The following is a 102,296-nucleotide window of genomic DNA, read 5'->3' as shown; positions in this document are numbered from 1 at the left end:
CAATAAAAGCGGGCAGATAATGCAGTGCTAAACTGACTTGGGCGCGATAAATTAGTAACTCTTTCTGCATTCTGTTTTGTTCTATTGCGATGTGGGAACAAAAAGGATATATGTTGAATTACAATCAGCCCGCCGCGCCGAAAATAAATCGGGTTTGGACCCCTTGCAGCTCAATTGGCACATTCTGCGGTCGTAAAAATAAAATAATATCATTCGTCTCCTAAGATAAAATTGTGATTCTGTAGCGTCATTGTGTCATCGTCTTACGAATGATGTCATCAGATAAAACGCTACCGTTGACGAACAGGCGCTTTCGGGACGACTGCACGAGAACATTTTTAAAGATTATGAGCACACGGTTTTTCAAGAACCTCTGCTCAGCACTTCCCGTGGGCTATGAGCTCACCGGGTCCCAATAATTTACACCGCCAAGCAGATAGCATGGGGCCTGAGTGGCCGCAGAGGAGCTTGGGCCCAATGTGATCATCTTTCCTTCTCCCCGCACCGAGGTCTTTTATTCAAACACCAGAAATTCGTCCATAAAGCCGGTGGTAAGGTGCGAAAACCAGCAAGTGGCGAGTCGGCGTCGTTGCGCTTCCCAGCCCAATGAGCTATTTGAGCATTTCGCGAATCACCAAATTAACCGCACCTTTCGCCATCTCTGACATTATATTGCCAGTAATAGATCCTTAGAATTGCTCAGATAGCTTCCACTGCTTTGACACTCCTTAGAATGCATTTTAACAATGCGAGCCAGCGGGTGTGCCTTAAATTGAGGGAACTTTTGGTGAGTTAAAATTTTGCGAGGTAAAGCCAAAAGAATGCATGAAATAAACTAGGCACGTGGACCCACCATTGGAATGGGTCTTCAGATTTTGATGGAATTTTTGTGAATGTGTTGCCCCAGTGGCTCCACGGCTCACCTGAAAATTACAGGTTGAAATTCTTTGGATTGCATATTTCAAAGGTCAAGGTAAAAAAAATCAGGCCAAAATTGAAGATAATAAAACTTAAAAATTATATATTAGCCAAAATGTTAAACATTTAATAGGAAAAACTATCTTTCAGCCTTCTCTGTCATTCTTTACCGTGACAACCTTCTTCGACTGCACCTCAACCCTTGATTTGACTTATAACAAAGAACTGGACAAACTGATGAAGGAAAACGACTAAATTAATGCAAAAATATTTATATGATGTTCAATAAATATATAAAAAATACAAAATTATATAAAACACTGGCTATATACTTAATCTTTGTCTGACCAAAAACTGATTCCTTTTTTCCCACTTTTTGCGATGATTACGTCTAAAGTTCATAAAACGTGAAATTTTATCCTTGAAAATCAGGGCAAGTAGTTTTGGTCAAATTTGATGATGAAATTATTAATCGATAAATGTTAAAAGAAATTCTGAGGGATTCATTGTGACCCCTCTGATTTTGGCCATTAGAATCTCTTACACACGGTGGTAATTTTGGTGTATTTTTCCTCCTTTTTCCATATTTTAAAATATTAAAATATCATATAAATAAATAATGAAATGGAACTCTATAATCTGCATGGATATTAATTTTTATATATAGGATTGTAAATTTTGGTGAGGGAGCCAGATGCAGCCGCTGTTTGATCAAAATGAAATGACCGGGGGAAGGGGGAATTATTTTACTCGCATTTTTCTTCTATCATCTTTTTCTAACTCCACGCAGCGTGTAGCCATCTCGAAATTATTTATTATTGTGAGCGCTTCTTAAAATTGAAATTAAAAATGTTTTTAATCTCTAAAAAAATGTCCCAAAATAACTTAATTGAAAATTCAAATTTGACCTGAAAAATAAATTGTTATAAGCAAAACATGAGCTGGAAAATTTTCATATCACGTGTCTAGACGAGGAAATGACTAGCCATATCTTCCGAGAATCACAGGCACTACTGTTAATTGAATCATATAGTAGCAGTATGAAACGCGTAGTGAAACCGCAGAAGAGTACCACACGAGAGACGCGAGATTTTTTGTGGTCCATCGGCATCGAGCGCCCCAGTGGGGGGAGCGGCCAACTATGCGCAAGATCCTCCGATGTGTGCTCGCTGCTGTCTGCTCTCAGTTCACAGTCAGTTGAGCCGAACGAGTGCCGAGGACCAGACGGGTGTCCTTGTCCCCGAGCGCCGCGCCGGCTGCCGACGATCGAGAGCATGTGGCGTCCACTGTTGATCGTGTGCGTTCTGGCAGCCGTCAGCCGCGGACAGCAGCAAAACTGTCCGAGCAGCTGTCTCTGCATCAAGTCCACTGTCCGATGCATGAATATGCACCTGCAGATGGTGCCCCAGGTGGCGCACAACACCCACACCCTGTAAGTACATTAATTTTCCCATTTTATATATATATATATATATATATATATATATATATATATATATATATATATATATATATTGTCGTTCTTATTATCGGTATTAAGCATTAATTTTTAAAAAATTTAAAAAGAGAGGTCATTTTAATTTTGGTCAATTTTTTATTTATATTTAGATTATATGACAATTTTTAAATTGATCTTGTTCAAGTAATATTAAATAAATATTATGAAATGGAAAAAATAATTTTATTGGTGTACTCGTTTTGTGAGACTCAATATTTTTTCATTTATGCAGTTTCTGCTGGTCATTTTTACCTTTGCTCGTGATTCTTTTAAATAGTCAACGATGATCGTTCATTATATCATGCGAACAATATAATTAAACGCAAACTTTCGTCCAGAAATTTTTAATGTTGAAAACTGTAAGAGAAGTGAATAAAATATTATTGGCTTTAAACAAAAGGTTTAAAATGATTATAAAATCATTGTCTGAGACACGCAGCGTTTTGACAGAGAGATATTAAATTTTATATGAGTTAAAGTCATGTATTTCTGGCCTGTACAAAAAATCTTAACTGCTGTTGTACCACAAATAAGAAGACTTTTGGGTATTAACAGTAATAAAAAACTCATGTATATAATGAATTTAAAAAAATGAAATAAATCGAATGCAAAAGGCTCAAATCAAAATGACTGTCTTAAGACTGACATAAATGAAATAAGTTGTTTTCTTCCTCTTTTCCAACAATACAGCCTCTTGAATTTATAATTTTTGAAAATGTTAGTCACGATAATCTTGAATATTTTGTTTTATAAATCTTTCCCTTTTAAAATACTTACATTCATGGACAGACCTTTACTTTTTTTTAATTACAAATTGCAAACGATTTCCTTTTATTTACTAACCATATAATGGATTATTTATTCAAATGTTATTTCAAAAGAGCTTTAATGACGTTGGGAAATGTGTTTTAATCTTTGTCGATTGTTTTAATCTTTGTCGATTAAAATATCAAATGATTTTCCTCTAATCAAATTATTTCCTCTTAATTTACTTACTTGTAACACAGCGTGCGATCAGCGTCTCTAATTTGAGACATGTCTTAATTCCACTATTAACTCCTCTGCGTGTGTGTTTCAGCGACTTGCGGTTCAACAAGATCAAAGAAATCCAGCCGGGTGCCTTTGCCAACCTCAAGGAACTTATCACCCTGTGAGTAAACGCCACTTTCAGGCATCAATTACAAACGACTATTTTTAAGAATTCGCTCTCTGTCGCAGTTGTCGGCTGTTGAAAACAACGCGCCCCCTTTTTACCGCTCAATTCTATTTTGGAATTTTTCCTCTCAGCCTGTAATTAGCTGCTACTCACTGCGAAAGAAATATATTATATATACGCATTATTGCCTTTTCCTTCTCGCTGTCAAGCACGCGTGTTTTGTTTTTGTAAGAGCTTCTGGAGACAGCTTAAGGGCTCGTGGAAAAGTGTTATTATTTTTAGCACAAAAATGAACGCCGCCGCCGAGCGTACATTGTATTTACAGATGGAAAATGAGCTCATTTAGCCGCCTTGCAATAACATTTATTGGCAGCTGCAAACTCACAGAAGATCAATAGAACAGATTAGAAATTTTCCACTAGGTCGTTGCTTAACGTTTTCACATTTAAAACGGCTCTCCATATATTATGTAATAAAATAAATCAATGTGTCGACAAAAGTGTAAATCAGAGGGCCTTTTAGAGATGCAATCTATACATTTTGTATTTTACAATCATTCATTTCAATACCTGTAATACAAAAATATTCGTTTGCAGAGTCTGAAAGTTGAGAAAGTTTCTGCAGCACTAACGCAATAATTTGATAGAGGAATAAATTCTAAAATAAAATATAATTAAATGCAAATTTTATCGTCGTTTGCGATCAATATCCTATAATTTTCATTTTATATCAAACTGCCTGCGCGGCACGAGCGTTTACTTTCCTGCTGCTCTCAGACCAAAATTCAATTTCCTAAAATTTTCCACCTCGCGTTGCAGGTTGCTGAACAACAATCAGATCACGCGGCTGCAGAACGGCGTTTTCTCCGGGCTGGATGAACTGAAGCATCTGTAAGTAACAAATTAATGTGGCCGCCGTGATTATTATTAACCGGCGAGCACAAATTTTCCAGCCGCGCATGTGTGCGCAAATTTATAATCACCGTCAGTTGTGTGTGTGCGCGATGCATTATTTTTTTGCCGCCGGCCAAACACATGGTGCTGCTCACAGTTTACGTTTTTATTCAGCCCTGCCTGCTTATTAAATGGCGAAAAACACGCTCTCGTGGTGATTACATCATGAGAGAGTAATCGGGAGCATGGGAACACTCATAAATTATTGATTGAATTTCTATCGGCTGAATTCTATTAGCATCGCACACAACAATGTGGATATTTGATATTTTTCTCGTGAGGTTGTCTCGGCATTGAATATAAAGTTTGTTCCCGGAATATTTAACGAGAGGCTATTATGTTTCCAGATACCTGTACAAAAACCGAATAAAAGACATCGAGAGTGACGTGTTCAAAGGGCTGTCCAGGCTGGAACAACTGTGAGTGCTTAAATTTCTTTTATATAATTATAATATTTATTAAATAATTTCCTATTGAATAGATAGTTCTGCTGTGCTATGAATAATTTTAAATAAATGTTTTCCTTTCACTTGCTCTTCCCAATGTTCCCATATATTTAAGGATCTGTTGTACAAACAAGTTTTGGAACAGAAAAACGTCTTCCAGTTTGTATGCAAAACTTAAACAAACCTTTGCCCTTACAGCCAGTTGCTGAATATATTTCACGCCCACATTTTGTTTGGCAGAGGACATTTTTAAGCATTTCACGCCTATTTCAGATTGGTGCTGATCGGTAAGCAACATCGATTATACGATACGTCAAATTGAATTTATGCTGAGATTAATTGGTAAATTCGATTTGTGTATAGTGCTAAATTGCTGTCGAGGAGAACTGCTGTCGGCATAATTTATGGTTTATTTGCTCGTTCATCAATCACTTTGTTGTTTTAGCTATGTAGTGAAATTTCCCTCGATTGTTTCCGATGTAATTATTCAATAATTTACGTCGTCAATAAGATAATAGATAATTTTGTTGAACGCCAACGTTGTACAACTGCAGTGAAAAATTATTTGTGACTGTAAATGCATAATATATTACTGTAGTTAACTCCGTTAGTGTTCAATGAATTAAATCATCATATCTATATTACCTAAATAAAAGATGTAAATTAATTTTGTTTAAAATAGTCGCTTGTTGCTGATTTTTCAACTTTATTTGAAATTTTTATCACAATTTTTATAGTGATGTGTGGGATGTGCAAAGCCGATTACTTTTATTTGTGACCGCTATGATGTTCGGGTCATCAAATTACCATTAAAAATGGTCTCTATGAATTTGGAAGTGTTTTGAGAATCGATTATTTTCAATTAATTTCTTCAAACCTGTAAATCGATATTTTAATCAGAATTTTAGCTTAAAGTCTAAATAAACACGTTAAGTTTTACGATTTTCCATGGCCGTCTTTCCCAAAAATCGATTATTTTTGCATTTCTCTAATTATTTCTCTCAAACCGCCATCAGGTCAGAGGCAAGAAATCTTTTTTCTTATCTGTATAGCATAAGTTACCAATTTTATGAGTGAATCCTCCTAAATAATTTTTTTCTAAACCAGATCGAGGACTCTAAAATTTGACATTCTGGGCAGGCACGCTGTATATGTACGCAAATGTCTTTGAGTTGAAAATCCATCCCTGGCCGCAAGTTTGTGTGTTTCCCCTTTGAGCTGGCGGCTTCTTCATCCTTGACACTGACTGAGCGTGTCGTTCGTTCTTTCTTCTTTCTTCTCCCTCCTTGCAGGTGGATCCTACAATGTTTGCCGGCGTCGTTTCATGCAATGTAAACAATTGTTTGTCTTGCAGGCATTTGCATTTCAATGATCTGGTTACCATTCATCCGGGCACTTTCAATAACCTCGGCGATCTCTCGAGGCTGTAAGTTGTGTCCTATAAGCGCGCAGCATCACTTTTTGTTCTTGCTCTCTTTCTCTCTCGCTCTCGCTCGCTTCCCATTCACATTTATATTTATCTTGTCGCGCGGCTGAGGCGTCTTCTCCCTCTCGAGCGCGCAGTCACACACGAGGATTCGGCCAGCCGGGCCATTAAATATTCAGATTTATCACAAGTATGCAATAATACATGCAAGCACCGCGGGTTGTCTACCCCACTGACATTTCAGGCGGCCCTCTCTCGTGAAAAATGAGCCGAGCCGGCTTTTCTCAGACGCCGCGAATTTTTCTTTCCGCCTCGCAGCCGTGCGAAAATCCGCTTTTTCAGGGTCTTGCGAGCACTTTCTACGCCGTTGGAAAATAAGTAAAAATGGAAAATAGCCTCAGCACACGAGTGACAACTAACTGCCAACGCTAAACTTTTTACTCTTTCCAAAATCCCTAGAATTTTTCACGTCACTTTTCCTCCCACGGAAAAAACGTTTCCCAAGGCTAAAATTTAAATTTTTTAAAGGAAGATTCAAATGATTTTATCCTAGATGGTCTTTATAATTGCTTAAATATTTCATTTCAATTGATTTCTGGGAAGGGAAAGGAGAAGAAAAGGGCATCCGTCAAATTTGCGTGTTTCTGTTCTCCGTCTTTCCCATTTTATTTTTTTTTTTTAAAAAATACACCATGAAGTATGAAATTAAATGGTTATCCCTATTAGTGAACAATTGGCCTCATCAGGTGGTACTTTTTACTTCCAAAACAGAATTCATATCATAGTATTAGCCGCATAGCTTAGCCATTCGTTAATTTCAAATTTCATAAAAAATTTCTGTTCTTAAAATATACAGACCATCTTGAAAAATTTCCTTAAATTCAAATTTAAATTTATCCCAACCCTTTCCAAAAGCTATTCTAAGCTAAAATAAGTGAAGCTAAAATTTTTTCAAAGCAATGTTCATATTTAGTGATAGTAATTCGTCTTGGTTACGGAAAAATTGCACATTTTTCAACAACCAAACGTGACTTTCCTTGTTGCAAGAAATGGGAAAAATCAATTCGACAGTGAAAATTTGAGTGTTTGTTGAGCGATGCGCAATTTTATCTCTACATAATGGCGAATTAATGCTCTGAAAGGGTCCAGACACTAAAAAATACATAATAAAATAACTGAAAACTACAAAAATGGTTTTACTGACTCTCAAGACATGAAAACTGCTGGGCAAAAATATCCTATGAAGTGGATTCTCCTGCATGACCCATCAGCCCACGAGGCATTTGCATTAAATTTTATTAACATCTAACCAAACGCATGCTGTGCTCACCAACTGGCAATAACGCTGAAAGCATAAATATGTTTGTACAAATTACCGGTTACATATATACAGCTCCGTAGCGCTTTCATAATTTTCGCACGGGAGGCACGCGCGTGCAGATCCTAATCTCTCTCTCTCTCTCTCTCTCTCTCTCTCTCTCTCCTCGCTTCCCTTCCTCATCTTTCGGGCAAGAAGTGGTCTGCATTTTTATTGTCAGTGGCGCCCTTAAAAGGAATCGCCGCCGCAACGTAAACACAATCATGCTTATTTTGTTTTCTTGGGCCGCAGGTTTTTGCAACACAACAAACTGAAGAAAATTCCAACCGACGCTTTCAAGAACCTCGTTACCCTCGAAAGACTGTGAGTTTTTTTATCGCCTCTCTTTGATCTGATTACTTATGCCAAAAGCGTTTCCACTTCGAGCAATTTTTCGCACATGTGCAGCTTTGCTGAAAGTTTAAAAATAATGTTGGTTTTTATCTCGGACGTGGTGCAGGATTTCCGTGAGTTAAAGGTTTTAATTACGAAGCAGTAAGTTTTAATTGAAAAAAAATTGAAGTTGAAAACTTTTACTGTGTGTACAGTCCGATGCGGGCCTAATGTTAATGAGGCCTCTCGTTCATTGCGAATGCTCAGATTTAAGTGTTTGGAGACGCTAATTGCACATCAATTTAGCCGCTTAATTGGCACTGTGTCGTGGAAAAAAGCCGCGTGTAGCGTGTATAATAAATAGCACATGCGGACGAGACTTAACGATTGCAATTAATTCTCGATAAGGAACGAACAAAGAATTTTCTTTCTGCACACTTTCCGCATGCAAATCTGGCGTTTCATCTTTTATTCATGCGAGTGTCGGGATGCTGCAGGACGAGAGAAAGAAATATCTTCTTAAAATTGGTTGTCTCGGTTGCTTGTGCAGACGGCTGGACAGTAATGCCCTTGTTTGCGACTGCGATATGGCGTGGCTGGTGAAGTTCCTCAAGGAGATGAAGGACACGTATACAGCTGGCCACTGTCAGCAGCCCGTCGACATGCAGGGCAAGTCTCTCACCACGATGACGGACACAGATTTCCACTGCCGTGAGTATAACCCCTTCACTCACTCAATCACTCGCTCAGACAAATTGCGCGCCCGTCCAAACAAATGATACACCTCATTTACATTTCGAAACTGCATAAATAGACTCGACCATAACTCACAACAGTTGCGAAACATGCTTCAGCAGGTTTTTAATAGCTTAAATTACGCACTTCAAAAGTTCTTCAGAATACATATATACATATGTGTGTGTGTGTATATATATATATATATATATATATATATATATATATATATATATATATATATATATATATATATATATTTATAATATATTTGATAAATGAATGTTTATCTTTGTTAAATTAATCTTTAATTTCAAGCTCACAATTTGAATTCAAAGTGTATCTTCGTGTGACATATTTTTATTTCTGGAACAGTTCTTTTATTGACTATTGCCAGAAAACTCGTTAAAAACTAATTTAGCTGCTTTAAATTTTCTCAGTGATATTCTCATCAATAACGGCTTTAAACCACATTGCAGCCTAAAATTTAATTTAAAAGTATTTGGAAATTGTTTAAACCTCTAACAAACGTGAGAAATGTCAAAATGAAAATTTTTGACTACTCTGAAGTGCTCCAAGAATAAATAAATGCACGCCCAAATATAATTTCTTATTCTTGTCTGAGAAGTTTGATTTAAAATGATTAAAATTATTAATTTCAAGTTAAAAAATACATTACTCTGACCTCTCAGCTGTCTTGAAAAATCTTCTTAGCTTCCTGTTTTCATTTTATCCTAGCGTATATCACACGAGCACATAAATTCTAAAAGCAATACGCTTTGAATTGAAGCCGCTTTGGCGGTCGCATTAGAAGGAAATAATCCAATGGCGAAAACGTCAGTCGCGTCGTGTGTTTTAACTGAAAATTATTGCGAACGGCAGTCGAATCTAATTTAAACGTGGGGCCAAGGTTACTGCGGAATTAAAATCAAGGAAAGGTGTATTATTCCTTCTAGAGATTTATTCTCCTATTTTAACATCTTAAAACGTCGCAACGGGTCGCAACGAGTTTAAATAAATGCATTTCTTGCGCATTGCCCTGGAGCCAGGAGAAGAAGCTTGTTTTATGAGTTGCTCTGCGGCAAATTGAATCAGTGTCAAATGTCATGAGAGTGATTTGATCCAACAGGCAAGCCGGAGATCAAGGAGGAGCCGCATGACGTCGAGATCCCTTTCGGCGGCACCGTCTACTTCACGTGCAAGGCCGACGGCGACCCGCAGCCAAACATTTCCTGGCTCAGGAATAGGTCTGTTCGCTTAATTAACAGCCCATTGTCTATCTCACTGTCAGCCGCATAATAAACGCGTCCGCACGCACTACACACTCGTGTATTATCTGCGGGCCACGTGAAGGAATCTGCCGCCGCGGCATTGTTTCACTCTTTCGTGTGTCCTGACACAAGATTTTGCTCCTTTTCACCGTGTCACTCGCCGTGCGCGCGGATTGTTTTGTTTATCGCTCGCTGGAGCTGCTTTTCGAGATCGTTCTTTCGCTGCGTACAAAAAGAATGGAATAGCTACGTAATTGAATCGTTTCACATTCTCCATGCATCTACTGGACCCTTTGTTTTCATCAGTTCTTTTTGCTTGTTAACATTTTAGGAGACCACATTTTTTGCGGATTAAGCATTTCCTAAAATTATTATTACTCTTGAATATTTTTTTAGAGCAAATACATTGACATCAGAAAGAAATCTGTATTTAATCCGTAAATGAAACTGCATAATTTTGTTTTCTTTTACTCAAAGAATTTCCCCAGATCGCACTTGTGTGTTTTTATCACTCTCAAATGTCGGTTTTCCTATTTTTAAGACTTAATTGAGGCAGAAATGAATCAAAGAATATTATCTTATGAAGTTACAGTTCTACGTCACATATTTTAAATTAACCTTTGCTCTCTTTCATTAATAAAATTAATTCATACTAAGTCCCATCAATATCAAGGGTTCAAAACGTTATGAATCAATCCATTTTTCAAAAGTTTTGAACAGTTTATAAAATCCGTTCAATTTCGGGACGTGCTCAATTTTTTATATTTATATTTTTTGGTAAAAAATAACATTTTCCATTGTAATAGTGTCTAATAATTCAAATCATATTTTCTTTTTTGCAATTAACGCTGTGCATGCATTCTGAGGTTGCCAGGAAATTAATATATTGCAGTTTATACTGATCTATTATCAATCACATGTTCTAAATAAAATTTTCTTATTTTTAATTGTCGATTGGAACAGCCACACAGTGGACAAAAATCCGCGTTATTCGGTTCTGGACGACGGCACCCTGATGATCTCGTACGCCGTGCTGGAGGACGTCGGCTCCTTTGAGTGCGTGGCCAATAATTCTGTCGGCCACACAAAGTCAAGATCAGCGGTCCTGCGGGTCGGACGCACTGATGGTAATTATAATTGCACCCTCTCACAAATATCCGCTGCAATTGAGCTTGCTTTTGGCCGCTTGCTCGCTCTCTCTTTGCCGTCAAGTGGCCTTTCGTGCTTATTTCCAGCAGCGAGCGAGGACGTGCGACACATATGCCGCAAAAGTGGCATGCTTTATGATATATGCATGTGAGCAGTCTTTAGTATGACAAGGACGAGTTCCGCCACCTTCCAGCAGCCTCAGAAAATCACATGTCTCTTGTGAGCTGACATTTCCATCTTCTTGACAACCAGGATTAGTTGAAATTGATTTTTCAATGGTTACCCCCCATAGGTGAACAACAAGGAATGGACATTGGGAAAATAATGTCACACACGCTCTCGTATTGTGCATTGTGCAGCGGCTGTTTAGGTTCCTATTTTATTTATTCTTGCTACAAATAATCATACATAGTTTGAAATTTAATTAAAAAAACTCGTATCACAAAATTACGAATGGGAGAATCGCTGTAAAAACGATTGACCACAAATTACATCTTACTATCTCTGAGCATTATAGTCTTTCACTTGTCTTACTTGCTTATTACCTATTCACGCCAAAATGATATTTGCAGAGAGCAGGAAAAACTTTCACTTTGCTCTCCTTGAGTATTGATGGCAGGTTGTTCCATTCCTCGACATTTCTAGCCAAAAGCACTTTTTACTGGCGGGGCTTTCCCTCAGGATTCATGTACCTCCAAAATAAAAAGATCCCACTTACAATAATCCAACTATTAAGCCAAAAATTCCTTCCTTCCTAGTTTAAGCCATTTTTAAAGAGTAAAAATTGCTCCTAACATCACCAGAAAGGTTTAAATCCTAGATTAATGTCGAAATAGCACACGGCTGTTGTTGCCTAACAGCAATTTTCCTGAAATGCACCCAGATAAGCCCAAGTTCGCCATCAATCCGGAGGACTACTACGGCCGCCAGGGGCAGCAGATTAGTCTGCACTGCACCGCTACCGGCCAGCCCAGCCCCAATATTACGTGGTCCAGGGATGGCAAGGACGTCAGAATCAACGAGCGCTTCTGGGTGTTGGACAACGGCACTCTAACTATTCAGCATTCGCGGGTCGAGGACACTGGATCGTACCAGTGCTCGGCCTCTAACTACATCGGCACCATTCAAACCATTATTTACGTCAAAGTTGTCGGTAAGTGCGAGCTAATGTTTGCAAATAAAATAGGATAGGGTGTTTAAGAGGTTTTAGATCTGATGTTCTTTTATTCCCATTAACGGCACATCATGACAAGGCATTAATGTAAATTTAAATGAGCGCAAGATTCACGCTTTATTACGCCTTTTAAAATCCTAAAAAAGGCAAAATTACCTATTTTTCAATCTTATTTAATCCTAAAAATTAACTTTAATTAATTAATTAATTTAAATTTTATAACGACCTGCAAAACTCTTTACGTGTATTAGGTGCTCCAATTCTGACCGAAAGTCTGAAGAACGAGAGTGCACGAGCCGGCGACATGGTTCTGTTCCGATGCCTCGCCCAAGGCCAGCCATCACCGACCGTCAACTGGTACAAAGAGGGCCAGCTTATCTCACACGGCGGGAATTTCACTCTCCTCGCCAACGGTGAGTAAATGCAGTTTGAATATTTCCTTCGTCGTTAGCCTCTCTTTTGGAGCGACAAGGAATGCGCAAGTAGTGCCATGTATCGCGTCGAAACCCCTGGGAAAGATAGTGGATCTGCTTCCCGCGCAACGCCGCTGTGAAAATGAATGCCTACCTGACTCGATTTTAAAGTGTATGCAGTGTATTACTAAGCCCCCGGGGTGCAGGAATATTTTGACGAACTTATTTTGAGCGTAGAAAACAAAAAAGCAAAGGGCTACCTAAGTGTTAAAAAATTTCTGTAGATATTGTAGAAACCAGGGCAACAGACTATTTTTTCTGAGCTTCCAATCGTTATTGGACCATCAAATGAGTGTAAAATAAACCATTCAACTTTGTGCAGTTTGAATCATTAACTGATGCCTTCTAAAATTTCCAGCACCGTTTAATCTTGCTAAAAGTTCATTGAAAATTGTTGGTTCTTGAGGAAAAACTTATACAATTTTCAAAATTTAAGATTTAATTTTCGGCTTCAAAATTTTAAACCTAATATATAATTTTTATTCTTTACGGGGAGAAAGGAAATTAATGTTGTTGCTGCTGCGTTCGCATTTTTTAATTGAATCGGTTATTATTTATTTAAAAACAGCCCTTTACCGGTGTAGATGAAAAACAGAAATGTTAGATTAAGTCAGGTGTCAGAAACATAAATAAACTTTTATTCATATTTCAAAAAAGTAATTTGAATAATTCCAATAAAAGCCCTTGCAGCAAATGTGAATTATAGAACTGTGAATCGTTTGTAAACGATTCACCAAAAACATCTAAATCATCCAAGAAACTATCGAGAAGTTAATGTTACTTTATAGCCTCTCTGCTAAATGAAATCATAAATTTCGACTTTATTGATGTTCACTGGTTTTTTCCATAAAACCAATGAATAGTAATTGCAAATTTTTCAATATAAAAATTCTTGACAGATTTTCCCTTCTGATGAATATGTTGACCTGCTTTGTTCCTGTTGATTCATTTTCCCCGCTCTTGTGTGATTTCAGGTAAAATCCTGCGAATCGAAAGAGTACAGCTGTCGGACGCGGGTCGGTACACGTGCATCGCGCGCAACACGGCTGGGCAGGTGATTGCCAGCGCGTGGCTCAGCGTGGAGGACGAACGTCGAGAGGCGCCCGTGTTCCAGGACAAGCCGTTCGACTTGACCGTCGTCCCTGGGGCCACAATCAAAGTGCCCTGCAGCGCCACCGGACACCCACGCCCAGAAATTGAGTGGCGCAAGAACAACGCGCCCATCGATGATGATACGCAACACAAGTGAGTGCAAATTTAATCTGGACATTTGACCATTAGTTATTTTACTTAGAAGCCTACATAGAATCCCTACTGGATTTTTTTAGGTTATTAACAATTTTTTTACTATTCTCTGCCCATTTTCTTTTCAAATATTTCACGAATAGAAGTTTCTTCGGGGCGAGAGGAGAAATAAACTGATTATTTTGTTTAAAATCAATTAAAAACCGTCAGATTTAATTCTAAATGACGAGTGGCAATTAAACTATAAATTTCAGTTCATGGTTAGTCATTTACAATCATACTCAAAAAATATACAAATGGGTCTTCAATGGAGTTAATCTCTTCTTCGTACAAATCCGACTCGAGCATTTACCTCCTATTGGTCCGTCCTCCAATTATTACAAGTTAAGTAGCTGGTACGTGTACACACGTTATAGCCACTCGGCCAGGTTGCCTTTATAAACATACATTTCACCATAGTAAATTTACAATTCAAAAAAGGAATAACAAATATAGTTTAGAAACATCATTCACGATAAGAAGATATACTCACAAAAAATTGGTTTGAACATCAGTTCAAATCACAAAGGTACGCTTTTCATTACTCAGCAAACGCGCTGTGAATCGTTTACCTCTGATGTAAACCCGATTTTATTCGAGGCTGTTCTCATTATTTCTGATTCGGAAAAGGAAGCGTCAGGCCTATCAAAGGAACATAAAACAAACTCCCTTTTTTAGCCTGGCAAGAAGGAGGCAATGCTTTTAGCCGGTAATTCATTGGAGTGAAAACGGATCGATGTTGATTAGGATCGCGTCTGGCGGCAGTTTGTACATCTACAACATCACCGAGGCCGACGCCGGAGTTTACGAGTGCACCGCAGTCAACGAACAAGGCAAAATTTCGGCGAAAGCCACCGTCAATGTCATAGGTATGACACGTTTCCGTTATTAAAATTGTTTTAAATTTCAAAACGTAGCAAATATGACTTAATTCAAATTTTAATTAAAAAATTATATTTCAATTGAACTTTTTCTTCAGATGTAAATATTTAAATTTTATAACGACCTGCAAAACTCTTTACGTGTATTAGGTGCTCCAATTCTGACCGAAAGTCTGAAGAACGAGAGTGCACGAGCCGGCGACATGGTTCTGTTCCGATGCTTCGCTCAAGGCCAGCCATCACCGACCGTCAACTGGTACAAAGAGGGCCAACTTATCGCACGCGGCGGAAATGTTGCTCTCCTCGCCAACGGTGAGTAAATGCAGGTTGCATCTTTCCTCCGTCGTTAGCCTCTCTTTTGGAACGACAAGAAATGCGCAAGTAGTGCCATGTATCGCGTCGAAACCCCTGGGAAAGATAGTGGATATGCTTCCCGCGCAACGCCGCTGTGGAAATGAATGCCTACCTGACTCGATTTTAAAGTTTATACTGTGTACTACTTAGCCCCCGGGTGCAGGAATATTCTGACAAACTTATTTTGAGCATGGAAAACAATATGGTTGATGTTATGGAGCAAAGGGTTACCGAAATGTTTAAAAATGAATCTATGTAGATATTGTAGGAACCAGGGCAACAGACTATTTTCCTGAGATTCCAATCGTTATTGGACCATCAAATGGGTATAAACCATTAGCAGTTTGAATCATTAACTGAAACCTCCTCAAATTGCCAAATCTAGCTAAAAATTCAAATATTGAAAATTGTTGGTTCTTGAGGAAAAACTTGTAAAACGTTCAGATTTAAAATTGAATATTCAGCTCCAAAAAATTTTAAACTGCTTCTGAGCAAAAGTATGATTTTATGTATTTATAATAAGTAGGTTTCATTGCAAATTTCTAAACCTAATGTTTAATTTTTATTCTTTAAAGGGAGAAAAAGATATTTATGTTGCTGCTGCGTTCGTATATTTTTTATAATTGAATCGATTTTTTTAAAAACCTAACCTCTTATCAGTGTTGATAAAAAAACAAAAATTGCTAAGTTCAAGATTTATTCAAGGGTATATTTTTATTTCAAGACAGTCATTTAAATAATTCCAAAAAAAGCTCTCAGTAAATATGTGAATTATGGAGCAAACAATTCACCAAAAAACCGCGTATAAATCGTCCAAGAAACTATCGAGAAATAGCCTTTCTGCTAAATTAAATCATAAATTTCCACTAATTGGCAGAAAATTCATTTTAACTAGGTTTTTTCTTAAAATTATATGAGTAAAAGTGCATATTTTTTAACAAGATCAATTTTTAAAGAAAATTCTAGAGTTTTTGCCCTTCTGATGTATATTTTGAACTGATTTGTTCCTGATTTAATTTCCACGCACGTGTGTGATTTAAGGCCAACTCCTACGAATCAAACAAGTTAAGTTGTCGGATGCGGGGCAGTACACGTGCATCGCGCGCAACACGGCCGGGCAGGTGATCGCCGGCGCGTGGCTCAGCGTGGAGGACGAACGTCGAGAGGCACCTGTGTTCCAGGACCAGCCGTTCGACTTGACTGTCGACCCTGGGGCTACAATCGAAGTGCCCTGCAGTGCAACCGGACACCCACGCCCAGAAATTGAGTGGCGCAAGAACAGCGCGCCCATCGATGAGGATACGCAACACAAGTGAGTGCAAATTTAATCTGGACATTTGACCATTAGTTATTTTACTTAGAAGCCTACACATAATCCTACTGGAATATTTTTTAGGATATTAACAATTTATTTCTGTTAACTACCCATTTTCTTTTCAAATATTTCACAAGTAGCCAATTCCAAACTAAGATAAGTGAAAAATAATTCTAGCCGGTAAATTTAGTAACTAAACAGTTATGGAGTTTATTTTCTATTTTTTGATAGTGCTTAAAATTGATATGATTTAGACTGCTAATTTTTAGGAGATCTTCTTTTCTGTTTTTTATTTCCAAATAAATAAGGTCCAGATAGTATATTTGGTAATTTACTAAATTTTGACGTTCTTACAACCTCATTTTAAACCAATTTTACCTCCAAAATTAAAGCCTTGATATTTTTGTAAATTGTCTTACTTGAATTTTCTCTTTTTTTAATTTTAATCATCAAATCCGGAATTCAACTTTTCAGAATCAGAAAATTGCTGTTTCCCAAATCTGGCTTTTCATTGTTGAGCAAACGCGCTGTGAATCGTTTAACTCTGATGTAAACCCGATTTTATTCGAGGCAATTCTCAATTCTGATTCAGAAAAGGAAGCGTCAGGCCTATCAAAGGAACATAAAACAAACTACCTTTTTTAGCCTGGCAAGAGGGAGGCAATGCTTTTAGCCGGTAATTCATTGGAGTGAAAACGGATCGATGTTGATTAGGATCGCGTCTGGCGGCAGTTTGTACATCTACAACATCACCGAGGCCGACGACGGAGTGTACGAGTGCACCGCGGTCAACGAAAAAGGCAAAATTTCGGCGAAAGCCACCGTCACTGTCAGAGGTATGACACGTTTGCGTTATTAAAATTGTTTTAAATTTCAAAACGTAGCAAATATGACTTAATTCAAATTTTAATTAAAAAATAATATTTCAATTGAACTTTTTCTTCAGATGTAAATATTTAAATTTTATAACGACCTGCAAAACTCTTTACGTGTATTAGGTGCTCCAATTCTGACCGAAAGTCTGAAGAACGAGAGTGCACGAGCCGGCGACATGGTTCTGTTCCGATGCTTCGCTCAAGGCCAGCCATCACCGACCGTCAACTGGTACAAAGAGGGCCAACTTATCGCACGCGGCGGAAATGTTGCTCTCCTCGCCAACGGTGAGTAAATGCAGGTTGCATCTTTCCTCCGTCGTTAGCCTCTCTTTTGGAACGACAAGAAATGCGCAAGTAGTGCCATGTATCGCGTCGAAACCCCTGGGAAAGATAGTGGATATGCTTCCCGCGCAACGCCGCTGTGGAAATGAATGCCTACCTGACTCGATTTTAAAGTTTATACTGTGTACTACTTAGCCCCCGGGTGCAGGACGAACTTCTTTTGAACCTAATAGAAAACAATATGGTTGATGTTATGGAGCAAAAGGGCTACCGAAATATTAAAAAAATATATGAGATTTTGGTAGGAACATTTTGTAAGAAACGTATATTTTTATTTCAAGATCATAGTAATTTAAATATTTCCAATGAAAGCTCTCAGTAAATATGTGAATTATGTAGCAAACAACTCACCAAAAAACCGTCTAAATCGTCCAAGAAAATATCGAAATAGAGCTTCTCTGCTAAATTAAATCATAAATTCCACTCAATTGGCAGGAAATTCATTTTTGCTAGGTTTTTTTCTTAAAATTATATGAGTAAAAGTGTATATTATTATTACAAGATCAATTTTTAAAGAAAATTCTAGACAGTTTTTGTCCTTCTGATGAATATTTTGAACTGATTTTATCCTGATTTAATTTCCCCGCACGTGTGTGATTTAAGGTCAAATCCTGCAAATCAAACTAGTTGAGTTGTCGGACGCGGGGGAGTACATGTGCATCGCGCACAACACGGTCGGGCAGGTGATCGCCGAAGCGTGGCTCAGCGTGGAGGACGAACGTCGAGAGGCGCCCGTGTTCCAGGACCAGCCATTCGACTTGACCGTCGACCCTGGGGCCACAATTGAAGTGCCCTGCAGCGCCACTGGACACCCACGCCCAAAAATTGAATGGCGCAAGAACAGCGTGCCCATCGATGAGGATACGCAACACAAGTGAGTGCAAATTGAATCTGGACACTTGACTCTATTACTTATTTTACTTGGAAGCCTACACAGAATCCTTACTGGATTTTTTAGGTTATTAGCAAATTTTATTTATTATTCTCTGCACTGAACTAATTAAGAATGGGGGCTACTAGCAATTATTTTTTATCAGAAGTTAATTAATCCCACGTTACAGAACAGTACAGATACAGATATTTTTCTTTACAAATATTTTACAAGTAGCCTCTTTCCAAACTAAAATAGAAACAAAGAAAATTCTAGCCGATAATTTTTTAAATTTAACAGTTATCAAAAATTTACTTGCGTGTGTTTATAAACAATATATATATGTTTTCTATTTTTTGATAGTATTATAAAATTGACTATGATTTAGACTGCTAATTTTTAGGAGATCTTCTTTTCTATTTTTTACTTCCGAATTAATCAGGTCCAGATAGTATATTTGTAAACTCAATTTGTTACTCAATTTTGACGTTTTTAAGATGGGGCCCTATTTTTTAACCAATTTTACCTCCAAAATTAAAGCCACAATTTTTTTTTAATTTTCTTACTTGAATTTTCTTGTTTTAATTTTAATCATCAAATTTCATTGGAGTGAAAACGGATCGATGTTGATTAGGATCACGTCTGGCGGCAGTTTGTACATCTACAACATCACCGAGGCCGACGCCGGAATTTACGAGTGCGCCGCAGTCAACGAAAAAGGCAAAATTTCGGCGAAAGCCACCGTCACTGTCAGAGGTATGACACGTTTGCGTTATTAAAATTATTTGTGGGTCCATGCGCCTCCACAGCTTTTTATTTTAAATTTTTATCTCGCTCATCGACGGTGAATATTTTTGTCGCGCGAAAACACTTTGTGTGTCGCATAAATTACTCTGCTCAAGGAAAAATTTTCTTTTTTGCGAAAATGATAATTTGTCCGTCAGGCATGACGGTGGTTGCTGGGCCGGGTGACAGGTTCGTGCAGAAGGCGCACCAAGAAGCGCAGAACAAGGGGAACAAGGCAGTCAACGACACCCTGACGTCGCTCTTCTCGCGCTCAACGCCTGCCACCCCGGGCGAGCTGTCCTTAAAATAGTTATCCTGTATGATATGTGTGAATAATTAAGCACTGAGGAAGCTAAGTACATTTTTCCAATTAAAGTTGTAGCATGGAGGTTGAAAAGGGGGAAGGTAAGCACTTCAGCTGGTCAAGGAAAGTCGAGAGGAGTATAACGATGCGTAGTTTTTGCAATTCTGGTGGTTAGAACTCGAGATTTGGAATTGACAATATTTATTTGCAAAATACGTAAAAGTAAAAAAATCCGTCTCGTCATTGATAAAATATCAAATTGAATTTCAAATCCAAAGTCATTGAAGTAATTCGATTTTAGGAATTATATTGTCACACAAAATTAAGGCCCATCTAGGCGATTCGTAGTTCACCATAACTCTTCAAAAAGCGATAAAAGGAGAAAAAGACCAAATCGTCTCTGAAATATGTGTTTAATGTGGTTGAAAATTTCACGTCAAACTACTGATAATATTTTCAAATTACCGTCCAAAATAGTGACCATTTGTTGTAAAGAGTCATAACGAATGAAAAAACCTTTCCCTCTATTCTATGCCGCACGAAGTTTGAAATTAAATCTCTATTATCTCTACGAAAAAAGAATTTAAGGTGTTATTATGAGGTTCATTTAAGCCTTGGCTAACATTACTTGGCCACGACCCTGGCGCAGCTGCTGGACGTGGCGTTCGGCAGCCAGGACAAGGAACGTGCCACCACCCTGCTGGCTGGAGTGCTGACCCACGTTTTCCCGTACCTGCGGAACCACAGCGTCAGGAACGCACCCGCGTTCAGGGCCTGCTCCCAACTGCTGGCTGCCGTGGCCGCCTTCCAATACACCAGGCGCTCCTGGCAGAGGGAAGCGCTGGAGCTGCTGAATATTTGCAAATAATTGAGTTTTGAAATTTTTCAAAAATGCTCTTGCATGGCTAAGAAATGCCTGGCTTTAAACCGATTTAGATAGTTTTGGAAATTCAAGACAAAATTAATGCTCATTGGATGGTTCCGTGATGATTGGAAGCTTAAAAATGGTTAATTGACAATAGACACAAATTTCGAGTAAAAAACAAGAGTGGGGGCAGCGAGCCCAGCTTTTGTAGAGGCTGGCGTTTGTGCTTCTGTGCGGCGAGCGAGACCTGTACCACAGACAAATGCCTGACATCCAAGAGCGACTCTCCGACTGCCTTCGCATGCCTCAGGCTGGGCCGACGCTGCACGCCCAAGTCTTTCTCTGCTTCAGAGTTCTGCTTCTCCGTATGTCTGCCCACCACGTCACGTCCCTCTGGCCCGTAGTCATTTCTGAACTTGTTCAAGCCATGATGCACATGGAGCACCAACTCGCTGGCGACCGGTAAGTCTTTCTCAATGCTTACAAGTTTTGCATTTTCAGTTATCATAAATAAATATCATTCTAATCCATTATTCTTTTTTTTTATTTTCATGCCATTCAGGGACAACTGTCTCAACAAGTACTAATTAAATTACTGCCGCCGTCCGTGTTTTATAATTATTCCTGTTCATAGCTCTCAATTGCGTCTCTTGTCCGGACTGGACGCAGCCTGGGCTCTGGACGACGGCCTCTCCCCTTCGTCTGGCCAACCCGCCTGGCTCTCCCTTCAGCTGGCCGCGTGTAAATTGCTGGACTTGATTTTGGCTGTTCCTGCTTCGACGCTGCCCCAATTTAAAATGTGAGTCGATCTTGCATTGTGACAAAATGTTTATTTTTACCTAAATGCACCAGCTGAAAAGAAAAGAAAATTTTTTTGGTATTTTTCATGTCTTTTAAACTCTTCATTCACTGGAAAAATGAACTTCTTTTTCGGAATTTGACCCATTCCTTCTACCTGGGATAAAAAGTTAATTAAAATGAAGTTTGGTTTAGTTTGAAATTTTCAAAAGATTCTGAGATATGGTAGATTTTGTGTTTTTCCGAAAATTCGTTAAGTTATATGACATATTACTTTACGTAATCTGTTACAGGTATCGATGCTGGGCTTTTGTCGCTGCCTTTGAGAACAATCACCTGGGTCCCGGCCAGCAGGGTCCTGACTTTGTGCCACACGTCGTCCGGCTGTCCCGACTTTTAGACAATCAAGCGCCCGAGTCGATGCCGTCGATGGACGCGTGTCCCGGCGATCCGCTTTTGCGTCAGTCGTCCATCCAGTCTCTGCACCAGCTGCAGGGCTTTTTCTCTGCCCTGGCGTCGATTTGGAGAACCTAGATCGAGGCACACAACTGGTACCCTGTGGCGCTGGAAGAGGCGCTAGAAATCGACTTTCTCGACCCGCTTCCTTCAAAGTGAGACTCATTTTAACCGTGTGATCAAAGAGATAAATTATTTGGACGCAAACAAAGGTTTTACAAAAGGTATTACGTATATATGATTTGAAAATGGTAAAAATTTTATTTATACAGTGGTTTAGTTCGCGTCTCAAACTGAACTATGTTGTTGTCCATTTTGGAGTATTTACGAGGTGCACAAAATTGAAGAAGCCATGTTTTCAGTTGATCAGTTTGCTGTTTTTCAAGTCATGCATTATTTTAATAGAAGCGGAGATCTCCAAATTATTGTTACTATGTCACAGAATAAAATACTTGTTGTTATTTTTAACCACAAATAAAGGAAAATGAATGAAAATTCAAGCCAATCCTCGGTTTTGAACATCCCCATTAATTATAATGCTCGGTCTTAACGCATTACGCGTGTCTCTTGAGAGGCATTATATATATAACAAAATTAACGCTCAAGTTTAATTGGGGGTGGCGCTCAGTCAGTTTCGGGGGGCGGTGGTGGAAAGTTTTCGTCTCTGCGGATTTCCATATATACCGTAGGCCTGCACACAGAGGTAATTAATTTGCATGTTGATAATACGGCCAGCCTATGTTGGTGGCGGCGGCACTTCCTGCCTGTGTCACCAAACTCCACACTCTTCGCAAATCAATAAAAGCGGGCAGATAATGCAGAGCTAAACTGACTTGGGCGCGATAAATAAGTAACTCTTTCTGCATCCTGTTTTGTTCTATTGCGATGTGGAAACAAAAAGGATATATGCTGAATTACAATCAGCCCGCCGCGCCGAAAATAAATCGGGTTTGGACCCCTTGCAGCTCAATTGGCACATTCTGCGGTCGTAAAAATAAAATAATTTCAGTGGTCTCCTACGAGAAAATTGTGATTCTGTAGCGTCATTGTGTCATCGTCTTACGAATGATGTCATCAGATAAACCGCTACCGTTGACGAACAGGCGCTTTCGGGACGACTGCACGAGAACATTTTTAAAGATTATGAGCACACGGTTTTTCAAGAACCTCTGCTCAGCACTTCCCGTGGGCTATGAGCTCACCGGGTCCCAATAATTTACACCGCCAAGCGGATAGTATGGGGCCCGAGTGGCCGCAGAGGAGCTTGGGCCCAATGTGATTCATCTTTCCTCCTCCCCGCACCGAGGTCTTTTATTCAAACACCAGACATTGGTCCATAAAGCCGGTGGTAAGGTGCGAAAACCAGCAAGTGGCGAGTCGGCGTCGGTGCGCTTCCCAGCCCAATGAGCTATTTGAGCATTTCGCGAATCACCAAATTAACCACCTTTCGCCATCTCTGACATGATATTGCCAGTAATAGATCCTTAGAATTGCTCAGATAGCTTCCACTGCTTTGACACTCCTTAGAATGCATTAACAATGTGAGCCAGCGGGTGTGCCTTAAATTGAGGGAACTTTTGGTGAGTTAGAATTTTGCGAGGTAAAACCAAAAGAATGCAGGAAAATAAACTAGGCACGCGGACCCACCATTGGAATTAGGACTCTAATTGGAATGGGTCTTCAGATTTTTATGAAATTTTGTGAATGTGTTGCCCCAGTGGCTCCACGGCTCACCTGAAAATTACAGGCTGAAATTCAATTGACTGCCTATTTAATGTCAATATTTAAAGGTCAAGGTCACAAAAATCAGGCCAAAATCGAAGATAATAAAACTTGGAAATTATCAATTAGCCAAAATGTTAAACATTTAATAGGAAAAACTTTCTTTCAGCTTTTTCTATAATAGTTCTTTACCGGGTCGACTTTCTTCGAAAGCACCTTGATTCGACTTATAACTCATAACAAAGAACTGGAGTAACCGATGAAGGAAAATGACTAAATTAACGTAGTATAATCTTGACCTGAAAATTAAATTATTGTAAGCAAAACATGAGCTGGAAAATTTTCATTTCACGTGTCTAGACGAGGAAATGACTAGCCATATCTTCCGAGAATCACAGGCACTGCATGTTAATTGAATCATACAGTAACAGTACGAGACGCGTAATGAAACCGCAGAAGAGTAGTACGAGTACCTACCACACGAGAGACGCGAGATTTTTTTGTGGTCCATTGGCACCGAGCGCCCCAGTGGGGGAGCGGCCAACTATGCGCAAGATCCTCCGATGTGTGCTCGCTGCTGTCAGCTCTCAGTTCACAGTCAGTTGAGCCGAACGAGTGCCGAGGACCAGACGGGTGTCCTTGTCCCCGAGCGCCGCGCCGGCTGCCGACGATCGAGAGCATGTGGCGTCCGCTGTTGATCGTGTGCGTTCTGGCAGCCGTCAGCCGCGCACAGCAGCAAAACTGTCCGAGCAGCTGTCTCTGCATCAAGTCCACTGTCCGATGCATGTATATGCACCTGCAGAAGGTGCCCCAGGTGGCACACAACACCCACACCCTGTAAGTACATTTAATTTTCCAATTTTTTTATATATTTTGTCTTTCTTATTGGTGCTAAGCATTAATTGTTAAAAACTTAAAATAGATGAGGTCATTTTAATTTTGGTCAATTTTTTATTTATATTTAGATTATGTGATTATTTTGAAATTGATCTTGTTTAAGCAATATTAAATAAAAATTATGAAATGGAAAAAAACAATTTTATTGGTGTACTCGTCTTTTGAGATTTTGAAATTTTCAATTCTTGATTCGATAATACTAATTTGTATCGATAATTTAAGAAATTTTCCCTTTCTTCATAGATTCAAACCATTTTTTTATTTACTCAAGTAAAACATTTAAATATTCGGCACTCGACAATGTCGACTCAATATTTTTTTCATTTATGCAGTTTCTGCTGGTCATTTTTGCCTTTGCTCGTGATTCTTTTAAATAGTCAACGATGAACGTTCATTTTATCATGCGAACAATATAATTACACGGAAACTTTCGTCCAGAAATTTTTAATGTTGAAAACTGTAAGAGAAGTGAATAAAATATTATTGGCTTTAAACAAAAGGTTTAAAACGATTATAAAATCATTGTCTGAGACACGCAGCGTTTTCACAGGGAGATATTAAATTTTATATGAGTTAAAGTCATGTATTTCTGGCCTGTACAAAAAATCTTAACTGCTGTTGTACATTAAGCGTTAAGAAGAGATAAATTATTTGAACCACGGTCATGATTTATTTGAATTTGATGACTTCACTATTTATTTATACATACCTGTTTCGTTTCGAAAGGCTGCTGCGGGAGTTGAGCTCACATCCACTTGCATAATTAATTGGATTCTACTAAGCGATCTGCAGCTGGAAAGATTTAATACCTTATTTGAGCAGAAACAGCGTCCCCTGCTTTTTCTTTCTCCGCTCGCGCGCGCAGCGAAGTAATTCAATCCCATGTTGTGACTCACTCTCGGCCCCGCGAACACAAAAAATTCGATAATCACTCAGATTTATTTTATGCATAACTGGCTGGCCTTTCATTCCTTTTCTTTCTCGCCGTGTTAATTAAACCGAAACCAGACGCGGATGCAGGGGTGCAATTAATTCCCACCCTTGAGGAGAAAAATGAAAAGAATTTTTATTACCGTGCTTATGCCGGCAGACACACTTTGTGTTTGTGTGTTTTTTATTCTCGGGAGCAGGTGTCTGGCGATAGCAGGATTTCGTTCCGCGCGCGCGGCGGCTAGACAGATTTAATCGAGAAGCGCGAGGAAGAGCTAGTCTCCACTAATTCCCTCCTAGCCGCATTTTATAATGCTCGCGCTAGAAATGTTTTGTTTGGATAAAGCGTAAATTACTCCTTTGAAACGGCTTTCGTAGAGATTTTCGTGTTTGCCTTTGACCGATAGCGAAGCGAAAATTCAACCGGCTCGTTAACCTGTTTAACCCACTGTTTGTTCAGCGTTGTAAATTATACTTTTTGAAAGCCACACTCTTGGAGTGAGAACAACACACCAAGAGGCACGTCTTATACTCTTTTTTCTTACAGTTATTAGGTGTAGTTTAATTAATTCCCTTCTTAAGCGACGCTAATATTATCGCATTCATCGCATTAAAAAGATAAAATTCGGAAATATTTAAAATTGTTTCAACTTTCTTCACTGGATTAAGTCTAAAGTATCTTTCAAAGATTTATATCAATATTTACAGGATATTTCTCATCCTGAAAGACTTTCATGGCAATTTAATGGGAATTTTGGGGTAAATGAGAAAGAGCGTGTCAAACTGGGTGATTTAAAACATTACAAGTGCTAGAAAAGCGTAGGAATATTATAATAAATTCCTGCAGGATGAGGGGTCGCAGAAGGATGAAATACCCTCTTAAAATTATCTGGTTCGTCAGAGGACTACGTGAGGAGCTTAACGGTATTCAATTTTCGCATTTCTCACCAATCGAAGCCTAGATTTCGCGTGTGCACAAGATATTTTGATAACATCAAGGTCGGCTTTTGACCTTTGACCTGATTATCTACATAATTGTTGGATCGATGGATATGATATGATTTTTTGCAATTGTTTGCTTGCACTAGAACCAATTAAATCATTTTTTAAATATGATTTTGAACTTAAACTTTACTTAAACATTTCGTCATGAAAAACAAATGTAATTTATTAGAGCCAATCTCTGCCATTTTTGGAGATATTTTAACCTAGAAATACAAATCGATAACTTTTTTGCAAGTCATAAAGTTCTTAGAAAGAAAAATTTAATGCAAAATTTAAATAGAAATTTAAATTTTCTGCATTTGCGGTTCAAATATTTTGGCATAATTTTGCTAACCATTTTCTTAAATTTCAGATAGTTTCATGAAAACCTTAAATCTTAATTTTTCTAAAGAGTGTTTTTTGGCGGTCAATGATCCAAATAAAAAAATGGGTGCCATGGAAGGGAAATAAAATGAACTTTTATTTCGACGAATTAACAATTTAATCATGCTGGGATTGATTTTATTAAAAAAATGAGTTCCAAATGTCAAGTGTGACACAAAAAACGGCTAGATTCCTGAGCATATGCTCCACTTTCCGTTCTGCATTGTGGAAATTCTAATTACAGCAATCTCATTTCCACTTTTTGATGAGCATCGTGAGAGCGTCTGCTGGGCAATAAAGGCGCCCTTGTTGGTTGCGCGGAGGAGTGCTCAAAATGCCATCGAAAATGAGCTTTCAGCGCGCGCGGTCACCCTCGCTGGCGAAAAGGTCAATCGTTGGCCTCTCCGCGGCAGGCAGTAAAAAGCTCCACTCATTGCCGGAACGCGCGGAAAATATGTGTTGGGAAAAATTGGTATTCATCGCACGCCCGTGAAATTCGATTCTATTTTAATCAGGCTTATATCGTGAATCGTCAGAGCATCGATCGGGCTGCCTACTCTCTAATAAAGCTCTGGTTGATTTATTTCGCAAAATGTTTAGCATAGTCTCACGGGCAATCTATTCCATCACATCAAGTGCATTAATGATTCACATCCCCGCAGTGCGAGTGAGCATAGCATGCTGAGAATTATTATAATATCAGCTGTGGCATGAATTTGAATTTCAGCATTAGCTTAAATTGCGTGTGTGCTAGGACCAATTTGGATGCTGCGCGCTTCACCAGCATTTTAAATTTGTGATGAGTGGCCGCACTTTTTCGTCCGCATCTGCATTGCAGATCTGCGTGCAATGCACACTGTGTCTAAAATTTATAGTTGGTTTGTTCATGAGATGAAAGCTTCTATGAAATTAATTCAAATTCAAGTAGAATCACATCGTTGCATAATCAGTCGTTCGCTTTATTATTATACGCAGAGCATAGTAATTTTAAGCAACTATATGAATCGACCATTTCAAAGAAAAACCTTCTAAATTAGCCAACCAAAGATCTATTTTAGCGGGGATTTGACAGGTCGACACGTCTTACGCCTGCATGTAAAATAATCGGAGGGATCAGTTTTGACACATTAAATCCTTACATTATATGTAGACCAATCAACCGAGACACTAAGAGGATTCCCAAAATTTCAATTGAAGCTAGCAGACAAGCTTATTTGGCAGTTAAATCAATCTTTCCGGTCATTCTTAGACTAATTGGAATTTTTATTCGAAACTCTGTAGATTGCAACAACTGACAGATCTAATTTAAAAAGCTGCGCCTCAAAATAAAACGTGTAAGACAATATATAATGCACAAAAGAATATTAATTGTAAAAATTATTTTTGCTTGATTGAAAGTTTAACACTATAGAGGAAACTCACTGTCAGAAACTTTACTTTAAGGGCTAATGAGATTGTAAAATAAAATAAAAAACATTTTCTTATATACGGAGATGTCTTTCCAAATGAAAAACAATTGCCCAATATGGTTTTCTGAAATAGGGTTTGGAATTTTACATGGTTTTGGAGCCAATTTAGCTGGTTTCAGACTGTTTTGATCTCTTTTCTTACTTAGCAATTTTCTTGCCGATAATGTAATAACTTCTGATGGCTGCAAATATTTTTGTTTCAAAAAGAGATTTCAGGGAAAATTCAGAAGATAGTTTCAAATTTTGATTATTTGCGCCAAATCAATTAAATTCTCACCCGTTGCAAAATTCCTCTATACTCGAAGCCGCCAATAGATGGCGCCAGTGGTTTCTTTCGATTTTAGAATCAAAAAGTAAATTTATATTGCCTATAATTTAGGGGACTTCTGCTGCTATTTAAGACTCAATCCTGCTAGTATACATATTGAACTTAAAATGATTTCTTTCAAATCACTAATTCATCCTGCCACTTGGTGCTCCTCCAGTCGACAAAGTTAATTGGAAAATTCAGGTCTGTTAAAAGCACCTTGTCGGCTCAAAAGTAACCTTTCGCGGGGAAACGGCTGAGAGTATCCTTTGTGATTAGCATATAGTGGAGGCATTTTTTTTTACCGCTAACGCGGCTAAAGGACCACCAGAACACTTGAAGCAGAGCCGAATTTCACGAAGAAGTGGATCCTCTCAACGACGCAAGAAGGAGTTGGTTTAACAATATATTTTTATCGCGCGCACCGAGGAAAAAATTGCACGCGACCAATTTAGGTGGGTGTGGGGCCAGTTGGCGCTGGTTGTTTTATAGCGTACCTCACCTTCACGTCGCACGGCTAATTTATTAGGCGAGTGCGTTGCTCGGGTGTCAGCCGGGCCGGGGTGCTCGCTCTCCATATCAACCGCGAAATTATTCGGCTGCCGCCCGCCGAGTCAAGGCCGTCGCGCACGTTCTCACAATGCATCTCGCTGATCTCGCGAGCCAGCAGCACTCAAAGAGTGACCCATCGCATCAGCTCTTCTTTTTCGCCGCCATAAAGCACCCTTTTTATGGCAAATTAGGCCTTGATACAATAAAACTCTGTGATTTATGCGCGCCGTCGACGCCGCCGCCGCCGCCACCGCCGATGATAATAAACGCCGGGCATATTCGATTTGGCCGCACGGCAACAATCGCGACCATTGTATCCGTGCACGCTGCTTTGTTCACACAGGGTGGATCTGGGTGGGCTTTCCTATTTTCGCCGTCCATCCAGCAAATGTTTGTTCTCTTGATCTGCGTGCGCCCGATTACACTTTTCATTTCCTATACAATAGCTGTAAACATACTCCCATCATCATCAATTGCAAGCGTACAACATGAAATTATTTTTTTTTCATTTTGGAAGCGACGCATTCTAATTTCCTCTCGGCAGAACAAAAGCTAAAAAATGGATTGATAGTAGGAATGAAATATGACCGGACCGGTATATTTGTTGTGTTGTTTTTCGCAGTAAAGTGCAGTGTTTATTTAGTCAATGTTTCAGACCAAAATGAGAGCATAATGCTGACTTTTAACTCCTTTCAATCACTCAGGAGAAAAACGAATATGACAGTTGAAACATTTGCTATAAAAACATATTTTTGAGAAACAAATGTACTTATCAAAATTACATTTTCCAAGTAAAATTAATTTGAGCTCAATAACTTTAGTAAGGTTGAAGGAAGCTTTAAAAAGTGCAAAAAGTGTTTCTTTTTTCAACTTGTACCATTTTTTTTGTTTTTGGTTTATTTAATTTTTTCAGACAAGTGACCCCCTGATAGCGAATAACTCGCGAAAACTCCGAGTCCTAATAATATCATTGATTTGGCAAATACTCATATGAATAAATAAGCAACATGTAAGTTATTATGTTGTTTTTAATTATTTTTTTAGTTTAATTGATGTATAAACTTAGTGACAAACTCGAATTCAAACTATACTTCCATTCTAGCTCATGAATTAGGGCTGCAACCGGTAGCGGAAACTAGTAGAGCAGGATCCATTGATAGAAATATTGAAAAACACCGAGGAAGCTGCATTTAATTATTCAGACAATTATATAACAAAGCAGAAGAATTTGTCACCAATTATCGCGAGGATTCTTCAATTTTTTAAAGTGATTTTTAGACTGCTTGTCTGATTTTCCCGTGCTTTTAAAGATAAAACAATCAATGAAATAAGAAATTTTGTCCTGGACATCAGTGACCTCAACGTTGATTGCGTCAGTGTTCTGGCTGCTATGTCTAGCGCTTGACAGCTTACACGGCAGCCGATTCCGAAAATTGCATCGACTCAATATGATTTTCAGAATTTAACCTTTAATTCATATCAAAATATTTAATTTTTTATCCTTATTTTTTTTAAAATTTATTCTATTTACAAATCAGGACACCATGAATCGTTAACCTGCAACTTAACGGTAATGTCATAAAACTCTTAAGACGCAAAAAAATTACAATAACTGTAACACAACACCATGAAGCACGCTAATTTTATTGAAGTGCACTCATGCATCAACATTTTCCAGCAGGGATGACAACCTATAAATTGTTGTGCTGCACTGAATAAACATTTCCATCATTTCTCCACGCGTTGATTTTAAAACAAAAAGCACACCCGTGCGAAGTGCAATTTCATATATGTCTGAACACTTTTCCGTTTCGGTGCTCGCGGCAAAAGGTCATAAAACGCGGCATTTTTGTGCTCCAGCGGCCAGCGCACCACGCATCAGGGCAGTAAAATTCGCCGAGAGACTCCTTGTTTAAAACTTTGTTGCTCGCATCCATCATTTGGAAACGTACGCTGCGTCCACCGACTTTTGATGAATGCAAAAATAATTAAAACAGGTGCCAAGCCTTTCATTTTAGCGAGTGCAGCTACAGTCATACACATTATATATTCATATTTTGATACTACCGAGAATAAAGCTGGGAATGAAAATTGTGAAGTCTGGTGAAAATTTTGTCCTACTCCTGAATCCTAAATCCTGATTTCAAGCTGTGGAATTAATTAAAAAAGTCCTCGGTCACAATCTGGACCATTAAATTTTATTTAATTAACACTATGTACCACAAATTACGTGGTTTAATAAAACTGAATTAACATTGGAATTGCCTTTTTGACAACGCCAATTGATTTCTGGAGGCCGCATTAGGTAAGGCTCAGCTAAATCACATAATGGACAATTTGACCAAGCGAACAATTCTGAACCAAGCAAACAACACCACAAGAATGCCGGCAATCAATCAGAGCATCAGAGCGATTATCTAATTAGACTTACGTATAAAATCGAGACAGCAGCGCCACAGTGACAGTCAGCGGAAGTGACAAGAAGTCTAGCTGCTGGCTGACCTGTCTTGTTGTTTGCTCTGGCTGTCGCTTTAGCGCTGCTGTCTCGATCTTAGTTAGCACTTCAAGCCAGTCAGAGAACCGCTCTCTTCTCTGATTGTTCACCGATGTTCTTGTCACACTTTCTGCTAGGTTTCAGTCTAAAAACCGCGAAATTAACCATTTTTATGCGTCCGCCGATTTCAGGCTCGTATTTTCGAATTTTGAACAAAGTAGTTCGACTGCGGCCTGAGCGTATTCGACCCTCAGGAATCGATGGACACTGTCAAAAACGAAATACCAATGTTCTACGACTATGAATAAAATAATTTTGAAATTTATTTGAAGTGCCTTGTATAGGGTGCAGGTCCCTGCAAAAAATGAATTCTCTTAAATTGTGTTGAGTATGGCTATTTTTAATATGCAGGGAATTTTCCTCAATTTGCCTCTTAGCAAAAATGAGTTGAAAAAATCTGCTTATCACGTAGTCGCTATTGCGTTTTTAAGTCAAAATTCGTGTTTGTCATTCTTGGAATGATTTGTGCCGTTTTACAGTCGCAGAACTTGATGACAGTTTTTTTAACTCTCCTCAGTCCAAGCAAGGCTTAAGTGGGTGTGATGATTCCAGATCTGATGGTTTAACTGCCTTTTATTTTAAACTGTCTTATTTCTTATTATAAGTCAAATGCTATATTATTTCACAATCGGAGTCTAACTAACTCTGTTTTATTTACAACGACGTTTTTGTAAACACCTTCTCAGAAGCCCCATTAAAATTTAATTTCGTTCCCGAGATGGACATAAATTTATTTTATTCGCTTTTAACGTGCGTGTGTTCCCGAGAAAGGCACACACTTTTTTAGGAATGAAAGAATATCATCTCGTCATCTGTGGCAGAAGCGGAGCGAGAGAGCAGCTCGTAATGGGCCTCATAAAACATTTATGATTTAGAGCAAGTTCGCAGCGCAGGAGGCGCCCGCCAGTGATTGAGAGTGCGCCTGAAACAGAAAACGCTCACGCTGCAGATAAATATATTCGCCGCCGGCCGGCCGAAAATTAACCAAGCGTTGCCAGAACGGAGTATGTCAATAAAATGATAATTATGCTAGAGTGTGTTTTAAAATTTATCGGATATTTTGGAAAAAATCGCTAACTTTTGAAAAGAAACACGGGTTAAATTTTTACTTTATAGAAATTTTGCTAGTACCGGAAACAATGTTTGTAACATTCTACTTCCGTTCAGCCTCTTGGGCCGACTGGAAGCAGAAATGCAATAAATGTTGCGAAATATTTCGTTTAAGACCGCAGCTGGGGCGTACCAATTACCAATTATTTTGGCAAACTTAATCGTGCTCGTGGTGCGGTCTACACATCGTTGTCATTTCGCAAAACACCCAGAGTCTCGATCCTTCTTTACGATTGCGAATTCCGTTTGTGTCGGCTGCTTGCAAATTGAATTTGCTACTACGATAATGGTTTTTGCAACAGCAGCTTTCAATATTAATTAGCGAGCAAACGGGCAACTTGTTTCCGTCATTGTGCAGCGCGCGCTTAATTCCATTTGCTGGCGTTTTACGTGCTGAGAGGATTTTGCGAATTGATGTAGCGTGAAAATGGCAATGTACGTGCGCATCAACTCGAACTCCGTTCACAACGCTTATTTTTGTCGGTTTGCAGTTAAGTCTGCCTTTGAACAATTCAGCGGATGTTGATGATGGAACGAGCAACCTCACGCGAAGGGCGCTGAAATTGCCCTCTTCGTCATCTTGCGATTAGATCATTATATATTCTATTATTATTTTCAAGGTTGACTTGAAACAGCATTAAAGCCTCAGCGGAAAATTAGCCAAAAACTGTCAAGTTATTTTAAATGCGAAAAATTATGCTGTGGCATATAATATATTATATTAAACACAAAAATTTGTTTGTTTAGTTGTGCATTCAAATTTTAATTCGAAACTTAAATATTCCAAGTGATGACAGTATTTGAAACCTTTTTTAAGTTACGCCTTCAAGTTTTTGTAGATTTTTTACTTATACAGGAAATTTGAAATACGAGGAGCATTTCTTAAAATTTACAAAAATTGCTGAACCGTCCAATCGAAAATTTTTACTATACGTGTTCACATCAGTAAAATGCTACAAAAATGAGATATTTTCACCGAAAACCAAAACTTCGAATGATAAAAGTTGATTATTTTGTCAAAAATGTGTACTTCGCAGTCCTTAGTCCTCCTCCACTTTCACTCTACTTTCTAAGATTTTCTTCAACTCTTCACTGGTAATGGAATTGAACCTTGGACCCCAAGGGGCAGGTCTAGAAGCGAAAAGTCGATTAATTTCGATCAAATCACACCACACCAATGCTAGTCCCAGCAGAGTCGCGTGAAATCTTGGGTCAGGCGTCACACGAGTTCCGCGGCGGCAAGGCTGAGTTGCGGAGAGCAGCTTGGTGCTGAATTGCATTTGAAGAGCGAGCGAGAAAAGTGTTAATGGCATTTCAGTCGCACACGCGCTTCCACGAGTGCTGCTGGGTTAAAAGCAGCTGCACCACTCTTTGAACTAGGGCGCGACGTGATCGTGTCAGCGGCACCAAGGGCGCGAAATAAGGGTGCTGCAAAAAGGCGAAATGCACGGATCGAGCGAGCGAATGAGCGAGCATTTTGCCAACAGCACAGAGTGCAGACCTGCCAGCCGCCGGTGTGCGGCTCAATTATTGGAAATCATATCGATTCGGCCTCAAGTGGCTGAACGTGTGGCAGAAACAATGGAAATTTACTCACATTCTCGGGTGACAGACAGGTCAATCGTCTCTCAGCGAACACAATGTAGAAAAAACTGTTTGCTTTGTTTCGCCGCTGGAAAGATTTTTGATAAAGCCAAATGAAATAAAATATCCTTCATAAAACTCTCTTGTCTTATTATAGGATGGCATTTTCGAGCTTGTGAATTCTGTGAAGTGAAAGGGATGGTGAGTGGCAGGGTTTTCAAGATTTTATCACTCGTTTCTCTTTTCGATTTTGCTTACAATCAGCTATAGAAAAATTCGCTGATTGAGAATTCTGTTTGAGGTGAAAAAATGGCCACATTGGGCCCAAGCCCCTTTGTGGCAACTCGGCAGTGTTATCGGGACCCAGTGAGCACATAGCCCACGGGATGCGCTGAGAAGACGTTAAAAAAATTAAAATCTGCTTTTGGCCGCACAATGATCAGCTTTTCAACGCCAGGAAACCAGAACTGATCCGCAAAAAACTAAATTTTGTACCTGATCAAAAGAAATTAAACTACTCATTCGCTACTTAAAAAATAGGCAAAAGAGTTATATTTCATAAGCTATATAAAATAAATTCATCCATTTTAACCCTTCCAGAATTTTTGACTGAGGAAATATGAGACGTAAAATTAAACCGTCCGTCTGTGGAAAATTAGACAGCGAGTGGCCGCATTAATTTTTGATGATAGTTTGTGCGGCCGAAAGTGGCGCCATTCGTGTCCTTATAAAGCTAATTGGCACCCGTTCTCAGCCCGGCAGTTTACATTACATGGCATACAGTAGGTATAAAGCCGACCGACGTATGCGCACGTACGGCATTATGTTATATGGTGGATGTGCCGCTACATAATTCAGTCGGGCTACTCGCAGAGGACTGAGGAGAGAGTCTGGTCCAGCTGGTGCTCACCCACATGCAGCTCCGCAGCGAAGAGATCGCGTTAATTTGCATAGAACCGCACACTCGGGACCTGAGTTTAACACAGTTACAAAGAGCATTGTGTGCAGCGTCTGCAAATACCCTGGAGGATTGCAGATGAAAGTGCCGCTTGTCTGTGTGTGCTTACTGCGCCCGCAGGGACCAGTGTTTACCATTCCATTTAATGCGAGAACACGTACGTTCTTGCAGCCCAAAATTTGCGAAATATTTGCACAATTTAATAATAAAAAAACTTACAAAAACACTATCGGATTCAGCGGAGCAAATTTTCCGTTTCTTTTGCGTCGAGAACTACAGAAACAAATAGCACCTTTTGGTTTCATTCGTTTCATTGCTGTTTTGTAAATTTCTAAATTTTACCTAAAAATATCAATAAATAAATGTACTCAGTTTGTGTTTGTTGAGTCTAAAACGAGTCTTTCCGTGTCCTTTTGCAGTGCAGTACGAATTGGACGAAAATTATTGAATATTTTTTTAATCCCCATTGAAAATATGAGTTGAAAAATTATTAATTTATATACAACCTAATACGGAAAAATAAACAGTCATCCGACGAGGAAAAATTAATAACCATAAATGGCACCATTCCGTATATCTAGACCAGGTTGTTTTCTCTCAAACTTCAAGTTTTTAAACGGGGATTGAGTAGCCACCACTGTGTAATTACATACTGCATTAATGGCACTTAAAGTTTCCCTCCTAGATGCACTTTCAAGAGTTAAGTGCATTTCGCTGCTCTTTATTAACATTAGAGGCGATCCAATTCTGCTGAATTTCAACAGAATTGAGAGGCATTAAAAGACTGCAAAAAACTCCAAAATCCAAGAAACACACTCTCTTACAAATTAAACTCTTCACTTAGGTTTTAAGGTTAAAAGGGTTGACTGGTGCACTCATGTTTCGAATAACAACTAAAAAGCCTTGCTTCCATTCTCGGTGTTCCTTAAGGTATATATAGTAATCTGGCAACCCTAGCACTTATGAGATTCCAAGGCCAGCGGGGCATTATTTAATTTATGCAGCCAACCCTCCGTTTCCAGTCTCCTAAAAAGGAAATTATGTTTGAGAGTTCCTGGAATAAATCGCATAACGTGCATTTAAACTCGCTGCTCACTCAGTAAACGTTTTGCGAATCAAAAATAGTGTTCGAGAGCGCTTAGTAGTGCGTGCAGATCTCGCCGTCGCAGCGAGTCGCGGCTCGCGAGAATGAGTCGTCGGCACTCGCTGAATCAGCATCAGCACAAATAAGTGAATACTCATTATTCCTGGGAGCTGGAAGGCCGGCCGTGCTCTCATCTGAATTCTAGCCGCGACTTTGCCAACTTGCACCATTTCAACCTCACGACGAGTATACACATTATAATATTTTTCTGTCCGGGAGCGATGTGAATGTGTAGTATGTGCCGGCCGGAAATGCCTGCTCTCTCGGCGCTTTCTGTCTGGTTTTAATTTTGAAGCCCGATTTGATCTCTGCCGAGGAAAAAGTTTGCTTTTTGCGTCACTTGTCCAGACCAGTATTTCAGACATATACAAATATACTCTGTTGCTTATTACTGATTTTTTATGACATATTTTGAAATTCTTCTTATGAGGCCAAAGTGAAAGATTACACTTTGGAGATATATTTTTTTTTCAAAATTGCAATTGAATAAATCTTTTGGTAGGTAATAAAGTTATGAAAGTTCAGAAAGTTTTTGCTAGCATTATCGCATTTTCAAGACGGTTTTGAGCGACGGCATTAGAATAGTTCAGATCAACTACTGGACTTGGGAATCTTTTTAAATTCAATCAACTTGTTCCAGGCTATATAAATGTAAATTTAAGATAATACTATATATGCATTAAAATAAAAGACAATTTATTCATCAGACCTCTTGCAGAAAAATTGGAGAATCAAAATTGAAATAAAAAAGAGTTTTTAGTTGTTTTTAATGCTCCCTCTTTAATGCTTATTTTTAGATGCAACCTTAATTTTCTGGTTCATAATACCGAGGCTAATTTAAAAAAAATCAAATACTCTTGACGCGATGCAAAATCTGTTTGTGACATGATTCTGAAAAGATGACATGAAAGCCGATGATTAAATGAAATTGGCTGTACATAACCGACTAAAAATCCAATATCCACCGTATGACTGATAATGAATGCGCAGGCGGGCAGGGCACGTCATATGTAAACGCGCGCCTATATATTAGCGCAATCTGCGATCGCGGAGAGAAGCATAGAAAAACGATTAAACCGCGATCACGTATACAGTTGAGAGAGGACTGGAGGGCGGGCTTGCGAAGATCTAAAATTGAATCAAAGGACGCAGCCAAGCGTGGAAATCTGCTCATCCCTCACTCACTGACTGAGATGATCCCTCGCCGCCGCTGCCGCCTGAGGAGCATTTTCATTCGGGGCACCGCGAAAAGCAACCGCGAATGTCGTGCGAGAGAAGAATTCCGCTGACAGAAGCAAGATTTATCATCGGCAGAATCACGGAAAGCGAACATACACCGCGCACTCAAGTCGGAGGAAAGGAAAGCGCGCCTTTAATTTCCAACTCTGTTGGCCTGCACGGAATTAATTAATTTGTGTCTGCGCGACGACTCCTCTCCAAGCTCAATTAAAACTTGTCCATGCTTGCTTCTCAGGCTGATGATGAATATTCAGATGGAGTGGAGCTCGCATTTCAATATAAATATGCAACGAGTGCGCGATAAACAAATAGCGCGCGGCGGCTTGATTAACCTCCGCGGGTTTAATGGAATCCGCGCGCTAATGTGCCGATCAAATTGTCCCCGACAGCGTTTAATCTTTACTGTGCCTCGTTGCGGCGGCTTGAAGACGTCCATCTGATTTCGCCGCTTAAGTGCCTGGACGGCAGCACATTTGAATAGAAAATGTACCTTCTGACGGTAATTTCTGCAGAGCGAGTTTTTTTGGCTGTAAAGCCCTCTCACTTCTTAAAAATTCTTCACTCAGCGATCGATTGCAGGTTTTTAAACTACTTCACAAATGAAATTTTTCTTCCTCCTGAAGAATTTAAATATAGGAATATAAATCTCTAGATTGTGGGGAAAGGAATTTTTCCAAGGTTTTACGGCCAGTATTGAAATAATTAAAAAGAATAATGGATTATTAACTTGAATTATTTGTCAATCAAACACACGGCTATTTTATTTGGTCGGTGTTAGTTTCAGAGCCAGGTTTGCTGGTGAAGCTTAAGATTGGCGAACATTGTAATACTAACTAGCCAAACTAGCACTGTATGTTATTGTAAACTTAATGTCACATTTTGTGCCCATTTTACAGATTATATGAACTCTTTTTTATTGTTCCATGCAATAAGGCTGAAGTTGACTGCTAATACTAAAAAATGCTATTTTTAACGAGGAATATCGTATTTTTTTATTCTTCCTTAAATAAATAGGATATTTCAAATGCAATTTTAAAGCTAAAATTTCAATTTTTCGGATCTTAATATGTGCGTCTGCAACGCCGAAAAATGTACCGATGATATGCATCGAATGTAAGCTAGAAAAGGTTTGATTCGAGTTGTCAGTATACTCAGCACTTTGTTGTTGCTATATACACAAGAGAAGATAAATTTATGTGCCTGCGTTGTCTGGATATTTCGGCACATGCCTCATGTACTCCGGTCTCTTGGCAACCACCAAGTTGAAGAAAGTATACACGGACACGTGCCGAAACATCCAGGTATTTTATGGCTGCATTATCTATTTTCGTGTGTTACAAAATCAAAGTGGGTACACTCAATAAATTCCTAAATAAAAAAAACTCGTCTTTTCTACTGTCAAATTTTTTCATATAAAATAATTACAGAGATCGTACCTAAATAATTGTATCTTTAAATTTAATTTGAAACGTTTCCGGATTAAAACAAGTGAATCTGATATAGTTGCTCTTTCTCGATAAAAACTACGTAAAATGAAGCAAAATGTTTTATTTTTATAATTATAAATACGGTTTAATTTTATTGCAGGTTGCCCTCTTAAAAATTACTAAATCCTCTAAAAACTAAAATAAATTTGGAAAGCAATATAATTGGATTAAATAAAATATATCTAACAGAAAAGTGTATAAAAAATGTAACAGGGTGATCACAATTTCACATTTGGCGGCTTTCTTGCACTAAAATAAAGTTTCTCTGCTCGAAAATGGAATCTTAAACGCTCTTTTGTGATCGAACAATATCAAAGTCTATAAAAAAGGAAGTAGCATTGAGAAAAAAAAGCAACAAATTTTTATAGACGCTCAATAAATTTATCAAAGAGCTTCATCGTGGTGCGATGGGATGGCTTTCGGCGGTGGAAGGCAGGCGATTGCTGATTTTATTTCGCCAGGCCATTTACTCGAGGTAAAACACACATAAAAAGGCGGTGCAATCCAGTTTTGATAGGCTATTAAAACGTGTGTAAGCTGGAAACAAGCGCCGGCGACCGTTTTTCTCGGCCCACGCTCCCAAAGAGCAAATTGCAGGAAGCAAAAATCGCTCCAACTTGAGTAAGAGTAAAAATTAATGCCCGCCGCACAGATTATTTCGTCCGACTTGGCGGCAATTTGTGTCAGAAGCAAACGAGTGAACAATACTTTATCGAGGCGGACGCCGTTTCATCTGCCCACGGAGCAAGGTGTGACCGCGCGCGCGGCTGGATGAAGCGATCGCCGGTGACATTTCGCCAGACAGCCCATAAAAAAGCAGAGACGCGGCCACCGCACGCGGTTTGCCTCCGAAATTAGCGAGTCTGTGTCAAAAAACACGCGTATGCACTGTGATGAGCGCACCACTTTTAACAGCCGGCCCTCTTGTGATTGTCTCCAAACTGGATTCCTCGAAAAGTGTCAGGTTTTACACAGCAGACAGATAGAGGCACTTTTGCACTTTTTATCATTTTAGACACCTTTATGTATGACATTCATGTTGGTTGTATGAACAACGCATTGAGCGAATATGATCCGTAAAGAAACTTGAGCCAGACAATCTGTTGATTCAAGGAATTTGAATGGAAAGAAAATAGAAAAATATAAAAAGCATTTTTAAAAGTAGCCCTGGAATTTCTTTTTTGACAGTGCCGGTCGATTCCCGAAGGTCGAATTAGGTTAGGTATCCAATTCACTTGGTTGACAATGAGATTCAAAATATATTGTTTATTTACTAAAGCTATATTATATTTTTGTTGAAATTATTTATGAGATATAACAAAATTAATGTTAGACGATCCGATGTGTTGCTAAAAATTCAATTTCGAAACGTTTTGTTTATATTGCTCTTGGGGAACATGAATATAAATAAAAGCAACACTTCAAAACACGCATTTTTATTGACTGCTTAATTAATTCATTTAATACATGAAACAAAATAAACACGACACGATGCTTGGATGAGATTGTAAACAAACTCAGCTCCGCGTTAAAAAAATCCTGCTTAGTTGGAAAATTGAGCATCAAATTGAAACATATCAGTTTATATAGAAAGTAAATTATTTTCCTCCTGTTAATCCGTATGTCGCATCAGAGATTTAAAGCCTCTTGTGTTTTCGCTCACGTGAAAGAGTGTTCACTTTCCGCGTGCATTAACAAAGTTGTTTCATCGGAGATGATCGCTGCCAGAGTGGCTGAGCAATAAAATCGTCACGAAAATCAGCGACTGCCTCTCTCATCTGATAAGCGCCCAGCGTGAAAATCGTGTTTTCACTCGCGTTGCGGTCCATATAAAAATAAACAAGCTGCTCGACGACGACGGCGCCGAAAATGACCGTGGAATGCTCAGCGTGAAGAATAATTGGCACGCTCTGCAGATATATTGTTTTGATCGAGTGGCACTTCATCGAAAAGCCATGAAGGCTAGAAGTCGAATATCTGATGGAAAAAAATAAATATTTTTCTCTCCTGGAAGCAAGGAATAATGTTTGTTTATAGCACAAGAAAGAATTCTTTGAAAAGTGCGAATTTATTTCGATAAAAACGACAAAAAAATATGTTTCCGAAATTAAACAAAAATCTGGCCACACTATTCTAATCTCGCATCTTGTGTCTATAAGTAGGTATTTTAATTTGGGCTGTAATATAAGCTGTAATCAACAGGTAAAGTTTTTGCATTATCCTCTAAATTTTTCACTCAGCTTCCGTTTCTTTTTCTCTTTGGAAATGTATGTTTGCTCACGCAGTTAGCTGTTGCAAGCGACTGAAAGCATCAACGGAATAATATTCAAAGGCGCTTTCATCGGCGAAAAATCAAACACAAATATTGTGGCCAGCACGTTGGCAGCGCGACGAGTCGAATAAATAAATAAATGTGCTGGTAAAGAGAGGGGAAAAATTGCGCGCAAGATTTGTTTTGAATGGCTTTTTAGGGACGCAACTGACATCATGATCTATATTTATGAATGTAAAAGATCCTATTTTTTTTCTCTAGAAATGCGAACTCTCCGCTGCGATTTTTATTGCTCTCTCCGCGGCGTGGGTTTTACGAAATTCGTACGACTGAGACAGCCGCTTGCTGTAATGTTATGGTTGTGTGCTCAGCCGAAAGATTCTCTTCGCCGCGTTTATTTCTCTTGCCGATGAATTTGGAAAGAGCTAGCCGCGAGAGTCGTAATTTATGCGCCTGAAAAAGCACCTGAGAGGTCACAGCGGCCAGCTCGACCTGAAGCTTTTCTGCACATTAACACTTTTCCCCGGCTTTTCGGTCCTGCTGCGTGAAAGAGATTAACGCGCCGATGTTAAAACTGCCAGGCCTCTGTTTATGGCCGAGCGCATACTTGAAATATTTCCTCATAAATTGAGGCTGCTAGAAATGAGGGGGCAGCGAATGAGGGGGAGAATCGGTAAAAAACGATAGGTTGAATTTATGCTAATCCTTAAGGAATCTTATATATTCTCAGGGCTTGAATAATTATAGAAGCCTGGCTTTTGATTTTAGATATATTAGTAATTTTTTTGCTCTTTTTATCCCTGTCCGAGGACTGGAGGACCGGGAAGGGCGCGCACTGCACTAGCACGAATGCTGAAACCTGGGTCCCAATAACACCGCGAACGGATAACATGGGCGCACCAGGCCGCACAGGGACCCAGCCCACTCAAGGGCCACTTGCCTCCGCACCGAGGACTGCATTGAAACGCTAGACATTTGTCCCGTGAAGCCAAATCACGCATGCTGGAAAGGTGCAAACCAGCAAGTAGCGAGTCGGCGCCGGTGCGCCTCCCAGTCCGTTGAGCAATTTGAGCAATATTCGAGTCACTAAACTAACCACTTTTTGCCATTTCTGACATTGGGTAGCCAGTATTAGATCTCCGAACTGCTCAAATACCTCTCATTGCTTTGACACTCCTGAGAGTGCCTTAAAAATGCGAGCCAACGGGCTGGTTTTTTCTAGTTCATATTCATGTTCTTGAAAATTAATTTAAATCAAAAGCAAATTGCTGATTAGTCAGAAATTGACGTTAAATTTTTCTTGAATTTTAATACTAGGGTTTGTCAGATTTTCTTCAGTTGACACATTTAATTTACTGAAATGTTGTGATTCAAAATTTAATTTTGTTCATTTAAACTATTTTTTATAATTAATTAATTTTCAACAGCTATATAGTAACGATGTTAACTGCAATTTATCCATTTTTTCGCTGAAAGAATGAATAAACCATTCACGTACTTGCTAGTGAATTTTTTTTAGCATAAACAACAAACTCAAAATACTATAGTGCATTTATTATTAAATTGATTTAATTTGCAATGACTTCTCCCATATGCATACAACATGAAATCACATATTCTCACACTATGCAGCGGCTGTTCCCGCAATAAAATTGTAATATTGTAAATATTTATTGACATATATAAGCTTGGAAAAAATAGAAGTCATTCTTTCTTACTCATTTACTTAGACAATCTGTTTATGATGAAATTATATTTTAAATTTAAAGCCATATAAAATTGTCGAAATAAAGAACAAAGGGAAATAAAATGTAATTTGCTGAGTTCGTTGCCGTAAAAGTGATTATTTTATCTCTTTACGCGGCAAAGAGAGAATTAAGTTCTGGCTGACCGTTTCAAAGCGCGTGCTTCTCGCAATCAATTCGACCAATCAAGCCGGATTAATCCTGAATGAGCAGATGTTTGTTTTAGAGAATCAAAAGAAACGGTGCTTGGCGATTAAATCGAGTGAAAGAACGCAATTTGTCGCCATTTGTCTGATTACAAGACTCACTCCTTTTCCCCTCACGCCCAATCGGTCGCGTGATTTATTTTGTCTCGATGGTGGAAGAACGTTTTCGCAGCAGCGCACGCACAAATAAATATATTTTCGAGACGGCGGCCGAAAATAAAATTAAACGGCGGAGAGAAATCCACACGCGCGCTTGCACAAGCGCAGGAATTCTCAAATAAATCGGAAGGATTTGTGCAGAAGCACGTTATTTGTTTTGAGAGCGCGCGCGGAGAAGGTGCCGAGATGCGGCCCGAATCAAAATGTAAATCGGGCCCCGAGAGAGAAAGAGAAAAACAAACACACGACCCTCATTTGTTTGCAGCAACTGCTTTTTCCCGCCCGGCGCCGCAGATGGCACGTCTCGGGCCCAGACACAAAGTGCCGCTCGCAAATGATGACGACAATTTGCGTCGGCGGCGACAACAAGTGCGGGAATATGTGCACGTGAATATTCTTACAAGTGGCGGCAGCAATTTGCGTTCGCTACATTTTATTTCTCTTTCCCGGGTACTCGTAAAGAGAGTATAGCATAGAATGTCAACATTTTATGGGAAAAGAATATACTTTTTTCTTCTTGTTATGGAACAAAGCAAGATGTTATAATATTCAAACAAGGTATGCAGACAATGAAACAAGCAAAATCGATTTTTGGCAAAAATTGGCGTTTCAAGTGGATGTCTCAGTTGCGTAATTGTAGGCGGCTGGTGCAGCTACAAAATTTTAGAAATGGAGTTTGGCATTGCTTGACGACGACGACCCAATTTGATTTTTAAACTTTTTGACCGGCGGCTGACCACAAGACCCAAAATATTTCGGCTGGCGCATCAAAGCGCTGGTGGCTGCCATAAGACTTCTAGTTTTAAGTTAATCAAATCGAATTTCTGCAGTATTTGTTCCGATTCAAATGAAATAGCTCAAGGAAAAAATTAAAAGATCGGATGAAATTGGAAATTTTGGGCTTAACTTCGAGTGTAAGATGCTCACGACCCACGAGATCTCGTCCGAAAATGAATTTCTGTTAATGGATTTTATTTTACTGCTGATGCATTCTGATAGATTGAACAGCCGTTGTATAGTACAATTATCTACTTGATATTATTTCATGAAGATGTTAACGAGGAATTTTTTATTACCGGTCTAGTCTTTGTTCCATTAATTCCTTTGCGGATAAATTTTAATAATGCGCAAGAGGCCAAGTGGTGAAATTTAGTAAATTAATCCTAATTTTAAAATTTCCTGGAATGTTCTAAATTGTGTTCAGTGTAGTGTTTCTATAAATATTTACATACATTGTTAAGAAGACTGATAAAACCGAAACTTAAATCATCGAACAGATTTTGAAAACCACCACAAAAAGAAGATTTGTTGCGAAAATACAACGTTAGTACCAATCCCATAATTTTCACAACCCGCCAATTATTTGCCTTTCTCCTCCTTACCTCATAACTCATAAAAAAATCATTTGAAGAAATTGTATGTTTCACACGCCTAATAATTAGGTTTTTAGAATTTTCGTTCCTTTCAAAGAAATCTTTAGCCTAATTTAGTTTGGTTTTACACACCAGCTCTGTCCCGTGCATTTTCCATAAATCAACAATTAGAAACTGAGTTAAATATAAAAACGGTAGACACCAATTTAACATCTGTTTAATATATTCATATTTAAAAAAAAGAGGGGAGACAGCATTTGCGAAAACGAGCCAGATTCCGATTCATCGCAGCCAAGCACGAAAATTAAGAGAAGCACTCAAATTAAATGTTCACACCCGCGTTGAACGCGCCAGTCGTCACCATTCAACTTGATACTCGCATTTCCTCGTTTCTTTCAACCCTTGAAAGCAAACAAGCGAAATGATGACTTGTGAATTGTTCCTCCACGGGCACAAAAAAGTGTTGCGATGAGCCACGGACGCAATTCGCCAAGTAATAAAGCGGAAAGCGTGGCCGACAGACCGACCGACTGCAGCATCGTTGCGACCCTCGCCGCGCGCATTACAATCACAGCGTCGTTATCGTCCGCTTTGAGCACACACGGTGTCTTTCTTTTATTGTGTCTGGCCTGCGTTGTGATGTACTTTGATTGTATTGATCTCGGCACAATCAGACTCGCTCGCTCGCAGTCAATCCTGAGAGCGGTGTGTTTGGCAAATACGCGCGGGTAGTACACACACACGTGCGAGTGGCGGAATTCGCATATTTGCTGCGTTGAAGTCAGCTCAAACACTTTGACTGAAAATAAAAATCATGAGCGAAAAAAGAAACGAATTGCTAGACCAGCTGAGAAGTTCTTCTCTGAATTGGCTGGGCTTTTAGCGTTCCAAACAAAAAACATAATAATGCTTCACAATTAAACGCGAAAAGTGCACAACGGGTATAAGAAACAATACAAAACCTCTAAAAGCTTTTCTGTGCATGTCATAATATATGGACCACTTTTTTTCGCATGATCCCTTCATTATTGAAAATGTGATTAATATACAAGAGATGAAGACTTCGATTATTTTACTCGTTTAAATGACAAATCATGATGGTACGGGCCAATTTTCCGAAAATATCACTGGACGCAGTGCTTTTTCCCAAAACAATCAGGAATATTAAATAAATTAGGCTTCTTTGAAACTATAGCAGGGCACTAAAGAAGTTGAATCTGAAAGGCTGAGAACGTTTTTCTGCCAATTATTTTTCAACTCTTTTTAGTCCATTTTCATATTTTTTTAAGGTGTAGCGGAAAAGGAAAAGATCCATTTGATTTTACGATCATGAAATGAAATTAAAAAATTGTGTGAGGAGAACAATTACAGAACCAATTGGAGTACAATTCCTCAAGTTTCGTCAGCAAACCTGGCTGACTATTGAATACTTACCAGTTGCCTGCTTGGCTCAACATCTGCATCTGCATGAAAACTGATCCGAAGAATATTTTCTAAGGGGCGAGCGTGATCGTTCACACCCCCCTACTGATTGATTCTGCTTTTCTCCTATCTGAAGTATTTTTTAGCGATTTTTATCTTAATTAAACAGATCACTTTTTAAAAAATCGTTATCATGCTCAGTCTTTGCAACAACAACTCTCAAATTGCTGGTTTTAAAATTTTTAAATCATATTCATAATATTTAAAAATATAGTTTGCCTTCACCCTCATAGACACGCTTTAATTGAAGGAAAATATAATTTCACGTTTAGATTGTCTGTGAATTACACATCAATTAAATTGTTTACATTCCTTTTTTATGATTGGCTGATATTAACATCAATTCATGATTTCCACGGATGTAATTCATTCAATTATTGAAATGTTTCCTGAAGTGTTAGTCATTGACTCGAAGTAGTTGCAGGAAATCTAATTCTCCGTAAACCATAGAAACTGTTTTAATGCAAGTTGAATTAAGAGCTGGTGCTTTTCCACTGACATGCATTTGAAGTAAGAAAAAATGTAAAGCACCATAGGTCGGGATGGACGGATGGAGAATCTCTTGAAAAGGCTGTCGCGTTTCCAATTCTCGTCCACTCGGAAGAAATATGAATTGCCTCTCCTGAAAGCAGTTCCACGACTTCCCCCGAGTGCACAAGTGTTCATTCATCACGAAAGAAACGCGGCGGCTGCTTTCGTCATTTGCAGCACCCTAATTAACCGAAAGAGAGCGGTTTCCCGTGTTTCCCTCACCTGCACATTGATTTATGGCGACATTTTTCACAGCAGGTAGGAAATTGGGCCGATCGCACTTTTCAATTTCCACCGTGCCGGGAGATAAATCAGTGCCGAGATGATATTAATTAAAGCAACCCGGCAACACTGACTGCTCGCAGTTCTCGTGACACTTTACAAGTTAAGCCCATTAGCCTTTTTGATCTTCTTCCTCTCCGCTTTGCTCTGCTCTGTGCAGCATCCTTTAATGGAAGGTCATTATTTCCCGCTGGCACGATCGACGACTAGTTGCTTTATTCCGTGCAGGACACTTTGTGGCATCAACAACTGTTTTGTTGTTCGCGTATTGCCGCACCACTGGCTCGCTGTCGTTCCCAGTTTGGCGAACAATCCATCAGTATGAACCTGCACCAGGTGTTTGAAGTCATAATGGTATCTCAATAATTTAGATAAGCCCTTTACGTGCAAATTTTGCTTATTATAGAAACATTCAAAAGCCAAAGAAAAGCATTGTGAAAGAAATTTCGAATAAATATGGATCAGCCTCTGGATATTGGAATTTAAATAAAATTAATTTTAAATTTAGATTGTAAACAATAATTTTTCTCCGAGTGTATACTAAAAATTAGTAGAGTACTTGTATTATTATTATATACAAGGACTTTACAATATAAAAGACTTTTAAGTATTAACAATGATAAAAAACTCATGCTGTATATGAATTTAAAAAATGAAATAAATCGAATGCAAAAGGCACAGATGAAAAAGACTGTGTTAAAGACTGACCTTCCTCTTTTCCAACAATACAGCCTCTTCAATTAATAATTTTTGAAAATATTTGTCACGATAATCTTGAATATTTTTTAGTAAATCTTTTCCCTTTTAAAATATTTGCATTCATGGACAGACTTATACTTTTTTTAAATTACGATTTATGATTATAAACGACTCCTTTTATATACTAATAACCATATATTTAGATTATTTATTTAAATTTTATTTCTAAAGAGCGTTGATGTCGTCTGGAAAAAAATGTTTTTATCTCTGTCGGTTAAAATATCTAATGAATTTCCTCTAATCTAATTATTCCCTCTTAATTTACTTATTTGTAACACAGCGTGTGATCAGCGTCTCTAATTTGAGACATGTCTTAATTCCACAATTAACTCCTCTGCGTGTGTGTTTCAGCGACTTGCGGTTCAACAAGATCAAAGAAATCCAGCCGGGTGCCTTTGTCAACCTCAAGGAACTTATCACCCTGTGAGTAAACGCCACTTTCAGGCATCAATTACAAACGACTATTTTTAAGAATTCGCTCTCTGTCGCAGTTGTCGGCTGTTGAAAACAACGCGCCCCCTTTTTACCGCTCAATTCTATTTTGGAATTTTTCCTCTCAGCCTGTAATTAGCTGCTACTCACTGCGAAAGAAATATATTATATATACGCATTATTGCCTTTTCCTTCTCGCTGTCAAGCACGCGTGTTTTGTTTTTGTAAGAGCTCCTGGAGACAGCTTAAGGGCTCGTGGAAAAGTGTTTTTATTTTTAGCACAGAAATGAACGCCGCAGCCGAGCGTACATTGTATTTACAGATGGAAAATGAGCTCATTTAGCCGCCTTGCAATAACATTTATTGGCAGCTGCAAACTCACAGAAGATCAAACAGATTGGAAATTTTCCACTAGGACGTTGCTTAATGTTTTCATATTTAAAAACGGCTCTCCATATGTAATAAAATAAATCAATGTGCCAACAAAAGTGTAAATCAGAGGGCCTTTTAGAGATGCAATCTAGAAATTTTATTTACAATCATTCATTTCAATACCTGTAATACAAAAATATTCGTTTGCAGAATCTGAAAGTTTAGAACGTTTCTCCAACACTAACGTAATAATTTGAGAGAGGAATAAATTCTAAAATAAAATATAATTAAATGCAAATTTTATCGTCGTTTGCGATCAATACCCTATAATTTTCATTTTATATCAAACTGCCTGCGCGGCACGAGCGTTTACTTTCCTGCTGCTCTCAGACCAAAATTCAATTTCCTAAAATTTTCTACCTCGCGTTGCAGGTTGCTGAACAACAATCAGATCACGCGGCTGCAGAACGGCGTTTTCTCCGGGCTGGATAAACTGAAGCATCTGTAAGTAACAAATTAATGTGGCCGCCGTGATTATTATTAATAGGCGAGCACAAATTTTCCAGCCGCGCGTCTTGCATGTGTGCGCAAATTTATAATCGCCGTCAGTTGAGTGTGTGTGCGCGATGCCTTATTTTTTGCCGCCGGCCAAACACATGGTGCTGCTCACAGTTAACGTTTTTATTCAGCCCTGCCTGCTTATTAAATGGCGAAAAACACGCTCTCGTGGTGATTACATCATGAGAGAGTAATCGGGAGCATGGGAACACTCATAAATTATTGATTGAATTTCTATCGGCTGAATTCTATTAGCATCGCACACAACAATGTGGATATTTGATATTTTTCTCGTGAGGTTGTCTCGGCATTGAATATAAAGTTTGTTCCCGGAATATTTAACAAGAGGCTATTATGTTTCCAGATACCTGTACAAAAACCGAATAAAAGACATCGAGAGTGACGTTTTCAAAGGGCTGCCCAGGCTGGAACAACTGTGAGTGCTTAAACTTCTTTATATAATTATAATATTTATTAAATAATTTCCTATTGAATAGATAGTTCTGCTGTGCTGTGAATAATTTTAAATAAATGTTTTCCTTTCACTTGCTCTTCCCAATATTCCCATATATTTAAGGATCTGTTGTACAAACAAGTTTTGGAACAGCAAAACGTCTTCCAGTTTGTATGCAAAACTTAAACAAACCTTTGCCCTTACAGCCAGTTGCTGAATATATTTCACGCCCACATTTTGTTTGGCAGAGGACATTTTTAAGCATTTCACGCCTATTTCAGATTGGTGCTGATCGGTAAGCAACATCGATTATACGCTACGTCAAATTGAATTTATACTGAGATTAATTGGTAAATTCGATTTGTGTAAAGTGCTAAATTGCTGTCGAGGAGAACTGCTGTCGGCATAATTTATGGTTTATTTGCTTGTTCATCAATCACTTTGTTGTTTTAGCTATGTAGTGAAATTTCCCTCGATTGTTTCCGATGTAATTATTCAATAATTTACGTCGTCAATAAGATAATAGATAATTTTGTTGAACGCCAACCTTGTACAACTGCAGTGAAAAATTATTTGTGACTGTAATTGCATATATTACTGTAGTTAACTCCGTTGGTGTTCAATGAATGAAATCATCATATCTATCTTTTCTAAATAAAAGATGTAAATTTTGTTTGAAATAGTCGATTGTTGCTGAATTTTATCATTTTGAACTATATTTGAAATTTTTATCTTAATTTTTTAGTGGTGTGTGGGATGAGCAGAGCCGATTACCGTATTTTTTGTGAACGCTATGATGTTCGGGCCATCAAATTACAATTAAATAGTTCTTTAAGACCAGTAAATCGATATTTGAATCAGAATTTTAGCTGAAAAATCTAAATAAAAACGTTACATTTTACGTTTTTCCACGCCCGCGCCGATTCTAAATTCTTACGCGTTGCGCCCAATCGTCGCTTTTCAACAGAGAATCCGTTAGATATGTGTTCTCCGATATAAAAGTTGCAAAATATTAAAAAATCAGCCTTGGTTCTACTTATGTTTCGTGGAAAATCGATTAACGAACGTTTTAAGTGGAAAGCGGCTATTTCACGGATAGTAGTTGACAAAATACACATAAAATGTTGCTAGAAACATGTTATTTGCAAACAATTCGGCTCGAAATCGATTATAAAATAGATTATTGTTTGTTAAAAGACACTGATGACTTTCTTTGAAAAAATCCCCAAAATCGATTATTTTTTGCATATCTCTAATTATTTCTAATCTTGAAATGTTCATATCTATCTCTCTAATCGTCATCAGTCAGAGCCAAGAAATCTTTTTTCTTATCTGTATAGCATAAGTTATCCATTTTATGAGTGAATCCTCCTATAAAGAAATTTTTCCTAAACCACATTGAGGGCGATAAAATATTGGGCATTCTGGGCAGGCACGTTGTATATGTACGCAAATGTCTTTGAGTTGAAAATCCATCCCTGGCCGCAAGTTCGTGTTTTTCCCCTTTGAGCTGGCGGCTTCTTCATCCTTGACACTGACTGAGCGTGGCGTTCATTCTTTCTTCTTATTCTTCTCCCTCCTTGCAGGTGGATCCTACAATGTTTGCCGGCGTCGTTTCATGCAATGTAAAAAAATTGTTTGTCTTGCAGGTATTTGCATTTCAATGATCTTGTTACCATTCATCCGGGCACTTTCAATAACCTCGGCGATCTCTCGAGGCTGTAAGTTGTGTCCTATAAGCGCGCAGCATCACTTTTTGTTCTTGCTCTCTTTCTCTCTCGCTCTCGCTCGCTTCCCATTCACATTTATATTTATCTTGTCGCGCGGCTGAGGCGTCTTCTCCCTCTCGAGCGCGCAGCCACACACGAGGATTCGGCCAGCCGGGCCATTAAATATTCAGATTTATCACAAGTATGCAATAATACATGCAAGCACCGCGGGTTGTCTACCCCACTGACATTTCAGGCGGCCCTCTCTCGTGAAAAATGAGCCGAGCCGGCTTTTCTCAGACGCCGCGAATTTTTCTTTCCGCCTCGCAGCCGTGCGAAAATCCGCCTTTTCAGGGTCTTGCGAGCACTTTCTACGCCGTTGGAAAATAAGTAAAAATGGAAAATAGCCTCAGCACACGAGTGACAACTAACTGCCAACGCTAAACTTTTTACTCTTTCCAAAATCCCTAGAATTTTTCACGTCACTTTTCCTCCCACGGAAAAAACGTTTCCCAAGGCTAAAATTTAAATTTTTTAAAGGAAGATTCAAATGATTTTATCCTAGATGGTCTTTATAATTGCTTAAACATTTCATTTCAATTGATATTTGGGAAGGGAAAGGAGAAGAAAAGGGCATCCGTCAAATTTGCGTGTTTCTGTTCTCCGTTTTTTCAGCATTATCTTTTTTTTCTCATTTGAAAATTTTAAAAAAATACACCATGAAATTTGAAATTAAATGGTATATACCTATTCGCGAACATTTGGCCTCATCAGGTGGTACTTTACCTCCAAAACAGAATTCATATCACAGTATTAGCCGCTGAGCTTAGCCATTCGTTAATTTCAAATTACATATTTTTTCTGTTCTTAAATCAGATAGACAGATCATCTTGGACAATTTCTTAAAAAACTTCCAATAACTAAAACATTTACTTAGCCAACGGAATAGCATCTTTGTAATTTTATTTTCTATGGAAAAATTCAGGGAAGATCCGCGTGACGAAAGGAAAATTTCCTCCGTTTTTAATCACTTGCCTCGTTTTATCCTGCATGATTGCTTCGCAGAATTTTCGATCAGCAATTCCCGTCCTTTGTTTCCACGTTGATTGATATGCTCTGTCTGAAGCACTTGGAATTGGCTCGTTCCGATCAAAAAGAGCACCTTCATATTTCTCCCCATCAGAAATGCTGTATCAAAAACAATTTTCCCGTCGATACAAGCGGCTGCTTTTTACTCCGACGTTTAAGTGCGCTCAAACACAGCTCTTTTGCCTTATTCCTTCCACGCGAGGCTCTCTTTGCGGCGCGCACAGCTGGAAATTCTAATATCCTGTGTGTATACGCCACGAACAACGAAAACCTTTGTTAAAAATGACGGTTAGCTCTGAAAATCCTCGCTATCGAAAGTCGTGGATATAAGCAAATTTTGATCGAGGAGTGTGCTGGCTCGGCTATAATAGGAAGTGAATTTTTATTGTTTCACACAAGAGGGAGTAGACGCTTGGAATCAGTAAATTTTCCAAAACGAAGAAAGGAAAATTACGTTACAAACTGTTAAATGTAATTCAAATCAATAAGAATATAAAGTTAGATTAGAAATCAAATCGGGGATTTTGCCAACATTTTTTTTTAAATTATAGCACAATTTAGAAGAATTAAAAAGAAAGAATTTATTTTGAAATTTGATCATATTTTCGAAAAAAAAGGGAAAGGAGGACTAAAAGAAGAGGAACTTTTCAATATGGGCAAAGAGGAAGGGAGACAAAAAGCAAGTAAAATGGGTTGTGGTTGAGTCGGCTTTCCTGAAAAGTAGCTTTACTCAGAAATATTTAAATTTGTGAACACGGGAGACGAGTCAGCTTTTGCTGTACATTTGAAAATGCGAGAGTGGCTTCTTTCTTTTGTGTGCTAGACGGCCAGCCGACTTGACCACATCACTGCTTGAATTATTTGCTTATTATTCTCTCTTTTACTCTACAAACCTTTTTAGCAAGTTTCTATTTTTTTTTAAATCCTGATTGAGAGAATGAAAACTTTCAAATCTCTAATTTTCTCAACAAAATAGGACATTAACATTTTTATTGCTATATTTCAAAATGATATGACAGAATTAACGAAACAAAAATATTTTTAAAGTTTTCGGACCGAATTTTGTGTGGCTGTGGATTGTTCCAATAGCAATTTTATTTCTTGCGACTGCCTAATTTAGCCATTTTTGCACACCATTCGCCAAAATGCTTCATCGCACATAGCACTTCCGAGCTAATTTTGCACTCACGCCCTTTTTGCTTTATTTCAGCCAGTTCTTTATGCATTTGCCAGCAATTTGCATTAATGCCCGCGTTTGTTTTAATGCACCCGCACCTGCCAGGCCCCGATGCCGATCAATTTTTTGCTCCCAAGCGTGTACTTGATGTCTGCCAATGCTGCTGCTGTGTGTATAAATGAATGCGGGAGCGTGCTGACGGAATTTGTGTTTTGCAATTCAGATACCTGCACTTCAACAAGATCGAAAAACTCGCACCAGGCTTGCTCAGCGATTTGCCTCTGCTCGAGCGGCTGTAAGTAAAAAACCGAGAATCCACTCGAATGAGGAGAAAATTGCCACCTAAATGGGACTGGTGTGGATTTTCGCGAGGCCAACAACGTAGCCTTTTGCACTTCTTGTCGAGTAGTTTGCATGTGAATAAGATGTTTGCGAGTTCTTTTGGCGTGGCAATACAGGTGAATGTGCGCATAGATAGCGCTATTAAGACAAGTATGTTCTCACTTTGAATGGAAAAGACACGATTCTTTTGGTATTTAAGTGGTGAAAATGAGTTGGAAATTTGGAATTCGAAATTAAGCCATTTCTTCTTTAATTCATTAGTAAGGTTGGAAATGTTAGATGTTATTCTTGAGCTTAAGAAGCCAATTAGTCTGGTTTTGGCTGAATAAGTATCAGTAATAGACTTAAATATAATATATTTTGGTTTTCCCAACCCTTTCCACATCCAAACGCTATTTAAAGCTGAAATGAGTGAAGCTAATTATTTTTTAATTAGTTTCTCGAGCTTTTTAAGTTAAATAGAAGCGCTTTGCATCGCCATAATTTGTTTTTATTTCTGTTTGACCTTTTTGTAAATGTTCAAAACAAATCTTGCGCTCTGTCTGCTAATTTTTTACACTCATAATCAAAAGGATTGCAAAAATACCTTCAGCCTCCTCTTAGAGTTCAATCTTGGTTTCAGGTTTCAGCAATGTTGATATTTAGCGATAGTAATTCATCTTGGTAGCGGAAAAATTGCAACAACCAAACGTGACTTTCCTTGTTGCAAGAAAAGGGAAAAATCAATTCCACAGTGAAAATTTGAGTGTTTGTTGAGTGATGCGCAATTTTATCGCTACATAAAGACGAATTTATGCTCCGAAAGGGTCCAGACACTAAAAATACGTAATAAAATAATTGAAAACTACAAAAATGGTTTTACTGACTCTCAAGACAGGATACTGCTGGGCAAAAATATCCTATGAGGTGGATTCTCCTGCATGACCCATCAGCCCACGAGGCATTTGCATTAAATTTTATTAACATCTAACCAAACGCATGCTGTGCTCACCAACTGGCAATAACGCTGAAAGCATAAATATGTTTGTACAAATTACCGGTTACATATATACAGCTCCGTGGCGCTTTCATAATTTTCGCACGGGAGGCACGCGCGTGCAGATCCTTATCTCTCTCTCTCTCTCTCTCTCTCTCTCTCTCTCTCTCTCTCTCTCTCTCTCTCTCTCTCTCTCTCTCTCTCTCTCTCTCTCCTCGCTTCCCTTCCTCATCTTTCGGGCAAGAAGTGATCTGCATTTTTATTGTCAGTGGCGCCCTTAAAAGGAATCGCCGCCGCAACGTAAACACAATCATGCTAATTTTGTTTTCTTGGGCCGCAGGTTTTTGCAACACAACAAACTGAAGAAAATTCCACCCGGTGCTTTCAAGAACCTCGTTTCCCTCGAAAGACTGTGAGTTTTTTCTCGCCTCTCTTTGATCTGATTACTTATGCCAAAAGCGTTTCCACTTCGAGCAATTTTTCGCACATGTGCAGCTTTGCTGAAAGTTTAAAAATAATGTTGGTTTTTATCTCGGATGTGGTGCAGGATTTCTGTGAGTTAAAGATTTTAATTACAAAGCAGTAAGTTTCAATTGAAAAAAAATTGAAGTTGAAAACTTTTACTGTATGTACAGTCCGATGCGGGCTTAATGTTAATGAGGCCTCTCGTTCATTACGAATGCACAGAATTAAGTGTTTGGAGACGCTAATTGCACATCAATTTAGCCGCTTAATTGGCACTGTGTCGTGGAAAAAAGCCGCGTTCATAATAAATAGCACATACGGACGAGACTTAACGATTGCAATTAATTCTCGATAAGGAACGAACAAAGAATTTTCTTTCTGCACACTCACCGCATGCAAATCTGGCATTTCATCTTTTATTCATGCGAGTGTCGGAATGCTGCAGGACGAGAGAAAGAAATATCTTCTTAAAATTGGTTGTCTCGGTTGCTTGTGCAGACGGCTGGACAGTAATGCCCTTGTTTGCGACTGCGAAATGGCGTGGCTGGTGAAGATGCTCAAGGAGGAGATGAAGGACACGTATACAGCTGGCCACTGTCAGCAGCCCGTCGACATGCAGGGCAAGTCTCTCACCACGATGACGGACACAGATTTCCACTGCCGTGAGTATAACCCCTTCACTCACTCAATCACTCGCTCAGACAAATTGCGCGCCCGTCCAAACAAATGATACACCTCATTTACATTTCGAAACTGCAGATAGACTCGACCATACCTCACAACAGTTGCGAAACAAGCTTCAGCAGGTTTTTAATAGCTCAAATTACGCACTTCATGGTATCTTCAGAAAAACATTTTTTAATTTATTTAAAAATTTATGTTTATCTTTGTTGAATAAATCTTCAATATCAAGCTCACATCTTGTGAAGGGATCCTTCCTGTGACATTTTTTTACTTCTGGAAAAGTTATTTTATAGACTAATTGCCAGGAAAATCGTTAAAAACTGATTAATTTTTGACCACTCTGAATTGCCCCAAGAATAAATATATTCACGCCCAAATAAAATGTCTTATTCTTGTCAGAGAAGTTTGATTTAAAATTATTGAAATTATTAACTTGAAGTTAAAAAATATATTTTTCTGACCCCTCAGCTGTCTTGAAAAATCTTCTTAGCTTCCTGTTTTCATTTTGTCCTAGCGTATATCACACGAGCTCATAAATTCTAAAAGCAATACGCTTTGAATTGAAGCCGCTTTGGCGGTCGCATTAGAAGGAAATAATCCAATGGCGAAAACGTCAGTCGCGTCGTATATTTTAACTGAAAATTATTGCGATCGGCAGTCGAATCTAATTTAAACGTGGGGCCAAGGTTGCTGCGGAATTAGAGTTCGGTTACAAATCATTTGACCCGCTGACTGCACCAATCGAAGCACACATGCGGACGCGCACACACAATTAATTTATATCGTCCCGGCAATCAAATCAGGGGATCAGAGTTGCACACCGCGGGGAATATTCAACCGTTGGATTTGGATTTTTATGGTCAAATCGAGAGATAAATTCAGCGTGTTATTGTTGTGCTCGCGGAAAAGAGTTGAAAGGCGCTGGAAATTAATGAATGTTTTTAATCCGAGCCCTAAATAACAGTGCAATCCATTTTGTTAAAACAAAGAACTTTATTTTTGCTCTGCTTTATCTCAAAATTACTGTTGATTCAAAAATACAAATTCGCAGATACTTCATAATATTTTAGTATTCAGCTGAAATGCAAATAAAATTAATGGTATTAAAAAAGACGTGCGTTAAATAGGAAAAAATTTCTGGATGGAATTGTAATTTTTCCTACACTTACTTGAGACAATTTAGAAAAAAAATTCTGGAGAGCGAATAACAGATAATTTGCTGGGGATAAATATTTTTTTAATTTTTATCTTCGCACAAAATTATTAAAGGTTTATTATTCCTTCTAGATATTTATTCTCCCATTTAACATCTTAAAACGTCGCAACGGGTCGCAACGAATTTAAATAAAATGCATTTCTTGCGCATTGCCCTGGAGCCAGGAGAAGAAGCTTGTTTTATGAGTGGCTCTGCGGCAAATTGAATCAGTGTCAAATGTCATGAGAGTGATTTGATCCAACAGGCAAGCCGGAGATCAAGGAGGAGCCGCATGACGTCGAGATCACTTTCGGCGGCACCGTCTACTTCACGTGCAAGGCCGACGGCGACCCGCAGCCAAACATTTCCTGGCTCAGGAATAGGTCTGTTCGCTTAATTAACAGCCCATTGTCTATCTCACTGTCAGCCGCATAATAAACGCGTCCGCACGCACTACACACTCGTGTATTATCTGCGGGCCACGTGCAGGAATCCGCCGCCGCGGCATTGTTTCACTCTTTCGTGTGTCCCGACACAAGATTTTGCTCCTTTTCACCGTGTCACTCGCCGTGCGCGCGGATTGTTTTGTTTATCGCTCGCTGGAGCTGCTTTTCGAGATCGTTCTTTCGCTGCGTACAAAAAGAATGGAATAGCTACGTAATTGAATCGTTTCACATTCTCCATGCATCTACCAGACCCTTTGTTTTCATCAGTTCTTTTTGCTTGTTAACATTTTAGGAGACCACATTTTTTGCGGATTAAGCATTTCCTAAAATTATTATTTCTTGAATATTTTTTTAGAGCAAATACATGGATCACAGAACAAATCTGTCTTAAATCCGTAAAAGAATCCTCGTATTTTGTTTTCTTTTGCTCATAGAATTTTCCCAGATCGCACTTGTGTTTTTATCACTTCCCAAAAATGACGATTTTCCTATTTTTAAGACTTAATTGGGGCAGAAATGAATCAAAGAATATCTTATAAAGTTATAGTGCTACGTCACATATTTTAAATTAACCCTTGCTGTCATTCATTAAAAATTTAATTCATAATATGTTTAAACAAAATCAAAGGTCAGAAATTATATGGATCAATTCATTTTTCAGAATTTTTGAACAGTTTATAAAATCTGCTCGATTTCGAGCATTTTGTCTCAATTTTTTAATATATTATTACTATTTTGGAATAAATTAAAAAAATTTCTAATGATAGTTTTTCATATTTTCTTTTGTGCAATAAGTGATGTGCATGCACACTGAGGTTGATAAGAAATACATACTTATACTGATCTCTGATCTATTACCCATCACATATTCTAAATTTAATTTTCTAATTTTTGATTGTCGATTTGAACAGCCACACAGTGGACAAAAACCCGCGTTATTCGGTTCTGGACGACGGCACCCTGATGATCTCGAACGCCGTGCTGGAGGACGTCGGCTCCTTTGAGTGCGTGGCCAAAAATTCTGTCGGCCACACAAAGTCAAGATCAGCGGTCATGCGGGTCGGACGCACTGTTGGTAATTATAATTGCACCCTCTTACAAATATCCTCTGCAATTGAGCTTGCTTTTTGCCGCTTGCTCGCTCTCTCTTTGCCGTCAAGTGGCTTTTCGTGCTTATTTCCAGCAGCGAGCGAGGACGTGCGACACATATGCCGCAAAAAGTGGCATGTTTTATGATATATGCATGTGAGCAGTCTTTAATATGACAAGGACGAGTTCCGCCACCCTCCAGCAGCCTCAGCAAATCACATGTCTCTTGTGCGCTGACATTTCCATCTTCTTGACAACCAAGATTAGTTGAAATTGATTTTTTAATGGTTACCCCCCATAGGTGAACAACAAGAAATGGACATTGGGAAAATAATGTCACACACGCTCTCGTATATTGTGCATTGTTCAGCGGCTGTTTCGGTCCCTATTTTATTTATTCTTGCTACAAATCATACAAAGTTCAGGATCTAATAAAATAAAAAAAACACGACCGAATCACAAAATTACGAAAGGGAGAATTGACTGCAGACACTTTAATTAAAGCATCGCTGCAAAAACGATGGACAAAATAAGACATCTAACGCCACTTTGAGTAATATTGTCTATCACATGTCTTAATTAGTCGCTTTTTACCTATTCACGGCACAAATGATATTTGCAGTGAGCAGGAAAATCTTTCACTTTCTGCTCTCCTTGAGTGTGTTGATGGCGGGTCGTTCCATTCCTTGACAACCCTGAATTAGAAAGTATTGTAGCCAAAAGCGCTTCGTACGAAGGCTACCCCTCAAAATTCATTTACCTCCAAAAGCAAAAATTCCCACTTCCAATTATCCAACTAAGCCAAAAATTGTTTTTTTCCTAATTTAAACCATTTTTAAAGAGTAAAAAATTGATCCTAACATAACCTGAATTGTTTAAATCCCAGATTAATGTCGAAAAAGCACACGGCTTTTGTTAACTAACAGCTATTTTCCTGAAATGCACTCAGATAAGCCCAGGTTCGCCATCAATCCGGAGGACTACTACGGCCACCAGGGGCAGCAGATTAGTCTGCACTGCACCGCGACCGGCCAGCCCAGCCCCACTGTTACGTGGTCCAGGGATGGCAGGGACGTCAGAAGCAACGAGCGCTTCCGGGTGTTGAACAACGGCACTCTGACTATTCGGCACTCGCGGGTCGAGGACACTGGATCGTACAGGTGCTCGGCCTCTAACTACCTCGGCACCATTCAAACCATTATTTACGTCAAAGTGGTCGGTAAGTGCGAGCTAATGTTTGCAAATAAAATAGGATAGTGTTTAAGAGGTTTTAGATGTTCTTTTATTCCCATTAACGGCTGACAAGGCATTAATGTAAATTTAAATGCACCAAATTAGTGTAAAATTCACGCTTTGTTATTAAATCTTTTAAAATCCTAAAAAAGGCAAAACTGCCTATTTTTCAGTCTTAATTAATCCTAACAATTAATTTAAAAAATCGCTCTAATTCCTGATCCTGAGGATACTTCCATAAATAACAGTAAAAAGTCTAAAATGATAATAATTTACAATAAAACAATTGCTTGTATGGAAAATTGGTCAAAATTAGACAATATTGGTTTACCAACAGTTTGAATTGAGCTCAAAATTGTTTCAAACCGTAGCAAATATGACCTAATTTAAATTTTAATTAAAAAATTATATTTCAATTGAACTTTTTCTTCAGATGCAAATATTTAAGTTCTATAACGACCTGAAAAACTCTTTACGTGTGTTAGGTGCTCCGATTCTGACCGAAAGTCCGAAGAACGAGAGTGCACGAGCCGGCGACATGGTTCTGTTCCGATGCCTCGCCCACGGTCAGCCATCACCGACCGTCAACTGGTACAAAGAGGGCCAGCTTATCCCACACGGCGGAAATGTCGCTCTTCTCGCCAACGGTGAGTAAATGCAGTTTGCATCTTTCCTTCGTCGTTAGCCTCTCTTTTGGAGCGACAAGGAATGCGCAAGTAGTGCCATGTATCGCGTCGAAACCCCTGGGAAAGATAGTGGATATGCTTCCCGCGCAACGCCGCTGTGGAAATGAATGCCTACCTGACTCGATTTTAAAGTGTATGCAGTGTATTACTTAGCCCCCGGGGTGCAGGAATATTTTGACGAACTTCTTTTGAGCATAATAAAAAACAATATGGTTGATGTTATGGAGCAATTGGGAGAAAATTCATTTTTACTAGGTTTTTTCTTAAAATTACATGAGTAAAAGTGCATATATTTTTTAACAAGATCAATTTTTAAAGAAAATTTAGACAGTTTTTGTCCTTCTGATGAATATTTTGAACTGATTTTATCCTGATTTAATTTCCCCGCACGTGTGTGATTTAAGGTCAAATCCTGCGAATCGAACAAGTGAAGTTGTCGGATGCGGGGCAGTACACGTGCATCGCGCGCAACACGGCCGGGCAGGTGATCGCCGGCGCGTGGCTCAGCGTGGAGGACGAACGTCGAGAGGCACCTGTGTTCCAGGACCAGCCGTTCGACTTGACCGTCGTCCCTGGGGCCACAATTGAAGTGCCCTGCAGCGCCACAGGACACCCACGCCCAGAAATTGAGTGGCGCAAGAACAGCGTGCCCATCGATGAGGATACGCAACACAAGTGAGTGCAAATTGAATCTGGATACTTGACTCTCTATTAGTTATTTTACTTGGAAGCCTACACAGAATCCTTACTGGATTTTTTAGGTTATTAGCAAATTTTATTTATTATTCTCTACACTGAACTAATTAAGAATGGGAGCTACTAGCAATTATTTTTATAAGAAGTTAATTAATGCGTGTTTATATTTTCTATTTTTTGATAGTATTATAAAATTGACTAGGATTTAGACTGCTAATTTTTAGGAGATCTTCTTTTCTGTTTTTTATTTCCAAATAAATCAGGTCCAGATAGTATATTTGGAAATTTAATAAATTTTGACGTTCTTACAATGGGACCTCATTTTAAACAAATTTTATCTCCAAAATTAAAGCCCTGATATTTTTGTAAATTGTCTTACTTGAATTTTCTCTTTTTTTAATTTTAATCATCAAATCCGAAATTCAACTTTTCAGTATCAGAAAATTGTTGTTTCCCAAATCTGGCTTTTCATTATTCAGCAAACGCGCTGTGAATCGTTTACCTCTAATGTAAACCCGATTTTATACGAGGCAATTCTCAATTCTGATTCGGAAAAGGAAGCGTCAGGCCTATCAAAGGAACATAAAACAAACTGCCTTTTTATTTGAGCCTGGCAAGTAAGAGGCAATGCTTTTAGCCGTTATTTCATTGGAGTGAAAACGGATCGATGTTGATTAGGATCGCGTCTGGCGGCAGTTTGTACATCTACAACATCACCGAGGCCGACGCCGGAGTTTACGAGTGCGCCGCAGTCAACGAAAAAGGCAAAATTTCGGCGAAAGCCACCGTCACTGTCAGAGGTATGACACGTTTGCGTTATTAAAATTTATGAGTCTATGCGCCTCCGCAGCTTTTTATTTCAAATTTTTATCTCGCACGTCGACGGTGAATATTTTTGTCGCGCGAAAACACTTTGTGTGCCGCATAAATCACCCGGCGCGAGAAAAAACTGTCTTTTCGCAAAAATGATAATTTGTCCGTCAGGCATGACGGTGGTTGCTGGGCCGGGCGACAGGTTCGTGGTAAAGGCGCACCAAGAAGCGCAAAGCAAGGTGGACAAGGCAGTCAACGACACCCTAACGTCGCTCTTCACGCGCTCGACGCCTGCCACCCCGGGCGAGCTGCTGCGAATCCTGCGCTACCCCAATGCTGAGGCCAGGCAAGTGGCCAGGGCAGCCGAAATCTACGAAATCACCCTGGCTAATGTGCGAAAGTACGTGCTGGCTGGCTTGAAACTCAGTCTCGAAGATAGCAAAGGTAAATGGAACATTTCTTATTTTTCGTATCCACCAAGATATATATGGCGCCACCGTTAATTTACAATTATCTGGAACTTTTGCACTTCATTTCTACAATGTGCAATAGTAAAATCACAAAATCAGGACCAAAAGTGACAGTCAAATTTCTGATTTTATTTTCTAAAATAATGTATGAACGTTTACCTGATTTCGATTCCTCTCGTCGCGCTGTCGTCGCGATCTATCCAATGGTGCGCAAATTATCCCTTCTAATGATATAGGGAGACAGTGCTCAGCGCTAGATTAGCTTACAAACTTTGCAGCCAATTTTCTCTTAAATTTATACAGCACTTTGGGCAAATTATAACTCTTTCCCAATTTTTACAGATTGATTTAGGTAGACAGCAAAGTTTTTTTCATGATTTTGCACTACACAATTCTGCTACACATTCTTTAATGACCCCTGTTTGTCCCAAATGTGTTAAAAATTTCAAGCAAACATTTTGGTTCTCTCGAAATTCAAGCCAAACAATTATTTTCATCATTTAAATAGCTCACAATGGTGTCAATCCAAGGATGGTCCACTCCGCATCGTTTTGTCAATCTTTCAATTCAGGGGGCCTTTAACGTAAAAAAAAACTAATTTTACAAATAAAAATTGGCCCGGCAATTCGCGAAACAAACAACGCCAATTTTTAGGTATTGAAAATTTGATTTTTACGATTCTAATGTAACTTGGCTCAACTGATTTTGGTTTGAAGCGATTTTTTACGCCAAATTAAAATGCTAAATAGGAGGATTTAATCTGAATAAACCGCAGCGAGAGTACCCGAAGCCCTTCCAGATTGATGAATACGTATAGAAAAAATATATTATACGGGTGCGGCTAATGTGCCGTGAATTTTTCAGACTTTTCGTATAGAGAGCTGCTGTCGCCGAACCAGCTTGAGCTGGTCGCCAACCTGTCCGGCTGCATGCTGCACAGGCCGCACGTGGACTGCGACGACATGTGCTTCCACGCCAAGTACAGGGCGTTGGACGGCACCTGCAACAACCTGAGACACCCGATGTGGGGCGCCTCACTCACCGCTTTCGTCCGCCTTCTCCCAGCTGCCTACGAAAACGGATTTAATCTGCCAATAGGTATGTCGCAGTTTCATTTTCTGAGTTAGAAAGAACTCACGGTGACTTACTCCAACTTACTAATAGAGGAAATAAGTTCATACATACAGAACAAGGTTTTGGAGATTTTAATAGTTATTTTTAATAAGTAATATAAAACAAAACTTGGAATTTTATAATTTTTTTAGCTTTGTGTAGACTGATGATATGATTTTGCGATTTCAATCTCTTATTTTTAAAAAGTGGTGTTTTCAAATTAACTAAAAATTTCAAGGTTGGTCAAAACCAACCAATTTATTTTTCGATATATTTGCCTTAGAACAACTGATACCCCTCCCTAAAGCTGCCAGTTTTATTTCTCAAGCAATGCGATGAATATTTTTTATTTTAGGTCAAATATATGCCTTTCTCTTGTGCCATTCCGTTGTCTTATTAATTTTTCCACTCCTTAGACTCGAATACTGTATATTTTAATCAATTAATAAGAGAAATGATGCCAAAAATTCACATATTCAATTTATTATCTGAATGGTTTTCTTAGATAAATGACCAAAAAGCTATTAAAAAGGAAAATGACTAAAATTTTCAAATTTTAATCGTTTATTCATTATAAATTTTCTCATATTAGTTATCGATTTTTTTAAATTGACTAAGCTAGGAAACGCAAGATTCGATTTTATATATTGGTTTTATTCTTAATTTATAGTCCACCCATTAGTTATTTACCAATAGCAGGCTGGAGCTCATGGTTACAGCTTTATATTTTGCTCTACATGAGGAACAAAAAATGACTTATATATGTTGATAAATAGTGGTGAGATGCGTAAAATATTTATCAATATAGTTTTAAGCCCTCGACTCGGGCGTTTCCTCCTGTCCTCATTCCGCTCCACTATATAACAGTATAAGATAGCAAATCCGAATTTATGTTCTCAAATCTTTGAGTGGATCCTTTGCAAATGAAATTACCATAATCATTAGCTCAACAGAGTTTGGCAGTATAATGTTAATCAAGATTTATGATGAGCGCAACAGCTATTATTGAAGGCCACTTTGCGAGTGTTGAGCAATCGCTTCTGGGGTACGAGAATAATTGCTTTTAAACGTGGAGAGATCATTAATCTCAATCCCGGCGGCAACGCCGTTTCTTGTGTTGCCGAGCGACAATTAACCGCGTCGTTTTCCTCGCAGGCTGGACAAAAGGGCTCAAGTACCGCGGCTTTGAGAAGCCGAATGCTCGCCTCGTTTCCAGCTCTTTGTTGAGCACCACCGACATCACCCCCGACCACTTTAACAGCCACATGCTGATGCAGTGGGGTCAGTTCCTGGACCACGATATGGACCACGCCATTCCTTCGCTCAGCGGCGAGAGCTACGAAGACGGCGTCGAGTGCAAGGGGTAAAATATCTCCACAGCGTTACTTTCAGGATAAAAGCATTTTTTAGTTTCAATTAAAAGTGAGACATTTTCAGGGAAACTCCACATACATTTCGAATTCAAAATCGTTCTATTAAACGTGACTTAGCAGTCGATATTTTTTTATTAAACATTGTTTTCGAGTTACAGAGGCCACCAAAAATTTTGAATAACCTAAAAATCAAATTTTGATGTTTTGTATGAAGATGAGATGATATTTTTCATCATTCACTTTTCAAAAAACTATACATGATGTTTTCATTGAATGCACTTCAGACCTTTAAAATGCTACTTTAATATTGAAAATTACATTCTATATACTCAAAACATTTTTTATGCTATGTTTAAATTGAATAGTTTGTATCTAAAATGAGTTCAAAGTAAAATTATTTATTTTAGGGCATATTGAATTTAAAAAAAGTTGGGCTATGGCCGTTTGATTAAAATAATATCATGTACATATCAATTTTCAGTGGATAAAAATTTCGCTTATCCAAGCGTGTTGTCTGATTTAATCCTCCGTTTTGTATGCCATTCATGAAATACAACTTGAAGGGCCACAGATTTCGAGTGGCGATATAATAAATTTCCGTCCACTTTTCCGCTCGACTGGTGCTCATGATGGCTCGGTCGGCGAGAATTTATATTCAGAGCGGGCAGACAATTTAATCGTCGCCACTGCCGTGAGTGGCCGCAAAGCGCAGGATGAAAAGAGTGCTTGATCCGTATTTCAGGTCATGCGAGTTCGCCTCTCCATGCTACCCGATTGAGATTCCCGAGCACGACTTGCGGGGCCGATTAGACAAGTGCATGGATTTCGTGAGGAGCAGTGCTATTTGTGGTTCCGGCGGCACTTCGGTCCTCTTCGACTCGGTCAACCCGCGCGAGCAGATAAATCAGCTCACTTCCTTCATTGATGCATCCCAGGTATGAACTGGCTCCATCTATATTTTCACATGAATGAAGAACCAGGTGGACAATTAACAAAAAGACTGTCCAATATTGTTTACGCAAGTTTCTGCACTTTTTCACAGCAGTTTTTGGGTTAGTTCAAAACAGGAGCCCCCTGCTTTTTTAATATTTGAAAATCTTGAAAACGTTGTCATAATTTTACAGAAATTTAAATTTCTTGTTCATATCTAAGACGCAAAAACCACTTGAATTTTTCAAAACCCTTTGATCATACGAGAATTTAGTATTATTTTATTAGTATTATTATTTTCTTCTTCCACATAATATGCATTTGACTGATTTTTCAAGAATTTAAATCTACCAAAGCGGTTTCCTGTGTCCCAAAAAGGATTTAAAATTATTAAGCACAGTTAAATATGCCCGTTAGAATGATTCTCTCTCTCTCTCTTTCTCTTATCTTTTAATTTTTACTTCATTTTGCCAAGGTTGAGCCAGTATCTTTTTTAACTAATAAAATTTGTTTTCAACTAAAATCAGGTCAAGTGCTTATTTCTGGAGAGTTAATAAGTCCTCGAAAAATTTTAAACAAATTATCTGAATTTAAAACAATTGATATTTTATTTCAGGTTTATGGTTTCTCCAGTTCAGTGGCGTCAGATCTGCGAAACTTCACTAGCCAGGATGGGCTCATGAGAACAACCAACCTGCCAAGAGTCCGGGGTGACCTGTTGCCACTGGAAGACCGGCCCTTTATGGACTGCAGACGGGATCCAAGGGAGCACAACATTGGCTGCTTCATGGCTGGAGACATCAGGGCCAACGAGCAAGTGGCCCTGTTGGCGATGCACACTATCTGGCTCAGGGAACACAACAGGGTCGCCCTCAAGCTGAGGTCTTTCAACCCTTTGTGGGAGTCAGACACGATTTTCCACGAAGCACGAAAGGTAAAAAGTGTAATGCAAACAGAAAAATAAATTTCTGAACCTTTTTTAACCTTTCAACACCATTTTAAAAAATATTTAATTTCCCAGACGGAATCTAAAGGGTAAATTAATGAACATTGAAGGATACTTAACGGTGGATTTGAATAAATCAACATCTTAAAATGTAATGGACATAAGTTAATTAAACCTCGTCAATTTTAATTAAAAAAAATATCGCATGGGGAACTATTTGTTCAAACGTCTTCACAGTTTTATAATAAATTTCGTATTTCCGTAGATTGTTGGCGCCCAAATGCAGCACATCACGTTCACCCACTGGCTGCCGCACATCCTGGGCCCCTCGGGCATGGAGAAGATGGGCGCCTACAAGGGCTACCAGCCAGACGTGGACCCTCGCGTGTCCAACGCATTCGCGACGGCTGCCTTCCGCTTCGGCCACTCGTTGATCAACCCCATTTTCGAGAGACTCAACGCCTCCTTCCACCCTATTCCCGAGGGGCCGTTGCCCCTGCACAGAGCCTTCTTCTCTCCCTGGCGCCTCGTCGAGGAGGGCGGCGTCGACCCCCTCATGAGAGGCATGATCTTTTCTCCTGCAAAGCTAAAGACGCCCCAGCAAACCTTGAATTCCGACTTGACCGAACGACTCTTCTCCGCAGCGCATAACGTAAGTTAAATGCCCAATTGCGAAAATCCTTTTAATATTACAATCTGCTTAAAGACAGAGCCGTCACTCATTTGCAATTTTCCGATGCTTCACACACTGCGATTTCGGATTTTATTCTGCTGCTGTGCAAATTGATTAAAATTTTGGTATAATTTTCGTTTGCAAAATTTAAGGTTGCGTTGGACTTGGCTGCAATTAACATTCAACGAGGTCGAGACCACGGTTTACCAAGCTACAATGACTACCGCCGATTCTGCAATTTGAGCCACGCAGAAACCTTCATGGACTTGCGCAATGAAATCAAGAGCAGTGGAGTGCGAGAAAAACTTGAGAAGTTGTACGGTCATCCAGGTAAACTAGTTTAAATTAGTAATCCAGCTTTTATTTGCAACATAAATTAAGTCCACTTAGTAGAAACAGAAAGAGTATTTTAAATGAAATCGTTCATAGGAAACATTGATTTGTGGGTTGGAGGCATCCTGGAGGATCAGGTGGAGGGTGGAAAGGTCGGTCCTACCTTCCAGTGCATCTTGGTTGACCAGTTCCGCAGACTCCGCGATGGAGACAGGTGAAAATTTGCAATGAAGCACTTAGCACAATTTAAAGCTGGAATTTTGGCAGATTTTGGTACGAGGACCCAGCCGTTTTCTCTCCAGCGCAGTTGACGCAGATCCGGCAGACGTCCCTGGCGGCTGTGCTATGCAACAACGGAGATTCAATCGACCGGGTGACCAGGGATGTGTTCACGCTACCAATGATGCAAAGGTCGGGCCTGGTGACTTGCGAGGAGGTGCCTCAGATAGAGCTCAGCTTCTGGACTGAATGCTGCCAAGGTGAGTTGAAAGTTAAAAGCAAAATCTGGAACATTTTGAAGGACATAATTAAATATTTCTTCAGCTGATAAATATCTCTGAAACAAACAATTTAAATTTTGACTTGTTGAGGACCAGCTTCCTAAATTAACCCTAATATAATTATTTAAAATTATTCAAAGGCTATATATATAAAATATGTATTTGGAGGTAAATTTGAACGTGCCTTTGAGCTATTTATTTTTCTATCTATTTTTAATGATAAAATGTTCAAATTCCTATTTTAATTCCAGAATGCAAAAACTCGCAAAGACCCGAGATATCAAGACGAGTTCGCCGTGCTGCTGACGACACAAATCAAGTTGTCGAGGAAGCTGCAACTCCTGCGGTGACCCAGGCACCAAGGAGGAGGAACAAAAACCCTGGTGGCAGAACAACGACCACCAGCACCACAGCCCCAACCACAACCACCACCGCGACGGTTGCAACGACGACGACCGCCACTCCGATGACCACCGCCATGACCACGGCCTCTCCAAAGCCACCAGCTCCCGAGGCAGACGACTCAGAGGAAGGGCACCACGAGGAGGAAGAAGAAGAAGAGGCCAAGACTATCGAGGAGGTGATAGCGTACATCGACAAGCAGCTGAAGAGGATCAAGCGAAAGATCAAGAAACTGGAGCACAGGATCATCAACGAGGACTCGCACAAATCGCTCAAGCACAACAGCAAGCAGTGCACCGACGACACCGGACACGTCCGACTCAACGGCGAAATCTGGCACCTCGATTCATGCACGCAGTGCCACTGTTTGGTGAGTCATAAAATGACACTACTTGCTGTTTGGGGCGAGCTGATTTGCGCCTTAATTTGATTCCCTTGCATTGCAATGACGAGTCAATGCTGATTGGAGAGGATTGCGAAAGCTTTCCGACTCGCTACTTGCTGCTTTGCACCTTTACAGCATGCGCGAATCAATTCACAGGACAAATGTCTAGCGTTCCAATAAAATACCCTAGAGCGGAGGCAGAGGCTTAAGCTTTAGTCCTTTTCTGGACTGGGTATATCCTCCAATGAGGCCTGTGCGCCGATGTTTATATTGCATGAAGAATGGCAGTAAGTGCGATTAAATTTAAATTTGTTTCAATTCATTTTTAATAATTTCTAGATTATTATTATTATAGAGCATTTGAAAGGCCTTCAAAATGAGTCGATTCTCATTGAAAGTACCCAACTAAAGTCGTTAATTTTTGTAACTTTACTGTTCTTTTGACTTGGATGAGAATAAACAATAATAAAGTTGTTTTTTGCTTTCAGAAACATCAGATAACGTGCACTCGAAACATTTGCCCTCCTCTCATCTGCAACCTGCCCCAAGTGGCCATCACGCATGACGGCGAGTGCTGCGCTCGGTGCACATCTCCAAAGGCCTAGGAAGGCCTCCAGCAAGACTACACCTAGTCAATTTTGTGTGCTCCTCATATCACAGAATTCAACTCTACACATAGTCCGAGCAGCAGATATTACCGTTAAAATGACTAGACTCGAGAAATTCTAGGATGTAGAACTACAAAATATTCCTAATTGGTCGTGGAATCATGTATGAAAACTTCTATGACTATTCCTGCCAGATATAGCTGCCAAGTTCAAGTAAATAACTGTCGTCGTTTAATGCCAGGCGTAAAATAAAAAATTCTCTAACTTTGTTTCAATACGAAAAATTCCGCTTTGTTAAGTTAACGTGTGGATGCCATATTATATAATTGTATTTAAATTCCAGATATAAATCTAAGTAAGTGTTCAACTATTGCATTAAATAATTATTTGATAATATCAACTCTTTAACGTGTTCTGCGTGAATCAAGCTTGTTTGTGGATGATCTCTCGAAATGGAATTAGTAAATGTTAAGAGCCATGACCTAATATAAACTTCAATAGTTGAACTGTGTCGAGTGTCGAGCCGATGCATGTCAGCAGCGAAAGAAAGCTTCGTAACAATAAACAAACCCTTAAAATTATTTTCTAATGTCGAGTTATTATTTCAAATCCTTGAAAAAGATTTTAAAGAGGTTGAATAATTACATGAAACTTAAAGGAAGAGGTGTCTGGAAAATCTTATGCTTGGCCTTGGATCGCCTTCTGGATCTGCTGCATCTGGGCCTGAGCTTTTGTCAAATTGTCCTTGGTTGCCTGCATTTTTTCTTCTTGATCAGCCAACATCTTGTTTTGTCTCTCCCTAAAGAGGGTCCAGTTTAAAACTTCTATCAATCAAAGATGAAACTTGACACTTACACTTCAGAGGAAATGTACTTAATTCGTTTGTCTACATTCATCTTTGCTTCCTCGATGTCCTGCTTCACAAGGACAGGGCCCATCAGTTTGTAGACTGTGTTGCTTGGCTTCAAAAGGTCTAATTCCTTTGAAGAAAAAACATAATTAGAATTTGAAACTTAACTTTCTTTTGAACACAAATTTAAATTATGAAGAACACAAGCAAGTGAGGGACTTTGATGGGCAAGTATGTAGTAAACACGCTAACCAGATCAATCAATCTATGTATTTAGAATAAAAAAGGCATTTGATTTGAGAAAACAGTGAAACTACTGCAATCCAGTTTCGTGGCTCATACCTCTTTCACAACTTTATTTTCCCCAAGCTGGGCGTCCAGTTGTTGGTGGGCGTTCATAGACTTTTGGTACTCTGTAACGAAATGAGAGGAAGATGTCAATATTTTTACCTTTTATTACTTCATATGACCACTAAAGGCTTCGATTTAATAGTAGAGGGACAGAAAGAGTATTATGACGGATCAAATTGAAATAATAAAACAATTTTTAAGTAAAAAACAAAACCTGGGGCTTAATTTGGAAGTTTGGATTGGTCCATCACATTTTTATCGCTATGTATATTTGCGATATTATGGTCCGCTAATTATTACCTTTCTGTAGCTTTTTAAGAGCTTCGAGTTCAGAGTTGAGCTTTTTCTGCATTTCTTCCATAGCAAAGGTGTAAAATCACAATAAACCAGTCAAAAACCGGACAGAATGCAGACACACCTCGTGCAAGTTTGTTTATCAGCTTAAGTGGGCGTGTACTCTAAGTCCTGTCATTTTTTATAGCTCCACACCAAAGCGCGCGAAGAGTCAATCTGAATCTGATTCAGAAAAATGCAAGATTAGATAGCAGAGCTCGTGCGTGCATTCGTATTGTGCATTTTTCCTGTTTTTCAAGGACACAACACCGAGTCATGTTTTTTTATTAATCACGACATCACGTGAAAAAGCAAAAGAAGTTAAATAATGTCATACTAACCACGGAAATAAAAATGAATCCAACAAAAAGCACTATAATGTATAATGCTGTCCTTGAACTTTGAACACAATATGTGCAAGTAGTGAAATTTCCGGAAAGTTCCGGTAATTTTCAAAATTTCGATTTGATTGCACATTTTTTTGCAAAGATTTAACGGTTTGAAAAGGAAGGCAGGGAAAAATTAATGAATTAATGAGGCATTGGACTGGAGCCAAAGAATTTAAAAAATAGTTTGTAGTAGGAAGGATCTAAATCAAGTGACACCCCCCTTGGCAAGTGGTCTTCAGATTTTGATAAAATTCGGTGGAGATGTTGCCCTAGGGGACCTAAGTTGAACCCTAAAATATTAGGTGAAAATTCCAAAAATTGCCCATTTTACGGGGGTTCAAAATTTGAGATTTTTGAAAAAGGTGATGTTTTCGGCGATTTGTAACTTTGACTCTGTTTGTGGTAAACACAAAAATTTAGTATCCAAAATAATCTACGTTTAATGCCAAACAACTTCCCCACGACGACCAACTTCGTAGGTCAAAGGTCAAGGTCACTAAATTCGGGTCAAATTTTTCAAAAAAATCCCACATACCCTAGTACATAAAATTTTGAAAATTCAAAATAGCCAAAATGTGCCTCATATTCATGGTAACAACATATAAAAAATTGGCGAGACTTATTTTTTTCTTTTTCGAGATATTTTGAATTGAGTGTTAAAAACCGGTGTTTTCCGGGTCTTCTGATCGCAAATAAAAACACGTTTTCCGCTTAATCTCAGCTTCTATGGGTCCGATTTAGAAAAACCGCACACCATTTGATACGTAATGACCTCCCCTAGGTAATGCAAGGGATCATAAGGGTGCCCACCCCTTTCAAACCCTTAACCACCCCCTGGAAATCCGAAAATTTTTTTTCAAATATTTACTCTCTAACTCGATTAATTAAGCAAAATACTAATCAAACATGATTTAAAATAATTAAAATGTATAATATTTTCATTTACTTTGTAGAAAAATAACTTTAAAAAAGTAAAATTGCTATTAATAAAATAATTTAAGTTTATTTTAAATATATAATTATTTTGGGTTTTTGTTTATTCAAAATAGCTGATTTATTTATTTTTTTTTTAGAATTTTAAAATTTATTTTATATTTTACAGTGTTTCTTTATAAATATAAAGAAATGCAACCAATACCAATAATTTGTTAAGCACACAATTTTTACCAAATGCTTATGGTTTAACAAATATTAATGGTTGCATTTATTTATTATAATAGAAGAACACTCTAGAATATAAAACATATTCTAAAATTCTTAAAAAAAAAATAAAAAAATCAGCTATTTTGAATAAACAAAAACCCAAAATAATTATATATTTAAAATAAACTTAAATTATTTTATTAATAGCAATTTTACTTTTTTAAAGTTATTTTTCTACAAAGTAAATGAAAATATTATACATTTTAATTATTTTAAATCATGTTTGATTAGTATTTTGCTTAATTAATCGAGTTAGAGAGTAAATATTTGAAAAAAAAATTTTCGGATTTCCAGGGGGTGGTTAAGGGTTTGAAAGGGGTGGGCACCCTTATGATCCCTTGCATTACCTAGGGGAGGTCATTACGTATCAAATGGTGTGCGGTTTTTCTAAATCGGACCCATAGAAGCTGAGATTAAGCGGAAAACGTGTTTTTATTTGCGATCAGAAGACCCGGAAAACACCGGTTTTTAACACTCAATTCAAAATATCTCGAAAAAGAAAAAAATAAGTCTCGCCAATTTTTTATATGTTGTTACCATGAATATGAGGCACATTTTGGCTATTTTGAATTTTCAAAATTTTATGTACTAGGGTATGTGGGATTTTTTTGAAAAATTTGACCCGAATTTAGTGACCTTGACCTTTGACCTACGAAGTTGGTCGTCGTGGGGAAGTTGTTTGGCATTAAACGTAGATTATTTTGGATACTAAATTTTTGTGTTTACCACAAACAGAGTCAAAGTTACAAATCGCCGAAAACATCACCTTTTTCAAAAATCTCAAATTTTGAACCCCCGTAAAATGGGCAATTTTTGGAATTTTCACCTAATATTTTAGGGTTCAACTTAGGTCCCCTAGGGCAACATCTCCACCGAATTTTATCAAAATCTGAAGACCACTTGCCAAGGGGGGTGTCACTTGATTTAGATCCTTCCAGTACAAAGATCCCACAATAATAAGAAAGCTTTGTTGTAAAAATTTCGCTGATATAAACATAAAGGTAAAACCACTACTACAAGTAAGTAAAGTTTGCGGGCAGCTTTATAACAAGATAGAATGCACTCTGCACTCTATGGTGCAAGAAGTATTTAAATAGTTTTATGTTATATACTTAGCACTCGTTATATACAAGCTCGTTGTCAGCATAAGTTTGACGGAAAGGAAAGAGTTAAAGATATAATTAACGATTTAACTTTAACTTTTGGTCTCTCTTAGATCGGAAAGAAATAAATTATTTGTTTTCAAACAAAAATTAAAATAAATATTTTATTTGCAAGCTGAAAATTGTTTAATAAAGTCAAGTATACACTTTGTTCAAAACATAAATTTGTTTGAAAATATGTTGATAGTAAAATCATTTGAAATAAATTATAGGATTGAAAAAAATTTAATGAAAATGTCAGCTCCTTTATAATAATTTGAAGTCTTTACTAATATCTAAACTTGCTGAAAAAATAAATTCAAATAAAAGCAATTACAAATCAGATTAACAGTAAGATGTCCTGTTTGATTTTTGACATTTTTTAAGTAAGAATATTTTTAATTCCAAATTTGAAACGATTTTCTAGAGTGTTGAAGACCATATATGGAGTGAAAGTGATAATAGAGACTAACGGTGTAGTACCTATGGTTTCTTAATGATAAGTCAAGAAATCTTTAAAAAAAAATGTACGTTAGATTACGTGTCTTGGTCAACACTTTAACCTATTTAGATCTCTTTTCCATATCATATCTCTATGTACATCACGTCATTACTATCATTTTGTCTGATAATATCATATCGGTTTTTCGACGCAATAAGCAAGAGAGCATGATGCAATAACCATAGCAGAGATAAATATCTCAGTCTTTATTATTTAGTAAAAAATCTGTGTAATTTGTCGAAGATAATCTTTTTCGTGTAGCTCATCAGTGGACCTCCAGGCGTTCTTGAGGTATTCTTTTAATTCATGGAATATATGTTTTATGGTTTTTTAATATAAATGCAAATAGCATGAGTTGACACTTGACACTAAAACAATTTTTCCTCATTATATAGTTGAGTGAAAATTTCAGCTACAACTTCTTAAAAAATTACTTTCGTGTTTTTTACATTTATTTTGAAAGTTGATGATATTTTCAATTTTTTAGATTTTGGCTCGACCGGGCTCGACGTAGAAAAAATAAGCGATGGTTCTGGAAGTTTGTCAAATAATATTTGACAATCCGGATCTCGTTTATTATGCAGGACATACCATTTCTGGCAAGCTTTTAGTCAGCAATGGATCGACGGAAACAGCTGTAAGAGGTACTAATGCTAATCCTACGTTTATGAAAGTATATTTATAGAAAAATTTAATACAATCATTAATGGGAATTATTGTGTGTTGTGCAGAAAAAAAATTACAGAATGTTCACAAGTACATTAATTCTTTTCAAGCATAAATTTTAATTTGTTGCCGATATGCCGATAATTGAACGTAAAAAATTCAAAATACTTATCATTTGCCCTAAATGTGTTAAAAGTTAACAATTTTGTCAAGTTTATTTTACATCTATTAGTGAAACTATTTCTAATAATTTAAAAATTTCACAGTAATCTACATTGAAATCAGAGGAGTAGGAACGGTTGAGTGGGTTGTAACCAAAGATATGCGAAAGCGAAATGTAAGGACAAATAGATACGAAACTCGAACTGTCACAACAGAACATACAAATCAAGAAACGTACGTTGTGGAAAAGATTTATGTTTTTCAAGGAGGTATACATAACGTAAAAACTTTTTCTTAAATTACTCCTATCAACAATTAATTGAATTACTCATTTTTAGGATGTGATGACGCTCTGGAGAGCGGTGAACACGAATTCGAATTCAACATTATTCTCCCTCAAGACATCCCGTCGTCCTTTGAAAGCGAGCTCGGCCAAATCCGCTACACAATCAGTGCCATTGTGGAAACACCCTGGGCGACTGACCAAGAAGCGATTAGAACTGTTACCATTGTAAATCCAATCGATTTGAATGAAGGTCCGCAGTTAGCGGTGGGTTAGTTAAAAATTAAAAAATATAATCTTGAGAAAAAGGTTTTTAGGAGCTGATTAGCATAAACAAAACAAGATCATTCCGTTCCCTTTTCTGGACATCGGGGACCGTGAACGTTAACCTTTCACTCCCTGTTGGCGGCGCTGTTCCAGGCGAAACGCTTTTGCCCACTCTGGACATTGAAAATCTTTCCAGGGTTCATATTAGCAACATTGAGATGAGTTTCAAAAGGGTGATTTAAATCAACAGTCTTTTAAATCATGTAATAATCAATTTATTTCAGCGGGTAGTTTACAAAGCGAGCGATGACACCAAAAAAACTGTCCTAAAAACCATCACATCAAAAAATCTGGGACATATCCACTCGCGTCAGTCGAAAATGTTTCAAGAAGAACCTGTCTATATTCCTGTGTTTCTCGCCTCAAACTTGAAACAATGTAAAATCATTGACCTGGACCATTTTTTGGAGGTAAACATAGAAAACCTCAATAAAAAGTCGTTTTTCAATAACAAATAATTCTAATTATCCAATATTTTATTTTCAAACAGTATTTTATTTAATTGAAATGTATTAAAGATATAAGTTGAAATTTGGATCTCGTACATATCGTGTTTTAACATGGAAAATTGACCCTCGGGGATTATTTATAGATAATATAAATGGAACCCAAATAAAAGGATTTAATTTATTTCATTTGATTTGTATAGGTAAATTTCATTCCCCCGGGCTTCCACTTCAGATTTAACGTCAAATTGCCAGTCGTGCTTGGCACTGTACCCCTGCGCCAAAGCTCTGATACAGGCAGCCAACCAACTGAACCAAATTACCCACCTATTGGCTGGAACATCAGCAGTGATCCTACCTTGTCCGCTTCCGCAGATGAAGTGCCCAGCTACTCTGATTTGCGTGAGTGAAAGAGTTAATTTATCGAGTCTGACTCCTTTTTATCTCTTTTCATTTATTTATTCCAGCTCCTCCGACTTACGAAGAATCCGTTTTTGAGGGTTCCGCTGCATCAGCACCTGGCAATGATGATGAGGAAACTGAAGACTAAATAACGTGTGGTGTGTGTTTTTAAATTGTTTTTTTAATGATCGAGCTCTGCATGAAACATGTATTGCTTCTATTCTGGCATCATCAAATAAAAAAAATTGTCAATTAGTGTTCAATACATAAATTTTTTTAACAATAAGTGCGTTCGATTTTATCTAACTTAGTTATCAATGAAAAAATAGCAATTTAGCGTTTAATCAAAGAAAAACATCTAAGTGGTGATTTTAATTATTCAGCGACGCGTCTGTATGCCAACATCTGACAAGACAAGAAAATAAGTTGGTAAAGGTTTTGAAAATTTTAATATAGCTGACACCCGGCGCATTGAAGGACTGTACTGCAGCACAGTTTTCTCCGATTTGCAGGCGTGCTTGTAAGACATCGAAGAGTTCGTCAAGCGTGTTGCACTGATTACGTGCAACAAACTTTTATTGTGTTCTGGCTCAGGGTGAGGTGAAATTTCACACGTATTGTGATGAACTCTGAGGATAAAATCTCAATTTACGTGTGATATCACATACAGCAAAAATGTGCGGCCATTATCCGCACGGTAAAGGGGCCATCGGGTGTGATTACCACAATAAAAAACTGCTCATTGTCTAGATAAATACATTACAAATGCGTTAACATGTCGACTTACATTTTGTTTTTTACTGTGACTTCAGTTCTGACTTTTATTTGGCGCTCTTGAGTTTCCATGTATAAAAAAATGAAGTGATGGTATCAACGTTAGTACTGAAAATCTGAATATAAACATTTAAAAATATTGTTTCCGCTGAATATTTGTCACTGTTGAAAAGTGAAGAATCTTCCCTGTGGTTTCCAGCAGCTTAAGTACCGTGAGCTAATTTTTTTGCACTGAATGTTTTATTTAGTTCTTGGAATTCCTGAAACCTTCACACACTTATTTGATAGTTAATGAACTTTCAAATTAACAATAGGCAATTTGGGGCATATCCAGATTTACTGCCGTAGAAATCTCTGTGATGACTCGCCATAAAGCTATAAAACTCGTGGCGCGCTTTACTTAATAGCAAACATAGGTTCTAGAAAATGATAACTTAAGATTTTTGTATATGAAAAGAGCTTTTGCGTCACACGTCACAATTTGGTGTGTAGAGTCTATTTTAACGTCACAAAAGAGGTGTGTCAATCGTTGTTTTGATTGCAATTCAAATAGTAACATGTAGACCAATGGCACAATTTTTTAATTAGGCAATAAATTCAATTATGAAACAAGAATGACCCTATTATATAAGATACCATTAAAGCAGCGTAATGATTTATTTAAGAGACAATTACTTTAAAAATAGCGCTTATTGTTAGATTTTTTAAGAAGTATAAAGTTTCTAGAAATAGCTTTAAATGAACATTTTGTGTACTTCTTATCTTTTAGTACCAAGGTAAAATGTAAGAATATGACCTGTATGACTAAAAATGAGGCCAAAGCTGTTTAGAGCTGAGTAATTAAGCATAATTTCGCGAAGTAATGCTGTTTCACTAGACGTGTGTACATAGTATATGCAAATTAAAAAATAGCCTTTTTAAATAAAGTGCCAGATGAAGAATTCAAGAGCTATAATAAAAATATCATATGTGCACACTTCTTGATAAAGCGTAATTATAATTATACATTAAAGTTGAAGCAATAAGCATGGGTTGCATTGAACAGGCTTAGGTTCTAGAATAATCGCGGGAAATAAAAAAATAAATTCTACTCGGAGACAACCAAAGCAAACATTGAAACGTTGTCGTTTCTTGGAGATCAAAATCGACCGCACCCCCAAATCATTTTATGTTTCGCAATCTGAGTAAGATTCACGCGCAATAAAACAATATCGCAAATACCTTAGTGGTTACCTTTAAAACTTTCCACTAAACGAGTTGTAAAAATTACCTGGCGTACGTGATTAACCAAACACAAGAAATATTTACAACTATTTTCTTGAGCCAAGGCGTCCTTAATTGGAATCGCTTCTCAAAAGACGAAAAAAATTTCCCACCGGTCACGCACCAAAAAAAACAAAAAAAAACATGAGATTTGCATACTTTACAACGTTCATTACGCAGATAAACTAGCGCGCAGTGTATATATGGAGACAAAAAACAAGCTCGAGATTTGGGAACTCCCTGTTCAAACAATCTGCGCTTCTCAATTGTGACAAAGATGAGCAGGCCTGTGCAATAAAGGCGGCAAACACAGAGGAATAAAAATTAATTATCCTCCAATAGTGGCGAAATGCTCGCGAGATAATTCCTGGCGAATCCTTAATAAAGGCGGCCGCACATTCGCAGATCTCATTCTTAGCGCAAACCCTGCAACTATAGCGACGACAAGTGCGTGGGTGAGTATTGGATAAAATCATAAGACACTATATGGGTCTCTGAAGGTGGCAGCGCAGACCGCAAGGCTGATGCATGTCACCTTATGCCGCAGTTCGCTTCCTTTTCTAGAGTATATATAAAAAGGATTTTTATGTTTTGCAGATCGTCTAGACATCATCTGCAATGGAGACGAAGCTTACCGCCACTTTCCTGTGCGCCGCACTCGCAATTTGTGCAGTTTTCGCGAATCCGCTGCCCGAGGAGGGCTCCGAGTTCAGTGAGGAAGACCATGACGCTGACATCAAGAGGGTTCGAATGTTGAGTCTGGGCAGGCCAGACGCGAATGTTGGTGAGCTCCAAAAAAATAAATATTATTTAAATATATAGGAATAATTTATTTCTTAAAAATAAAACGTTTCAATAAATAAAAAATTTCCTCTATTTTACTAAATTTATTGTCTATTAAGTAGAAAGTTGATTTAATGTCAATTTGAAAATAATTTAACAATCGCTTGAAGTTTAATAGTCATCCTTCTATGATTTCTTATTATTCAGTTTTTTCTTTACTCGCTTTTTATTTGATGAGTAATACAGGACTTTATTGATATCTGTATTTCTAAATTCTTAAAATATCATTTCTAAAAAAGCTAAATTAAATTGATTTCAAGGCATGCACGTTGGAAGATGGAATCCAGAGTCAGGCATAAACCCGGAAGAATTGGGTTCGTATTATGAAGGTGACATGCTTTCCCTGCCAACCAGCCAAGGCAGAAACGGAATCATCAACACCTACTATCGGTGGCCAGGAGCAATCGTTTACTATAGAATCCAGGGAGCATTCAGTGCGTTGTAATTGATTGCGACTATAAGCACCAAATAAGATTCGTTACGAATTTTTAGCTGTTAACCAGACGGCTCTGATCCAAAGAGCGTTCGACGCATACCACGCTAACACGTGCATCAGATTTAAGCCATACGACGGAACGCAGAGCAACTACTTGATCATCAAGAGCGACAACTCAGGGTGCTGGGCCACAGTCGGAAGGGCCGGAGGCATGCAGTACGTTAACCTGCAAGTTCCCGGCTGCGTCACTATGGTGAATATTTTTAAAAATTTAAAAAAGGGTAAGCTCAACTTAATCATGCGCAGGTGGGCACGGTCATCCACGAGTTGATGCACACAATTGGCTTTTTCCACGAGCAGTCGCGTACCGACAGAAACCAACACGTGAACATTTTGTGGAGTAACATTACACCAGGTAAGCGTGGAAAGCAAAATGTCCATATCTTTGATATTTTTTGTTCACTTTGTTTGGTGTTTTAGGTAGAGAAGGCAACTTTGATATCAGAGATTCGACTGCATTCGGCGTGACTTACGACTACGCTAGTGTTATGCACTATTCATCAAAGGCGTTTTCATCTAATGGTCTTCCCACAATTCAAACTATAAATGTAAGTTTCTTGTTGATGAGCGCTCTCTGACCAAATTTGAAATCAATTAAAATGAAGAAAAAAGCTTTTTTATATTTTTTTGAAACAAATATACGCGTTAAGAATTTGTTACTTAAATTAAATCCTCTCTGTTGCTATATATGTTTAAATGTTTTGTAATTTCTTATTTTAGCCGGCTGGAGCTTCAATTGGACAGAGGAACGGATTCAGTCAAAAAGATATCCAGAAAATTAATGCAATGTACAACTGCGCAGTCTGATGCAACGTCGATATTCCCTGACTATGTGAAACCCTGAACTATTTAAAATATATTTAATAAGCAAGCAAATACATTTTATGTTTTTATTGTTCTCCAACTAAAACTGAGTCGTGAGCGCTGGAAAAAATCCATAAAAATTAAAATAATAAAAACGCGAATTTAGGGAGGGATATTGTGCCGCCGAACTGTGTTCTTCAAAGCGGGTTGCATATCTCTTGAAACTCTTTTCCCGATGAAAAAATCGAAGGAACTATTTCTGTGGCTGATAGTTAAGGGGAGGAGGGGGGATCGTCACGTTACTTACACTTAAATGTTCTGTGGCGTTGAACTTAATGGTTAAATCATTTTTGGACAATTTTAACAGCATTAAATCCATCCAACCAATTTGTGAAGCCCTTAAATTTAAAAAAGTCCATTTATTAATTTTGTTTTGCACTTCATTTCGTTTGTTGAACAGTGCTAGAATTAAATTTCCAATCCTGTGTGAATTTAAAATTCAGATCCATCTAATCTCTGTATTTTTTAAATTTGATATCACTAATTTAATGCGTAAGTGGCATGATCTCATAGATTATGAGCTATGGAAGCTCTTTAACAAAATAGATTTTTTTCCCCATTACCCCTATATTGTATCAATGTTTTTCACAGAACAGCCAGTCAGAATCAGATGATCCAATCTTGTAGGAATTTTTTCATAAAATCGTGATCAGCCCAAATTGTAAAAGAACGAATTGCATAAATAAAATAATGTATATTTCAAGAGATATTTTTTGCAAATAAAATTATTTTTATTATACAGCATAAAATATTTGTATTGAATCGTCAGCAATTATTAAACAAGAATCTTGGACATGTAAGGTCCATCGAGCGAGTACCCGATTTTCCTGTAATAATTTCTAGTTCCTACGCCAGAAATCACGGCCAATTTCTTAGCCCCATGTTCTTCCCGAGCGATCCTTTCAGCTTCCTCCATAAGTAGGGCTCCAAATCCTTGGTGCTGGAACTTGGTAGGGTCCCTTGCAGAGACTGGCACCACGGAGCCGTAAACGTGCAGCTCTCGAACGATGGAAACGCCGCCCTTTAGCTCTGGCCGGAAGGCTTGCCCTGTGCACTTGCGAAGCCGCAGCAGCCCTACCAGGATGTCTTGCTCAGGGTCCTCGTAGGCGAGAAACGTCTCCCAGCCGCCGTTAGCCATGTAGTCACGTCTTACAAGTTCAACCTGGAAATTTGAATAAGTGAAATTGTCACGGTACTATATTAATATTTTTAAATTTACCTGATATGGACGAACTTTTCTGTGGATTTCAGTAATGCCAACCTCTCTTGTCCTTACGTCCCTGCAGCTGAGTCCCTGCTCTTGCAATCGAGCCAGGCACAGCTCTCTCAAATTTCCATGCTCTACGCCTGACCTGTAGCATTTACAAGTACAAATTTGAGGGAAAAATTTAAAGAAAAAAAGCAATATTTCTTTTATTTAATTTTCTTTTACTATTTTAAAGCTTATTTCTCAATGGGAAAAAATGTATTTCACTGCTCTTGATTGGGCACCAAGGCACCAGTTAGCCATTAGGAGGGTATATAAAATTTATAATTTTATTTCCAGAATTAATGTGAAGAGCAGAATTATTTTTTTCTTCCAAAAAGCTAAATAAGAAAATATAGAATTTTTCTCCTTCATTTTCAACAACCCATTGATTCAGAATTCTTAGCAGCTAATAATGTGCCATGAATTTTGTTTTGAAGGGTAAGTAGTACTGCGGAACCGAAACAGTGAGGTGAACAGTGTATGTTAAAGTGTGGTATCTTTTCAATTAATTCCTAATTTATGGAGGTGGCAATTAATTTTTTAACCCATTATTTGTAAATTATATAAAAATTTGTAGTTTCTACGCTGACAAATAAAAATTTAAAAACACTTTAAATGAAAAGTCATAATTATATTTCAACTTACGTCACAAGCGGCATTGGAATGTCTCGCTGCACCCTGTAAATCCTGGTCCACGGGGGTACCATAGCCAAAATATCTGCCACCAACTGGACCAGTCCACTTGGCGGCATGCTACGGTACCGGCCAGTTCGCCACAGCTCATACAAGCCAGTCCCTCTGATCACTAGGGTCGGGTAAATTTTCAGGCCATCAGCTCTGAATGCCGGGTTTTCAAAAAACTCCTACCAAAAGAACAATCAAAACCCTTCTAATAATAAAAAATATTCCTTCACTCACTTGGAACTGCAAAAGGTCCCTCTCAGAATCGACGTTGGGCAAGTCGGGCATCATGTGCGACACGACCTTGAAGCCAGAATCTTTGGCCAGTTGGAAAGACTCGCTCACTGCTCTCACCGTGTGGCCTCTGTTGGTGTCGCGGGCCACGTCCTCGTACACAGACTGCACGCCCACTTCCAGTCTGGTGCAGCCGTACTTTAGCATGTCGGACAGGTGCTTCTTCAGGCAGTAGTCGGGCCGCGTCTCGATTGTTAGCCCAATGCACTTTACACGACTCCTCTCACTGTACCTGCGATCATAAGATTAAGCTCTCGATTATTTGTCATTAAGGGACATAGTAGAACTGGGGCTTGACAAAATCCCGCATTTTATGCAGATGGCAATTTCACTAATTGACTGGGATTTCGAAACATGATTTTATTAAAAAATCGATAGTTCAAGAATATGAATATTTTAAAAATCACTCAAATTAGCAATTATATAATAAATAATTTATGAAAATTTAAACAAATCTAGGTTGTCTAAATGGTCATCTTTTGGCACTAATTTTTAAGTTCTAGAATAATTTAAACTTGATACATTCCCTTTTTTGACACACTGAAAATCTCGTTTCTCCAGATTACAACCCAATTTACTGGAAAAACATATTTTCACTGAAACAAAATACCATAAAACGTTGTAGGTACTCAAAAATAAAAATGTAGACCTCATCAAATCTCTTGTGGAAACACCCGATTAGAGGTTTTAAATTTAGCCGTTCTGCCAGCAGTTCAGCATGAGTCGAAAATTCAGAAAGCAATATTTTTGCAATCTTAAATTTCATTAAAATATAAACATTTATTTTGCAATTATACCAAATAACCAAGACTAAAATGTTTGGAATATGTACGAAAGTAACAGTATTGTCCTTGCTGCAATTTTAATCAAATTTGAGATTGATAAACGTCTAAATTGTAGTAAAATTGCTGTTCAAATTATAATTTTCCGTAAGGGAATTTGGGAATATAAACCTAGGCCTGAAACATAATTTTCAAAGATGATGAAAAGGAAAAAAATAAATCTCAATCCACATTTTTTACAGAAAATCCCGCTGCATCACAAAAAGCTTATTTTTACGAGGGTTTCCACAATTTTTGCACATTTTTCTTAGACACATACATGATTATTGGTTATAGACTATCAATTCTATAGTGACATGAATTGTTAAAAGAAAATTTAAAAAAGAAAATTTGTTGGTGATCAAATTGTAAAATATGCGGAAAAAACTGTGGATTTCCAGTTATGTCTTGCGTAAAAGAACGGTATTCAGATTTGAGCATTGAAAAATTGGCGAACCCTGTTTGTTAGGCCTGACACTATAATAAGTTAATATTTAACAACAGGCACCAAAGAAATGGGGAAATAATTTTTGTACTTACATTACTGCTTCGTCTACAGATGAACTTCTATGCCCTGACAAGGCATCATGGAGATTTCTAATGAAGTAGTCTCTGTAGTCTTCAGGCATACTCATGAATGTTCCTCCCATGACAATAAACTCGACTTTGTCCACAGAGTGGCCCAGTTGCTCCAACTGTGGAAATCCGAATTTTGTTATTATTAATAAATACTTTCCTCTAGTCAAATAGCATAGAAGAATAAAAAATGTGACAAGAATTAACAGAACTAGTAAAGTCAGTTCAAGCGGAAAAAAAATCATACCTGTTGCACCCTGTGTCTGGTCTGCAAATATGGGTCATATCTGGCTCTGATCGCTCGCATCGATGTAGGTTCGTAGCCGGTGTAGGACTGAGTTGAATACTCAAAATCAGAGTCTGGGCCACCAGGGCAGTAAACGCAGACATTTCCCGTAAGGCTGACGTGAGGACAACGGTGGGGCTTGCACATCACAGCCACAACAGCAATCTGAATCGCATTTTGACATTATTTTACTCCACTGTGATTAAAAAAACATACTCCGCTGGCAGTTCGGACAGGCTTAGCCTTGAGTTTGGGCAGGAGCAGCTTCTTCAGCTCTGGAGGCACGGCGGCAATGATTTCCGTGAGCCGAGGCGAGTTTTGCAGACCATGCTTAGAGGCAATTTTGGTTTTCAGCCTGTTCAACTGGACGTCGCGGCCCTCCCTCTGCGCCTGGGCCAATTCGGTCACGATTTCGGTGATGGCAGCCAGACTCCGCTGTTGCTCCTCCAGGACTTCGCTGTGCGATTTCTCTAAAAAGCAAAGAAAATATGATAAGAGCAAGGAAACTGAAGAGAAAATAAATGATCGAGTTAAATACAAAAAAAGAAATGTTTCACATACCTGTTTTACCTTTGTCCCTGGCCATTTTTGGAATAATTCAAAGTTAAATTTAATTAAATAAGATTTTTGAAATTCTTGATGGTTTAAAATTAACTTTAATCGTTTTAAAAGCGAAATTCAGCAGTGAATTGCTTGTGTCATCACCGCAGTCGAAAACCAAAACAGTGCCATGTGTTTACCAAGACGTGCAGCGCAGCCAGCGCCAGCGCTCGAAGTGATCACCCTGCGAACTACCATCAACAGTGCTGGTTATGCAATCCGCTGCACGGGGAAATCATCCCTGTGGCCTAATAACCGTTTCTGCAGGGGCTCTCCCCATATTAATGCTTTAACAGTCGTGATACAATTTTTCCAATGTTTTGAACGCGTTTCTAGCTTTTCTTGAGTATAAATTATTACAAAAATCCCTCAACCAATTTTCAATGATTTTTTAACATTGGAAGGAAGCTGTTTTAAAGAAAGGCGCGAAGAACTATCCATTAAAACTTGAAAATTCTTTTATTTTAAAAATTCGTTCCCCTGTAGAGTTTGTTCCAATCTACCGAGAAACACATAACATTAGCTGTTTTTTTACATAAAAATTTCCCTCAATAATTAGATCATTTTAAAATTAGCGCTTCATCCTGTGAAGCAAAACTTGGTGGTACGATTCACCTGCAGCTGGAGCGGCACAGGCAGCGCCGACGAATCGTCACGACTGCACGGGTCCGGCGCCGCCTGCTGAAGGTACATCCACACGATGATTGGGCTTAAAAATCTATTTTTAGATGCAGGTAGCAGGAGAACAAGAACTGCTAGAAGGTTTGATGCACGCCTCGCATTGTTGTAACCTCTCGACATATTTATGTGTATTCCATTTTTAGAAAATAAAAAAATATTGAGTTTCGGAGAAAAAGCCCGATTTTTATTTCCGAAATATTTGGGAAAAAGTTGCATTCATAGTGACGGAGCGACAACAGGTAGACTTTGGATGATGGGCAGTTCCAAATGCTCACTTTTTTCGACGCGGGGTGCGCGGATTTCACTCTGGACGCTAACCTCGTTGAAGTCCCTCGCCAGTTTTCGCACCTCTGTAAACCGAAATTTTAATATATCAGGGTAGCAAGGAAATTCTTTTTTGCAGTTTTTGATATTTTACTTATGCAATAATATCTTGCAGGGATTCTATAAACTCAAGTTAAATATATTATATTAGTTATTTGCCCATTACCTCGACATGACTGACTTGAGCTATGAGTAAAGAGAAAATTCTGGTGATATAGTGGGCAGGAATAATTTTTAATTACATCTTTACTGAACTCTAAAAAGCAGTGTAGATTTTTTTAACTCTTTTTCTCCTTTTTTATTTTTATGAGAAATAATAATCGAAAATGAACCCTTGCCTAGTTAAAAAATTAGTAAATAAATAGGATTGGTACCTCTGTTATGTCTGGCCATAAGTTTAGTCAGCTCAGCCTCTTTGCGCTCGTCCCAGCGAGCCTTGGTCCTCGCCCTACTGGCCTCCCTTTGGGCCTGCGCGGCCGCCGCGTGTTCGGCCCGCAGTTTGGCCGCCAGTCTCAGTCTCTCCTCGCCCGCCTCCCGCAACTGCTGCATCCTGGCGGCCACTGCTTCCCTCGGGTTGCCGCTGAAATCCACTTTGGGACATTCCAAACATCAGTGTCCACATTACCACAAATTTAAATTGAGAACAATACATTTTTTCAAGCATTTGACGGTGCATAACTGTGTAAGACTTGTTAGGGGTGTGTGCTTAATTTTCATTTAAAACGTGCTATGAAGTAATGGACTTAAAATAAACATGCGAATATTGGAATTTCAAGCAATTTTTTGTCACGTGTCAAAATCAACTAAAATCAATTATTAAGGTACTTTAGTTTATTACAATTTTTCTTTAAATTTTATTAGCATCGAAACTGAAGACGGAAACTAACTTTGACCAGCATACAATCTTTCCTGCTTTTTAAATAATATTTAACGAAACGGTGACCTTAGTCCTCTGCAAATAATTCCTATAATTGATTAATGTGTCTATGTCTTGTCTATATCAATTTGTTTTTAATAATAAATTCTTTTACAAATAAAATTTAGGCCAATTCAATAATACAGTAATAAGAAGCTGTGAATAATACTTCTTTAATGTAATCTAAAGTTTAACTTAATCAACTATTAAATTTATTTATTTTATGTTATGTTAATTAGCCCAAATAATATATTATTTTTATATTCAAATAAATAGCATACAGAGGAAAATATTACAAATACCAATATAATTCAACTATAAAATAACGCATATTCAAAATGTTATGAAAAAAATATAAATAGCTTATTCATTTTAATACGCAAAATCTAATAAAATGCGTCAAAAGTTGTTTACACTTTATAAAATAATTTGGTTTAGTGTGTGCAGTGTGCCATGAATCGAAAGCGCAGCGCCGGCTCGGTAGCTGGAGTGCGCGTGCAAACTGCTCGCGGTCGGTTGATGAACCGCTATTGAAGCGGCGGCGGAGGGTTATTTTTAGAATTGAAGAGCAGGAGCGCAAACGCTGTAGAAGGTTTGGCGTGCCTGAAGGTGGCAGGGTATTGAATTTTCGCGTTTATTCGGCCTGTGGAAAATATTGAATCAGTTCGTCGACGGTACCTCTCGCATGATCCTGCTGCAGGAACTGCTGTTGCATTGTTTGCGTGCCGTTGTTGCGATAGCTGGCCGTCATCAGGGCCATGTGTGGCTCGGTCACGGGCCGCTCGAGGGACTTCAGCTCCCGGGTGACGACGTAGGTGGTGCTCAATGGCGACGGAGTCCACGGCTTGGAAGACCGCCTCACCAAAGGCGCGTATTCGCACTCCTGCGTTGGTTCCAAGGCGCTGAGTTTGTGGCAAACATTTTTGATTAATGCATGTCCCTCGTAAAACTTTCAAAACTACTGAAGACCGTGACCAGTCAACTTTTTTCTGAATCCTAAATCATTGTGCGAAAGATAAATGAGCACGAATCATGCGATTTCAGGCTGTTTAAACTAAAATTGAAAATATAGCTGGCCTAAAATTGCCGAAATCCGTCCGTAAAAATTATCCAGGTGTTATAAATAGGTTAAATGAACGTCTAAATCTGTGAAAGGTTTAAAATAAAACCATTTTCAGAAGCTTTAGAGGGAAAATTCAGAAAAATCACCAAGCTGTAATTTTTAAGACCGGCCGATTTAAAGAATAGAAATACAATAACTTCCCCATTTCAAAACTTAACGATTTGACTCTTCGATTTAATGGAGGCTGAAATCAATTTAAAATGTTTTGAATGGGAACCATACACGACAGTTTAATTTTCTTTATTGCGTGCTGTGTGAAATACTCTACCTTGTAAAATATTTGTGCCTATGGATTCCGTTCACTTCAGAGGCGCGATCGAATTGTCTCCTGGCCACCCTTGCGTGTCATTGAAAACAAAAAATCAGCACCGATTCAATACATGTAGCAAACACAAACATTCTCTCAAAATGGGACAGTCAATTTAGTTGACATACAAAATGAATGTTTAAATGGCATTCAAGAATGCAACGAAACGATCTGAATGTTACCTTGAGCACAAAGTTTTGTGAACTTGTTGTGGGAAGCAACTCTTATTTGACACCACGACTTCCACGCTCGGATAATGAGGCAGCTCGCTAAACATGTTTTTGAAAACCGGCCGCAGTTGCTGAGTTTCGTGTATAATTAGCACTATTAATTGGCACTTTCATTTTATCGTTTTACAATTTCGGCTGCCTCTCTAGCCGCGCAGTTGGCCGCCTTCATAAAATCTTTGAATGTAGGCACTGTGAATAAAGGGTCTGAAACAAAAAGAACACGGATTTTTACTGAGATTGGTTTTCCTTTTTTTAATTTAAACGTCAAAAACAATAATTTCGATTCTTGATAACTATATCACTCTCTCTCTGTCATATTCCACGTACGCAAACAAAAATTTAGTCACAGTCGTACTGGTAACGATATTTTTTAATTAATTTGCTGCCTCTGTTGAATATTATTCCAATCTTAACCTTTCATATTTTTAAAATAGTCTTGGTCATCTTAAAAGCCTCCCCTGATTGGGAGTTCAAAATCCAAATTATAGGCTTAGATCAAGGAAGTGAATAAATTAATTAAATTCCTCTGAAATTTTAAATTAATTTATAGCACACTTAATAAAAAATATTCTGTAGAGAAAGAAATTTAAAATGATCACGCTTCAACCCATTATTGATTTAAATTGCTGCTTAACAATATTACTTTGTTCTGCGGTTAACCGTGCAGTTTAAATTAAATAAAAATTATAATTAGCATAATTAGAAATAACACAAAATATTTAAAATACCGTAGAGATAGTCATGGGGTCTGGAGGGGGACACCGAGCAGCCCCTCTTGTGGGCCATCCTTCCGGCCTCTGCTTTAGCCCACAGATTCCGGCAGACTGCTAGTTGCAGCGTTAGTGGTTTGACGCACGCATTCCCCCGTGGGCACCACAAGCGCAGGGAGCGAGAAGGAAAATCACAAAAGTCGAGGATCACCATGGCGACAATGGTTCGTGTTTGCTCGTCCCTCGTGGTGCTACTTTGGGCTTGGTACATGCAAGAAAGCAAGTAAGCAGCCTCGCCGACGTCGTGTTGCGCTCAGCACGCGGCCTATTATGCATAATTTAGGCTGCCGACAGTATCTTTGCCCAAACACACCCTCTGACACGCTCAAACGGCGTAATTAATGAATGAACTGCCGCATTAAAATTCGCACGACAGTTTCCAAGGATATATGCGGTATTTTTGTTTAAATTAAATTTGAAGTTACGCTAAACCACGCGACTCTTTGAATAAAAAAGCTACTGTCAATGGAAATTGTTGCAATTCATCTCTCACATTAGCACATCCTGTCTCTAAATTGTGCGATTACGGTGCTGCATTCGGGAAGGTTAACGCTTTTTAATGGTTCCGGCACCACTTTCCGTCGTATTTTTTTCAGCAGTTTCGTCCCAGCATGGCTCAGATATGGAATGGGTTTGCTACTGCTCTTTTCGTAGTGCTGGTAAAAATTCACAGCTCCTAGAGTAATTAAATAATCAGCTATCAAATTTAGTTTTACAGTGTTGCGTGTCAAGAAGAATGGGAAATAAGTATTTGATAAAATTCATCATAAAAACAATTTAAATCTCCGCTTCTGATTATTTTAGGTCAATCCCGCAGCCCTAGAGCTGTTCTAAATTTCCTCCCTTACACATACATCGTCAGTTTGCTGCAGGTTCGTTTTTATTTTCCCTCAGAATTTCCATCTAATTGACGTGCGTGCGTGTTTTGTGAATCAAGGCAGCTCAGAATTGCTGCGATGCTCCGGTTTTGATTCCCAACTACGTGCAATCGCAGTGTGGCGCAACCGCAACAACACGACGCTATGGTGGCTACAGGTACAGGTCAAGAGGCAGGGGTTTCGGCGGTCTTTTCGGGACACTCGTCAATGGATATGGATACCAAGGCAGGATTTCAAACAATGGCGCAGGTTTGGGATTATGTTTTTTATGGGGGTTCTAATTTAGAAACTCGTTTTCAGCATTCACTGAGCAAGTCTTGCTGAACGTGGTAATTTGATATTTTATTTGCACGACAAATAAACAAATCAAAATAATATAAACTTGATAAATCATACTTTATAATGTTATTAAATAGGAAAATACATATTTATAAGATGGTATTAAAAGTTTTTCCAGCACTAAGTTGAATTCTTCTTGATTTTGCTAATTTTGTTGCCATAACTCGGTCCTCTTATTTAAATTATATGGATACAATCATCATGAGATTTATTTTCCTATGTTAAAACATCTTAAAAATGTGTTCTATAAAGACAGTTATTATTCCAAAAATTTTCTTTAGGATAAAATTGGAATTTTAGCTTCATTATTAATTATATTAGAATGTTGCGCGCCTTCAAAAATCGTCCAATCTTTTTAACTCGCTGCATTTTAGAGTTTGTGGATTAATTTGCTGTCAGTATCATGTGTAGTGGTATCAAATGCAGTGTATTAAACCTGTCACTATACAAGAATGTCGCAACTTGAATTATTCCCTACATTACTGGAACATGCTAGTCATTTAACGGTCGAGAATTGCACAGAATTAAATTGCACAACATTTTTAGTGCTATGCCGACTGCGCGTACCAAGGGCTGGGCCTTGTAAATCAATCCACCTTCTCGAGCTCTGCTTCCTTGAACATGGACCAAATCAGCACACTTTTTAGCAATGCCACGGATTACTATCCTGATTGGAGTGATGTCGTTTCAAATGCCACCGATTATTGCTCATCAAAAGCTTCGAGTATTTAACAAATTATTTGAAAACTAAATTAATAACTTGAATTAACATCTTAGCGTCACCGAGGGCAATTAGGACCTTTAGTGGCCGAATTTGCTCAACGTACCCGTTGAAATTCTCGATTTGCGTTAGGCGGTACCTTCTCCAGGTAAATTGTGCAATGGCTAAAACAGGCCGCCGAACTGATTAAATTGCTCCATGCGCAGAATTGTCTGTCTGACAACACGACTCAAGGTACGTATTTGACACGTGTTATTTTGCACGGACGCGTGCATGAGAATTCAAGACTAACCACTCTCCCCGCGCGAATTAGGCAACACGCAATCAAATGCTTTTCTCATGCGAATTTCAGGCAGCCAGTGTGATAGTGCGTTCAGCAACCTCGCGGCCGCCGCCGATGGCTTCTCACTCAGACCCTACTTTAACACCAACTCGCGGTATAGGCTCCTGTTGTAGCTCCGATGAGATGAATTTACAATCAAATTGGCTGAAATGTTGTCATTTTTATTTCCTATTGGGGCAAGCATCCAGAAATGAAAATTTTCGATATGAATATTGAATTTTAAAAAATAATTCACCCCATTCATTTTTAAAAATTGCCTGTAAACTTATGAAAAGGTTTCGAAATTCTTTTTCAAATCAACATTTAAAAAAATTTAAATGTGAAAATAAAGTTACAAATTCTGCGTCAAAAAAGTCTTTAATTCATCCAAGAACCCGTCTAAAACCGAATTTTGCTCCAATAGTTTAAAAAGTAAATAATTAAAACATTGTTTCTTTTGAAACCCGTTTCAATTTCCCAGCCTTTAACTATTCCATTGAATGTTTTCCGATTTTAGTGTCGACAGCATTTAGGAGGAAATAAAACATGTATTTTTGGATTATTAATAATACACTTCTTCTTCCAATTAAATGGAATCCAAAGCCACATCATATTTGGCTGTGACAAATTTTCAATCAATATAATTATCATCTGTTCAATGTTGGAAATTTTTAGGTCTCTGCATTTCTTAAGCACGTTCTCGTGCCTCATTTTTATTCCTCTCAGCGTGATAAATCCAATAACTGTCCGTGTCTTTTGTAAGATAAAAACTGCACAAGCAATAAAATCGTGATTTCCATTTGATTATACAGAGCTAGCCACTTGGAAAGCGTTTAAAAATATTATGAAGCTGATTAAAAAATGCGGCACCCAGTGGCCAAATTTGTGCTTTGACCTATTCAAAAAGGCAGTATAAAAAATTAATTAAATGGAGAAAATTTACAAAACCTGTTTATTTTTCGCAAAATAAGTGACTACATTTAAATTGTTATTTGGTGAGAAAGAGACACATCATTGCAGTCAATTCGCACGTTTTCCGAATACAGCCGAACTCTTTGATTTTTTGTCGAAATTTCGTTAGAATTTCATCGAATGCACGAAATATACAAAGGCATCTAAAGAGAAACTGATTTAATAGATGGGTTTAGACTGTTTTAAGACGGTTCTATAATTATGGTTTTAATTGAGGTGTAAATGGCTTAAAATTGCACGATTCGTGCTCATTTGATCGTCCCGCAACGATTGTAGGCTCATACTTAATAAAATGAAGGAACTTTTAAATGCATTTAAATCATTGCATAATTATATCCATCCGAAACATTGCAGAGTTGGTTCGGAGAAATAAGTTACAGATAAAAATTGTAGCCTGTGTATTTATGTTGAATGCCTGCAGCACGAAGAAAATCGTTTTTATGAGTTGCATTCATGTTTGAGAGACGCAAGAGAACCTTCGATTATGACAAGGTATTATATTTGTTTGATTGCTCTGACAAGAAACTTAGAGTTAATGCGCATTTGTGCTTTTGGTCGACGAGCTGAGCAGAGCAAATTGAAAAACTAGCTCTATGGTGAAATATTTTGACATTCTATTGTGTGTTGATGTTTTGCTTTGGAGGTCAGCGAGCCATTGGGAGGTTGCTCTCCGGATGATTGGTGTGTCTGTGCAAGGCAAGGCAAGGATGGTGGGCCGAGCGGTGGATTCACACGCGGGATGAAAAGCGAAAGTTAAATGTCTGCAAGCTGGGGAGGCCGTCGGGTCACTCTGGTCACACCATAAAACCGACGTAATTGCACTAACTCGCTTTTGTCTTGCCCCGCCGATAAAATATCATCCATCATGGGTTGGGCAACGTGCGAATGCGAATATCCAGCTCAAATCTCATCGCAGCGAGATGATACTGTGAATGCGAATTCGAATCGCGCGGCGTCGTACTTCCTAAGCTGATAAAACCCTTTCGCTTTTTAGAGGCAACTCCCCTGGATGCAGAAAAAGCGGCTTTTTTGCGGTTTGAAGTGCGAGGCGGCGCGGCCTTGGTTTCGTGCTCACAAGGTGCAGCGATATTGAAATAGGCCTGCCGGTGTAAGCCGCACCTGGCCTGCCGATATGAGCTCTGCAATTAAAATATTCCATTTTTTTGGAGCGTCTAATGGAATCGGTGTAAATAATAGTGCTTTAACTACGAGCCTTGAACAGACTCATCTATTTTCTTTGCGGTGAGAATGGATCAGACTGATTATGCTTGAGTGCTTTGTATTTCTCTGGCATGGAGCAGGTAATTGAACTTTGACGGTATTCACACTTTTCGTCAGTCATCTGATATTAACAACTCTTAATTGCTTAATTTATTATCAATAATTTATAGCAGCCTATCTTTATATAGTTGACACAGATATCAACGATTTAGTACATTTGGCAATTCGAATTTAAGCAACACTAGCAAATATTTTTATCTAAATTATGTATGTGTAAAATCATTAGTGTGGCTCTTAAATATTTATAAAACTTTATTAAAAATTTAAAAACTTCACGGTAAATAAAATCAATGCAACAAAATTAATAAACATTTTAAGATAAAATACAATGTTTATTTTAAAAAATAAAATTTGTACAAAATAAATTAAAATTTTTAAAAATTATTTTATACATTACTTAAATTTGTATTGAGAAAATTTAATACAAATAAAAAAAAATTTAAAAATAAGTAAACTATGTTGCAGGAAAACAATTCTCAAATTGGAAGAGGAAATTTTACTCATTTGTATGATTAGGAAGTGAATAAATTTGAAAATTGTGCACAATACTATCAATAAGAGAATCAATTGGTGCATTGGTTTGAATTGCAATTTCGGCTAATTCCAAGCGTCGTCAGCTAACCCGCCAGACGACTGGCACATCTGCACACGGACTGACAAACCAGTGCTCCAATTGATTCTGTTGTTAATCTCCTTTGTACAGTTTTTTATTTTCGCTTTCTGACCGTACAAGCAAATTAAAAGTTTCCAATTCTAACTCGAAATTGTTTAAACATCTTTGTCACTCTTAACGATCATCGCAACATTCCATATCCTCCCACGCGAAGAGAGGTAAATAAAATTAGAATATTAATTATAATTAAAAAGTAGTTTTACGATCCAAAAGATACGAAAAAATTGCTAGCATTATGAGAGTTAAATTAACTTAAATATGCACAAATCTATTTTTCTCTGCTTCAAATTTTCACTTTTAGCTGCCCTTTCCTTGTTTCGAAACCACACAGGTAATAGCCATTGAGTAATACTGTTGCTAGTTGATTTAATTAAGTCAGACTGGGCCAAAAAAGCAATTTGAGTCAGATGGAGTCGCCCATATTTCCAATCTTAGATGTCATTATCTTCGCAAACAGCAGAGAATTTTAAAGTGTATAAACTATTTGCTCTACTGAAATTCCCTATTGTACAATAATTATTGACCATTAACAGGAGCTTTATTTTAAGTGTACGTATAGTTCTGTAAAATAAATTTTTATTTGTCAAATATGACTGATAAGTTTTGCTTTAAAGCGTTTTTGAATGTCTTGAAAAATATTTTAGACTGACAAATTGTAATAGACTCTTTTTTAATGAGTTATTGAGGTAGTTGGCGGTTGAGAAGAAAAAGAGAGTAAGATTTTTAAATTATATGATCATGTATAAACGTTTATTGCTGATGTAGCCGCAAATAAGTTACAAAATTCACAATTCAGTCTGATGTAGGTGCATTTATACAATTATTACAAAGTGAAAGGACTTAGTGGATGAGGGCAGCGCCGTAGGCGGGGGCGGCGTAGGAAGCATAAGCGGGAGCAGCGTACGAGGTGTAGGCGGGGGCGGCAGCCACGGTCTTAACGACAGCGGGGGCGGCGTAGGAAGCGTAAGCGGGGGCGGCGTACGAGGTGTAGGCAGGGGCAGCGATGGCGGTCTTCACGACAGCGGGGGCGGCGTAGGAGGTGTAGGCGGGGGCGGCGTAGGAAGCGTAGGCGGGGGCGGCGACGACAGGAGCGTGAGCGGCGTAGGCGACGGGGGCGGCGGCGACGACGGGGGCCTTGACGGCGACCTTGTAGGTGTTGGCGTAAGAGGTGGCGACGGGGGCGACGGTCTTAACGACGGCGGGGGCGGCGTAGGCAGCGGGGGCGTAGGCGGGGGCGTACGCAGCGTGGGCGGCGTAGGCGGGGGCGGCGTAGGCTCCGTAAGCTCCATAAGCCAGGGGGCTGGCATAGGCAGCGGGGGCCAGGAGGTTTCCGGCGTTGGCGACGGCCAGGAGGGCGGCGAGAGCAACCTGAATTCAGGGTGTGTCGGTTAATATTTTATTTTTTAATTTTATAATTACAAATTGTTCGATTTTCAGTTTCTAAAGAGCGGTACTTACAAATCTGAACATGGTGAATGAGGTTTTGTTTCTTCGGCTGTGGCTGAAAGAATGATGCTGGAAGGCGGCCGCCACTTTTTATAGCTGGCTTTCCGAAGGAGGGGACCCTGGCCGCCTAGCTGGCGGAGCTTAGGGCAGGGGAGCAACCTTGGCGATTCTTTCTTGGTGCGGCGTCGTGCACGCTGCTTCAGTAGGGAAATTGAATGGAATTAAATTAACTGGAGCACTCCTTGCATCACGCCGGTCATCGTTGGTCACTCTGCGTTTCTTGGAGATCCAAAGAGGATATTACAATTCTCTCATTGCTGGAGGCGGCACACGGCACTTATTTTTGCAAGGCTCACTTTGATCATTACACCAGATTGTTTTTCATGCCGCATTTGAGAGTCAAGTGCAAGATGCCAGGTGTTCAAATATCTACACAATTGGTCTAGACATTGGTCTTGAAGCCTTTGTAAACCACTCTGCACCTGCATAAAAAATTCCTTTTAATTTTGAATAAAAATACAGCCTTGCAGTCAACGCTATATCGCTCCTTTTTTCAAGAAGATAAATAGGAAGATAAATCTCTAGATTTAATTAACATATTTTCTTAGATTTTGTGCAAATTAAATCTATCTAAATTAAATATATATAGTGAATAATATCAAATTAAATACAGCATTGAAAAAAATTATCATTCTTTCATCTAGAGACTAATATTACAACTCAAAATTTAATAAAATCTACCCTAGTCTTGAAATTTCCTTACGAATAAATTATAGCCTCGTTTTAACAGTTTTTGCTTCTCCCTTTATTTTCTCCTGGTGCAAAAAATGATCTGCAGCCAAAACGCGAAATTTGTTTTAGCAAAAAATATATTATCAACACGATATAATGATTATTGATGATCGTTTCGAAACTAGTTCCTTTCTTCCGGCGTGAGGACCCTGAATCTGTTGTGTTTTCGCAGACGGGCTGTGGCATGGCAGACGAAATAGAGAGGAAAAGACCCTGACAAAATAATTGTTGCTTACGCCTGCGTAGGAAGTGCCGCCGGCTTTGCAACAAAAATGCCGAGGACCAACAGAAACCTATTAGATAAGGCGCACAATTCGTAGATTCATATTTATTTCCCAAGAACTCCACAGTGAGCAGACCAATTATTATTTGTGGGAAAGAAATAAATCAGGAAGGATATCCTGCAGATTATCCTTGTTGATGACCTTTATTTTTTATTCCTATAAACAACTGCAAGGCATTTTGAAAATTGAACTATAATTTTGGCAGTGTAGTTTAAAGATATTTAAAAAAATGTTAGATGGGTTAAGAGCTAAAAAGGCGATCAAAATATTTTTTGCATTTGTTTCAATACTTCAAGTAGTAAATTTATTGAACTTTCTATCAAATTAACACCACATTTCTTGTTCAATCTATAAGCTTCAGATTGAATTTTTTAGACATTGATTATGAAAACCTATGCATTAAATTAAGCATCATCATAAAATATTGTTTTAAATTTTCCTTTTGCTAATAAAATTTTCTTACTCATTTAGAGAGTAAAATATAAGTCTTCACATTTCTGTAACTATAATAATCCTCTTAAATATTTAACGAGTTCAAAAATATTGAAAATAAAAAGAGTTAACATACATATAAAACAGTATATTTAATTTAATATTGGTTATAATGAGTTACCATAGCAAATGCTATGATAATTAAAAAACTACTGTTGCAAAATAAACCAATGTTTCTGTAGAAGACGCAACTTCAGTCATGTGTCACAATGTTTCGCAAATTGCCCGTTCATTTTGCATTCCAATTGCGGTTGGACCTGACATTAAATGGTGTTTGTTGAGGATTTACGATGCCGTTAAGCTCGTTTCCAGCCAATCAAACAAATTGCTCGAACAAAAACGATAAATCCGATTGCCCGCGTGTTACGAGGATGAGTAGTTAGTTGCTGGCAAGCGCGCGCGCGAGTCCAATTTCACTTTCAACGCGCGCGCGCTTGCGACAGTTGCATAATACGCCGCGCACTTGATCCGCACGTGTGTGAAACAATCAGCCCGCGCGGCCGTTTCCTCGTCTCGATTTGCTGCCACGCGATTGTAATGTAGCTGGCTCATCTCCGCATTTATTTAGCCAATTACACGGACATATTATGCATTTCGCCGGCGACGACCGCGAGAGAGTCTAATGAACGCGCGGTGCGTGTTGCAACGAAATGAGGAATTCCGAACTCGAATTGCACGTCGGCGTGAATTTCACTCTTGAATTGTAAATCTATCCGTCTATATAAAGAGTGGATTGAGCTTTTATTTTCAATTGGGGTCACGATCCTGCGTGCATTTCTCCGAATAATTGAACGCCACTGCAGCTGCCGCAAACGAGCTTCTAAATAGACGACGAGACACTTCTCGTCCATTACGCGCGTGACACAGTTATTGTTATGACGTGTGCGGTTCGACAGCAGAACCTGCTAGAATTTCCAAAACTAACTGTTGAATTGAATTACAACTCGTTTCATTCATTTGCCTTGAAAATCAGACAAATTGGTATCCATTTCTTTTGGGGGTTAGCTTGTGGGTTACTACCGAGGACCCCGAACTGCCACAAGCTGAAGCCGGCTGAAGCCAAAGAGGCTTAAACTAGATCACGTTTTATTTTACACTGGGACTAATTTAGCAGGAGTAGATTACCTTTCTAATGCATTTTTGGTTCTTTTTAGCAGAGAACGATTATCAACAGTTTGATTTGTGAATCATAGATGGTTTTTTCAGAGTATAGTTAACTCATTTTAGACTTTTCGAATTATACGACGGTTTCTGAAACGATTTGACGGTGTTTTGAGGCATATTAACAAGTCACTATATCATTTTCTCAGAAAAATTGCACCACATGCACTAACTTATAAAAAATTTAAATTTTTTAAACAATCATTTTGAGTTATATTTTCTTCCCAAAGTGGAAGACAAAAAAACGTAGTGCACGAGATTTCCTTCTCTATTTAGTGTGAATTAAACGCATTTTCAATCGCAATAAATGGAAAGAAAAAAATTTTTGCCACAACGGTTAAGGCTAAAACATTTGAGAAATTTGTGACGAATGTGCCGTGCTTCACATTTTGAAACAACAGGAAAGCAAATTTTTCAAATCTACAGAAGTGCCAATTGGTACCAATTTTGGTCACATTGTTTTTATTTTAATTGGCTATTTATCGAGGCTAAATCTGTAGAACTGAGCTCACAGGTGACTGATGAAAGTCCAACTTTTCAAAATATCGATAATACTGAGTGAAGACGAGTCGATCCTGAAGCACATTTGAAGGATTTGGGAGTAATTAATTCCCGTCATCTCCAAATTTTCGTCTACAAAAACACATCACCCACGACTACTTGTTAAAATTTCCTTGTTTTTCATTCATCCTTTAGTGACAATTTATTTATGTATTTTAAATCCGCCTGTTTTCAATGCATTGAACATACACACACACACACACATATATATATATATATATACATACATACATACATAATACACACACACACACACACACACACACACACACACACACACACACACACACACACACACACACACACACACAAACGAAACTAAACTATCTTATTTATTAGCTCCAAATATAAGAGCCAAAATTAAAATTGATGAAATTAATCGTTGTTTACTTCCTGACTATATGGGGGAAAAGATTGCAAGCAACGTAGGATATTCAGCGATCTCATATAAAAGTGTCATGAAGAAATCTAATATGAACATAAAATTAGACGCCAAAGTATAATTAGTTTGGACAGACATCTCTACAAGTTACAAAATTCAACGCAACTTTCTCCTGGCAAGCATCGAAAAATACGCATTAGCATTAGCATCCGCTCTATATTGTGATTTGGGTCTCTGCGCCGTTAATAAATGCATATTGATTTCCGAGCCATATGAGCCGCCAAGATTGCTCAATCGCGACTAGATAATTAAGCAATATCCTCTCTCGTGTTAGATTTGGCTCAGCGACAAAAATCGCCAACTTTCCGCAACTCTCCTGCGCTGAAAAATCACGTTCCGCCGCACTCTCACAATAGAAACGAATTGGAGTTTGTTTTATTATACCCTGTCAATTTGGTCCGCAATCATTTTCGGTGAGATTCAGGAAAGAGTCGGGCGGTCACGTGCCGCATAAAGTGCAGACACAAATAAAAATGTCTATCTCGAAGAGAGTGCAGTGCACTTTATACACTTTTTACGCTGCTTCGAGACGCCGACCTGTCGGTTTTCTTATGCAATCGCCGGTGTAAAGAGACACAAACGCCGCTGTACAGCAGCTGGAGGCGCGGCGTGTGTGTGCTCATATACGTATATTTTTCACCCAGTTGTTCATTGCCCTTTCTTTTTGTACACCAGCTCTGGGTAATCGCACTTTTTGCCTTTAATTGTGCTCGCCGAGAGCGATGTAAATGCGGTCTCTAGCTGCCTGAATGAGCCGGCGGTAGTTTCATTTTATTGATTAATTTGAATGAATAGGCTGCCAATTATGTGTGTTTTTACAGTCGCGTCTGGAAGTAATAAAACTACCGGCGTTACATGCATAGACCTGATTTCTACTGCCAATAATTGAGTCAGTTCTAGTGCGAATTTCAGGGCTTACGCAATTTTTCTTTCAAAAACTTGATTTCGGATGGACAATTATCAACAAATTTACCTCGAAAATGAATAAATTGTGAAAGGACACTGATTTTAAAATGAAATTGGGAAAAGCTTGAGAAGAAAAAATTAATCACACGTAACCATACTGTACCAACCGCTGTTTTCGTCTCGCAGCTAAATAGTACGGAAAAGTAGGATTTGATTTTTCTTTTAATAGCTTTCAGTAATAAAGCCTCATTAAAAGATCAGTGCAGAGAACATAATACATAGTCAATATTTATTTTATTTTAAAATTGAGTCACTTTATTTGAAAAACGGGATGATTACACTTGTTTATATCTCATAAAAATATTTATAGTAAAACAAGTTTTTAATGGAAGAAAATTCTTGGCAAGAAAATGCGTTCAAGGCTGCAAAACGGTTAACTACTTCAAAAGTAATCTCTCGCCGCACTGATCCGCAACAAACAAACCATTTTATTTACTGTGCGCTTGACAAATGCGTTTTTTGCACTCTTTACAAGGAAAGCGAACCTTTTAATTCGAAAAATTATGAATTTAT

The 102,296-nt window shown here is 38.4% G+C and overlaps 9 protein-coding genes across 16 annotated transcripts; 5 read left to right on the top strand and 4 right to left on the bottom strand.

Moving 5' to 3' along the window:
- Positions 1 to 2,101: 2,101 nt before the first annotated feature.
- Positions 2,102 to 70,880, top strand: Pxn (Peroxidasin). Of its 5 annotated transcripts, XM_065486371.1 has the most exons (33): positions 2,102 to 2,350; positions 3,495 to 3,566; positions 4,391 to 4,462; positions 4,873 to 4,944; positions 6,326 to 6,397; positions 8,007 to 8,078; positions 8,638 to 8,798; positions 9,952 to 10,069; positions 11,057 to 11,220; positions 12,126 to 12,395; positions 12,668 to 12,829; positions 13,864 to 14,134; positions 14,921 to 15,042; positions 15,205 to 15,366; positions 16,450 to 16,720; positions 17,438 to 17,559; positions 17,722 to 17,883; positions 18,544 to 18,814; positions 19,446 to 19,567; positions 60,857 to 61,018; positions 61,462 to 61,732; positions 62,432 to 62,553; positions 62,738 to 63,010; positions 63,901 to 64,134; positions 65,305 to 65,512; positions 66,265 to 66,457; positions 67,069 to 67,386; positions 67,664 to 68,050; positions 68,224 to 68,401; positions 68,501 to 68,618; positions 68,672 to 68,883; positions 69,156 to 69,676; positions 70,180 to 70,880. In XM_065486371.1, the coding sequence occupies exons 1-33, from the start codon at positions 2,193 to 2,195 to the stop codon at positions 70,294 to 70,296; spliced, it is 6,210 nt and encodes a 2,069-aa protein (XP_065342443.1). In that variant the 5' UTR covers positions 2,102 to 2,192; the 3' UTR covers positions 70,297 to 70,880. The 5 variants fall into 5 exon arrangements, with proteins under 5 accessions (XP_065342443.1, XP_065342444.1, XP_065342446.1 ...); XM_065486372.1 differs by lacking the exon at positions 6,326 to 6,397; XM_065486374.1 differs by lacking the exons at positions 2,102 to 2,350; positions 3,495 to 3,566; positions 4,391 to 4,462; ... (14 more) ...; positions 18,544 to 18,814; positions 19,446 to 19,567 and adding exons at positions 24,326 to 24,579; positions 48,502 to 48,573; positions 49,387 to 49,458; ... (5 more) ...; positions 58,961 to 59,124; positions 60,088 to 60,357.
- Positions 21,029 to 22,525, top strand: LOC135941095 (protein dopey-1-like). 2 transcript variants are annotated; one of them, XM_065486376.1, is made up of 4 exons: positions 21,029 to 21,228; positions 21,329 to 21,346; positions 21,401 to 21,565; positions 21,858 to 22,525. In XM_065486376.1, exons 1-4 carry the CDS (start codon positions 21,029 to 21,031, stop codon positions 22,096 to 22,098), a joined length of 624 nt encoding a protein of 207 aa, XP_065342448.1. In that variant the 3' UTR covers positions 22,099 to 22,525. The 2 variants fall into 2 exon arrangements, with proteins under 2 accessions (XP_065342448.1, XP_065342449.1); XM_065486377.1 differs by lacking the exon at positions 21,329 to 21,346.
- On the bottom strand, positions 68,417 to 71,946 carry Pfdn6 (prefoldin 6). Its single transcript, XM_065486378.1, has 5 exons — positions 71,801 to 71,946; positions 71,492 to 71,562; positions 71,155 to 71,279; positions 70,945 to 71,098; positions 68,417 to 68,908 (listed from the first exon to the last, which is right to left on the bottom strand). The coding sequence occupies exons 1-4, from the start codon at positions 71,859 to 71,861 to the stop codon at positions 70,978 to 70,980; spliced, it is 378 nt and encodes a 125-aa protein (XP_065342450.1). The 5' UTR covers positions 71,862 to 71,946; the 3' UTR covers positions 68,417 to 68,908; positions 70,945 to 70,977.
- Positions 71,947 to 75,225: 3,279 nt separating this feature from the next.
- On the top strand, positions 75,226 to 77,612 carry LOC135940071 (arrestin domain-containing protein 17-like). The gene is made up of 8 exons (XM_065484743.1): positions 75,226 to 75,360; positions 75,557 to 75,713; positions 76,002 to 76,166; positions 76,236 to 76,447; positions 76,498 to 76,680; positions 76,732 to 76,917; positions 77,157 to 77,355; positions 77,421 to 77,612. Exons 2-8 carry the CDS (start codon positions 75,596 to 75,598, stop codon positions 77,501 to 77,503), a joined length of 1,146 nt encoding a protein of 381 aa, XP_065340815.1. The 5' UTR covers positions 75,226 to 75,360; positions 75,557 to 75,595; the 3' UTR covers positions 77,504 to 77,612.
- A 2,100-nt stretch (positions 77,613 to 79,712) lies between these two features.
- LOC135940702 (hatching enzyme 1.2-like) lies at positions 79,713 to 81,609 on the top strand. Its single transcript, XM_065485703.1, has 7 exons — positions 79,713 to 79,847; positions 79,990 to 80,176; positions 80,496 to 80,669; positions 80,728 to 80,924; positions 80,978 to 81,086; positions 81,152 to 81,279; positions 81,452 to 81,609. Exons 2-7 carry the CDS (start codon positions 80,011 to 80,013, stop codon positions 81,536 to 81,538), a joined length of 861 nt encoding a protein of 286 aa, XP_065341775.1. The 5' UTR covers positions 79,713 to 79,847; positions 79,990 to 80,010; the 3' UTR covers positions 81,539 to 81,609.
- Positions 81,610 to 82,320: 711 nt separating this feature from the next.
- Elp3 (elongator complex protein 3) lies at positions 82,321 to 86,225 on the bottom strand. Of its 2 annotated transcripts, none has more exons than XM_065485081.1 (8): positions 86,064 to 86,225; positions 85,719 to 85,972; positions 85,464 to 85,667; positions 85,181 to 85,335; positions 83,763 to 84,051; positions 83,490 to 83,707; positions 82,815 to 82,947; positions 82,321 to 82,757 (listed from the first exon to the last, which is right to left on the bottom strand). In XM_065485081.1, exons 1-8 carry the CDS (start codon positions 86,086 to 86,088, stop codon positions 82,371 to 82,373), a joined length of 1,665 nt encoding a protein of 554 aa, XP_065341153.1. In that variant the 5' UTR covers positions 86,089 to 86,225; the 3' UTR covers positions 82,321 to 82,370. The 2 variants fall into 2 exon arrangements, with proteins under 2 accessions (XP_065341153.1, XP_065341154.1); XM_065485082.1 differs by having other exon boundaries at positions 86,073 to 86,207.
- Positions 86,226 to 86,971: 746 nt separating this feature from the next.
- Positions 86,972 to 90,641, bottom strand: LOC135940698 (cilia- and flagella-associated protein 91-like). Its single transcript, XM_065485698.1, has 7 exons — positions 90,412 to 90,641; positions 89,811 to 89,887; positions 89,636 to 89,754; positions 89,415 to 89,483; positions 88,702 to 88,925; positions 87,482 to 87,697; positions 86,972 to 87,133 (listed from the first exon to the last, which is right to left on the bottom strand). Exons 1-7 carry the CDS (start codon positions 90,605 to 90,607, stop codon positions 87,000 to 87,002), a joined length of 1,035 nt encoding a protein of 344 aa, XP_065341770.1. The 5' UTR covers positions 90,608 to 90,641; the 3' UTR covers positions 86,972 to 86,999.
- On the top strand, positions 90,582 to 93,103 carry LOC135940699 (uncharacterized). 2 transcript variants are annotated; one of them, XM_065485700.1, is made up of 9 exons: positions 90,582 to 91,112; positions 91,164 to 91,200; positions 91,258 to 91,325; positions 91,391 to 91,580; positions 91,632 to 91,660; positions 92,217 to 92,394; positions 92,448 to 92,539; positions 92,598 to 92,625; positions 92,744 to 93,103. In XM_065485700.1, exons 1-9 carry the CDS (start codon positions 91,065 to 91,067, stop codon positions 92,845 to 92,847), a joined length of 774 nt encoding a protein of 257 aa, XP_065341772.1. In that variant the 5' UTR covers positions 90,582 to 91,064; the 3' UTR covers positions 92,848 to 93,103. The 2 variants fall into 2 exon arrangements, with proteins under 2 accessions (XP_065341772.1, XP_065341771.1); XM_065485699.1 differs by having other exon boundaries at positions 92,598 to 92,887.
- A 3,256-nt stretch (positions 93,104 to 96,359) lies between these two features.
- On the bottom strand, positions 96,360 to 97,228 carry LOC135940500 (cuticle protein 10.6-like). The gene is made up of 2 exons (XM_065485426.1): positions 97,098 to 97,228; positions 96,360 to 97,007 (listed from the first exon to the last, which is right to left on the bottom strand). The coding sequence occupies exons 1-2, from the start codon at positions 97,107 to 97,109 to the stop codon at positions 96,480 to 96,482; spliced, it is 540 nt and encodes a 179-aa protein (XP_065341498.1). The 5' UTR covers positions 97,110 to 97,228; the 3' UTR covers positions 96,360 to 96,479.
- Positions 97,229 to 102,296: the final 5,068 nt, after the last annotated feature.

The sequence above is a fragment of the Cloeon dipterum genome, chromosome 3 (assembly GCF_949628265.1).
Source record: "Cloeon dipterum chromosome 3, ieCloDipt1.1, whole genome shotgun sequence".
Lineage (NCBI taxonomy): Eukaryota > Metazoa > Arthropoda > Insecta > Ephemeroptera > Baetidae > Cloeon > Cloeon dipterum.
The sequence above is the reverse complement of the archived record's forward strand: the minus strand, read 5'-3'. Positions and strand labels throughout refer to the sequence as shown.

Excerpts from the sequence above, each read along its gene's own strand:
- Pxn (XM_065486371.1), top strand. The coding sequence starts at position 2,193 with ATGTGGCGTCCACTGTTGATCGTGTGCGTTCTGGCAGCCGTCAGCCGC. Across the intron at positions 14,135-14,920 it reads GATGATGATACGCAACACAA|GATCGCGTCTGGCGGCAGTT; the intron begins GTGAGTGCAAAT and ends GATGTTGATTAG. Across the intron at positions 66,458-67,068 it reads CCTTCATTGATGCATCCCAG|GTTTATGGTTTCTCCAGTTC; the intron begins GTATGAACTGGC and ends ATTTTATTTCAG.
- LOC135941095 (XM_065486376.1), top strand. The coding sequence starts at position 21,029 with ATGCCTGACATCCAAGAGCGACTCTCCGACTGCCTTCGCATGCCTCAG. Across the intron at positions 21,566-21,857 it reads ACGCTGCCCCAATTTAAAAT|GTATCGATGCTGGGCTTTTG; the intron begins GTGAGTCGATCT and ends AATCTGTTACAG.
- Pfdn6 (XM_065486378.1), bottom strand. The coding sequence starts at position 71,861 with ATGGAAGAAATGCAGAAAAAGCTCAACTCTGAACTCGAAGCTCTTAAA. Across the intron at positions 71,280-71,491 it reads AAAATAAAGTTGTGAAAGAG|GAATTAGACCTTTTGAAGCC; the intron begins GTATGAGCCACG and ends TTTTCTTCAAAG. Across the intron at positions 71,099-71,154 it reads AAGTACATTTCCTCTGAAGT|GGAGAGACAAAACAAGATGT; the intron begins GTAAGTGTCAAG and ends GACCCTCTTTAG.
- LOC135940071 (XM_065484743.1), top strand. The coding sequence starts at position 75,596 with ATGGTTCTGGAAGTTTGTCAAATAATATTTGACAATCCGGATCTCGTT. Across the intron at positions 76,448-76,497 it reads ATGAAGGTCCGCAGTTAGCG|GAGCTGATTAGCATAAACAA; the intron begins GTGGGTTAGTTA and ends AAAGGTTTTTAG. Across the intron at positions 76,918-77,156 it reads ACCTGGACCATTTTTTGGAG|GTAAATTTCATTCCCCCGGG; the intron begins GTAAACATAGAA and ends TGATTTGTATAG.
- LOC135940702 (XM_065485703.1), top strand. The coding sequence starts at position 80,011 with ATGGAGACGAAGCTTACCGCCACTTTCCTGTGCGCCGCACTCGCAATT. Across the intron at positions 80,177-80,495 it reads CAGGCCAGACGCGAATGTTG|GCATGCACGTTGGAAGATGG; the intron begins GTGAGCTCCAAA and ends ATTGATTTCAAG. Across the intron at positions 80,925-80,977 it reads TTCCCGGCTGCGTCACTATG|GTGGGCACGGTCATCCACGA; the intron begins GTGAATATTTTT and ends AATCATGCGCAG.
- Elp3 (XM_065485081.1), bottom strand. The coding sequence starts at position 86,088 with ATGGCCAGGGACAAAGGTAAAACAG. Across the intron at positions 85,973-86,063 it reads CAGGGACAAAGGTAAAACAG|AGAAATCGCACAGCGAAGTC; the intron begins GTATGTGAAACA and ends TTTGCTTTTTAG. Across the intron at positions 82,948-83,489 it reads ATTCCAATGCCGCTTGTGAC|GTCAGGCGTAGAGCATGGAA; the intron begins GTAAGTTGAAAT and ends TAAATGCTACAG.
- LOC135940698 (XM_065485698.1), bottom strand. The coding sequence starts at position 90,607 with ATGGTGATCCTCGACTTTTGTGATTTTCCTTCTCGCTCCCTGCGCTTG. Across the intron at positions 88,926-89,414 it reads AGGCACAAATATTTTACAAG|CGCCTTGGAACCAACGCAGG; the intron begins GTAGAGTATTTC and ends CCACAAACTCAG. Across the intron at positions 87,698-88,701 it reads GCAGCAGGATCATGCGAGAG|TGGATTTCAGCGGCAACCCG; the intron begins GTACCGTCGACG and ends AATGTCCCAAAG.
- LOC135940699 (XM_065485699.1), top strand. The coding sequence starts at position 91,065 with ATGGCTCAGATATGGAATGGGTTTGCTACTGCTCTTTTCGTAGTGCTG. Across the intron at positions 91,201-91,257 it reads TCAAGAAGAATGGGAAATAA|GTCAATCCCGCAGCCCTAGA; the intron begins GTATTTGATAAA and ends TGATTATTTTAG. Across the intron at positions 92,540-92,597 it reads TTAGGCGGTACCTTCTCCAG|AATTGTCTGTCTGACAACAC; the intron begins GTAAATTGTGCA and ends CTCCATGCGCAG.